Source organism: Eriocheir sinensis, unplaced genomic scaffold, assembly GCF_024679095.1.
Source record: "Eriocheir sinensis breed Jianghai 21 unplaced genomic scaffold, ASM2467909v1 Scaffold8, whole genome shotgun sequence".
In the NCBI taxonomy this organism is placed as follows: Eukaryota; Metazoa; Arthropoda; class Malacostraca; order Decapoda; family Varunidae; genus Eriocheir; species Eriocheir sinensis.
The window spans coordinates 743,387-887,565 of record NW_026112164.1 but is presented as its reverse complement, the minus strand read 5'-3'; positions in this window follow the sequence as shown (position 1 = coordinate 887,565).

Below are 144,179 nucleotides of genomic sequence, written 5' to 3'. Positions count from 1 at the left end.
GTATCGAAATAAATGAACAAAATACCGATAAAATAATGTAATTTTGTATGAAAATATATATAGAAAATACACATAAAATAACGTAAATACAAATGAATATATACACATAAAATGATTTGAATTTGAATGAAAATAGATATAAAAATAAACTTAAAATAAGGCAAATTTATAATGAAATATATATACAAAATACACATAAAATAATGTAAATTTGTTCAAAATATATATACGAATACACATAAAATAACGTAGATTTCTATATAAATATATATTCAAAATACAAATGAAATGTAGTAAATAAGTATAAAAATATATATACAAAATACACATTAAATAATTTAAATTCGTGTCAAAATAAATAATTAAAATATCAATAAAAGAATGTGTTTTTGTATTAAAATTAATATACAAAATGCACATACAATAAGGTAAATTTGTATTGAAAAAATATGCAAAATACACGTAAATCAGTGTAAATTTGTTTAAAAATATATATACGAATACGCATAAAATAACATTGATTTATTTAACAATATATATACAAAATACACATGAAATGATGTAAATACGTATAAAAATATATATACAAATTACACATTAAATAATGTAAACTCGCGTCAAAATAAATAAACAAAATATCAATAAAAGAATGTGTATTTGTTTGAAAATAGATATACAAAATACAAATAAAATAACGTAAATTAGTATAAAACTATATACAAAAATACACAACACTAATTTAAATTTGAATGAAAATAAATATACAAAATAAACATAAAATTAGGTAAATTTGTATTGAAATACATATACAAAATACACATAAAATAATGTAAATTTGTATGAAATTAAAACAAATTCACATAAAATAACGTACATTTGTATAAAATATATATACAAAATATACATAGAATAATGTAAAATCGTATCAAAATAAATACACAGAATATCAATAAAAGAATGTAGATTTGCATAAAAATATATCTACAAAACATACATTAAATAATGTACATGCGTATAAAAATATGTATACAAAATACCAATGAAATAATCTAAATTTGTATCGAATCAAATTAACAAAATACCAAAAAAATAATGGAATTTTGGATGAAAATATATACAGAAAATACACATAAAATAACCTGAATACAAATACAAATATACACTTAAAATATTTTAAAATTGAATGAAATAAATATACAAAATAAACATAAATAAGGTAAATTTGTAATGAAATATATGTACAAAATACACATAAAATAATATAATTTTGTATGAAAATATAAATACAAATACACATAAAATAACATGAATTAGTATAAAAATATATATTCAAAATAAACATTAAATAATGTATAAAAATATATATACACAATAAAGTAAATTTGTATTTAAATAGATATGCAAAATACACATAAATAATGTAAATTTGTATCAAAATATATATACGAATACACCTAAAATAGAGTAAATTTCTATGAAAATATACATACACAATACATATCAAATGATGTAAATAAGTATAAAAATATATATATCAAATACACCTAAAATAATGTAAATTCGTATCAAAATAAATAAACAAAATTCCGATAAAAAACGTATATTTATATGAAAATAAATCCCCAAAATACACATAAAATAACGAAAATTTGTATAAAAATATATACAAAAAAAAAATAATAATATCAATTTGTATGAAAATAGATATACAAAATACACATATAATTAGTTAAATTTGTATTTAAATACATGTACAAAATACACGTTAAATTATGTAAATTTGTATGAAATGAAAACAAATACACATAAAATAACGTACATTTGTATAAAATATATATACTAAATACACATAGAATAATGTAAAATCGTATCAAAATAAGTACACAGAATATCAATAAAATAATTTAAATTTGTATGAAAATAAAGATGCAAAATACCCATAAAATAAAGCATATTTTTTTTAAAAATACATATACAAAAATACACATAGAATAATTAAATTTGTATGAAAATTAATATACAAAATGCATATACAATAAGGTTAATTTGTATTGAAAAAGTACGGAAAATACACCAAAAACAGTGTAAATTTGTTTCAGAAAATATATACGAATACACATAAAATAACGTTGATTTCTATAGGAATATATATACAAAATACACATGAGATGATGTAAATACGTGTAAAAATATATATACAAAATACACATTAAATAATGTAAATTCGCGTCAAAATAAATAAACAAAATATTAATAAAAGAAAGTGTATTTGTATGAAAATAGATATACAAAATACACATAAAATAACCTAAATTTGCATCAAACTATATACAAAAATACAAAAAAATATTTTAAATTTGTATGAAAATAAATATACAAAATACACAAAAAAATTGGTAAATTTGAATTGAAATACATATACAAAATACACATAAAATAATGTAAATTTGAATGAAAATATATAAACAAATACACTTAAAATAATGTAAATTTGTATAAAATATATATGCAAGATTTTTTTTTTTTTTTTACAACAAAGGAGGCAGCTCAAGGGCAACAAAAAAAGAAAACAATAATAAAAAAAAAGCCCGCTACTCGCTGCTCCTAAAGTAAAACAAAAGAGGTGGCCGAAAGGAAGATCAAATACAGGAGGAGAGGTGTCCTGATACCCTCCTCTTGAAAGAGTTCAAGTCGTAGGCAGGAGGAAATACAGATGAAGGAAGATTGTTCCAGAGTTTACCAGCAGATACACATTAAATAATGTAAATGTGTATAAAAAAATATATACAAAAAAGAAATAGAATAATGTAAAATCCTATCAATATAAATACACAGAATATCAATAAAATAATGTAAATTTGTATTAAAAGAAAGATGCAAAATTCCCATAAAATAGCGCATTTTTTATAAAAATATATATACCAAAATACACAAAAAATATTTAAATTTGTATTGAAATACATATACAAAATACACATAAAATAATGTAAATTTGAGTGAAAATATATAAACAAATACACTTAAAAAAACGTAAATTTGTATGAAATATATATATATATATATATATATATATATATATATATATATATATATATCTATATATATATATATATATATATATATATATATATATATATATAAATACACATAAAATAATGTAAATGAGTGTATAAAATATATATACAAAGACACATAGAATAATGTAAAATTATATCAAAATAAATACACAGAATAGCCAATAAAATGGCGCCAATGTAAATTTGTATGAAAATAATAAAATAAAGCAAAATACACATAAAATAAAAAAAAAAAAAATAAATATATATATATATATATATATATATATATATATATATATATATATATATATATATATATATATATATATATATATATATAAAATACACATTAAATAATGTAAATATGTATAAAAAATATATACAAAAGACAAATAGAATAATGTAAAATAGTATCAAAATAAATACACAGAATATTAATAAAATAATGTAAATTTGTATGAAAATAAAGATGCAAAATACCCATAAAACAACGCATTTTTTATGAAAATATATATACCAAAATACACATAAAATATTTAAATTTGTATTACAATAGATATACAAAATGAACATACAATAAGGTAAATTTGTATTGAAATAGATATGCAAAATACATATAAATCAATGTAAATTTCTTTCAAAATATATGTACGAATACACATAAAATAACGTAGATTTCTATAAAAATATATACAAAATACACTTAAAATGAAGTAAATACGTATAAGAAAATGTATACAACATAAAATAATACATAATGTAAATTCGTATCAAAATAAATAAACTAAAAACCAAAAAAAGAATCTATACTAGTAAAAATATAAATATACAAAATAAACATAAAATAACGTAAAATTGTATAAAACTATATACAAAAATAAACAAAAAAAAATTGTATGAAAATAGATATACAAAAGACACATAAAATAAGCTAAATTTGAATTGAAATAAATATAGAAAATACATAAAATAATGTAAATTTGTATCAAAATATATATTCAAATACACATATAATAACGTAAATTTGTATAAAAATATATAAACAAAATACACATTAAATAATATAAATACGTATAAAAGATATGTACGTAATGTAAAAATTTATAAAATTAAAGATGCAATATACCCATAAAATAACTCATATTTAAGAAAAAATATATAAAAAAATACATATGAAATAATTAAATTTGTATTAAAATAAATATACAAAATACACATACAATTAGGTAGATTTTTATTGAAATAGATATGCAAAAAACACATAAAATAAAGTAAATTTGTATCAAAATATATACGAATACACACAATAAAATAACGTAAATTTTTTTGAAAATTTATATACAAAACACACATTAAATAATGTAAATACATAGAAAACTATATATACAAAATACACATAAAATAATGTAAATTCGTATCAAAATAAATAAACAAAATTTCCTCTAAAAGAATGTATATTTGTAGGAAAATATATATACAAAATACAGATAAAATAACAAAAATTTGAATAAAAATATATACAAAAATACACAAAAATAATTTAAATTTGTTTGAAAACAGATATGCAAAATACACATGAAATTAGGCAAATTTTTATTGAAATACATATACAAAATACACATAAAATAATGTAAATTTGTATGAAACTATATAAACAAATACACATAAGATAACGTAAATTTCCATGAAATATATGTACAAAATATACATTAAATAATGTAAATATGTCTAAAAATATTTATACAAAATACACAGAATAACGTAAAATCGTATCAAAATAAATAAACAGACTATCAATAAAATAATGTAAATTTGTATGAAAATAAAGATGCAAAATACCCATATAATAACGCATATTTGTTTAAAATGTATATACAAAAATACATATAAAATAATTAAATTTGTATCAAAATAAATATACAAAAGGCACATACAATAAAGAAAATTTGTATTGAAATAGATATGCGAAATACACATAAATAATGTAAATTTGTATCAAAATATATATACGAATACACATAAAATAGAGTAAATTTCTATGAAAATATATTAAAATACATATAAATTTATGTAAATAAATATATATATATATATATATATATATATATATATATATATATATATATATATATATATATATATATATATATATATATATATATATATATATATATATATATATATATATATATATATATATATAATACATAAAATAATGAAAATTCGTATCAAAATCAATAAACAAATTTCCGATAAAAGAACCTAAATACGTAGAAAAATATATTTACAAAATACACATAAAATAATGTAAATTCGTATCAAAACAAATAAACAAAATTCCAATAAAACAATGTATATTTGTAGGAATATATATATATATATATATATATATATATATATATATATATATATATATATATCTATATATATATATATATATATATATATATATATATATATATATAGTATATGTATAGAAAATACACATGAAATAATCTAAATTCGTATAGAAATAAATGAACAGAATAACGATATATGTAATTTTGAATGAAAATATATATAGAAAATACACATAAAATAACGTAAATACAAATAAATATATACACATAAAATGATTTGAATTTGAATGAAAATAGATATAAAAATAAACATAAAATAAGGCAAATTTGTAATGAAATATATATACAAAATACATATAAACTAATGTAGAATTTGTTTCAAAATATATATACGAATACACATAAAATAACGTAGATTTCTATAGAAATATATATACAAAATACACATGAAATGATGTAAATACGTATAAAAATGTATATACAAAATACACATTAAATAATGTAAATTCGTGTCAAAATAAATAAGGAAAATATCAATAAAAGAATGTGTATTTGTATGAAAATACATATACAAAATGCATATAAAATAACGTACATTTGTATAAAACTATATATAAAAATACACAAAAATAAATGAAATTTGTATGAAAATAAATATACAAAATACACATAAAATTAGGTAAATTTATATTGAAATACATATACAAAATACACATAAAATAATATAAATTTGAATGAAAATATATAAACAAATACACTTATATTAACGTAAATTTGTATAAGATATATATACTTAATGTGTATTTTGTTTAAACAAATCTACGTTATTATATGTATTTGTATAAATATTTTGATATAAATTTACATTATTTTATGTATTATGTATATATATTTCAATTCAAATTTAGTTTATTTTAGCTGTATTTTATATATCTATTTTCCTACAACTTTAATTACTTCTGTGTATTTTTGTATATAGTTTATACAAATTTACGATATTTTATGTGTATTTTGTATATTTATATTTATACAAATTCACATTCTTTTATTAGTATTTTGTTTATTTATTTTGATACGATTTTACATTATTTTATATGTATTTTGTATTCATTTTTTTATACGTATTTACTTCATTTTATGTGTATTTTGTATATATTTTTATAGAAATCAATGTTATTTTATGTGTATTCGTATATATATTTTGAGACAAATTTACATTGTTTTATATGTATTTTGAATATCTATTTCAGTAAAAACTTACATAAATGCACATAAAATAAAGTAAATTTGCATAAAAATATATATACAAAACACACATTAAATAATGTAAATGCGTACATAAAATAACCTAAATTTGTACAAAACTATACACAAAAATACACAAAAATAGTTAAAATTTGTATGAAAAGAAATATACAAAATACACATAAAATTAGGTAAATTTGTATTGAAATACATATACAAAATACACATAAAATAATGTAAATTTGAATGAAAATATATAAACAAATACACTTAAATAACGTAAATTTGTATAAAATATATATGCAAGATACACATTAAATAATGTAAATGTGTATAAAAAAAAATATATACAAAAAAGAAATAGAATAATGTAAAATCGTATCAAAATAAATACAGAGAATATCAACAAAATAATGTAAATTTGTATGAAAAGAAAGATGCAAAATTCCCATAAAATAGCGCATTTATTTTAAAAATATATATACCAAAATACACATAAAATATTTAAATTTGTATTGAAATAAATATTCAAAATGCATATACAGTAAGGTAAATTTGTATTGAAAGAGATATTCAAAAATACATATAAAACAATGTAAATTTGTTTCAAAATATATATACGAATACACTTAAAATAACGTAGATTTCTATAGAAATATATATACAAAATACACATGAAATTATGTAAATACGTATAAAAATATATATACAAAATACATATTAAGTAATGTAAATTCGTGTCAAAATAGATAAACAAAATATCATGAAAAGAATGTGTATTTGTATGAAAATAAATAATAGATAATAAATTTGTATGAAATATATATGCAAGATACACATTAAATAATGTAAATATGTATAAAAAAAGATATATACAAAAAACAAATAGAATAATGTAAAATCGTATCAAAATAAATACACCGAATATTAATGAAATAATGTAAATTTGTATGAAAATAAAGATGAAAAATTCCCATCAAATAGCGCATTTCTTATAAAAATATATATACCAAAATACACATAAAATATTTAAATTTGTATTGAAATAAATATACAAAATGCACTTACAATAAGGTAAACTTCTATTGAAAGAGATATGCAAAAATACATATAAAACAATGTAAATTTGTTTCAAAATATATATACGAATACACATAAAATAACGTAGATTTCTATAAAAATATATATACAAAATACACATAAAATTAAGTAAATAAGTATAAATAAATGTAAACAAAATACACATAAAATAATTTAAATTCGAATCAAAATAAATAAACAAAATACCAATAAAAGAATGTGTATTTGTATAAATATAAATGTACAAAATACACATACAAAATAAATATAAAATAAGGTAAATTTGTAATGAAATATATGTACAAAATACACATAAAATTATGTAAATTTATATGAAAATATATATACAAATACACATGAAATACCATTAATTTGTATAAATTTATATATTCAAAATAAATATTAAATAATGTAAATGCGTATAAAAAATATATATACAAAGTACATATAAAATAATACAAATTTAATTATTCTATGTGTATTTTTGTATATGTATTTTCATAAAAAAATGCTTTATTTTATGAGTATTTTGCATCTTTATTTTCATACAAATTTACATTATTTTATTGATATTCTGTGTATTTATTTTGATACGATTTTACATTATTCTATGTATATTGTTTCAAAATATATATACGATACACATAAAATAACGTAGATTTCTATAAAAATATATACAAAATACACATAAAATGAAGTAAATACGTATAAAAAAATGAATACAAAATACACATAAAAATCGTACCAAAATAAATAAACAAAATACCAATAAAAGAATGTGTATTTGTATAAATATAAATATACAAAATACACATAAAATATCGTAAATTTGTATAAAACTATATACAAAAATACACAGAAGTAATTAAATTTGTATGAAAATATATATACAAAATACAGCTAAAATAAGCTAAATTTGAATTGAAATGTACATACAAAATACATAAAATAATGTAAATCTGTATCAAAATATTTATACAAATACATATAATAACGTAGATTTGTTTAAAAATATGTAAATACGTACAAAAAATATGCACAAAATACATATATAATCATGTAATTCGTATCAAAATAAATAAACAAAATAGCAATAAAATAATGTAAATTTGTATGAGAAAACATATACAAATAACGCAAATTTCTATAAAAATATATGTAGAAAAATGCACATAAAATAAAGTAAATTTGCATAAAAATATATATAGAAAACACACACTAAAACTACATAAAATAACCTAAATTTGTATAAAACTATATACAAAAATACACAAAAATAATTTAAATTTGTTTGAAAAGAAATATACAAAATACACATAAAATTAGGTAAATTTGTATTGAAATACATATAGATAACACACATCAAATAATGTAAATTTGAGTGAAAATATATAAACAAATACACTTAAAATAACGTAAATTTGTATAAAATATATATGCAAGATACACATTAAATAATGTGAATGTGTATAAAAAAATATATACAAAAAACAAATAAAATAAGTATTTTTGAATATCTCTTTCAATACATATTTACCTTATTGTATATGCATTTTGTATATTTATTTCAATACAAATTTAAATGTTTTGTGTGTATTTTGGTATATATATTTTTATAAAAAATGCGCTATTTTATGCGAATTTTGCATCTTTCTTTTCATACAAATTTACATTATTTTATTGATATTCTGTGTATTTTTATTGATAGGATTTTACATTATTCTATTTCTTTTTTGTATATATTTTTTATACACATTTACATTATTTAATGTGTATCCTGCATATATATTTTATACAAATTTACGCAATTTTAAGTGTATTTGTTTATATATTTTCATTTAAATTTACATTATTTTATGTGTATTTTGTATGTGTATTTCAATACAAATTTACCTAATTTTATGTGTATTTTGTATATTTCTTTTCATACAAATTTTAAATATTTTTTTGTATTTTTGTATATAGTTTTATACAAATTTAGGTTATTTTATGTACGCATTTTCATTATTTAATGTGTGTTTTGTATATATATTTTTATTCAAATTTAATTTATTTTATGTGCATTTTTGTACATATATTTTTTTAGAAATTTGCGTTATTTTATGTGTATTTGTATATGTTTTCTCATACAAATTTACATTATTTCATTGCTATTTTGTTTATTTATTTTGATACGAATGAAAATAGAAATACAAAATATACATAAAATAAACTAAATTTTTATTGAAATATATATAAAAAATACATAAAATAATGTAAATTTGTATCAAAATATTTTAACAGATGCGCATAAAATAACGTAAATTTGTTTTAAAATATACAAAATACACATTAAATAATGTAAATATGTATAAAATCGTATCAAAATAAATACACAGAATATTAATAAAACAATGTAAATTTGTATGAAAATAAAGATGCAAAATACCCATTAAATAACGCATTTTTTTTATAAAAATATATATACCAAAATACACATAAAATATTTAAATTTGTATTAAAATAAATATACAAAATGCACATACAATAAGGTAAATTTGTATTGAAATAGATATGCAAAAAACACATAAAACAATGTAAATTTGTTTCAAAATATATATACGATTACACATAAAATAACGTAGATTTCTATAAAAATATATATACAAAATACACATAAAATTAAGTAAATACGTATAAAAAATGTATACAAAATACACATAAAATAATGTAAATAAAATACCAATAAAAGAATGTGTATTTGTATAAATATAAATATACAAAATGCACATAAAATAACGTAAATTTATATAAAACTATATACAAAAATACACAGACGTAATTAAATTTGTTTGAAAATAGATAAACAAAATACACAAAAAATAAGCTAAATTTGAGTTGAAATATATATACAAAATACATAAAATAAAGTAAATTTGTATCGAAATATTTTTAACAAATACTCATGTAATAACGTAAATTTGTATAAAAATATATAAACAAAAAATACATTAAGTAATGTAAATACATATAAAAAAATATGTAAAAAATACACATATAATCATGTAATTCGTATCAAAAAAAAAAAAACAATAAAATAATGTAAATTTGTATGAGAAAACATATACAAAATACACATAAAATAACGCAAATTTCTATAAAAATATATGTACAAAAATGCACATAAAATTAATTTTCATAAAAAAATATATACAAAACACGTCTTAGATAATGCAAATGAGTATAAAAGTATGTATACAAAATACCTATGAAATAATCTAAACTCGTATCGAGTTAAATTAAGAAAATACCAATAAAATAATATAGTTTTGGATGAAAATATATATATAGAAAACACACAAAAATAACCTAAATACAAATACAAATATACACATTAAATAATTTTGAATTGAATAAAATAAATATACAAAATAAACATAAAATAAGGTAAATTTGTAATGAAATATATGTAAAAATATACAAAAAATAATTTAAATTTGTATGAAAATATATATACAAACACACATAAAATAACATGAATTTGTTTAAAATTTGTATCAAAATATATACGAATACACACAATAAAATAACGTAATTTTTTATGAAAATGTATATATAAAATACACATAAAACAATTTAAATACGTAGAAAAATATATATACAAAATACACATAAAATAAAGTAAATTCGTAAAAAAATAAATACACAAAATTCCAATAAAATAATGTATATATGTAGGAAAATATATATACAAAATACAAATAAAATAACTAAAATTTGTATAGAAATATATAAAATTACGTAAATACAAATACAAATATACACATAAAATAATTTAAAATTGAATGAAATATATATACAAAATAATCATAAAATAAGGTAAATTTGTAATGAAAAATATATAAAAATACACATAAAATAATATAAATTTGTATGAAAATATATATACAAATACACATAAAATAACATGAATTTGTATAAATTTTTTATCAAAATAAATACGAATACACACAATAAAATAATGTAAATTTTTATTAAAATATATATAAAATAAATAATATAAATTTGCATGAAAATAAAGATGCAAAATACCCATTAAATAACGCATTTTTTATAAAAATATATATACCAAAACACAAAATAAATATACGAAATGCACACACAATAAGGTAAATTTGCATTGAAATAGATATGCAAAATACATATAAATCAATGTAAATCTGTTTCAAAATATATATACGAATACACATAAAATAACGCAGATTTAACTAATTATATGTGTATTTTGTATATCTATTTTCAAACAAATTGAAATTATTTTTGTTTTGTTTTTTATAAATTTTAATACAAAGTTTCGTTATTTTATGTATATTTTGTAATAATATTGTATATATAATATTGTAATAAGTTAAAATTGTATTGAAATACATATACAAAATACATATAAAATAATGTAAATTTGTATGAAATTAAAACAAATTCACATAAAATAACGTACATTTGTATAAAATATATATACAAAATATACATAGAATAATGTAAAATCGTATCAAAATAAATACACAGAATATCAATAAAATAATGTAAATTTGCATAAAAATATATATACAAAACACACATTAAATAATATACATGCGTATGAAAATATGTATACAAAATACCAATGAAATAATCTAAATTCGTATCGAATCAAATTGACAAAATACCAAAAAAATAATGGAATTTTGGATGAAAATATATATAGAAAATACACTTAAAATAACCTAAATACAAATACAAATATACACATAAAATAATTTTAAATTGAATGAAATAAATATACAAAATAAACATAAATAAGGTAAATTTGTAATGAAATATATGTACTAAATACACATAAAATAATATAAATTTGTATGAAAATATAAATACAAATACACATAAAATAACTTGAATTAGTATAAAAATATATATTCAAAATAAACATTAAATAATGTATAAAAATATATATACACAATATAGTAAATTTGTATTGAAATAGATATGCAAAATACACATAGATAATGTAAATTTGTATCAAAATATATATACGAATACACCTAAAATAGAGTAAATTTCTATGAAAATATACATACACAATACATATCAAATGATGTAAATAAGTATAAATATATATATATATATATATATCTATATATATATATATATATATATATATATATATATATATATATATATATATATATATATATATATATATATATATATCAAATACACCTAAAATAATGTAAATTCGTATTGAAATAAATAAAAAAAATTCCGATAAAAAACGTATATTTGTAGGAAAATAAATACCCAAAATACACATAAAATAACGATAATTTGTATAAAAATATATACAAAAAAAAATAATAATATCAATTTGTATGAACATAGATATACAAAATACACATATAATTAGTTAAATTTGTATTTAATACATGTACAAAATACACGTAAAATTATGTAAATTTGTATGAAATGAAAACAAATACACATAAAATAACGTACATTTGTATAAAATATATATATACTAAATACACATAGAATAATGTAAAATCGTATCAAAATAAGTACACAGAATATCAATAAAATAATTTAAATTTGTATGAAAATAAAGATGCAAAATACCCATAAAATAAAGCATATTTTTTTCAAAAATACATATACAAAAATACACATAGAATAATTAAATTTGTATTAAAATTAAAATACACATAAAACAGTGTAAATTTGTTTCAAAAAATATATACGAATACACATAAAATAACGTTGATTTCTATAGGAATATATATACAAAATACACATGAGATGATGTAAATACGTATAAAAATATATATACAAAATACACATTAAATAATGAAAATTCGCGTCAAAATAAATAAACAAAATATCAATAAAAGAAAGTGTATTTGTATGAAAATAGATATACAAAATACACATAAAATAACCTAAATTTGCATCAAACTATATACAAAAATACACAAAAATATTTTAAATTTGTATGAAAATAAATATACAAAATACATATAAAATTCGGTAGATTTGTATTGAAATACATATACAAAATACACATAAAATAATGTAAATTTGAATGAAAATACATAAACAAATACACTTAAAATAACGTAAATTTGTATAAAAAAATATATACAAAACAGAAATAGAATAATGTAAAATCGTATCAAAATAAATACACAGAATATTAATAAAATAATGTAAATTTGTATGAAAATAAAGAGGCAAAATACCCACAAAATAACGCATTTTTTTTATTTATAAAAATATATATACCAAAATACACATAAAAAAATTAAATTAGTATTAAAGTAAATATATAAAAAACTCATACAATAAGGTAAATTTGTATTGAAATAGATAAGCAAAATACATATAAAACAATGTAAATTTGTTTCAAAATATATATACGAATACACATAAAATAACGTAGATTTCTAAAAAAATGTATATACAAAATACACATAAAATTAAGTAAATACGTATAAAAAAATGCATACAAAATACACATAAAATAATATAAATTCGTATCAAAATAAATAAACAAAATACCAATAAAAGAATGTGTATTTGTAACACACATATAATTAGTTAAATTTGTATTTTAATACATGTACAAAATACACATAAAATTATGTAAATTTGTATGAAATGAAAACAAATACTCATAAAATAACGTATATTTGTATAAAATATATATACAAAATACACATAGAATAATGTAAAACCGTATCAAAATAAGTACACAGAATATTAATAAAATAATTTAAATTTGTATGAAAACAAAGATGCAAAATACCCATAAAATAAAGCATATTTAAAAAAAAAATACATATACAAAAATATACATAGAATAATTAAATTTGTATTAAAATTAATATACAAAATGCACATACAATAAGGTAAATTTGTATTGAAAAAATACGCAAAATACACATAAAACAGTGTAAATTTGTTTCAAAATATATATACGAATACACATAAAATAACGTTGATTTCTATAGGAATATATACAAAATACACATGAAATGATGCAAATAGGTATAAAAATATAAATACAAAATACACATTAAATAATGTAAATTCGCGTCTAAATAAATAAACAAAATATCAATAAAAGAAAGTGTATTTGTATGAAAATAGATATTCAAAATACACATAAAATAACCTAAATTTGTATCAAACTATATACAAAAATACACAAAAATATTTTAAATTTGTATGAAAATAAATATACAAAATACACATAAAATTAGGTAAATTTGTATGGAAATACATATACAAAATACACATAAAATAATGTAAATTTGAATGAAAATACATAAGCAAATACACTTAAAATAACGTAAATTTGTATAAAAAAATATATACAAAACACAAATAGAATAATGAAAAATCGTATCAAAATAAATACACAGAATATTAATAAAAGAATGTAAATTTGCATGAAAATAAAGAGGCAAAATACCCATAAAATAACACCTTTTTTTTACTTATAAAAATATTTATACCAAAATACACATAAAAAAATTAGATTTGTATTAAAATAGATATATAAAAAACACATACAATAAGACAAATTTGTATTGAAATAGATATGCAAAATACATATAAAGCAATGTAAATTTGTTTCAAAATATGTATACGAATACACATAAAATAACGTAGATTTCTATAAAAATATATATACAAAATACACATAAAATGAAGTAAATACGTATAAAAAAATGTATACAAAATACACATAAAATAATGTAAATTCGTATCAAAATAAATAAACAAAATACCAATAAAAGAATGTGTATTTGTATAAATATAAATATACAAAATACACATAAAATAACGAAAATTTATATAAAACTATATACAAAAATACACAGAAGTAATTAAATTTGTATGAAAATATATACAAAATACAAAATAAGCTAAATTTGAATTGAAATATATATACAAAATACATGAAATAAAGTAAATTTGTATCAAAATATTTATACAAATACACATATAATAACGTAAATTTGTATGAAAATATATAAACAAAATACACATTAAATAATGTAAATACGTATAAAAAAATATGTACAAAATACATATATATTCATGTAGTTCGTATCAAAATAAATAAACAAAATAATATAAATTTGTATCAGTAAACGTGTATGTTGCATATTTTTTCAATACAAATTTACCTTATTATATACGCATTTTGTATATTAATTTTAATACAAATTTAATTATTCGATGTCTATTTTTGTATCTGTATTTTTATAAACATTTGCTTTATTTTTTGGGTATTTTGCATCTTTGTTTTCATACAAATTTACATTATTTTATTGATATTCTGCTCATTCATTTTGATACGAATTGACATTATTCTATGTGTATTTTGTATATATTTTATGGGTATTTTGTATATACATTTCAAAAGAAATTTTCCTAGTTTTATGTGTATTTTGTATATCTATTTTCATACAAACTCAAATTATTTCTATGTATTTTTGTATATATTTTAATACAAATTTTAGTTATGTTATGTGTATTTTGTAAATTTATTTTCATTCAAATATATAATATTTTATTGGTGTTTTGTTGATTTATATTGATACGAATCTACATTATTTTATATGTACTTTGTATATATATTTTTATACGCTTTTACATTATTTAATATTTATTTTGAATATATATTTTTATACAAATTCATGGTATTTTATGTGTATTTGTATATATATTTTGATACAAATCTACATTATTTTATGTATTTTGTATATACATTTCAATTCAAATTTAGCTTATTTTATCTGTATTTTGTATATATATTTTCATACGAATTTAATTACTTCTGTGTATTTTTGTATATAGTTTTATACAAATTTACGTTATTTTATGTGTATTTTGTATATTTATATTTATACAAATACACATTCTTTTATTGGTATTTTGTTTATTAATTTGATACGAATTTACATAATTTTATGTGTATTTTGTATACATTTTTTTATACGTATTTACTTCATTTTATGTGTATTTTGTATATATATTTTTATCGAGATCTACGTTATTTTATGTGTATTCGTATATATATTTTGAAACAAATTTACATTGTTTTATATGTATTTTGCATATCTATTTCAATACAGATTTACCTTATTGTATGTGTATTTTGTATATTTATTTTAATACAAATTAATTTTTTCATGTGTATTTTGGTATATATATTTTTATAAAAAATGCGTTATTTAATGGGTATTTTGCATCTTTATTTTCATACAAATTTACATTGTTTTATTAATATTCTGTGTATTTATTTTGATACGATTTTACATTATTCTATTTGTGTTTTGTATATATTTTTTTATACATATTTACATCATTTAATGTGCATTTTGTATATTTTAAAACAAATTTACGTTATTTTATGCGCATCTGTTAAAATATTTTGATACAAATTTACATTATTTTATGTATTTTGTATATATATTTCAATACAAATTTAGTTTATTTTATGTATATTTTGTACATCTATTTTCATTCGTATCAAAATAAATAAACAAAATAGCAATAAAATAATGTAAATTTGTATGAGAAAACATATACAAATACACATAAAATAACGCAAATTTCAAAAAAAATATATGTACAAAAATGCACATAAAATAAAGCAAATTTGCATTAAAATATATATACAAAACACACATTAAATAATGTAAATGCGTACATAAAATAACCTAAATTTGTATAAAACTATATACAAAAATACACAAAAATATATATACAAAAAACAAATAGAATAATGTAAAATCGTATCAAAATAAATACACCGAATATTAATAAAATAATGTAAATTTGTATGAAAATAAAGATGCAAAATTCCCATCAAATAGCGCATTTCTTATAAAAATATATATACCAAAATATACATAAAATATTTAAATTTGTATTGAAATAAATATACAAAATGCACATACAATAAGGTAAACTTCTATTGAAAGTGATATGCAAAAATACATATAAAACAATGTAAATTTGTTTCAAAATATATATATTTTTTATTTTTTTATTTTTTTTACATTGCTGCCTATTGCGCCGGTAGGCTTCTTCCCGGTGGATCCTGATGGTCGGTCCAAGGCTTCATTCCGGTGGCTCCTGATGGTCGGCCCAGCCCGTTCTGGCGCAGGCGAGTGTTTATAGTGGCGCCATCTTGCATTGGCTCATGCTGCCCTCCCAGAGCTCATTTTTGATCATTGAATCTAGAGTCCGGGTTGATAGGTGGTTTTCTGGACAGCATGTGGGTAGTTTTAAGCCACTCGGCGGCGGCTGAAAAATCCCAGCTTGGTGGCACCGGGCGGGGATTGAACTCGCGTCCTCCTGAACACGAGGCCGTTACTTTGACGACTCAGCCACCGCCTCCCCATAAAATAACGTAGATTTCTAAAAAAATATATATACAAAATACACATAAAATTAAGTAAATACGTATAAAAAAATGTAAACAAAATACACATAAAATAATGTAAATTCGAAACAAAATAAATAAACAAAATACCAATAAAAGAATGTGTATTTGTATAAATTTAAATGTACAAAATACACATACAAAATAAACATAAAATAAGGAAAATTTGTAATGAAATATATGTACGAAATACACATAAAATAATATAAATTTATATGAAAATATATATAGAAATACACATAAAATACCATGAATTTGTATAAAATTATATATTCAAAATAAATATTAAATAATGTAAATGCGTATAAAAATATATATACAAAGTACATATAAAATAATACAAATTTAGTTATTCTATGTGAATTTTTGTATATGTATTTTCATAAAAAAATGCTTTATTTTATGAGTATTTTGCATCTATATTTTCATACAAATTTACATTATTTTATTGATATTCTGTGTATTTATTTTGATACGATTTTATATTACTCTATGTATATTTTGTATATATATTTCATACAAATGAACGTTATTTTATGTGAATTTGTTTTCATTTCATACCAATTTACATTATTTTATGTGTATTTTTTACATGTATTTAAATGCAAATTTAACTAATTATATGTGTATTATGTATATCTAATTTCATACAAATCGAAATTAATTTTGTGTATTTTAGTATATATTTTTATTCAAATTTTCGTAATTTTATGTGTATTTTGTATATTTATTTTCCAACAAATATACGTTCTTTTATCGGAATTTTGTTTATTTATTTTGATACGAATTTTCATTATTTTAGGTGTATTTGATATATATATTTTTATACTTATTTACATAATTTTATATGTATTTTGAATATATATTTTCATAGAAATTTACTCTATATGTATATACAAAAAAACACAAAAATAATTTAAATTTGTATGAAAATAAATATACAAAATACACATAAAATTTGGTAAATTTGTAATAAAATACATATACAAAATACACTTAAAATAATGTAAATTTGAATGAAATTATATAAACAAATACACTTAAAATAACGTTAATTTGTATTAAATATATATAAAAAATACACATTAAATAATGAAAATATGTATAAAAAAATATATACAAAACAAAAATAGTATAATATAAAATCGTATCAAAATATATACACAGAATATTAATAAAATAATGTACATTTGTATGAAAACTAAGATGCAAAATACCTATAAAATAACACATTTTTTTTTAAATTATATATACCAAAATACACATAAAATATTTGAATTTGTATTAAAATAAATATACAAAATGCACATACAATAAGGTAAATTTGTATTGAAATAGATATGCAAAATACATATAAAACAATGTAAATTTGCTTCAAAATATATATACGAATACACATAAAATAACGTAGATTTCTATAAATATATATATACAAAATACAAATAAAATTAAGTAAATACGAATCAAAATTGTATACAAAATAAACATAAAATAATGTAAATTCGTATAGATATAAATAAACAAAATACCAATAAGAGAATGTGTATTTGTATAAATATAAATATACAAAATGCACATAAAATAACGTAAATTTGTATAAAACTATATACAATAATACACAGAAGTAATTAAATTTGTATGAAAATAGATATACAAAATACACACAAAATAAGCTAAATTTGAATTGAAATATATATACAAAATACATAAAATAAAGTAAATTCGTTTTAAAATATTTTTAACAAATACACATATAATAACGTAAATTTGTAAAAAAATATATAAACAAAATACACATTAAGTAATGTAAATACGTATAAAAAAATATTTACAAAATACATAAATAATCAAGTCATTCGTATCAAAATAAATAAACAAAAAACTAATTAAATAATGTAAATTTGTATGAGAAAAAATATACAAAATACACATAAAATAACGTTTTAAGTTTCTATAAAAATATATTTAAAAAAATGCACATAAAAATTTACATTATTTTATATGTATTTTGTACATGTATTTAAAGACAAATTTAACTAATTATATGTGTATTTTGTATATCTATTTTCAAACAAATCGAAATTATTTTTGTTTGTTTTTTGTATAAATTTTTATACAAATTTTCGTTATTTTATGTATATTTTGTATATTTATTTTCCTACAATTATACGTTCTTTCATCGGAATTTTGTTTATTTATTTTGATACGAATTTACATTATCTTAGGTGTATTTGGTATATATATTTTTTACTATTTACATAAGTTTATATGTATTTTGTATGTATATTTTCATAGAAATTTACTCTATTTTATGTGTATTCGTATATATATTTTATACAAATTTACATTATTGATGTGTATTTTACATATCTATTTCAATACAAATTTACTTTATTGTGTATTTATTTCAATATAAATTTAATTATTTCATGTGTATTTTTGTATGTATATTTTTATGCAAATATGCGTTATTATATGGGTATTTTGCATCTTTATTTTCATACAAATTTACATTATTTAATTGATATTCTCTTTATTTATTTTGATTCGATTTAACATTATTCTATGTGTATTTTTTATATATATTTTTATACATATTTACATTATTTAATGTATGTTTTGTATATATATTTTATCCAAATTTACGTTATTTTATGTGTATTTGTTTATATATTTTCATACAAATTTACATACTTTTATACAAATTTACGTTATTTTATGTGTATTTTGTATATGTATTTTCATAGAAATACACATTCTTTTATTGAAATTTTGTTTATTTATTTTGACACGAATTTATATTATTTAATGTCTATTTTGTATATATATTTTTATACGTATTTACAGCATCTCAAGTGCATTTTGTATATATATTTCTATAGAAATCTACGTTATTTTATGTGTATTCGTATATATATTTTGAAACAAATTTACATTGTCTTGTGTATTTTGCATATTTTTAAAAAATAATTACCTTACGTATTGTATGTGCATTTTGTATATTACTTTTAATAGAAATTTATTTGTTGAATGTGTATTTTTGTATATATATTTTTTAAAAAAATATGCTTAATATTATGGGTATTTTGCACCTTTATTTTCATACAAATTTACGTTATTTTATTGATATTCAGTGTATTTATTTTGATACGATTTTACATTATTCTATGTGTATTTTTTATATATATTTTATACAAATGTACGTTATTTTATGTGTATTTGTTTTAATTTCTTACAAATTTACATTGTTTTATGTGTATTTTGTACATGTATTTAAAGACAAATGTAACTAATTATAGGTGTATTTTGTATATCTATTTTCATACAAATTGAAATTATTTTTGTTTATTTTTGTATATATTTTCATACAAATTTTCGTTATTTTATGTGTATTTTGTATATTTATTTTTCTACAAATATACGTTCTTTTATCTGAATTTTGTTTATTGATTTTGGTACTAGTTTACTTTATTTTGTATATCTATTTTCATACAAATTTAATTACTTCTGTGTATTTTTGTATATAGTTTTATATAAATTTACGTTATTTTATGTGTTTTTTGTATTTTAATGTTTATTTTGAATATATATTTTTATACTAATTCATGTTATTTTATGTGTATTTGTATTTATATTTTCATACAAATTTATATTATTTTATGTGTATTTTGTACATATATTTCATTGCAAATTTACCTTATTTATGTTTATTTTGTATATTTATTTCATTCAATTTTAAACTATTTTATGTCTATATTTGTATTTGTATTTAGGTTATTTTATGTGTATTTTCTATATATATTTATATCCAAAATTCCATTATTTTTTTTATTTTGTTAATTTGATTCGATACAAATTTAGATTATTTCATTGGTATTTTGTATACATATTTTTATACGCATGTACATTATTTAATGTGTGTTTTGTATATATATTTTTATGCAGATTCTCATTATTTTATTGATATTCTGTGTATTTATTTTGATACGATTTTACATTATTCTATGTATATTTTGTATATGTATTTTATACAAATGTACGTTATTTTATGTGAATTTGTTTTTATTTCATACAAATTTACATTATTTTATGTGTATTTTGAGTATGTATTTCAATACAAATTTACCTAATTTTATGTGTATTTTGTATATTTATTTTCATACAAATTTAAAATATTTTTGTTTATTTATGTATATAGCTTGATACAAATTTAGGTTATTTTATGTGTATTTTGTATATCTATTTTCATACAAATACACATTCTTTTATTGATATTTTGTTTATTTATTTTGACGCGAATTTACATTATTTAATGTGTATTTTGTATATATATTTTTATACGTAATTACATCATTTCATGTGTATTTTGTATATATATTCCTATAGAAATCAACGTTATTTTATGTGTATTCGTACATATATTTTGAAACAAATTTACACTGTTTTATGTGTATTTTGCGTATTTTTTCAATACAAATTTACCTTATTGTATTTGCATTTTGTATATTAATTTTAATACACATTTAATTATTCTATGTGTTTTTTTGTATATGTATTTAAAAAAAAAAATGCTTTATTTTATGGGTATTTTGCATCTTTATATTCATACAAATTTAAATTATTTTATTGATATTCTGTGTACTTATTTTGATACGATTTTACATTATTCTATGTGTATTTTGTATATATATTTTATACAAATGTACGTTATTTTATGTTTATATGTTTTCATTTCATAAAAATTTACATTATTATATATGTATTTTGTACATGTATTTAAAGACAAATTTAACTAATTATATGTGTATTTTGTATATCTATTTTCAAACAAATTGAAATGATTTTTGTGTTTTTTTTTGTATAAATTTTTATTCAAATTTTCGTTATTTTATGTATATTTTGTAATAATATTGTATATATAATATTGTAATAAGTTAAATTTGTATTTAAATATTAAAACGTTATTTTATGTGTATTTTGTATATGTTTTCTCATACAAATTTACATTATTTAATTAGTTTTTTGTTTATTTATTTTGATACGAATGACTTGATTATTTGTGTATTTTGTTAATATTCTTTTTATACGTATTTACATTACTTAATGTGTATTTTGTTTATATATTTTTTTACAAATTTACGTTATTATATGTGTATTTGTTAAAAATATTTTGAAACAAATTTACTTTATTTTATGTATTTTGTATATATATTTCAATTCAAATTTAGTTTGTGTGTATTTTGTATATCTATTTTCATACAAATTTAATTATTTCTGTGTATTTTTGTATATAGTTTTATACAAATTTACGTTATTTTATGTGCATTTTGTATATTTATATTTATACAAATACACATTCTCTTATTGGTATTTTGTTTATTTATATTTATACGAGTTTACCTTATTTTATGTGTATTTTGTATACATTTTTGATTCGCATTTACTTAATTTTATTTGTATATATATATATATATATATATATATATATATATATATATATATATATATATATATATATATATATATATATATATATATATATATATATATATATATATATATATATATATATATATATATATATATATATATATATATATATATATATATATATATATATATATATATATATATATATATATATATATATATATATATATATATATATATATATATTTATAGAAATCTACGTTATTTTATGTGTATTCGTATATATATTTTGAAACAAATTTACATTGTTTTATATGTATTTTGCATATCTATTTCAATACAAATTTACCTTATTGTATGTGCATTTTGTATATTTATTTTAATACAAATTCAAATATTTTATGTGTATTTTGGTATATATAATTTAAAAAAATGCGTTATTTTATAGGTATTTTGCATCTTAGTTTTCATACAAATGTACATTATTTTATTAATATTCTGTGTATATATTTTGATACGATTTTATATTATACTATTTGTGTTCTGTATATATTTTTTTATACATATTTTCATTATTTAATGTGTATTTTTATATATATTTTATACAAATTAACGTTATTTTAAGTGTATTTGTTTATATAATTTCATTCAAATTTACATTATTTTAAGTGTATTTTGTATATGTATTTCAATACAAATTTACCTAATTTTATGTGTATTTTGTATATTTATTTTCATACAAATTTAAACTATTTTTGTGTTTTTTTGTATATACTTATAGAGTATATTTCTATGAAAATAGATATTCAAAATACATATAAAATTATGTAAATAAGTATAAAAATATATATATCAAATACACCTAAAAAATGAATAAATATATATATATATATATATATATATATATATATATATATATATATATATATATATATATATATATATATATATATATATATATATATATATATATATATATATATATATATATATTTTATACTTATTTACATAATTTTATATGTATTTTTAATATATATTTTCATAGAAATTTACTCTATTTTATGTGTATTCGTATATATATTTTGATACAAATTTACATTATTTATGTGTATTTCGCATATCTATTTCAATACAAATTTTCTTTATTGTATGTGCCTTTTGTATATTTATTTTGATACAAATTTAATTATTTTATGTGTATTTTGTATATATATTTTTAAACAAGTATGCGTTATTATATGGGTATTTTGCATCTTTATGTTCATACAAATTTACATTATTTTATTGATTGTCTGTTTATTTATTTTGATACGATTTTACGTTATTCTGTGTATTTTGTATACATATTTTTAGACATATTTACATTATTTAATGTATATTTTGTACATATATTTTATGGAAATTTACTTTATCTTATGTGTATTTGTTTATATAGTTTCATACAAATTTACATTATTTTATGTGTATATTTTATATGTATTTCAATAAAAATTTGCCTAATTTCATGTGTATTTTGCATATCTATTTTCAAACAAATTAAGTTTTTTTTGTGTATTTTTGTATATATTTTTATACAAATTTTTGTTATTTTATTTGTATTTTGTATATATATTTTCCTACAAATATACATTGTTTTAGAGGAAATTTTGTTTATTTATTTTGATACGAATTTACATTATTTTATGTGTATTTTGTATATATTTTTTTCTATGTATTTACATTATTTAATGTGTATTTTGTATATATATATTTTCATAAAAATTTACGTTATTTTATTGTGTGTATTCGTATATATTTTAATACAAATTTACTTTATTTTATGTGTTTTTTGCATATCTATTTCAATAAAAATCTACCTTATTGTATGTGTATTTTGTATATTAATTTTAAAACAAATTTAATTATTTTATGTGTATTTTTGTATATATTTTTTTTTAAATATTAATTATTTTATTTTAAATGTGTATTTTTACATATTTTTCATTACAAATTTACCTTATTTTATGATTTTTTTGTATATTTATTTAATTCAATTTTAAATTATTTTATGTGTATATTTGTATTTGTATTTACGTAATTTTATATATTTTTATACAAATTTTAGTTATTTTATTTGTATTTTGTATATATATTTTCCTACAAATATACATTCTTTTATTGGAATTTTGTGTATTTATTTTTTTACGAATTTACATTATTTTATGTGTATTTTGTATATATATTTTTCTACGTATTTAAATTATTTTATGTGTATTTTATATATACATTTTCATAAAAATTTACGTTATTTTATTGTGTGTATTCGTATATATTTTGATACAAATTTTATACAAATTCATGTTATTTTATGTGTGTTTGTATATATATTTTCATACAAATTAAAATTATTTTAAGTGTATTTTTACATATGTTTCATTACAAATTTACCTTATTTTATGTTTATTTTGTATATTTATTTTATTCAATATTAAATTATTTAATGTGTATATTTGTATTTGTATTTAGGTTATTTTTGTGTGTTTTCTATATATATTTTGTATATATATTTTTATACAAATCTACGTTATTTTATGTGTATTCGTATATATATTTTGAAACAAATTTACATTGTTTTATATGTATTTTGCATATCTATTTCAATACAGATTTACCTTATTGTATGTGTATTTTGTATATTTATTTTCATACAAATTCATTTTTTTATGTGTATTTGGTATATATATTTTTATAAAAAATGCGTTATTTAATGGGTATTTGCATCTTTATTTTCATACAAATTTACATTGTTTTATTAATATTCTGTGTATTTATTTTGATACGATTTTACATTATTCTATTTGTTTTTGTATATATTTTTTTAAACATTTTACATTATTTAATGTGTATTTTGTATATTTTAAAACAAATTTACGTTATTTTATGCGCATCTGTTAAAATATTTTGATACAAATTTACATTATTTTATGTATTTTGTATATATATTTCAATACAAATTTAGTTTATTTTATGTATATTTTGTATATCTATTTTCATTTGTATCAAAATAAATAAACAAAATAGCAATAACATAATGTAAATTTGTATGAGAAAACATATACAAATACACATAAAATAACGCAAATTTCTAAAAAAATATATGTACAAAAATGCACATACAATAAAGTAAATTTGCATAAAAATATATATACAAAACACACATTAAATATTGTAAATGCGCACATAGAATAACCTAAATTTGTATAAAACTATATACAAAAATACACAAAAATATTTAAAATTTGTATGAAAAGAAATATACAAAATACACATAAAATTAGGTAAATTTGTATTGAAATACATATACAAAATACACATAAAATAATGTAAATTTGAATGAAAATATATAAACAAATACACTTAAAATAACGTAAGTTTGTATTAAATATATATGCAAGATACACATTAAATAATGTAGATGTGCATAAAAAAATATATACAAAAAAGAAATAGAATAATGTAAAATCCTATCAATATAAATACACAGAATATCAATAAAATAATGTAAATTTGTATGAAAAGAAAGATGCAAAATTCCCATAAAATAGCGCATTTTTTATAAAAATATATATAACAAAATACACATAAGATATTTAAATTTGTATTGAAACAAATATACAAAATGCATATACAGTAAGGTAAATATGTAATAAAAGAGATATTCAAAAATACATATAAAACAAAGTAAATTTGTTTCAAAATATATATACGAATACACATAAAATAACGTAGATTTCTATAGAAATATATATACAAAATACACATAAATTATGTAAATACGTATAAAAATATATATACAAAATACATATCTTGGTAAATTCGTGTCAAAATAAATAAACAAAATATCATGAAAAGAATGTGTATTTGTATGAAAATAAAAAATAGATAATAAATTTGTATGAAATATATTTGCAAGATACACATTAAATAATGTAAATATGTATAAAAAAATATATACAAAAAACAAATAGAATAATGTGAAATCGTATCAAAATAAATACACCGAATATTAATAAAATAATGTAAATTTGTATGAAAATAAAGATGCAAAATTCCCATGAAATAGCGCATTTCTTATAAAAATATATATACCAAAATACACATAAAATATTTAAATTTGTATTGAAATAAGTATACAAAATGCACATACAATAAGGTAAACTTGTATTGAAAGAGATATGCAAAAATACATATAAAAGAATGTAAATTTGTTTCAAAATACATATAAGAATACACATAAAATAACGTAGATTTCTATAAAAATATATATACAAAATACACATAAAATTAAGTAAATACGTATAAAAATAGATATACAAAATACACATAGAATAATGTAAAATTGTTTAAAAAAAAATGAACAGAATATAAATGAAATAATGTAAATTTGTATGAAAATAAAAATGCAAAATACCCATAAAATAAAGCATATTTTTATAAAAATACATATACAAAAATGCACATAGCATAATTAAATTTGTATTAAAATTAATATACAAAATGCATATACAATAAGGTAAATTCGTATTGAAAAAATATGCATAATACACATAAAACAGTGTAAATTTATTTCAAAATCTATATACGAATACTCATAAATCAACGTAGATTTCTATAGAAATATATATTCAAAATACACATCAAATGATGTTAACACATATAAAAATATATATATATATATATATATATATATATATATATATATATATATATATATATATATATATATATATATATATATATATATATATATATATATATATATATATATAAAATACACATTAAATAATGTAAATTCGCGTCAAAATAAATAAACAAAATATCAATAAAAGAATGTGTATTTGTATGAAAATAGATATACAATATACACATAAAATCACCTAAATTTGTATAAAACTATATAAAAATAAAGAAAAATAATTTTAATTTGTATGAAAATAAATATACAAAATACACATAAAATTAGGTAAATTTGTATTGAAATACATTTACAAAATACACATAAAATAATGTAAATTTGAATGAAAATATATAAACAAATACACTTAAAATAACGTAAATTTGTATAAAATATATATAAAAAATACACATTAAATAATGTAAATATGTATAAAAAGATATATACAAAACACAAATAGAATAATATAAAATCGTATCAAAATAAATACACAGAATATTAATAAAATAATGTAAATTTGTATGAAAATTAAGATGCAAAATACCCATAAAATAACGCATTTTTTATAAAAAGTTATATACCAAGACACACATAAAATATTTGAATTTGTATTAAAATAGATATACAAAATGCTCATACAATAAGGTAAATTTGTATTGAATTAGATATGCAAAATATATATAAAACCATGTAATTTTTTTTCAAAATATATATACGAATACACGTAGATTTCTATGAAAATAAATATACAAAATACACATAAAATGAAGTAAAAACGTATAAAAAAGGTATACAAAATACACAGAAAATAATGTAAACTCGTATCAAAATAAATAAACAAAATACTAATAAAAGAATGTATATTGTATAAATATAAATATACAAAATACAAATAAAATAACGTAAATTTATATAAAACTATCTGCAAAAATACACAAAAGTAATTAAATTTGTGTGAAAATAGATATACAAAATACATGTGTATTTTGTATATTTATTTTCATACAAACTGAAATTATTTTTGTTTATTTTTTTATATATTTTCATACAAATTTTCGTTATTTAATGTGTATTTTGTATATTTATTTTTTCTACAAATATACGTTCTTATATATGAATTTTGTTTATTGAATTTGAAACGAATTTACCTTATTTTGTATATCTATTTTCATACAAATTAAAATACTTCTGTGTATTTTTGTATATAGTTTTATATAAATTTACATTATTTTATGTGTATTTTGTATATTTATATTTATACAAATAGACATTCTTTTATTGGTATTTTGTATATTTATTTTGATGCGAATTTACATTATTTTATGTGTATTTTGTATACATTTTTTTATACGTATTTACTTCATTTTATGTGTATTTTGTATATATATTTTTATAGAAATCTACGTTATTTTATGTGTATTCGTATATATATTTTGAAATAAATTTACATTGTTTTATATGTATTTTGCATATCTATTTCAATACAAATTTACCTTATTGTATGTGCATTTTGTATATTTATTGTAATACAAATTTAAATATTTTGTGTATTTTGGTATATATATTTTCATAAAAAATGCGTTGTTTTATGGGTATTTTGCATCTTTATTTTCATCCAAATTTACATTATTTTATTAATATTATGTGTATTTATTTTGATACTATTTTACATTATTCTATTTGTCTTTTGTATATATTTTTTTATACATATTTACATTATTTAATGTGTATCTTGCATATATATTTCATACAAATTTATTATCTATTATCTATTTTCATACAAATACACATTCTTTTCATGATATTTTGTTTATTTATTTTGACACGAATTTACATTATTTGATATGTATTTTGTATATATATTTTTATACGTATTTACATAATTTCATATGTATTTTGTATATATATTTCTATAGAAATCTACTTTATTTTATGTGTATTCGTATATATATTTTGAAACAAATTTACATTGTTTTATTTGTATTTTTTAATATCTCTTTCCATACAAATTTACCTTACTGTATATGCATTTCTATAGATATGCAAAAAACATATAAAACAATGTAAATTTATTTCAAAATATATATACGAATACACATAAAATAACGTAGATTTCTAAAAAAAATATATATATATGCAAAATACACATAAAGTTAAGTAAATACGTATAAGAAAATGTGTACAAAATACACATAAAACAATGTAAATTCGTATCAAAATAAATAAACAAAATACCAATAAAAGAATGTGTATTTGTATAAATATAAATATACAAAATACACATAAAATAACGTAAATTTGTATAAAACTATATACAAAAATACACAGAAGTAATTAAATTCGTATGAAAATAGATATACAAAATACAGATAAAATAAGCTAAATTTGAATTGAAATGTATATACAAAATACATAAAATAATGTAAATTTGTATCAAAATATTTATAAAAATACATATAATAACGTAAATTTGTTTAAAAATATATAAACAAAATACACATTAAGTAATGTAAATACGTATAAAAAATATGTACAAAATACACATATAATCATGTAATTCGTATCAAACTAAATAAACAAAATATCAATAAAATAATGTAAATTTGTATGAGAAAACATATACAAATACATATAAAATAACGCTAATTTCTATAAAAATATATGTCCAAAAATGAACATAAAATAAAGTAACTTTGGATAAAAATATATATACAAAACACACATTAAATAATGTAAATGCGTACGTAAAATAACCAAAATTTGTATAAAACTATATTCATAAATACACAAAAATAATTTAAATTTGTCTGAAAAGAAATATACAAAATACACATAAAATTAGGTTAATTTGTATTGAAATACATATACAAAATACACATAAAATAATGTAAATTTGAAAGAAAATATATAAACAAATACACATATAATAACGTAAATTTGTATGAAATATATATAAAAAATACATTAAATAATGTAAATATGTATAAAAAAAATATATACAAAACACAAATAGAATAATGTAAAATCGTATCAAAATATATACACAGAATATTAATTAAATAATATAAATTTGTATGAAAATTAAGATGCAAAATACCTATAAAATAACGCATTTTTTATAAAATTATTGATACCAAAATACACATAAAATATTTGAGCTTGTATTAAAATAAATATACAAAATGCACATACAATAAGGTAAATTTGTATTGAAATAGATATGCAAAATACATATAAAATAATGTAAATTTGTTTCAAAATATATATACGAATACACATAAAATAACGTAGATTTCTATAAAAATACATATACAAAATACACATAAAATTAAGTAAATACGTATAAAAAAAATGTATACAAAATACACATAAAATAATGTAAATTCGTATAAATGTAAATAAACAATATACCAATAAAAGAATGTGTATTTGTATAAATATAAATATACAAAATGCACATAAAATAACGTAAATTTATATAAAACTATATACATAAAATAACGCAAATTTCTATAAAAATATATGTACAAAAATGAACATTAAATAAATTTGCATAAAAATATATATACAAAACACACATGAGATAATGAAAATGAGTATAAAAATATGTATACAAAATACCTATGAAATAATCTAAATTCGTATCGAGTTAAATTAAGATATACCAATAAAATAATGTAATTTTGGATGAAAATATATATACAAAATACACATAAAATAACCTAAATACAAATACAAATATACACATAAAATAATTTAAAATTGAATGAAATAAATATACAAAATAAACATAAAATAAGGTAAATTTGTAATGAAATATATGAAAAAATACACATAAAATAATATAAATTTGAATGAATTTGTATAAAATTTGTATCAAAATATATACTTATACACACAATAAAATAACGTAATTTTTTATGAAAATGTATATACAAAATACACATAAAATAATTTAAATACGTAGAAAAATATATATACAAAAAACACATAAAATAATGTAAATATGTATGAAAATATATAAACAAATACATATAAAATAATGTAAATTTGGATAAAAAATATATACAAAATGATCATTAAATAATGTAAATATGTATAAAAAAAATATATACAAAAAACACGTAGAATAATGTTAAATCGTATCAAAATAAATAAAGAGAATATCAATAAAATAATGTAAATTTGAATGGAAATAAAGATGCAAAATATCCATATAATAACGCATATTTGCATAAAAATATATATACAAAAATACATATAAAATAATTAAATTTGTATTAAAATAAAAATACAAAATGCACGTACAAGAAAGTAAATTTGTATTGAAATAGATATGCAAAATACACATTATTAATGTAAATTTGTATCAAAATATATATACGAATACTCATAAAATAGAGTAAATTTCAATGAAAATATACATACAAAATAGATATACAAAATACACATATAACCAGTTAAATTTGTATTTAAATACATGTACAAAAAACACATAAAATAATGTAGATTTGTATGAAATGAAAACAAATACATTTTATATAAAATATATATACAAAATACACATAGAATAATTAAATATAAAAAATACTCATAAAATGACGAAAATTTGAATAAAAATATATACAAAAAAACAAAAAAATAAATTTCAATTTGTATGAAAATAGATATTGAAATAAATATACAAAATGCATATACAGTAAGGTAAATTTGTATTAAAGGGATATTCAAAAATACATATAAAACAATGTAAATTTGTTTCAAAATATATATACGAATACACATAAAATAAAGTAGATTTCTATAGAAATATATATACAAAATACATATGAAATTATGTAAATGCGTATAAAAATATATATACAAAATACATATCAAATAACGTAAATTCGTGTCAAAATAAATAAACAAAATATCATGGAAAGAATGTGTATTTGTATGAAAATAGATAATAGATAGTATATTTGTATAAAATATATATGCAAGATACACATTAAATAATGTAAATATGTATAAAAAAGTATATACAAAAAACAAATAGAATAATGTAAAATCGTATCAAAATAAATACACCGAATATTAATAAAATAATGTAAATTTGTATGAAAATAAAGATGCAAAATTCCCATAAAATAGCGCATTTCTTATAAAAATATATATACCAAAATACACATAAAATATTTAAATTTGTATTGAAATAAATATACAAAATGCACATACAATAAGGTAAATTTGTATTGAAAGAGACATGCAAAAATACATATAAAACAATGTAAATTTGTTTCAAAAAATATATACGAATACAAGTAAAAAAACGTAGATTTCTATAAAAATATATATACAAAATACACATAAAATTGAGTAAATACGTATAAAAAAATGTATACAAAATACACATAAAATAATGTAAATTCGATTTAAAATAAATAAACAAAATGCCAATAAAAGAATGTGTATTTGGATAAATATAAATATACAAAATACACATACAAAATAAACATAAAATAAGGTAGATTTGTAATAAAATATATGTACAAAATACACATAAAATAATGTAAATTTATTTGAAAATATATATATATATATATATATATATATATATATATATATATATATATATATATATATATATATATATCTATATATATATATATATATATATATATATATAAATACCATAATTTGTATAAAAATATATATTCAAAATAAATATTAAATAATGTAAAAGCGTATAAAAATATATATACAAAGTACATATAAAATAATGTAAATTCGTATCAATATAAATCAACAAAACACCAATAAAATAATATACATTTGAATGAAAATAAATTTACAAAATACACATAACATAACTAAAATTTGTATTAAAATATATACAAAAATACATAGAAATAATTTGAGTTTGTATGAAAATAGATATACAAAATACACATAAAACTAGATAAATTTCTTTTGAAATGTATATACAAAATAGCCATAAAATATTGTACATTTGTGTCAAAATATATAAACAAATATACATAAAATAACGTAAATTTGTATGAAAAATATATACAAAATACACATAGAATAATGTCAATTCGTATCAAAATGAATGAGCAGAATATCAATAAAATAATGTAAATTTGTATGAAAATAAAGATGCAAAATACCCAAAAAATAAAGCATATGTTTATAAAAAATACAGATACAAAAATACACATCGAATAATTAAATTTGTATTAAAATTAATATACAAAATGAGTATATAATAAAGTAAATTTGTAATGAAAAAAAATGCAACATACACGTTTACTCATAAAAATGTATATTATTTTATTGGTATTTGTTTATTTATTTTGATACGAACTACATGATTATATGTGTATTTTGTACATATTTTATACGTATTTACATTATTTAATGTGTATTTTGTTTATATATTTTCATAAAATTACGTTATTATATGTGTATTTGTATAAATATTTTGATACAAATTTACTTTATTTCATGTATTTTGTATATATATTTCAATTCAAATTTAGCTTATTTTGTGTGTATTTTGTATATATTTTCATACAAATTTAATTACTTCTGTGTATTTTTGTATATAGTTTTATATAAATTTACGTTATTTTATGTGTATTTTGTATATTTATATTTATACAAATACACATTCTTTTATTGGTATTTTGTTTATTTATTTTGATACGAGTTTACATTATTTTATGTGTATTTTGTATACATTTTTTATACGTATTTACTTCATTTTATGTATTTTGTATATATATTTTTATAGAAATCTACGTTATTTTATGTGTATTCGTATACATATTTTGAAACAAATTTACATTGCTTTATATGTATTTTGCATATCTATTTCAATACAAATTTACCTTATTGTATGTGTTTTTTATATATTTATTTTAATACAAATCTATTTTTTTTATGTTTATTTTTGTATATATTTTTATAAATAAAAAAAATGTGTTATTTTATGGGTATTTTGCCTCTTTATTTTCATACAAATTTACATTATTTTATTAATATTCTGTGTATTTATTTTGATACGATTTTTCATTATTCTATTTGTGTTTTGTTATATTTTTTTATACAAATTTACGTTATTTTAAGTGTATTTGTTTATGTATTTTCATACAAATTTACATTATTTTATATGTATTTTGTATATGTATTTCATACAAATTTACCTAATTTTATGTGTATTTTGTATATTTATTTGCAAACAAATTTAAACTATTTTTGTGTATTTTTTATATAGTTTTATACAAATTTACGTTATTTCATATGTATTTTGTATATCTATTTTCATACAAATACACATTCTTTTATTGATAATTTATTTATTTATTTTGGCACGAATTTACATTATTTAATGTGTATTTTGTATATATATTTTTATACGTATTTACATCATTTCAAGTGTATTTTGTATATATATTCCTATAGAAATTAACGTTATTTTATGTGTATTCGTATTTACACTGTTTTATGTGTATTTTGCGTATTTTTTCAAAACAAATTCACCTTATTGTATGTGCATTTTGTATATTAATTTTAATACAGATTTAATTATTCTATGTGTATTTTTGTATATGTATTTTTTTTTTTTAAATATGCTTTATTTTATGGGTATTTTGCATCTTTGTTTTCATACAAATTTAAATTATTTTATTGATATTCTGTGTACTTATTTTGATACGGTTTTACATTATTCTATGTGTATTTTGTATATATATTTTATTCAAATGTAGGCTATTTTATGTGTATTTATTTTCATTTCATACAAATTTACATAATTTTATGTGTATTTTGTACATGTATTAAAATACAAATTTAACTAATTATATGTGTATTACAAATACACATTCTTTTATTGGTATTTTGTTTATTTATTTTGATACGAATTTATATTATTTTATGTGTATTTTGTATGCATTTTTTTATACGTATTTACTTCATTTTATGTGTATTTTGTATATACATTTTTATAGAAATCTACGTTATTTTATGTGTATTCGTATATATATTTTGAAACAAATTTACATTGTTTTATATGTATTTGTATATCTATTTCAATATAAATTTACCTTATTGTATGGGTTTTTTATATATTTATTTTAATACAAATTTAATTTTTTATGTGTATTTTGGTATATATATTTTTATAAATAAAAAAAATGCGTTATTTTGTGGGTATTTTGCCTCTTTATTTTCATACAAATTTACATTATTTTATTAATATTCTGTGTATTTATTTTGATACGATTTTACATTATTCTATTTCTGTTTTGTATATATTTTTTTATACAAATTTACGTTATTTTAAGTGTATTTGTTTATGTATTTTCATTAAAATTTACATTATTTTATGTGTATTTTGTATATGTATTTCAATACAAATTTACCGAATTTTATATGTATTTTGTATATTTATTTTCATACAAATTTAAAATATTTTTGTGTATTTTTGTATATAGTTTGATGCATATTTAGGTTATTTTATGTGTATTTTGTATATCTATTTTCATACAAATACACTTTCTTTTATTGATATTTTGTTTATTTATTTTGACGCGAATTTACATTATTTAATGTGTATTTTGTATATATATTTTTATACGTATTTACATCATCTCATGTGTATTTTGTATATATATTCCTATAGAAATCAACGTTATTTTATGTGTATTCGTATATATTTTTTGAAACAAATTTACACTGTTTTATGTGTATTTTGCGTATTTTTTCAATACAAATTAACCTTATTGTATGTGCATTTTGTATATTAATTTTAATACAAATTTAATTATTCTATGTGTATTTTTGTATATGTATTTTTAAAAAAAATATGCTTTATTTTATGGGTATTTTGCATCTTTATTTTCATACAAATTTAAATTATTTTATTGATATTCTGTGTACTTATTTTGATACGATTTTACATTATTCTATGTGTATTTAGTATATATATTTTATACAAATGTACGTTATTTTATATGTATTTGTTTTCATTTCATACAAATTTACATAATTTCACGTGTATTTTGTACATGTATTTAAACCCAAATTTAACTAATTATATGTGTATTTTGTATACCTATTTTCATAGAAATTGATATTATTATTTTTTTTTTGTATATATTTTTATACAAATTTTCGTTATTTTATGTGTATTTTGGGTATCTATTTTCCTACAAATACACGTTTTTTATCGGAATTTTGTTTATTTATTTTGATACGAATTTACATTATTTTAGGTGTATTTGATATATATATAATTTTATACTTATTTACATCATTTGATATGTATTGTGTATGTATATTTTCATAGAAATTTACTCTATTTTAGGTGTATTTGTATATATATTTTGATACAAATTTACATTATTTATGTGTATTTTGCATATCTATTTCAATACAAATTTACTTTATTGTGTATATATATTTTTATACATTATTTAATGTTTATTTTGAATATATATTTTTATACTGATTCATGTTATTTTATGTGTATTTGTATTTATATTTTCATACAAATTTATATTATTTTATGTGTATTTTGTACATATATTTCATTACAAATTTACCTTATTTATGTTTATTTTGTATATTTATTTCATTCAATTTTAAATTATTTTATGTGTATATTTGTGTTTATATTTAGGTTATTTTATACGTATTTTCTATATATATTTTCATCCAAAATTCCATTATTTTTTTGGTATTTTGTTAATTTGATTCGATACGAATTTAGATTATTTCATTGGTATTTTGTATACATATTTTCATACGCATGTACATTATTTAATGTGTGTTTTGTATATATATTTTTATGCAAATTTACATTATTTTATTGATATTCTGTGTATTTATTTTGATACGATTTTACATTATTCTATGTATATTTTGTATATATATTTTATACAAATGTACGTTATTTTATGTGAATTTGTTTTAATTTCATACAAATTTACATTATTTTATGTGTATTTTGTATATGTATTTCAATACAATTTTAACTTATTACAATATTATATATACAATATTATTACAAAATATACATAAAATAACGAAAATTTGTATTAAAATTTATACAAAAAAAAATTCAATTTGTTTGAAAATAGATATACAAAATACACATATAATTAGTTAAATCTGCGTTATTTTATGTGTATTCGTATATATATTTTGAAACAGATTTACATTGATTTATATGTATTTTGCATATCTATTTCAATACAAATTTACCTTATTGTGTGTGCATTTCGTATATTTATTTTAATACAAATTCAAATATTTTATGTGTGTTTTGGTATATATATTTTTATAAAAAATGCGTTATTTTATGGGTATTTTGCATCTTTATTTTCATGCAAATTTATTTTATTTATTTTATATATATTTTAATAAAAATTTACATTATTTTATTGTGTGTATTCGTATTTATTTTGATACAAATTTTATACAAATTCATGTTATTTTATGTGTATTTGTATATATATTTTCATACAAATTTATATTATTTTATGTGTATTTTTATATATTTTTCATTACAAATTTACCTTATTTTATGATTATTTTGTATATTTATTTCATTCAATTTTAAATTATTTTATGTGTATATTTGTATTTGTATTTACGTAATTTTATATATTTTTATACAAATTTTAGTTATTTTATTTGTATTTTGTATATATATTTTCCTACAAATATACATTCTTTTATTGGAATTTTGTGTATTTATTTTTTTACGAATTTACATTATTTTATGTGTATTTTGTATATATTTTTCTACGTATTTAAATTGTTTTATGTGTATTTTATATATACATTTTCATAAAAATTTACGTTATTTTATTGTGTGTATTCGTATATATTTTGATACAAATTTTATACAAATTCATGTTATTTTATGTGTGTTTGTATATATATTTTCATACAAATTTAAATTATTTTATGTGTATTTTTACATATATTTCATTACAAATTTACCTTATTTTATGTTTATTTTGTATATTTATTTTATTCAATTTTAAATTATTTAATGTGTATATTTGTATTTGTATTTAGGTTATTTTTGTGTGTTTTCTATATATATTTTCATCCAAAACTATATTATTTTATTGGTATTTTCTTAATTTAACTCGATACGAGTTTAGATTATTTCATAGGTATTTTGTATACATATTTTTATACTCATTTGCATTATCTAATGTGTGTTTTGTATATATTTTTTTATGCAAATTAATTTTATGTGCATTTTTGTACATATATTTTTATAGAAATTTGCGTTATTTTATGTGTATTTTGTATATGTTTTCTCATACAAATTTACATTATTTTATTGTTTTTTTTTATTTATTTTGATACGAATTACATGATTATATGTGTATTTTTTACATATTTTTTTATACGTATTTACATTACTTAATGTGTTTTTTGTTTATATATTTTTTATACAAATTTACGTTATTATATGAGTATTTGTTAAAAATATTTCGATACAAATTTACTTTATTTTATGTATTTTGTATATATATTTCAACTCAAATTTAGCTTATTTTGTGTGTATTTTGTTTATCTATTTTCAAACAAATTTAATTACTTCTGTGTATTTTTATATATAGTTTTATATAAATTTACGTTATTTTATGTGCATTTTGTATATTTATATTTATACAAATACACATTATTTTATTGGTATTTTGTTTACATTATTTTATGTGTATTTTGTATGCATTTTTCATACGTATTTACTTAATTTTATGTGTATTTTGTATATATATTTTTATAGAAATCTACGTTATTTTATGTGTATTCGTATATATATTTTGAAACAAATTTACATTGTTTTATGTGTTTTTTGCATATCTATTTCAATACAAATTTACCTTATTGTATGTGCATTTTGTATATTTATTGTAATACAAATTTAAATATTTTATGTGTATTTTGGTATATATATTTTTATAAAAAATGCGTTATTTAATGGGTATTTTGCATCTTTATTTTCATACAAATTTACATTGTTTTATTAATATTCTGTGTATTTATTTTGATACGATTTTACATTATTCAATTTGTGTTTTGTATATATTTTTTTATACATATTTACATTATTTAATGTGTATTTTGTATATTTTAAAACAAATTTACGTTATTTTATGCGCATCTGTTAAAATATTTTGATACAAATTACATTATTTTATGTATTTTTTATATATATTTCAATACAAATTTAGTTTATTTTATGTATATTTTGTATATCTATTTTCATTCGTATCAAAATAAATAAACAAAATAGCATTGAAATAATGTAAATTTGTATGAGAAAACATATAAAAATACACATAAAATAACGCAAATTTCTAAAAATATATGTACAAAATAAAGTAAATTTGCATAAAAATAAATATACAAAACACACATTAAATAATTTAAATGCGTACATAAAATAACCTAAATTTGTATAAAACTATACAAAAATACACAAAAATATTTAAAATTTGTATGAAAAGAAATATACAAAATACACATAAAATTAGGTAAATTTGTATTGAAATACACATACAAAATACACATAAAATAATGTAAATTTGAATGAAAATATATAAACAAATACACTTAAAATAACGTAAATTTGTATAAAATATACATATATGCAGGATACACAAAAAATAATGTAAATGTGTATAAAAATTATATACAAAAAAGAAATAGAATAATGTATAATCCTATCAATATAAATACACAGAATATCAATAAAATAATGTAAATTTGTATGAAAAGAAAGATGCAAAATTCGCATAAAATAGCGCATTTTTTTATAAAAAATATATATACCAAAATACACACAAAATATTTAAATTTGTATTGAAATAAATATACAAAACGCATATACAGTAAGGTAAATATGTATTGAAAGAGATATTCAAAAATACTTATTCTATTTGTTTTTTGTATATAATTTTTTTTATACACATTTACATTATTTAATGTGTATCTTGCATATATATTTTATATAAATTTACGTTATTTTAAGTGTATTTGTTTATATATTTTCATTCAAATTTACATTATTTGATGTTTATTTTGTATATGTATTTCAATACAAATTTACCTATTTTTATGTGTATTTTGTATATTTCTTTTCAAACAAATTTAAATTATTTTTGTGTATTTTTGTATATAGTTTTATACAAATTTAGGTTATTTTATGTACTCATTTACATTATTTAGTGTGTGTTTTGTATATATATTTTTATGCAAATTTACTTTATTTTATATGCATTTTTGTACATTTATTTTTATAGAAATTTGCGTTATTTGTATATGTTTTCTCATACAAATTTACATTATTTTATTGCCATTTTGTTTATTTATTTTGATACGAATTACATGATTATATGTGTATTTTGTACATATTTTTTATACGTATTTACATTACTTAATGTGTATTTTGTTTATATATTTTTAAACAAATCTACGTTATTATATGTATTTGTATAAATATTTTGATACAGATTTACATTATTTTATGTATTTTGTGTGTACATTTCAATTCAAATTTAGCTTATTTTAGCTGTATTTTGTATATATATTTTCATACAAATTTAATTACTCCTGTGTATTTTTGTATATAGTTTTATACAAATTTACGATATTTTATGTGTATTTTGTATATTTATATTTATACAAATACACATTCTTTTACTGGTATTTTGTTTATTTATTTTGATACGATTTTTATGTGTATTTTGTATTCATTTTTTTATACGTATTTACTTCATTTTATGTGTATTTTGTATATATTTTTATAGAAATCTACGTTATTTTATGTGTATTCGTATATATATATTTTGAAACAAATTTACATTGTTTTATATGTATTTTTGAATATCTCTTTCAATACAAATTTACCTTACTGTATATGCATTTTGTATATTTATTTCAATACAAATTTAAATATTTTATGTGTATTTTGGTATATATATTTTTATAAAAAATGCGATATTTTTTAGGAATTTTGCATCTTTATTTTCATACAAATTTACATTATTTTATTGATATTCTGAGTATTTATTTTGATACGATTTTACATTATTCTATTTGTTTTTTGTATATATTTTTTTATACACATTTACATTATTTAATGTGTATCTTGCATATATATTTTATACAAATTTACGTTATTTTAAGTGTGTTTGTTTATATATTTTCATTCAAATTTACATTATTTGATGTGTATTTTGTATATGTATTTCAATACAAATTTACCTAATTTTACGTGTATTTTGTTTATTTCTTTTCATACAAATTTAAATTATTTTTGTGTATTTTTGTATACAATAAGGTAAATTTAATACATATAAAATACATATAAAACAATGTAAAATTTGTTTCAAAATATATATATACGAATACACATAAAATAACGTAGATTTATATAAAAATATATATACAAAATACACATAAAATGAAGTAAATACGTATACAAAAATGTTTACAAAATACACATAAAATAATGTAAATCCGTATCAAAATAAATAAACAAAATACCAATAAAAAAATGTGTATTTGTATAAAAATAAATATACAAAATACACAAAAAAATATCGTAAATTTATATAAAACTATATACAAATATACAAAAAAGTAGTTAAATTTGTATGAAAATAGATATACAAAATACATATAAAATAAACTAAATTTGTGTATTTTTGTATATACTTTTATATCAATTTACGTTATTTTATGTGTATTTTGTATATTTATATTTATACAAATACACATTCTTTTATTAGTATTTTGTTTATTTATTTCGATACGAGTTTACATTATTTTATATGTAATTTGTACACATTTTTTTATACGTATTTACTTCATTTTATGTGTATTTTGTATATATATCTTTATAGAAATATGCGTTATTTTATGTGTATTCGTATATATATTTTGAAACAAATTTACATTGTTTTATATGTATTTTGCATATCTATTTCAAAACAAATTTACCATATTGTGTGTGCATTTCGTATATTTATTTTAATACAAATTCAAATATTTTATGTGTGTTTTAGTATATATATTTTTATAAAAAATGCGCTATTTTTGGGGTATTTTGCATCTTAGTTTTCATACAAATTTACATTATTTTATTAATATTCTGTTTATTTATTTTGATACGATTTTACATTATTCTCTTTGTGTTTTTTTTATATTTTTGTATACATATTTACATTATTTAATGTGATTTTATATATATATTTTATACAAATTTACGTTAATTTAAGTGTATTTGTATATATATTTCAATTCAAATTTACACTATTTGATGTGTATTTTGTAAATGTATTTAAATACATTGTTTATATATTTTCATACAGATTTACATTATTTTATGAGTGTTTTGTATATGTATTTCAATCTAAATTTGCCTAATTTTATGTGTATTTTGCCTATCTATTTTCAAACAAATTTAAACTATTTTTGCGTATTTTTGTATCAATTTTTATACAAATTTTAGTTATTTTATCTGCATTTTGTATATATATTTTCCTACATAATTATATACATTCTATTATTGCAATTTTGTTTATTTATTTTGATACGAATTTCCATTACTTTATGTGTATTTTGTATATATATGTTTCTACGTATTTACATTATTTTATGTGTATTTTGGATATATATTTTCATAAAAATTTACGTTATTTTATTGTGTGCTCTCGTATATATTTTGATACAAATTTTATACAAATTCATGTTATTTTATGTGTATTTGAATACATATTTTCATACAAATTTAAATTATTTTATGTGTATTTTTACATATATTTCATTACAAAATTATCTTATTTTATGTTTGTTTCATATATTCATTTCATGCAATTTTTAATTATTTTATGTGTATATTTGTATTTGTATTTAGGTTATTTTATTTGTATTTTCTATATACATTTTCATCCAAAACTACATTATTTTATTGGTATTTTGTTAATTTAATTCGATACGAATTTAGATTATTTCAAAGGTATTTTTTATAAATTTTTTTATACGCATTTACATTATTTAATGTGTGTTCTGTATATATATTTTGATGCAAATTTACTTTATTTGATGTTCATTTTTGTACATATATTTTTAAAGAAATTAGCGTTATTTTATATGTATTTTGTATATGTTTTCTCATACAAATTTACATTATATTATTGGTATTTTGTTTATTTATTTTGATACGAATTACATGATTATATGTGTATTTTCTACATATTTTTTTATACGTATTTACATTATTTAATGTGTATTTTGTTTATGTGTTTTTATACAAATTTACGTTATTATATGTGTATTTATATAAATATTTTGATACAAATTTACATTATTTGATGTATTTTGTAAATATATATATATATATATATATATATATATATATATATATATATATATATATATATATATATATAAATATATATATATATATATATATATATATATATATATATATATATATATATATATATATATATATATATATATATATATATATATATATATATATATATATATATATATATATATATATATATATATATATATATATATATATATATATATATATATATATATATATATATATATATATATATATATATATATATATATATATATATTCAAATTTAGTTTATTTTATGTATTTTGTATATCTATTTTCATACAAATTTAACTACTTTTGTGTATTTTTGTATATAGTTTTATATAAATTTACGATATTTTATGTGTATTTTGTATATTTATTTTTATACAAATACTCATTTTTTTATTGGTATTTTGCTTATTTATTTTGATACGAATTTACACTATTTTATGTGTAATTTGTATACATTTTTTTATACGTATTTACTTCATTTTATGTGTATTTTGTATATATATTTTTATAGAAATCTATGTTATTTTATGTGTATTCGTATATATATTTTGAAACAAATTTTACATTGTTTTATATGTATTTTGCATATCAATATAAATTTACCTTATTGTATGTGCATTTTGTATATTTATTTTAATACAAATTAAAAAAAAATTATATGTATTTTGGTATATATATTTAAAAAAAATGCGTTATTTTATGGATATTTTGCTCCTTTATTTTCATACAAATTTACATTATTTTATTAATATTCTGTGTATTTATTTTGTTACGATTTTACATTATTCTATTTGGGTTTTGTATATATTTTTTTATACATATTTCATTACTTAATGTGTATTTTGTATATATATTTTATACAAATTTACGTTATTTTAAGTGTATTTGTTTATATATTTTCATTCAAATTTACATTATTTTATTAATTTTACTACAAATTTAATTATTAAATGTGTATTTATGTATATGTATTTTTATAAAAATATGCTTTATTTTATTGGTATTTTGCATCTTTATTTTCATACAAATTTACATTATTTTATTGATATTTTGTGTATTTATTTTGATACGATTTTGCATTATTTTCTATGTGTATTTTGTATATATATTTAATACAAATGTACGTTATTTTATGTGTATTTGTTTTCATTTCATACAAATTTTCATTATTTTATGTGTATTTTGTACATATACAAATTTGTACAAATTTAACTAATTATATGTGTATTTTTATATGTATTATTTTTTTTTTTTTTTTGTATATATTTTTATACAAATTTTCGTTATTTTATGTGTATTTTGTATATTTATTTTCCTACAAATATATGTTCTTTTATCGGAATTTTGTTTGTTTATTTTGATACGAATTTACATTATTTTAGGTGTATTTGGTATATATATTTTTATACTATTTACATCATTTTATATGTATTTTGTATGAATATTTTCATAGAAATTTACTCTATTTTATGTGTATTCGTATATATATTTTGATACAAATTTACATTAATGATGTGCATTTTGCATATGTATTTCAATACAAATTTACTTTATTGTACATGCATTTTGTATATTTATTTCAATACAAATTTAATTATTTCATGTGTATTTTTGTATATATATTTTTATTCATATATGCGTTATTATATGGGTATTTTGCATCTTTATTTTCATACAAATTTAAATTATTTTATTGATATTATATTTATTTATTTTGATACGATTTAACACTATTCTATGTGTATTTTGTATATATGTTTTTATACATATTTACATTATTTAATGTATATTTTGTATATATATTTTATCTAAATTTACGTTATTTTATGTGTATTTGTTTATATATTTTCATACAAATTTACATTATTTTATGTGTATTTTGTATATGTATTTCAATACAAATTTGCCTAAATTTATGTGTATTTTGCATATCTATTTTCAAACAAATTTAAATTATTTTTGTGTATTTTTGTAGTTATTTTTTACAAATTTTAGTTATTTTATTTGTATTTTGTATATATATTTTCCTACAAATATACAATCTTTTATTATAATTTTGTTTATTTATTTTGATACGAGTTTACATTATTTTATGTGTATTTTGTATATATATTTTTCTACGTATTTACATTATTTTATGTGTATTTTGTATATATATTTTAATATAAATTTACATTATTTTATTGTGTGTATTCCTATCTATTTTGATACAAATTTTATACAAATTCATGTTATTTTATGTGTATTTGTATATATATTTTCATACAAATTTATATTATTTTACGTGTATTTTTACATATTTTTCATTACAAATTTACCTTATTTTATAATTATTTTGTATATTTATTTCATTCAATTTTAAATTATTTTATGTATATATTTGTATTTGTATTTACGTAATTTTATGTGTATTTTCTATAAATATTTTCATCCAAAATTACATTATTTTATTGGTATTTTCTTTATTTAACTCGATACGAATTTAGATTTTTTCATAGGTATTTTGTATACATATGTTTATACTCATTTACATTATGTAATGTGTGTTTTGTAAATATTTTTTAATGCAAATTTATTTTATGTGCATTTTTGTACATATATTTTTATAGAAATTTATTTATTTTATGTGTATTTTGTATATGTTTTCTCATAAAAATTTACATTATTTTATTGGTATTTTGTTTATTTATTTTGATACGAATTACATGATTATATGTGTATTTTGGGTATATATTTTTTTATACGTAATTACATTATTTAATGTGTATTTTGTTTATATATTTTTATTTAAAATTTACGTAATTATATGTGTATTTGTAAAAATATTTTGATACGGATTTACTTTATTTTATGTATTTTGTACATATATTTCAATTCAAATTAAGCTTATTTTGTGTGTATTTCGTATATCTATTTTCATACAAATTTAATTACTTTTGTGTATCTTTGTATATTGTTTTATATAAATTTACCTTATTTTATGTGCATTTTCTATATTTATATTTATACAAATACACATAAAATAAAGTAAATTTCCATAAAAATAAATATACAAAACACACATTAAATAATGTAAATGCGTATAAAAATATGTATACAAAATACCTATGAAATAATCTAAATTCGTATCGAATTAAACTAACAAAATACAATTAAAATAATGTAATTTTTGATGAAAATATATATAGAAAATACACATAAAATAACCTAAATACAAATACATATATACACATAAAATAATCTAAAATTGAAGGAAATAAATATTCAAAATAAACATAAAATAGGGTAAATTTGAAATGAAATATATGTAAAAATGCATATAAAATAATGTAGATTTGTATGAAAATATATATACAAATACACATAAAATAACATGAATTTGTAAAAAATTTGTATCAAATTATATACGAATACACACAATAAAATGAAATAAATTTTTATGAAAATATATATACAAAATACACATAAAATAATGTAAATACGTAGAAAAATATATATACAAAATACACATAAAATAAAGTATATTCGTACCAGAATAAAAAGATAAAATTCCAATAAAAGAATGTATATTTGTAGGAAAATATATATATATATATATATATATATATATATATATATATATATATATATATAAATATATATATATATATATATATATATATATATGTATATATATATATATTTTTTTTTTTTACAACAAAGGAGGCAGCTCAAGGGCACACAAAAAAAGAAAACAATAATAAAAAAAAGCCCGCTACTCGCTGCTCCTAAAGTAAAACAAAAGAGGTGGCCGAAAGGAAGATCAAATACAGGAGGAGAGGTGTTCTGATACCCTCTTCTTGAAAGAGTTCAAGTCGTTGGCAGGAGGAAATACAGATGAAGGAAGATTGTTCCAGAGTTTACCAGCGTGAGGGAAGAAAGAGTGAAGATGCTGGTTAACTCTTGCATAAGGGGCTTGGACAGTATAGGGATGAGCATGAGTAGAAAGTCGAGTGCAGCGGGGCCGCGGGAAGGGGGGAGGCATGCAGTTAGCAAGTTCAGAAGAGCAGTCAGCGTGGAAATATCGATAGAAGATAGAAAGAGAGGCAACATTGCGGCGGAATTTAAGAGGTAGAAGACTATCAGTATGAGGAGGAGAGCTGATGTGACGAAGAGCCTTAGCCTCCACTCTGTCCAGAAGAGCTGTGTGAGTGGAGCCCCCCCACACATGAGATGCATACTCCATACGAGGGCGGACAAGGCCCCTGTATATGGACAGCAACTGTGCAGGGGAGAAAAACTGGCGGAGACGGTACAGAACGCCCAGCCTCGAGGAAGCTGATTTAGTAAGAGATGAGATATGAAGTTTCCAGTTGAGATTTTGAGTTAAGGATAGACCGAGGATGTTTAGTGTTGGGGAAGGTGATAGCTGGGTGTTGTAAAAGAATAGGGGATAGTTGTTTGGAAGATTATGTCGAGTGGATAGGTGGAGAAACTGTGTTTTTGAGGCGTTGAAGGACACCAGGTTCTTCTTGCCCCAATCGGAAATAATAGTAAGGGCTGAGGCTAAGCGTTCTGCAGCCTCCAGCCTTGAGTCGTTAAGTTCCTGAAGGGTGGGTCTTCTATTAAAAGAAGTTGAGTAATGCAGAGTGGAATCATCGGCGTAGGAATGGGTAGGACAGTTCGTTTTGGAAAGAAGATTATCAATGAACAACAGAAAAAGAGTGGGAGATAGGACAGAACCCTGTGGGACACCACTGTTAATAGATTTAGGGGAAGAACAGTGACCGTCTACCACGGCAGAAATAGAACGGTCAGAAAAGAAACTGGAGATAAAGGTACAGAGAGAAGGATAGAAACCGAAGGAGGGTAGTTTAGAAAGCAAGATTTGTGCCAGACCCTATCAAAAGCCTTTGATATGTCCAGCGCAATAGCAAAGTTTCACCGAAACGGCTAAGAGAGGATGACCAAGAGTCAGTTAAGAAGGCTAGGAGATCACCAGTAGAACGCCCCTTGCGGAACCCATACTGGCGATCAGATAGAAGGTCAGAAGGGGAAAGGTGCTTTTGAATCTTCCGGTTAAGGATTGATTCAAAAGCTTTAGATAGACAAGAAAGTAAAGCTATAGGACGGTAGTTTGAGGGATTGGAGCGGTCACCCTTCTTAGGCACAGGCTGTATGAAGGCATACTTCCAGCAAGAAGGAAAGGTAGATGTTGAGAGGCAGAGGCGAAAGAGTTTGACCAGGCAGGGTGACAGCACGGAGGCACAGTTTTTAAGGACAATAGGAGGCACTCCATCAGGTCCATAAGCCTTCTGAGGATTGAGGCCAGAGAGGGCATAGAAAACATCATTTTGAAGAATCTTTATAACAGGCATAAAGGAGTCAGAGGGGGGATGAGTAGGAGGAATATGCCCAGAATCGTCCAGAGTGGAGTTTTTAGAAAAAGTTTGAGAGAAGAGTTCAGCCTTAGAGATAGATGAGACGGCAGTGTTGCCGTCAGGACTGGGTAGTGGAGGGAAAGATGAAGAAGTGAAGTTGGAGGAGATGTTTTTGGCTAGATGCCAGAAGTCACGGGAAGAGTTAGAGAAAGCAAGGTTTTGACATTTTCTATTAATGAAAGAATTTTTGGTTAGTCGGAGAATAGATTTGGCACGATTTCGGGCAGAAATGTAAAGTTCATAATATAGAAAATACAAATAAAGTAACTAAAATTTGTATAAAAATATATACAAAAACACACAAAAATTATTTAAATTTGTTTGAAAATAGATATGCAAAATACACATAAAATTAGGCAAATTTGTATTGAAATACATATACAAAATACACATAAAATAATGTAAGTTTGAATGAAAATATATAAACAAATACACTTAAAATAACGTAAAATTGTATGAAATATATATACAAAATACACATTAAATAATGTAAATATGTATAAAAAAAATATATACAAAACACAAATAGAATAATGTAAAATCGTATCAAAATAAATACACAGAATATTAATAAAATAATATAAATTTCCATGAAAATAAAGATGCAAAATACCCATAAAATAACGCATTTTTTATAAAAATATATATACCAAAACACACATAAAATATTTGAATTTGTATTAAAATAAATATGCGAAATGCACACACAATAAGGTAAATTTTTTTTGAAATAGATATGCAAAATACATATAAAACAATGTAAATTTGTTTCAAAATATATATACAAAATACACATAAAATGAAGTAAATACGTATAAAAAAATGTGTACAAATTACACATAAAATAATGTAAACTCGTATCGAAATAAATAAACAAAATACTAATAAAAGAATGTGTATTTGTATAAATATAAATATACAAAATACACATAAAATAACGTAAATTGATATAAAAGTATATACAAAAATACACAAATTTAGTTTATTTTATGTGTATTTTGTATATTTATTTTCATACAAATTGAAATTATTTTTGTTTATTTTTTTATATATTTTCATACAAATTTTCGTTATTTTCTGTGTATTTTGTATATTTATTTTTTCTACAAATATATGTTATTTTATCTGAATTTTGTTTATTGAATTTGAAACGAATTTACCTTATTTTGTATATCTATTTTCATACAAATTAAAATACTTTTGTGTATTTTTGTATATAGTTTTATATAAATTTACGATATTTTATGTGTATTTTGTATATTTATTTTTATACAAATACACATTTTTTATTGGTATTTTGTTTATTTATTTTGATACGAATTTACATTATTTTATGTGTATTTTGTATACATTTTTTTATACGTATTTACTTCATTTTATGTGTATTTTGTATATATATTTATATATAAATCTACGTTATTTTATGTGTATTCGTATATATATTTTGAAACAAATTTTACATTGTTTTATATGTATTTTGCATATTTATTTCAATACAAATTTACCTTATTGTATACAAAAATACACAAATTTTTTTTTTATTTGAATGAAAAGATATATACAAAATACAAGTAAAATTAGGTAAATTTGTATTGAAATACATATACAAAATACACATCAAATAATGTAAATTTGAATGAAAATATATAAACAAACACACTTAAAATAACGTAAATTTGTATAAAATATATATGCAAGATACACATTAAATAATGTAAATGTGTATAAAAAAATATATGCAAAAATCAAATAGAATAATGTAAAATCGTATCAAAATAAATAAAGAGAATATCAATAAAATAATGTAAATTTGTATGAAAATAAAGATGCAAAATTCCCAAAAAATGTCACATTTTTTATAAAAACATACATACCAAAATACACATAAAATATTTAAATTTGTATTGAAATAAATATACAAAATGCATATACAGTAAGGTAAATTTGTATTGAAAGAGATATTCAACAATACATATAAAACAATATAAATTTGTTTCAAAATATATATACGAATACACATAAAATAACGTAGATTTCTATAAAAATATATACAAAATACACATAAAATGAAGTAAATGAATACAAAATACACATAAAAATCGTATCAAAATAAATAAACAAAATACCAGTAAAAGAATATGTATTTGTATAAATATAAATATACAAAATACACAAAAAATATCGTAAATTTGTATAAAACTATATACAAAAATACACATAAGTAATTAAATTTGTATGAAAATATATATACAAAATACAGCTAAAATAAGCTAAATTTGAATTGAAATGTACATACAAAATACATAAAATAATGTAAATCTGTATCAAAATATTTATACAAATACATATAATAACGTAGATTTGTTTAAAAATATATAAACAAAATACACATTAAGTAATGTAAATACGTGTAAAAATATGTACAAAATACACATATAATCATGTAATTCGTATCAAAATAAATAAACAAAATAGCAATAAAATAATGTAAATTTGTATGAGAAAACATTTACAAATAACGCAAATTTCTATGAAAATATATGTACAAAAATGCGCATAAAATAAAGTAAATTTGCATAAAAATATATATACAAAACACACACTAAATAATGTAAATGCGTACATAAAATAACCTAAATTTGTATAAAACTATATACTAAAATACACACAAATAATTAAAATTTATTTGAAAAGAAATATTCAAAATACACATAAAATTAGGTAAATTTGTATTGAAATACATATACAAAATACACATCAAATAATGTAAATTTGAATGAAAATATATAAACAAATACACTTAAAATAACGTAAATTTGTATAAAATATATATGCAAGATACACATTAAATAATGTAAATGTGTATAAAAAAATATATACAAAAAACAAATAGAATAATGTAAAATCGTATCAAAATAAATACACAGAATGTCAATAAAATAATGTAAATTTGTATGAAAATAAAGATGCAAAATTCCCAGAAATTATCGCATTTTTTATAAAAATATATTTACCAAAATACACATAAAATATTTAAATTTGTATTGAAATAAATATACAAAATGCATATACAGTAAGGTAAATTTGTATTGAAAGAGATATTCAAAAATACATATAAAACAATGTAAATTTGTTTCAAAATATATATACGAATACACATAAAATAAAGTAGATTTCTATAGAAATATATATACAAAATACATATGAAATTATGTAAATACGTATAAAAATATATATACAAAATACATATCAAATAATGTAAATTCGTGTCAAAATAAATAAACAAAATACCATGAAAAGAATGTGTATTTGTATGAAAATAGATAATAGATAATAAATTTGTGTAAAATATATATGCAAGATACACATTACATAATGTAAATATGTATAAAAAAGGATATACAAAAAACAAATAGAATAATGTAACATCGTATCAAAATAAATACACCGAATATTAATAAAATAATGTAAATTTGTATAAAAATAAAGATGCAAAATTCCCATAAAATAGCGCATTTCTTATAAAAATATATATACCAAAATACACATAAAATATTTAAATTTGTATTGAAATAAATATACAAAATGCACATACAATAAGGTAAACTTGTATTGAAAGAGATATGCAAAAATACATATAAAAAAATGTAAATTTGTTTCAAATATATATACGAATACAAATAAAAAAACGTAGATTTCAAAAAAAAAATATATACAAAATACACATAAAATTAAGTAAATACGTATAAAAAAATGTATACAAAATACACATAAAATAAGTTAAATTCGAATTAAAATAAATAAACAAAATACAAATAAAAGAATGTGTCTTTGGATAAATATAAATATACAAAATACACATACAAAATAAACATAAAATAAGGTAGATTTGTAATAAAATATATATACAAAATACACATAAAATAATGTAAATTTATATGAAAATATATATACAAATACACATAAAATACCATGAATTTGTATAAAAATATATATTCAAAATAAATATTAACTAATGTAAAAGCGTATAAAAATGTACATACAAAGTACACATAAAATAATGTAAATTCGCATCAATATAAATCAACAAAACACCAATAAAATAAAATATATTTGAATGAAAATAAATTTACAAAATACACATAACATAACTAACATTTGTATTAAAATATATACAAAAATACATAGAAATAATTTGAGTTTATATGAAAATAAATATACAAAATACACATAAAACTAGGTAAATTTCTTTTGAAATGTATATACAAAATACCCATAAAATATTGTAAATTTGTGTCAAAATATATAAACAAATACACATAAAATAACGTAAATTTGTATGAAAAATATATACAAAATACACATAGAATAATGTCAATTCGTATCAAAATGAATGAGCAGAATATCAATAAAATAATGTAAATTTGTATGAAAATAAAGATGCAAAATGCCCAAAAAATAAAGCATATGTTTATAAAAATACAGATACAAAAATACACATCGAATTATTAAATTTGTATTAAAATTAATATACAAAATGCGTATATAATAAGGTAAATTTGTATTGAAAAAATATGCAACATACACGTTTACTCATACAAATTTATATTATTTTATTGATATTTTGTTTATTTATTTTGATACGAGTTACATGATTATATGTGTATTTTGTACATATTTTTTTATACGTATTTACATTATTTAATATGTATTTTGTTTATATATTTTCATACAAATTTACGTTATTATATGTGTATTTGTATAAATATTTTGATACAAATTTACTTTAATTCAAGTATTTTGTATATATATTTCAATTCAAATTTAGCTTATTTTGTGTGTATTTTGTATATATTTTCATACAAATCTAGTTACTTCTGTGTATTTTTGTATATAGTTTTATATAAATTTACGTTATATTATGTGTATTTTGTATATTTATATTTATACAAATTCACATTCTATTATTGGTATTTTGTTTATTTATTTTGATACGAATTTACATTATTTTATGTGTATTTTGTATACATTTTTTTATACGTATTTACTTCATTTTATGTGTATTTTGTATATATATTTTTATAGAAATCTACGTTATTTTACGTGTATTCGTATATATATTATGAAACAAATTTACATTGTTTTATACGGTATGTATTTTGCATATCTATTTCAATACAAATTTACCTTATTGTATGTGTTTTTTGTATATTTATTTTAATACAAATTTAATTTTTTGATGTGTATTTTGGTATATATATTTTTATAAATAAAAAAAATGCGTTATTTTATGGGTATTTTGCTTCTTTATTTTCATACAAATTTACAGTATTTTATTGATATTCTGTGTATTTATTTTGATACGATTTTACATTATTCTATTTGTGTTTTGAACATATTTTTTTATACAAATTTACGTTATTTTAAGTGTATTTGTTTATGTATTTTCATTCAAATTTACATTATTTTATGTGTATTTTGTGTATGTATTTCAATACAAATTTACCTAATTTTATGTGTATTTTGTACATTTATTTTCATACAAATTTAAAATATTTTTGTGTATTTTTGTATATAGTTTGATACAAATTTAGGATATTTTATGTGTATTTTGTATATCTATTTTCATACAAATACACATTCTTTTATTGATATTTTGTTTATTTATTTTTACGCGAGTTTACATTATTTAATGTGTATTTTCTATATATATTTTTATACGTATTTACATCATTTCATGTGTATTTTGTATAGTTTTAAACAAATTTATATTATTTAATGTGTATTTTGTATATATATATTTATACAAATACACATTCTTTTATTGGTATTTGTTTATTTATTTTGATACTAATTTACATTATTTTATGTGTATTTTGTATACATTTTTTATACGTATTTACTTAATTTTATGTGTATTTTGTATATATATTTTTATAGAAATCTACCTTATTTCATGTGTATTCGTATATATATTTTGAAACAAATTTACATTGTTTATATGTATTTTGTTTATCTATTTTTGTGTATTCTGTATTTATTTTTGTTATACATAGAATAATGTAAAATCGTATCAAAATAAGTACACAGAAAATTAATAAAATTTGTATGAAAATAAAGATGCAAAATACCCATAAGATAAAGCATATTTTTTTTTTAAAATACATATACAAAAATACACATATAATAATTAAATTTGTATTGAGATTAATATACAAAATGCACACATACAATAAGGTAAATTTGTATTGAAAAAAAACGCAAAATACAAATAAAACAGTGTAAATTTGTTTCAAAATATATATACGAATGCACATAAAATAACGTAGATTTCTATAGAAATATATATAAAAAATACACATGAAATTATGTAAATACGTATAAAAATATATATACAAAATACATATTCAGTAATGTAAATTCTTGTCAAAATAAATAAACAAAATATCATGAAAAGAATGTGTATTTGTATGAAAATAAATAATAAATAATAAATGTGTATGAAATATATATGCAAGATACACATTAAATAATGTAAATATGTATAAAAAATATATATATACAAAAAACAAATAGAATAATGTAAAATCGTATCAAAATAAATACACCGAATATTAATAAAATAATGTAAATTTGTATGAAAATAAAGATGCAAAATTCCCATCAAATAGCGCATTTCTTATAAAAATATATATACCAAAATACACATAAAATATTTAAATTTGTATTGAAATAAATATACAAAATGCACATACAATAAGGATATATACAAAATACACATGAAATGATGTAAATACGTATAAAAATATATATACAAAATACACATTAAATACTGTAAACTGTAATATTTTTAATTTGTATGAAAATAGATATAAAAAATACACATAAAATTAGGTAAATTTGTATTGAAATACATATACAAAATACACATAAAATAATGTAAATTTGAATTAAAAGATATAAACAAATACACTTAAAATAACGTAAATTTGTATAAAAAAATACATGCAAAACACAAATAGAATAATGTAAAATCGTATCAAAATAAATACACAGAATATTAATAAAATAATGTAAATTTGTATGAAAATAAAGAGGCAAAATACCAATAAAATAACGCATCTTTTTTATTTATAAAAATATATATTCCAAAATACACATAAAAAAATTAAATTTGTATTAAAATAGATATATAAAAAACACATACAATAAGGTAAATTTGTATTGAAATAGATATGCAAATTACATATAAAATAATGTAAATTTGTTTCAAAATATATATACGAATACACATAAAATAACGTAGATTTCTATAAAAATATATATACAAAATACACATAAAATGAAGTAAATACGTATAAAAAGATGTATACAAAATACACATAAAATAATGTAAATTCGTATCAAAATAGAAAAAAAAATACCAATAAAAGAATGTGTATTTGTATAAATATAAATATACAAAATACACATAAAATAACGTAAATTTATATAAAACTATATACAAAAATACACAGAAGTATTTTAATTTGTATGAAAATAGATATACAAAATAAGGTAAATTCGTTTCAAATTCAATAAACAAAATTCAGATAAAAGAACGTATATTTGTAGAAAAAATAAATATACAAAATACACATAAAATAACGAAAATTTGTATAAAAATATATAAAAAAATAAAGAAGAATAATTTCAATTTGTATGAAAATAAATATACAAAATACATATGTATTTTGTATATCTATTTTCACACAAATTTAATTACTTTTGTGTATTTTTTCATATAGTTTTATATAAATTTACGTTATTTTATTTGTATTTTGTATATTTTATTTATACAATACACATTCTCTTATTAGTATTTTGTTTATTTATTTTGATACGAGTTTACATTATTTTATGTGTATTTTGTATACCTTTTTTTATACGTATTTACTTCATTTTATGTGTATTTTGTATATTTATTTTCATAGAAATCTATGCTATTTTATGTGTATTCGCATATATATTTTGAAAAAAAATTACATGGTTTTATATGTATTTTGCATATCTATTTCAATACAAATTTAACTTATTGTATGTGCATTTTGTATATTTATTTTAATACAAATTCAAATATTTTATGTGTGTCTTGGTATATATATTTTTATAAAAAATGCGTTATTTTATGGGTATTTTGCATCTTAACTTTCATACAAATTTACATTATTTTATTAATATTCTGTGTATTTATTTTGATACGATTTTATATTATTCTATTTGTGTTTTGTATATATTTTTTTATACATATTTACATTATTTAATGTGTATTTTTTATATATATTTTATACAAATTTACGTTATTTTAAGTGTATTTGTTTATATATTTTCATTCAAATTTACATTATTTTATGAGTATTTTGTAAATGTATTTCAATACAAATTTACTTAATTTTATGTGTATTTTGTATATTAATTTTCATACAAATAAAAAATATTTTTGTGTATTTTTGTATATAGTTTTATACAAATTTAGGTGATTTTATGTGTATATTGTATATCTATTTTCATACAAATACACATTCTTTTATTGATATTTTGTTTATTTATTTTGACGCGAATTTACATTATTTAATGTGTATTTTATATATTTATTTTTATACGTGTTTACATCATTTGATGTGAATTTTGTATATATATTTATATAGAAATCTACGTTGATTTATGAGTATTCGTATATAGATTTTGAAATAAATTTACACTGTTTTATGTGTATTTTGCATATTTTTTCAATACCCATTTACCTTATTGTATATGCATTTTGTATATTAATTTTAATACAAATTTAACTATGCTATGTGTATTTTTGTATATGTATTTTTATAAAAATATGCTTTATTTTATGGGTATTTTGCATTTTTATTTTCATACAAATTTACATTATTTTATTTATATTCTGTTTTTTTTTTTTTTTAAACAATTTTACATTATTCTATGTGTATTTTGTATATCTATTTTTGTACGTATTTACTTAATTTTATGTGTATTTTGTATATATATTTTTATAGAAATCTACGTTATTTTATGTGTATACGTATATATATTTTGAAACAAATTTACATTTTTTTATATGTATTTTTGCATATCTCTTTCAATACAAGTTTACCTTATTGTATGTGCAGTTCGTATATTTATTTCAATACAAATTTAAATATTTTATGTGTATTTTGGTATACATTTTTATAAGAAATGCGCTATTTGATGGGAGTTTTGCATCTTTATTTTCATACAAATTTACATTATTTTATTAATATTCGGTGTATTTATTTTGTTACGATTTCATATTATTCTATTTGTTTTTTGTATATATTTTTTTATACATATTTACATTATTTAATGTGTATCTTGCATATATATTTAATACAAATTTATTATCTATTATTTATTTTCATACAAATAAACATTCTTTTCATGATATTTTGTTTATTTATTTTGACACGAATTTACTTAGATATGTATTTTGTATATATATTTTTATACGTATTTACATAATTTCATGTGTATTTTGTATATATATTTGTATAGAAATCTACGTTATTTTATGTGTATTCGTATATATATTTTGAAACAAATTTACTTTGTTATATATGTATTTTTGAATATCTCTTTCAATACATATTTACCTTACTGTATATGCATTTTGTATATTTATTTCAATACAAATTTAAATATTTTATGTGTATTTTGGTATATATATTTTTATAAAAAATGCGCTGTTTTATGGGAATTTTGCATCTTTCTTTTCATATAAATTTCCATTATTTTATTCATATTCTGTGTATTTATATTGATAGGATTTTACATTATTCTATTTCTTTTTTGTATATATTTTTTTATGCACATATACATTATTTAATGCGTATCTTGCATATATATTCTATACAAATTTACGTTATTTTAAGTGTATTTGTTTATATATTTTCATTCAAATTTACATTATTTTATGTGTATTTTGCATATGTATTTCAATACAAATTTACCTAATTTTACGTGTATTTTGTATATTTCTTTTCATACAAATTTAAATTATTTTTGTTTATTTTTGTATACAATAAGGTAAATTTATATTGAAATAGATATTCAAAATACATATAAAACAATGTAAAATTTGTTTCAAAATATATATACGAATACACATAAAATAACGTAGATTTCTATAAAAATATATATATATATATATATATATATATATATATATATATATATATATATATACAAAATACACATTAAATGAAGTAAATAAGTATAAAAAAATGTATACAAAATACACATAATATAATGTAAATTCGTATCAAAATAAATAAACAAAATACCAATAAAAAAATGTGTATTTGTATAAAAATAAATATACAAAATACATATAAAATATCGTAAATTTATATAAAACAATATACAAAAATACACAAAAGTATTTAAATTTGTATGAAAATAGATATAAAAAATACACATAAAATAAACTAAATTTGTGTATTTTTGTATATACTTTTATAACAATTTACGTTATTTTATGTGTATTTTGTATATTTATATTTAAACAAATACACATTCTTTTATTAGTATTTTGTTTATTTATTTCGATACGAGTTTACATTATTATATGTGTAGTTTGCATTTTTTTTTTTTTGCATCTTTATTTTCATACAAATTTAAATTATTTTATTGATATTCTGTTTATTTATTTTGATACGATTTAACATTATTCTATGTGTATTTTGTATATATATTTTTATACATATTTACATTATTTAATGAATATTTTGTATATATATTTTATCCAAATTTACGTTATTTTATGTGTATTTGTTTATATATTTTCATACAAATTTACATTATTTTATGTGTATTTTGTATATTTATTTCAATACAAATTTGCCTAACTTTATGTGTATTTTGCATATCTATTTTCAAACAAATTTAAATTATTTGTGTGTATTTTTTTATACAAATTTTAGTTATTTTATTTGTATTTTGTATATATATTTTCCAAGAAATATACAATCTTTTATTGTAATTTTGTTTATTTATTTTGATACGAGTTTACATTATTTTATGTGTATTTTGTATATATATTTTTCTACGTATTTACCTTATTTTATGTGTATTTTATATATATATTTTAATAAAAACTTGCATTATTTTATTGTGTGTATTCCTATTTATTTTGATACAAATTTTATACAAATTCATGTTATTTTATGTGTATTTGTATATATATTTTCATACAAATTTATATTATTTTACGTGTATTTTTACATATTTTTCATTACAAATTTACCTTATTTTATGATTATTTTGTATATTTATTTCATTCAATTTTAAATTATTTTATGTGTATATTTGTATTTGTATTTACGTAATTTTATGTGTATTTTCTATATATATTTTCATCCAAAATTACATTATTTTATTGGTATTTTCTTTATTTAACTCGATACGAATTTAGATTTTTTCATAGGTATTTTGTATACATATGTTTATACTCATTTACATTATGTAATGTGTGTTTTGTATATATTTTTTAATGCAAATTTATTTTATGTGCATTTTTGTACATATATTTTTATAGAAATTTATTTATTTTATGTGTATTTTGTATATGTTTTCTCATAAAAATTTACATTATTTTATTGGTATTTTGTTTATTTATTTTGATACGAATTACATGATTATATGTGTATTTTGTATATATATTTTTTATACGTAATTACATTATTTAATGTGTATTTTGTTTATATATTTTTATATAAAATTTACGTAATTATATGTGTATTTGTAAAAATATTTTGATACAAATTTACTTTATTTTATGTATTTTGTACATATATTTCAATTCAAATTAAGCTTATTTTGAGTGTATTTTGTATATCTATTTTCATACAAATTTAATTACTTTTGTGTATCTTTGTATATTGTTTTATATAAATTTACCTTATTTTATGTGCATTTTGTATATTTATATTTATACAAATACACATAAAATAAAGTAAATTTCCATAAAAATAAATATACAAAACACACATTAAATAATGTAAATGCGTATAAAAATATGTATACAATATACCTATGAAATAATCTAAAATCGTATCGAATTAAACTAACAAAATACCAATAAAATAATGTAATTTTTGATGAAAATATATATAGAAAATACACATAAAATAACCTAAATACAAATACATATATACACATAAAATAATTTAAAATTGAAGGAAATAAATATTCAAAATAAACATAAAATAAGGTAAATTTGTATGAAACTATATAAACAAATACACATAAGATAACGTAAATTTCCATAAAATATATGTACAAAATATACATTAAATAATGTAAATATGTCTAAAAATATGTATACAAAATACACAGAATAACGTAAAATCGTATCAAAATAAATAAACAGACTATCAATAAAATAATGTAAATTTGTATGAAAATAAAGATGCAAAATACCCATATAATAACGCATATTTGTTTAAAAATATATATACAAAAATACACATAAAATAATTAAATTTGTATCAAAATAAATATACAAAAGGCACATACAATAAAGAAAATTTGTATTGAAATAGATATGCGAAATACACACAAATAATGTAAATTTGTATCAAAATATATATACGAATACACATAAAATAGAGTAAATTTCTATGAAAATATATATAAAAAATACATATAAAATTATGTAAATAAGTATAAAAATATATATATATATATATATATATATATATATATATATATATATATATATATATATATATATATATATATATATATATATATATATATATATATATATATATATATATATATATATATATATATATATATATATATATATATATATATATATATATATATATATATCAAATACACCAAAAATAATTAAAATTCGTATCAAAATCAATAAACAAAATTCCGATAAAAGAACGTACAAATTTACATTATTTTATGTGTATTTTTTACATGTATTTAAATACAAATTTAACTAATTATATGTGTATTTTGTATATCTATTTTCATACAAATTGAAATTTATTTATTTGTTTTTTCTATATATTTTTATTCAAATTTTCGTAATTTTATGTGTATTTTGTATATTTATTTTCCTACAAATATACGTTCTTTTATCGGAATTTTGTTTATTTATTTTGATACGAATTTTCATTTTTTTAGGTGTATTTGATATATGTATTTTTTTATACTTATTTATATAATTTTATATGTATTTTGAATATCTATTTTCATAGAAATTTACTCTATATGTATATACAAAAAAACACAAAAATAATTTAAATTTGTATGAAAATAAATATACAAAATACACATAAAATTAGGTAAATTTGTATTTAAATACATATACATAATACATTTAAAATAATGTAAATTTGAATGAAATTATATAAACAAATACACTTAAAATAACGTTAATTTGTATAAAATATATATAAAAATACACATTAAATAATGAAAATATGTATAAAAAATTATATACAAAACACAAATAGTATAATATAAAATCGTATCAAAATATATACACAGAATATTAATAAAATAATGTACATTTGTATGAAAACTAAGATGCAAAATACCTATAAAATAACGCATTTTTTATAAAATTATATATACCAAAATACACATAAAATATTTGAATTTGTATTAAAATAAATATACAAAATGGACATACAATAAGGTAAATTTGTATTGAAATAGATATGCAAAATACATATAAAACAATGTAAATTTGCTTCAAAATATATACGAATACACATAAAATAACGTAGATTTCTATAAATATATATATATATATATATATATATATATATATATATATATATATATATATATATATATATATATATATATATACAAAATACAAATAAAATTAAGTAAATACGAATCAAAAATGTGTTCAAAATACACATAAAATAATGTAAACTCGTATAAATATAAATAAACAAAATACCAATAAGAGAATGTGTATTTGTATAAATATAAATATACAAAATGCACATAAAATAACGTAAATTGGTATAAAACTATATCCAAAAATACACAGAAGTAATTAAATTTGTATGAAAATAGATATACAAAATACACACAAAATAAGATAAATTTGAATTGAAATATATATTCAAAATACATAAAATAAAGTAAATTCGTTTCAAAATATTTTTAACAAATACACATATAATAACGTAAATTTGTAAAAAAATATATAAACAAAATACACATTAAGTATTGTAAATACGTATAAAAAAATATTTACAAAACACAAATAATCAAGTCATTCGTATCAAAATAAATAAACAAAAAACTAATTAAATAATGTAAAATTGTATGAGAAAACATATACAAAATACACATAAAATAACGTTTTAAGTTTCTATAAAAATATATGTACAAAAATGCACATAAAATTAGTTTGCATACAAAAATATATACAAAACACACATTAGATAATGTAAATGAGTATAAAAATATGTATACAAAATACCTATGAAATAATCTAAACTCGTGTCGAGTTAAATTAAGAAAATAACAATAAAAAAATGTAATTTTGGATGAAAATATATATAGAAAACACACATAAAATAACATAAATACAAATACAAATATACACATTAAATAATTTAAAATTGAATGAAATAAATATACAAAATAAACATAAAATAAGGTAAATTTGTAATAAAATATATGTAAGAATACACATGAAATAATATAAATTTGTATGAAAATATATATTCAAATACACATAAAATATACACGAATACACACAATAAAATAACGTAAATTTTTATGAAAATGTATATATAAAATACACATAAAATAATTTAAATACGTAGAAAAATATATATACAAAATACACATAAAATAATGTAAATTCGTAAAAAATTAAATACACAAAATTCCAATAAAAGAATGTATATATGTAGGAAAATATATATACAAAAAACAAATAAAATAACTAAAATTTGTATAAAAATATATACAAAAATACACAAAAATAGTTTAAGTTTGTTTGAAAATAGATATGCAAAATACACATAAAGTTAGGCAAATTTGTATTGAAATACATATACAAAACTCATATAAAATAATGTAAATTTGTATGAAAATATATAAACAAATACATATAAAATAACGTATATTTGGATAAAATATATATACAAAATATACATTAAATATTTTAAATATGTATAAAAATATATTATATTATATATATTTTTATTGATATTTGCGTTAATTATGTGTATTTTGTAAATGTTTTCTCATAGAAATTTACATTATTTAATTGGTATTTTGTCTATTTATTTTGATACGAATTACATGATTATTTGTGTATTTTGTACAATTTTTTTATACATATTTACATTATTTAATGTGTATTTTGTTTATATATTTTTATACAAATTTACGTTATTATATGTGTATTTGTATAAGTATTTTGATACAAATTTACATTATTTTATGTATTTTGCATATATATTTCAATTCAAATTTAGCTTATTTTATGTGTATTTTGTATATCTATTTATTTTAATACAAAATCAAATATTTTATGTTTTTTCGTATATATATCTTTATAAAAAAATGCGTTATTTTATGGGTATTTTGCATCTTAATTTTCATACAAATTTACATTATTTTATTAATATTTTCTGTATTTATTTTGATACGATTTTACATTATTTTATTTGTGTTTTGTATATATTTTTTTTATACATATTTACATTATTTAATGTGTTTTTTGTATATATATTTGATACAAATTTTTACATTATTTTAAGTCTAGATGTTTATATATTTTCATTCAAATTTACATTATTTTATGTGTATTTTGTACATGTATTTCAATACAAATTTACCTAATTTTACATGTTTTTTGTATATTTATTTTCATACAAGTTTAAATTATTTTTGTGTATTTTTGTATATAGTTTTGTACAAATTTAGGTTATTTTATGTGTATTTTGTATATCTATTTTCATACAAATACACATTCTTTTCATGATATTTTGTTTATTTATTTTGACACGAATTAATATTATTTAATGTGTATTTTGTATATATATATTTTTATACGTATTTACATTATTTCAAGTGTATTTTGTATATATATTTGTATAGAAATCTGCGTTATTTTATGTGTATTCGCATATATATTTTGAAACAAATTTACTTTGTTTTATGTGTATTTTGCATATATTTTCAATACAAATTTACCTTATTGTATGTGCATTTTGTATATTAATTTTAATACAAATTTGATTAATCTATGTGTATTTTTGTATATGTATTTTTATAAAAATATGCTTTGTTTTATGGGTATTTTGCATCTTTATTTTCATACAAATTTACATTATTTTATTGATATTCTGTGTATTTATTTTGATATGATTTTACTTTATTCTATGTGTATTTTGTATATATATTTTATATAAAATGTATTTGTTTTCATTTCATACAAATCTACATTATTTTATGTGTTTTTTTGTACATGTATTTAAATACAAATTTAACTAGTTATATGTGTATTTTGTATATCTATTTTGTATGTATATTTTCATAGAAATTTACTCTATTTTATGAGTATTCGTATATATATTTTGATACAAATTTACATTATTGATGTGTATTTTGCATATCTATTTCAATACAAATTTACTTTATTGTACGTGCATTTTGTATATTTATTTTAATACAAATTTAATTATTTTATATGTATTTTTGTATATATATTTTTATGCAAATATGCGTTATTATATGGATATTTTGCATCTTTATTTTCATACAAATTTACATTATTTTATTGATATTCTCTTTATTTATTTTGATTCGATTTAACATTATTCTATGTGTATTTTGTATATATATTTTTTATACATATTTACATTATTTAATGTTCATTTTGTATATATATTTTATCCAAATTTACATTATTTTATGTGTATTAATTAATATATTTTCACACAAATTTACATTATTTTATGTGTTTTTTGTATATATATTTTTCTACGTATTTAAATTATTTTATGTGCATTTTGTATATACATTTTCAAAAAAACTCCGTTATTTTATTGTGTGTATAAGTATATATTTTGATACAAATTTTATACAAATTCATGTTATTTAATGTGTATTTGTATATATATTTTCATACAAATTTATATTATTTTATGTGTATTTTTTCATATATTTCATTACAAATTTACCTTATTTTATGTTTATTTTGTATATTTATCTCATTCAATTTTAAATTATTTTATGTGTATATCTGTATTTCTATTTAGGATATTTTATGTGTATTTTGTATATATATTTTCATCCAAAATTACAATATCTTATTGTTATTTTCTTAATTTAATTCGATACGAAATTTAGATTATTTTATAGGTATTTTGTATACATATTTTTATACTCATTTACATTATCTAATGTGTGTTTTGTATATATATTTTTATGCAAATTTATTTTATGTTCATTTTTGTACATATATTTTTATAGAAATTTGCGTTATTTTATGTATATAGTTTTATATAAATTTACGTTATTTTATGTGCATTTTGTATATTTATATTTATACAAATACACATTCTTTTATTGGTATATTGTTTATTTACATTTATACGAATTTACATTATTTTATGTTTATTTTGTACACATTTTTTTATGCGTATTAACTTAATTTGATGTGTATTTTATATATGTATTTTTTATAGAAATCTACGTTATTTTATGTGTATTCGTATATATATTTTGAAACAAATTTACATTATTTGATATGTATTTTGCATATCTATTTCAATACAAATTTACCTTATTGTATGTGCATTTTGTATATTTATTTTAATACAAATTCAAATATTTTATGTGTATTTTGGTATCAATAATTTTATAAATAATGCGTTATTTTATAAGTATTTTGCATCTTAATTTTCATACAAATTTACATTATTTTATTAATATTCTGTGTATATATTTTGATACGATTTTACATTATTCTATTTGTGTTTTGGAAATATTTTTTTTATACATATTTACGTTATTTAATGTGTATTTTGTATATATATTTCATACAAATTTACGTTATTATATGTGTATTTGTTTATATATTTTCTTTCAAATTTACATTATTTTTTGTGTATTTTGTATATGTATTTCAATACAAATTAACCTATTTTTATGTGTATTTTGTATATTTCTTTTCATACAAATTAAAATTAAATTATTATATATTTGAATGAAAATAAATTTACAAAATACACATAACATAACTAAAATTTGTATTAAAATATATACAAAAATACATAGAAATAATTTGAGTTTGTATGAAAATAGATATACAAAATACACATAAAACTAGGTAAATTTCTTTTGAAATGTATATTCAAAATACCCAAAAAATATTGTAAATTTGTGTCAAAATATATAAACAAATACCCCTAAAATAACGTAAATTTGTATGAAATTTTATGAGTATTTTGTATACATTTTTTATACGTATTTACTTAATTTTATGTGTATTTTGTATATATATTTTTATAGAAATATACCTTATTTCATGTGTATTCGTATATATATTTTGAAACAAATTTACATTGTTTATATGTATTTTGCATATCTATTTTTGTGTATTCTGTATTTATTTTTGTTATACATAGAATAATGTAAATTCGTATCAAAATAAGTACACAGAATATCAAAAAAATAATTTAAATTTGTATGAAAATAAAGATGCAAAATACCCATAAAATAACGCATTTTTTTATTTATAAAAATATATATACCAAAATACACATAAAAAAATTAAATTTGAATTAAAATAAATATATAAAAAACACATACAATAAGGTAAATTTGTATTGAAATAGATATGCAAAATACATATAAAACAATGTAAATTTGTTTCAAAATATATATCCGAATACACATAAAATAACGTAGATTTCTATACAAATATATATACAAAATACACATAATATGAAGTAAATACGTATAAAAAAAATGATACAAAATAAACATAAAATAATGTAAATTCGTATCAAAATAAATATACAAAATACCAATAAAAGAATGTCTATTTGTATAAATATAAATATACAAAATACACATAAAATAACGTAAATTTATATAAAACTATATACAAAAATACACAGAAGTATTTTAATTTGTATGAAAATATATATAGAAAATAAGGTAAATTCGTTTCAAATTCAATAAACAAAATTCAGATAAAAGAACGTATATTTGTAGAAAAAATAAATATACAAAATACACATAAAATAACGAATTTTTTTATGAAAATATATAAAAAAATAAACAAAAATGATTTCAATTTGTGTGAAAATAAATATAAAAAATACACATGTATTTTGTATATCTGTTTTCACACAAATTTAATTACTTTTGTGTATTTTTGCATATAGTTTTATATAAATTTACGTTATTTTATTTGTATTTTGTATATTTATATTTATACAATACACATTCTTTTATTAGTATTTTCTTTATCTATTTTCATACGAGTTTACATTATTTTATGTGTATTTTGTATACCTTTTTTTATACATATTTACTTCATTTGATGTGTATTTTGTATATTTATTTTCATAGAAATCTACGTTATTTTATGTGTATTCGTATATATATTTTGAAAAAAATGTACATGGTTTTATATGTATTTAGCATATCTATTTCAATACAAATTTACCTTATTGTATGTGTATTTTGTATATTACTTTAATACAAATTCAAATATTTTATGTGTGTCTTGGTATATATATTTTTATAAAAAATGCGCTATTTTATGGGTATTTTGCATCTTAATTTTCATACAAATTTACATTATTTCATTAATATTCTGTGTATTTATTTTGATACGATTTTATATTATTCTATTTGTGTTTTGTATATATTTTTTTATACATATTTACATTATTTAATGTGCATTTTTTAAATAAATTTATACAAATTTACGTTATTTTAAGTGTATTTGTTTATATATTTTCATTCAAATTTACATTATTTTATGTGTATTTTGTAAATGTATTTCAATACAAATTTACCTAATTTTATGTGTATTTTGTATATTTATTTTCATACAAATAAAAAAAAAATTGTGTATTTTTGTATATAGTTTTATAGAAATTTAGGTGATTTTATGTGTATATTGTATATCTATTTTCATACAAATACACATTCTTTTATTGATATTTTGTTTATTTATTATGACGCGAATTTACATTATTTAATGTTATTTTATATATATATTTTTATACGTGTTTACATCATTTGATGTATATTCTGTATATATATTTCTATAGAAATCTACGTTGATTTATGAGTATTCGTATATAGATTTTGAAATAAATTTACACTGTCTTATGTGTATTTTGCATATTTTTTCAATACAAATTCACCTTATTGTATATGCATTTTGTATATTAATTTTAATACAAATTTAATTATGCTAAGTGTATTTTTGTATATGTATTTTTATAAAAATATGCTTTATTTTATGGGTATTTTGCATTTTTATTTTCATACAAATCTACATTATTTTATTTATATTGTTTATTTTTTTTTAAACAAGTTTACATTATTCTATGTGTATTTTGTATATCTATTTTTATACGTATTTACTTAATTTTATGTGTATTTTGTATATATATTTTTATAGAAATCTACGTTATTTTATGTGTATTCGAATATATATTTTGAAACAAATTTACATTGTATTATATGTATTTTTGCATATATCTTTCAATACAAGTTTACCTTATTGTATGTGCATTTTGTATATTTATTTCAATACAAATTTAAATATTTTATTCGTATATTGGTATATATATTTTTATAAGAAATGCGCTATTTGATGGGAATTTTGCATCTTTATTTTCATACAAATTTACATTATTTTATTAATACTCGTTGTATTTATTTTGATACGATTTCACATTATTCTCTTTGTTTTTTGTATATATTTTTTTTATACATATTTACATTATTTAATGTGTATCTTGCATATATATTTCATACAAATTTATTATCTATTATTTATTTTCATACAAATACACATTCTTTTCATGATATTTTGTTTATTTATTTTGACACTAATTTACCTAGATATATATATATATATATATATATATATATATATATATATATATATATATATATATATATATATATATATATATATATATATATATATATATATATATATATATATATATATATATATATATATATATATATTTTATACGTATTTACATAATCTCATGTGTATTTTGTATATATATTTCTATAGAAATCTACGTTATTTTATGTATATTCGTATATATATTTTGAAACATATTTACTTTGTTTTATATGTATTTTTGAATATCTCTTTCAATACATATTTACCTTACTGTATATACATTTTGTATATTTATTTCAATACAAATTTAAATATTTATGTGTATTTTGGTATATATATTTTTATAAAAAATGCGCTATTTTATGGGAATTTTGCATCTTTCTTTTCATACAAATTTACTTTATTTTATTGATATTCTGTGTATTTATATTGATAGGATTTTACATTATTCTATTTCTTTTTTGTATATATTTTTTTATACACATTTACATTATTTAATGTGTATCTTGCATATATATTTTATACAAATTTACGTTATTTTAAGTGTATTTGTTTATATATTTTCATTCAAATTTACATTATTTTATGTGTATTTTGTATATGTATTTCAATACAAATTTACCTAATTTTATGTGTATTTTGTATATTTCTTTTCATACAAATTTTAAATATTTTTGTGTATTTTTGTATATAGTTTTATACAAATTTAGGTTAATTAATGTACGCATTTACATTATTTAATATGTGTTTTGTATATATATTTTTATGCAAATTTACTTTATTTTATGTGCATTTTTGTACATATATTTTTTTAGAAATTTGCGTTATTTTATGTGTATTTGTATGTTTTCTCATACAAATTTACATTATTTTATTGCTATTTTGTTTATTTATTTTGATACGAATGAAAATAGATATACAAAATATACATAAAATAAACTAGATTTGTATTAAAATATATATACAAAATACATAAAATAATGTAAATTTGTATCAAAATATTTTAACAGATGCGCATGAAAAATAACGTAAATTTGTTTTTAAATATACAAAATACACATTAAATAATGTAAATATGTATAAAAAAATATATACAAAACACAAATAGAATAATGTAAAATCGTATCAAAATAAATACACAGAATATTAATAAAACAATGTAAATTTGTATGAAAATAAAGGTGCAAAATACCCATTAAATAACGGAATTTTTATAAAAATATATATACCAAAATACACATGAAAAAATTAATTTGTATTAAAATAAATATACAAAATACACATACAATAAGGTAAATCTGTATTGAAATAGATATGCAAAATACATATAAACAATGTAAATTTGTTTCAAAATATATATATATATATATATATATATATATATATATATATATATATATATATATATATATATATATATATATATATATATATATTTATATATATATATATATATATATATATATATATATATTTTATTCGTATTTACTTAATTTTATTTGTATTTTGTATATATATATTTATAGAAATCTACGTTATTTTATGTGTATTCGTATATATATTTTGAAACAAATTTACATTGTTTTATATGTATTTTGCATATCTATTTCAATACAAATTTACCTTATTGTATGTGCATTTTGTATATTTATTTTAATACAAATTCAAATATTTTATGTGTATTTTGGTATATATAATTTTATAAAAAATGCGTTATTTTAAAGGGGTTTTGCATCTTAGTTTCCATACAAATGTACATTATTTTATTAATATTCTCTGTATATATTTTGATACGATTTTATATTATACTATTTGTGTTTTTTATATATTTTTTTATACATATTTTCATTATTTAATGTGTATTTTTTATATATATTTTATACAAATTAACGTTATTTTAAGTGTATTTGTTTATATAATTTCATTCAAATTTACATTATCTTTAGTGTATTTTGTATATGTATTTTAATACAAATTTACCTAATTTTATGTGTACTTTGGTATATATATTTTTATAAAAAATGCGCTATTTTATGGGAATTTTCCATCTTTCTTTTCTTACAAATTTACATTATTTTATTGATATTCTGTGTATTTATATTGATAGGATTTTACATTATTCTATTTCTTTTTTGTATATATTTTTTTTATACACATTTACTTTATTTAATGTGTATCTTGCATATATATTTTATACAAAAATATATATACCAAAATACACATCAAAAAATTAAATTTGTATTAAAATATATATACAAAAAACACATACAATAAGGTAAATTTGTATTGAAATAGATATGCAAAATACATATAAAATAATGTAAATTTGTTTCAAAATATATATACGAATACACATAAAATAACGTAGATTTCTATAGAAATACATATACAAAATACACATAATATTAAGTAAATACGTATAAAAAAAAGTATACAAAATACACATAAAATAATGTAAATTCGTGTAAATGTAAATAAACAATATACCAATAAAAGAATGTGTATTTGTATAAATATAAATATACAAAATGCACATAAAATAACGTAAATTTATATAAAACAATATACATGAAATAACGCAAATTTCTATAAAAATATATGTACAAAAATGAACACAAAATAAATTTGCATAAAAATATATATACAAAACACACTTTATATAATGTAAACGAGTATAAAAATATGTATACAAAATACCTATGAAATAATCTAAACTCGTATCGAGCTAAATTAAGAAAATACCAATAATATAATGTAATTCTGGATGAAAATATATATACAAAATACACATAAAATAACCTAAATACAAATACATATATACACATAAAATAATTTAAAATTGAATGAAATAAATATACAAAATAAACATAAAATAAGGTAACCTAAAGATAACCTATGATAACCTAAATACAAATACAAAAATACACATTAAATAATTTAAAATTGAATGAAATAAATTTACAAAATAAACATAAAATAAGGTAAATTTGTAATAAAATATATGTAAGAATACACATAAAATAATATAAATTTGTATGAAAATATATATACAAATACACATAAAATAACATGAATTTGTATAAAATTTGTTTCAAAATATATTCGAATACACACAATAAATGTATATATAAAATACACATAAAATAATTTAAATGCGTAGAAAAAAATATATACAAAATACACATAAAATAATGTAAATTTGTAAAAAATTAAATACACAAAATTCCAATAAAAGAATGTATATTTGTAGGAAAATATATATACAAAAAACAAATAAAATAACAAAAATTTGTATAAAAATATATACAAAAATATACAAAAATATTTTAAATTTGTTTGAAAATGGATATGCAAAATACACATAAAGTTAGGCAAATTTGTATTGTAATACATATACAAAACTCACATAAAATAATGTAAATTTGTATGAAAATATATAAACAAATACATATAAAATAACGTAAATTTGGATAAAATATATATTCAAAATATACATTAAATATTTTAAATATGTATAAAAATATTTATATTATATATATTTTTATTGATATTTGCGTTATTTATGTGTATTTTGTATATGTAATTCGTATCAAACTAAATAAACAAAATATCAATAAAATAATGTAAATTTGTATGAGAAAACATATTCAAATACATATAAAATAACGCTAATTTCTATAAAAATATATGTCCAAAAATGAACATAAAATAAAGTAACTTTGGATAAAAATATATATACAAAACACACGTTAAATAATGTAAATGCGTACGTAAAATAACCTAAATTTGTATAAAACTATATTCAAAAATACACAAAAATAATTTAAATTTGTATGAAAAGAAATATACAAAATACACATAAAATTAGGTTAATTTCTATTGAAATACATATACAAAATACACATAAAATAATGTAAATTTGAAAGAAAATATATAAACAAATACACATATAATAACGTAAATTTGTATGAAATATATATACAAAATACACATTAAATAATGTAAATATGTTTTAAAAAAATATATACAAAACACAAATAGAATAATGTAAAATCGTATCAAAATATATACACAGAATATTAATAAAATAATGTAAATTTGTGTGAAAATTAAGATGCAAAATACCTATAAAATAACGCATTTTTTTTTTTAATTATTGATACCAAAATACACATAAAATATTTGAACTTGTATTAAAATAAATATAAAAAATGCACATGCAACAAGGTAAATTAGTATTGAAATAGATATGCAAAATACATATAAAATAATGTAAATTTGTTTCAAAATATATATACGAATAAACATAAAATAACGTAGATTTCTATAAATATATATATACAAAATACAAATAAAATTAAGTAAATACGAATCAAAAATGTATACAAAATACACATAAAATAATGTAAATTCGTATAAATATAAATAAACAAAATACCAATAAGAGAGTGTGTATTTGTATAAATATAAATATACAAAATGCACATAAAATAATGTAAATTTGTATAAAACTATATACAAAAATACACATAAGTAATTAAATTTGTATGAAAATAGATATACAAAATACACACAAAATAAGCTAAATTTGAATTAAAATATATATACAAAATACATAAAAAGTAAATTCGTTTCAAAATATTTTTAACAAATGCACATATAATAACGTAAATTTGTAAAAAAAATATATAAACAAAATACACATTAAGTAATGTAAATACGTATAAAAAAATATTTACAAAATACACAAATAATCAAGTCATTCGTATTAAAATAAATAAACAAAAAACTAATTAAATTATGTAAATTTGTATGAGAAAACATATACAAAATACACATAAAATAACGTTTTAAGTTTCTATAAAAATATATGTACAAAAATGCATATAAAAATTTACATTATTTTATATGTATTTTGTACATGTATTTATAGACAAATTTAACTAATTATATGTGTATTTTGTATATCTATTTTCAAACAAATTGAAATTATTTTTGTTTTGTTTTTTGTATAAATTTTTATACAAATTTTCGTTATTTTATGTATATTTTGTATATTTATTTTCCTACAATTATACGTTCTTTCATCGGAATTTATTTTGATACGAATTTACATTATTTTGGGTGTATTTGGTATATATATTTTTTACTATTTACATAAGTTTATGTGTATTTTGTATATATATTTTCATAGAAATTTTCTCTATTTTATGTGTATTCGTATATATATTTTGATACAAATTTACATTATTGATGTGTATTTTACATATCTATTTCAATACAAATTTACTTTGTATATTTATTTCAATATAAATTTAATTATTTCATGTGTATTTTTGTATATATATTTTTATGCAAATATGCGTTATTATATGGGTATTTTGCATCTTTATATTCATACAAATTTACATTATTTAATTGATATTCTCTTTATTTATTTTGATACGATTTAACATTATCCTATGTGTATTTTGTATATATATTTTTATACATATTTACATTATTTAATGTATACTTTGTATATATATTTTATTCAAATTTACGCTATTTTATGTGTATTTGTTTATATATTTTCATACAAATTTACATAGTTTTATACAAATTTACGTTATTTTATGTGTATTTTGTATATGTATTTTCATACAAATACACATTCTTTTATTGATATTTTGTTTATTTATTTTGACACGAATTTACATTATTTAATGTCTATTTTGTATATATATTTTTATACGTATTTACAGCATCTAAAGTGCATTTTGTATATATATTTCTATAGAAATCTACGTTATTTTATGTGTATTCGTATATATATTTTGAAACAAATTTACATTGTCTTATGTGTATTTTGCATATTTAAAAAAAAATAATTACCTTATTGTATGTGCATTTTGTATATTACTTTTAATACAAATTTAATTATTGAATGTGTATTTTTGTATATATATATTTTTTTAAAATATGCTTAATTTTATGGGTATTTTGCACCTTTCTTTTCATACAAATGTATTTTATTGATATTCTGTGTATTTATTTTGATACGATTTTACATTATTCTATGAGTATTTTTTATGTATATTTTATACAAATGTTCATTATTTTATGTGTATTTGTTTTAATTACTTACAAATTTACATTATTTTATGTGTATTTTGTACATGTATTTAAAGACAAATTTAACTAATTATATGTGTATTTTGTATATCTATTTTCATAAAAATTGAAATTATTTTTGTTTATTTTTGTATATATTTTCATACAAATTTTCGTTATTTTATGTGTATTTTGTATATTTATTTTTCTACAAATATACGTTCTTTTATCTGAGTTTTCTTTATTGAATTTGATACGAGTTTACCTTATTTTGTATATCTATTTTCATACAAATTTAATTACTTCTGTGTATTTTTTTATATAGTTTTATATAAATTTACGTTATTTTATGTGTATTTTGTATATTTATATTTATACAAATACACATTCTTTTATTGCTATTTTGTTTATTTTTTTTGATACGAATTTACATTATTTTATGTGTATTTTGTATACATTTTTTATACGTATTTACTTCAGTTTATGTGTATTTTGTATATATATTTTTATAGAAATCTACGTTATTTTATGTGTATTCGTATACATATTTTAAAACAAATTTACATTGTTTTATATGTATTTTGCATATCTATTTCAATACAAATTTACCTTATTTTATGTGTTTTTTATATATTTATTTTAATACAAATTTATTTTTTTATGTGTATTTTGGTATACATATTTTTATAAATAAAAAAAAATGCGTTATTTTATGGGTATTTTGCCTCTTTATTTTCATACAAACTTACATTATTTTATTAATATTCTGTGTATTTATTTTGATACGATTTTACATTATTTTATTTGTGTTTTGTATATATTTTTTTATACAAATTTACGTTATTTTAAGTGTATTTGTTTATGTATTTTCATTCAAATTTACATTATTTTATGTGTATTTTGTATATGTATTTCAATACAAATTTACCTAATTTTATGTGTATTTTGTATATTTATTTTCATACAAATTTTAAAAATTTTTGTGCATTTTTGTATATAGTTTGATACAAATTTAGGTTATTTTATGTGTATTTTGAATATCTATTTTCATACAAATACACATTCTTTTATTGATATTTTGTTTATTTATTTTTACGCGAATTTATATTATTTAATGTGTATTTTGTATATATATTTTTATACGTATTTACATCATTTCATGTGTATTTTGTATATATATTCCTATAGAAATCAACGTTATTTTATGTGTATTTGTATATATAGTTTGAAACAAATTTACATTGTTTTATATGTATTTTTGAATATCTCTTTCAATATAAATTTACCTTACTGTATATGCATTTTGTATATTTATTTCAATACAAATTTAAATATTTTATGTGTATTTTGGTATATATATTTTTATAAAAAATGCGATAGTTTTTGGGAATTTTACATCTTTATTTTCATACAAATTTACATTATTTTATTGATATTCTGTGTATTTATTTTGATACGATTTAACATTATTCTATTTGTTTTTTGTATATATTTTTTTATACACATTTACATTATTTAATGTGTATCTTGCATATATATTTTATACAAATTTACGTTATTTTAAGTGTATTTGTTTATGTATTTTCATTCAAATTTACATTATTTTATGTGTATTTTGTATATGTATTTCAATACAAATTTACCTAATTATATGTTTATTTTGTATATCTATTTTCATACAAATTTAAATTATTTTTGTGTATTTTTGTATATAGTTTTATACAAATTTAAGTTATCTTACGTGTATTTTGTATATTTATTTTCATACAAATACTCATTCTTTTATTGATATTTTGTTTATTTATTTTGACGCGAATTTGCATTATTTAATGTGTATTTTGTATATATATATTTATACGTATTTACATCCTTTCATGTGTATTTTGTATATTTATAAAAAATGCGTTATTTTATGGGTATTTTGCATCTTTATTTTCATACAAATTTACATTATTTTATTTACATTCTGTGTATTTATTATGATACGATTTTACATTATTCTATTTGTGTTTTGTATATATTTTTTATACATATTTACATTATTTAATGAGTATTTTGTATATATATTTTATACAAATTTACGTTAATTTAAGTGTATTTGTTTATATATTTTCATTCAAATTTACATTATTTTATGTGTATTTTGTATATGTATTTCTATACAAATTTACCTAATTTTATGTGTATTTTGTATAGTTATGTTCATACAAATTTAATTTATTTTTGTGTATTTTTATATATAGTTTTATACAAATTTACGTTATTTTATGTGTATTTTGTATATGTATCTTCATACAAATACACATTCTTTTATTGATATTTTCCTTATTTATTTTGACACGAATTTACATTATTTAATGTGTATTTTGTATATATATATTTTTATACGTATTTACATCATTTCATGTGTATTTTGTATATATATTTCTATAGAAATCTACGTTATTTTATGTGTATTCGTATATATATTTTGAAACAAATCTACATTATTTTATGTGTATTTTGTATATATATTTCATTACAAATTTGCCTTATTTTATGTTTATTATTATATTTATTTTCATTCAAATTCAAATCATTTTATGTGTATATATTTATTTGTGTTTACTTTATTTTATGTGTATTTTCTATATATATTTTCATTCAAAATTACATTATTTTATCGTTATTTTATTCATTTATTTTTATATATATATATATATATATATATATATATATATATATATATATATATATATATATATATATATATATATATATATATATACATATATATATATATATATATATATATATATATATATATATATATATATATATATATATATATATATATATATATATATATATATATATATATATATATATATATATATATATATATATATATATATATATATATATATATATATATATATATATATATATATATATATATATATATATATATATATATATAGATACAAATATGCATTCTTTTAGTGGAGTTTTGTTTATTTATTTTGATACGAATTTACATTATTTGATGTGTATTTTGTAAATATATTTTTCTACGTATTTACATTCTTTTATGTGTATTTTGTATATATATTTTCATAAAAATTTACGTTATTTTATTAAGTGTATTCGTATATATTTTGTTACAAATTTACATTATTTTATGTGTATTTTGCATATCTATTTCAATACAAATTTACCTTATTGTATGTGTATTTTGTATATTTATTTTAATACAAGTTTAACTATTTTATGTGTATTTTCGTATATATTTTTTTTAAATATTGTTTATTTTATGTTTATTTTGTATATCTATTTTCATACAAATTTAATTTTTTTTATTTTTTTATATAATTTTATATAAATTTAAGTTATTTTATTTTTATTTTGTATATTTATATTTATACAAATACAAATTAATTTATTTTTATTTTGTTATTTATTTATATACGAGTTTACATTATTTATATGTGTATTCGTATATATATATATATATATATATATATTGTTTTATATATATATATGAATATATATTTCAATATATATATATATATATATGCATATATATATTTATTTCAATACAAATTTAAATATTTTATGTGTATTTTGGTATATATATTTTATAGAAATGCGCTGATTTATGAATTTTGCATATTTATTTTCATCCAAATTTACATTATTTTATTAATATTCGGTGTATTTATTTTGATACGATTTCACATTATTCTATTTGTTTTTTGTATATATTTTTAATACATATTTAATTATTTAATGTATTTTGCATATATATTTCATACAAATGCTTTATTATGGGTATTATTTTTATTTTCATACAAATTTACATTATTTTCATTATATTCTGTTTATTTATTTTGAAACGAATTTACCTAGATATGTATTTTGTATATATATTTTTATACGTATTTACTTAATTTTATGTGTATTTTGTATATATATTTCTATAGAAATCTACGTTTTTTTATGTGTATTCGTATATATATTTTGAAACAAATTTACATTGTTTTATATGTATTTTGCATATCTATTTCAATACATATTTACCTTATTGTATGTGCATTTTGTATATTTATTTCAATACAAATTTAAATATTTTATGTGTATTTTGGTATATATATTTTTATAAGAAATGCGCTATTTCATGGGAATTTTGCATCTTTATTTTCATACAAATTTACATTATTTTATTGATATTCTGTGTATTTATATTGATAGGATTTTACATTATTCTATTTCTTTTTTGTATATATTTTTTTATACACATTTACATTATTTAATGTGTATCTTGCATATATATTTTATACAAATTTACGTTATTTTAAGTGTATTTGTTTATATATTTTCATTCAAATTTACATTATTTTATGTGTATTTTGTATATGTATTTCAATACAAATTTACCTAATTTTATGTGTATTTTGAATATTTCTTTTCATACAAATTTTAAATATTTTTGTGTATTTTTTTATATAGTTTTATACAAATTTAGGTTATTTTATGTACGCATTTACATTATTTAATATGTGTTTTGTATATATATTTTTATGCAAATTTACTTTATTTTATGTGCATTTTTGTACATATATTTTTTTAGAAATTTACGTTATTTTATGTGTATTTGTATATGTTTTCTCATACAAATTTACATTATTTTATTGCTATTTTGTTTATTTATTTTGATACGAATGAAAATAGATATACAAAATATACATAAAATAAACAAAATTTGTATTGAAATATATACACAAAATACATAAAATAATGTAAATTTGTATCAAAATATTTTAACAGATGCGCATAAAATAACGTAAATTTGTTTTAAAATATACAAAATACACATTAAATAATGTAAATATGTATAAAAAAATATATACAAAACACAAATAGAATAATGTAAAATCGTATCAAAATAAATACACAGAATATTAATAAAACAATGTAAATTTGTATGAAAATAAAGATGCAAAATAAATTAATGTAAATTCGTATCAAAATAAATAAACAAAATACCAATAAAAGAATGTGTATTTGTATAAATATAAATATACAAAATACACATAAAATAACGCAAATTTGTATAAAACTATATACAAAAATACACAGAAGTAATTAAATTCGTATGAAAATAGATATACAAAATACAGATAAAATAAGCTAAAGTTGAATTGAAATGTATATACAAAATACATAAAATAATGTAAATTTGTATCAAAATATTTATAAAAATACATATAATAACGTAAATTTGTTTAAAAATATATAAACAAAATACACATTAAGTAATGTAAATACGTATAAAAAATATGTACAAAATACACATATAATCATGTAATTCGTATCAAACTAAATAAACAAAATATCAATAAAATAATGTAAATATGTATGAGAAAACATATACAAACACATATAAAATAACGCTAATTTCTATAAAAATATATGTCCAAAAATGAACGTAAAATAAAGTAACTATGGATAAAAATATTTATACAAAACACACATTAAATAATGTAAATGCGTCAATAAAATAACCTAAATTTGTATAAAACTATATACAAAAATACACAAAAATAATAAAAATTTGTTTGAAAAGAAATATACAAAATACAAATAAAATTAGGTTAATTTGTATTGAAATACATATACAAAATACACATAAAATAATGTAAATTTGAAAGAAAATATATAAACAAATACACATATAATAACGTAAATTTGTATGAAATATATATACAAAATAAACATTAAATAATGTAAATATGTATAAAAAAATAAATACAAAACACAAATAGAATAATGTAAAATCGTATCAAAATTTACGTTATTATATGTATTTTTATAAATATTTTGATACAAATCTACATTATTTTATGTATTTTGTATATACATTTCAATTCAAATTTAGCTTATTTTATCTGTATTTTGTATATCTATTTTCATACGAATTTAATTACTTCTGTGTATTTTTGTATATAGTTTTATACAAATTTACGTTATTTTATGTGTATTTTGTATATTTATATTTATACAAATACACATTCTTTTATTGGTATTTTGTTTATTTATTTTGATACGAATTTACATTATTTTATGTGTATTTTGTATACATTTTCTTATACGTATTTACTTCATTTTATGTGTATTTTGGGATATATATTTTTATACAAATCTACGTTATAATGTAAATGCGTACATAATAAAACCTAAATTTGTATAAAACTATATACAAATATACAAAAAAATATATATACAAAAAACAAATAGAATAATATAAAATCGTATCAAAATAAATACACCGAATATTAATAAAATAATGTAAATTTGTATGAAAATAAAGATGCAAAATTCCCATCAAATAGCGCATTTCTTATAAAAATATATATACCAAAATACACATAAAATATTTAAATTTGTATTGAAATAAATATACAAAATGCACATTCAATAAGGTAAACTTCTATTGAAAGAGATATGCAAAAATACATATAAAACAATGTAAATTTGTTTCAAAATATATATACGAATACACATAAAATAACGTAGATTTCTATAAAAATATATATACAAAATACACATAAAATTAAGTAAATACGTAAAAAAAAATGTAAACAAAATACACATACAAAATAAATATAAGATAAGGTAAATTTGTAATGAAATATATGTACAAAATACACATAAAATAATGTAAATTTATATGAAAATATATATACAAATACACATAAAATACCATGAATTTGAACAAAATTATATATTCAAAATAAATATACAAAGTACATATAAAATAATGTAAATTCGTATCAATATAAATCAACAAAATACCAATAAAATAATATATATTTGAATGAAAATAGATTTACAAAATACACATAACATAACTAAAATTTGTATTGAAATATATACAAAAATACACAAAAATAATTTGAGTTTGTATGAAAATAGATAATCAAAATACACATAAAACTAGGTAAATTTCTTTTGAAATATATATACAAAATACCCATAAAATATTGTAAATTTGTGTCAAAATATATAAACAAATACACATAAAATGACTTAAAATAACGTAAATATGTATCAAATATATATACAAAAAACACAATAAATAATGTAAATATGTATAAAAAAATATATACAAAACACAAATAAAATAATGTAAAATCGTATCAAAATAAATACAGAAAATATTAACAAAATAATGTAAATTTGTATGAAAATTAAGATGCAAAATACCCTTAAAATAACGCATTTTTTATAAAAATATATATACGAAAAAACATAAAATATTTGATTTTGTATTAAAATAAATAGATATACAAAATACACATAAAATAAGCTAAATTTGAATTGAAATATATATACAAAATACATAAAATAATGTAAATTTGTATCAAAATACTTATACAAATACACATATAATAACGTAAATTTGTATAAAAATATATAAACAAAATATACATTAAATAATGTAAATACGTATAAAAAAATGTACAAAATACACAAATAATCATGTAATTCGTATCAAAATAAATAGACAAAATACCAATAAAATAATGTAAATTTCTATGAGAAAACATATACAAAATACACATAAATAACGCAAATATCAATAAAAATATATGTAATATAATATATTTTTATACATATTTAAAATATTTAATGTATATTTTGTATATATATTTTATCCAAATTTACGTTATTTTATATGTATTTGTTTATATATTTTCATACAAATTTACATTATTTTATGTGAGTTTTGTACATGTATTTCAATACAAATTTGCCTAACTTTATGTGTATTTTGCATATCTATTTTCAAACAAATTTAAACTATTTTTGTGTATTTTTGTATATATTTTTATACAAATTTTAGTTATTTTTTTTGTTTTTTGTATATATATTTTCCTACAAATATACATTCTTTTATTGGAATTTTGTGTATTTAATTTTTTACGAATTTACATTATTTTATGTGTATTTTGTATATATATTTTTCTACGTATTTATATTATTTGATGTGTATTTTATATATACATTTTCATAAAAGTTTACGTTATTTTATTGTGTGTATTCGTATATATTTTGAAACAAATTTTATACAAATTCATGTTATTTTATGTGTATTTGTATATATATTTTCATACAAATTTATATTATTTTATGTGTATTCTTACATATAATTTATTACAAATTTACCTTATTTTATGTTTATTTTGTATATTTATTTCATTCAATTTTAAATTATTTAATGTGTATTTTTGTATTTGTATTTAGGTTATCTTAGGTTATCTTTAGGTTACCTTATTTTAAGTTTATTTTGTATATTTATTTCATTCAATTTTAAATTATTTTATGTGTATATTTGTATTTGTATTTAGGTTATTTTATGTGTATTTTGTATATATATTTTCATCCAAAATTACATTATTTTAATGGTATTTTCTTAATTTAATTCGATACGAATTTAGATTATTTCATAGGTATTTTGTATACATATTTTTATACTCATTTACATTATCTAATGTGTGTTTTGTATATATATTTTTATGCAAATTTATTTTATGTTCATTTTTGTACATATATTTTTATAGAAATTTGCGTTATTTTATGTATATAGTTTTATATAAATTTACGTTATTTTATGTGCATTTTGTATATTTATATTTATACAAATACACCTTCTTTTATTGGTATATTGTTTATTTACATTTATACGAATTTACATTATTTTATGTGTATTTTGTATACATTTTTTTATTCGTATTTACTTAATATTATGTGTATTTTGTATATGTATTTTTATAGAAATCTACGTTATTTTTTTGTGTATTCGTATATATTTTGAAACAAATTTACATTATTTTATATGTATTTTGCATATCTATTTCAATACAAATTTACCTTATTGTATGTGCATTTTGTATATTTATTTTAATACAAATTCAAATATTTTATGTGTATTTTGGTATCAATAATTTTATAAAAAATGCTTTATTTTATAGGTATGTTGCATATTAATTTTCATACAAATTTACATTATTTTATTAATATTCTGTGTATATATTTTGATACGATTTTACATTATTCTATTTGTGTTTTGTATATATTTTTTTATACATATTTACATTATTTAATGTGTATTTTGAATATATATTTCATACAAATTTACGTTATTATATGTGTATTTGTTTATATATTTTCTTTCAAATTTACATTATTTTATGTGTATTTTGTATATGTATTTCAATACAAATTAACATAATTTTATGTGTATTTTGTATATTTCTTTTCATTCATATTTAAATTATTTTTGTGTATTTTTGTATATAGTTTTATACAAATTTAGGTTATTTTATGTACGCATTTACATTATTTAATGTGTGTTTTGTATATATATTTTTATCCAAAGTTACTTTATTTTACGTTCATTTTTGGACATATATTTTTCTAGAAATTAGCGTTATTTTATATGTATTTGTATATGTTTTCTCATACAAATTTACATTATTTTATTGATATTTTGTTTATTTAGTTTGATACGAATTACATGATTATATGTGTATTTTGTACATAATTTTTATACGTATTTACATTACTTAATGTGTATTTTGTTTATATATTTTAAACAAATTTACGTTATTATATGTATTTTTATAAATATTTTGATACAAATTTACATTATTTTATGTATTTTGTATATACATTTCAATTCAAATTTAGCTTATTTTATCTGTATTTTGTATATCTATTTTCATACGAAATTAATTACTTCTGTGTATTTTTATATATAGTTTTATACAAATTTACTTCATTTTATGTGTATTTTGTATATATATTTTGATACAAATCTACGTTATTTTATGTGTATTCGTATATATATTTTGAAACAAATTTACATTGTTTTATATGTATTTAGCATATCTATTTCAATACAGATTTACCTTATTGTATGTGTATTTTGTATATTTATTTTAATACAAATTAATTTTTTCATATGTATTTTGGTATATATATTTTTATAAAAAATGCGATATTTAATGGGTATTTTGCATCTTTATTTTCATACAAATTTACATTGTTTTATTAATATTCTATGTATTTATTTTGATACGATTTTACATTATTCTATTTGTGTTTTGTATATATTTTTTTATACATATTTACATTATTTAATGTGTATTTTGTATATTTTAAAACAAATTTACGTTATTTTATGCGCATCTGTTAAAATATTTTGATACAAATTTACATTATTTTATGTATTTTGTATATATATTTCAATACAAATTTAGTTTATTTTATGTATATTTTGTATATCTATTTTCATTCGTATAAAAAAAAAAAAAATAGCAATGAAATAATGTAAATTTGTATGAGAAAACATATACAAATACACATAAAATAACGTAAATTTCTAAAAAAATATATGTACAAAAATGCACATAAAATAAAGTAAATTTGCATAAAAATATATATACAAAACACACATTAAATAATGTAAATGGGTACATAAAATAACCTAAATTTGTATAAAACTATATACAAAAATACACAAAAATATTTAAAATTTGTATGAAAAGAAAAATACAAAATACACATAAAATTAGGTAAATTTGTATTGAAATACATATACAAAATACACATCAAATAATGTAAATTTGAATGAAAATATATAAACAAATACACTTAATATAACGTAAATTTGTATAAAATATATATGCAAGATACACATTAAATAATGTAAATGTGTATAAAAAAATATATACAAAAAAGAAATAGAATAATGTAAAATCCTATCAATATAAATACACAGAATATCAATAAAATAATGTAAATTTGTATGAAAAGAAAGATGCAAAATTCCCATAAAATAGCGCATTTTTTATAAAAATATATATACCAAAATACACATGAAATATTTAAATTTGTATTGAAATAAATATACAAAATGCATATACAGTAAGGTAAATATGTATTGAAAGAGATATTCAAAAATACATATAAAACAAAGTAAATTTGTTTCAAAATATATATATACGAATACACATAAAATAACGTAGATTTCTATAGAAATATATATACAAAATACACATGAAATTATGTAAATACGTATAAAAATATATATACAAAATACATATCTAGGTAAATTCGTGTCAAATTAAATAAACAAAATATCATGAAAAGAATGTGTATTTGTATGAAAATAAATAATAGATAATAAATTTGTATGAAATATATATGCAAGATACACATTAAATAATTTAAATATGTATAAAAAAAATATATACAAAAAACAAATAGAATAATGTGAAATCGTATTAAAATAAATACACCGAATATTAATAAAATGATGTAAATTTGTATGAAAATAAAGATGCAAAATTCCCATTAAATAGCGCATTTCTTATAAAAATATATATACCAAAATACACATAAAATATTTAAATTTGTATTGAAATAAATATACAAAATGCACATACAATAAGGTAAACTTGTATTGAAAGAGATATGCAAAAATACATATAAAACAATGTAAATTTGTTTCAAAATATATATACGAATACACATAAAATAACGTAGATTTCTATAAAAATATATATACAAAATACACATAAAATTAAGTAAATACGTATAAAAATAGATATACAAAATACACATAGAATAATGTAAAATTGTTTCAAAAAAAATAAACAGAATATAAATAAAATAATGTAAATTTGTATGAAAATAAAAATGCAAAATACCCATAAAATAAAGCATATTTTCATAAAAATACATATACAAAAAAACACATAGCATAATTAAATTTGTATTAAAATTAATATACAAAATGCATATACAATAAGGTAAATTTGTATTGAAAAAATATCCAAAATACACATAAAACAGTGTAAATTTATTTCAAAATCTATATACGAATACTCATAAATCAACGTAGATTTCAATAGAAATATATATACAAAATACACATCAAATGATGTAAACACGTATAAAAATATATATATAAAATACACATTAAATAATGTAAATTCGCGTCAAAATAAATAAACAAAATATCAATAAAAGAATGTGTATTTGTATGAAAATAGATATACCATATACACATAAAATCACCTAAATTTGTATAAAACTATATACAAAAATACACAAAAATAATTTTAATTTGTATGAAAATAAATATACAAAATACACATAAAATTAGGTAAATTTGTATTGAAATACATTTACAAAATACACATAAAATAATGTAAATTTGAATGAAAATATATAAACAAATACACTTAAAATAACGTAAATTTGTATAAAATATATATACAAAATACACATTAAATAATGTAAATATGTATAAAAAAATATATACAAAACACAAATAGAATAATATAAAATCGTATCAAAATAAATACACAGAATATTAATAAAATAATGTAAATTTGTATGAAAATTAAGATGCAAAATACCCATAAAATAACGCATTTTTTATAAAAATATATATACCAAGACACACATAAAATATTTGAATTTGTATTAAAATAAATATACAAAATGCACATACAATAAGGTAAATTTGTATTGAAATAGATATGCAAAATACATATAAAACCATGTAAATTTTTTTCAAAATATATATACGAATACATATAAAATAACATAGATTTCTATGAAAATAAATATACAAAATACAAATAAAATGAAGTAAATACGTATAAAAAAATTTAATTTAAAATATTTTTGTGTATTTTTGTATATAGTTTGATACAAATTTAGGTTATTTTATGTGTATTTTGTATATCTATTTTCATACAAATACACATTCTTTTATTGATATTTTGTTTATTTATTTTGACGCGAATTTACAGTATTTAATGTGTATTTTGTATATATATTTTTATACGTATTTACATCATTTCAAGTGTATTTTGTATATATATTCCTAAAGAAATCAACGTTATTTTATGTGTATATATATTTTGAAACAAATTTACACTGTTTTATGTGTATTTTTCAATACAAATTTACCTTATTGTATGTGCATTTTGTATATTAATTTTAATAAAAATTTAGTTATTCTATGTGTATTTTGGATATGTATTTAAAAAAAAAAAGCTTTATTTTATGGGTATTTTCCATCTTTATTTTCATACAAATTTAAATTATTTTATTGATATTCTGTGTACTTATTTTGATATGATTTTACATTATTCTATGTATGACAAAAATAAATACAGAATACACAAAAATTGATATGCAATATACATATAAACAATGTAAATTTGTTTCAAAATATATATACGAATACACATGAAATAAGGTAGATTTCTATAAAAATATATATACAAAATACACATAAAATTAAGTAAATACGTATAAAAAATGAATACAAAATACACATTAAATAATGTAAATTAGTATCAAAATTAATAAACAAAATACCAATAAAAGAATGTGTATTTGTATAAATATATATATACAAAATACACATTAAATAATATAAATTTGTTTAAAACTATACAAAATACACATGAAATGATGTAAATACGAATAAAAATATATATACAAAATACACATTAAATAATGTAAATTTGTATCAAACTATATACAAAAATACACAAAAATATTTTAAATTTGTATGAAATACATACACAAAATACACATAAAATAATGTAAATTTGAATGAAAATACATAAACAAATACACATAAAATAACGTAAATTTGTATAAAAAAATATGTACAAAACACAAATAGAATAATGTAAAATCGTATCAAAATAAATACACAGAATATTAATAAAACAATGTAAATTTGTATGAAAATAAAGAAGGAAAATACCCATAAAATAATGCATTTTTTTTATTTATAAAAGTATATATACCAAAATACACATCAAAAAATTAAATTTGTATTAAAATAAATATACAAAAAACACATATAATAAGGTAAATTTGTATTGAAATAGATATGCAAAATACATATAAAACAATGTAAATTTGTTTAAAAATATATATACGAATACCTAATAAAATAACGTAGATTTCTATAAAAATATATATAAAAAATACACATAAAATGAAGTAAATACGTATAAAAAAATGTATACAAAATACACATAAAATAATGTAAATTCGTATCAAAATAAAGAAACAAAATACCAATAAGAGAATGTGTATTTGTATAAATATAAATATACAAAATACACATAAAATAACGTAAATTTATATAAAACTATATACAAAAATACACAGAAGAAATTAAATTTGTATGAAAATATATACAAAATACACACAAAATAAGCTAAATTTGAATTGAAATATATATACAAAATACATGAAATAAAGTAAATTTGTATCAAAATATTTATACAAATACACATATAATAACGTAAATTTGTATGAAAATATATAAACAAAATACACATTAAATAATGTAAATACGTATAAAAAAATATGTACAAAATACACATATAATCATGTAATTCGTATCAAAATAAATAAACAAAATACCAATAAAATAATATAAATTTGTATGAGTAAACGTGTATGTTGCATATTTTTTCAATACAAATTTACCTTATTATATACGCATTTTGTATATTAATTTTAATACAAATTTAATTATTCGATGTGTATTTTTGTATCTGTATTTTTATAAACATATGCTTTATTTTTTGGGTATTTTGCATCTTTATTTTCATACAAATTTACATTATTTTATTGATATTCTGCTCATTCATTTTGATACGAATTGACATTATTCTATGTGTATTTTGTATATATTTTTCATACAAATTTACGTTATTTTATGTGTGTTTGTTTATATATTTTGACACAAATTTACAATATTTTATGGGTATTTTGTATATACATTTCAAAAGAAATTTACCTAGTTTTATGTGTATTTTGAAAATCTATTTTCATACAAACTCAAATTATTTCAATGTATTTTTGTATATATTTTAATACAAATTTTAGTTATGTTATGTGTATTTTGTAAATTTATTTTCATTCAAATATATATTATTTTATTGGTGTTTTGTTGATTTATATTGATACGAATTTTGTTTATTTTATATGTACTTTGTATATATATTTTTATACGCTTTTACATTATTTAATATTTATTTTGAATATATATTTTTATACAAATTCATGGTATTTTATGTGTATTTGTATATATATTTTCATATAAATTTACATTATTTTATGTGTATTTTGTACATATATTTTATTATAAATCTACCTTATTTTATGTTTATTTTGTATGTGTATTTTGTATATTTATATGTATCCAAATACACATTCTTTTATTGGTATTTTGTTTATTTATTTTAATTCGAATTTACATTATTTTATGTGTATTTTGTATACATTTTTTTATACGTATTTACTTAATTTTATGTGTATTTTGTATATATATTTTTATAGAAATCTACGTTTTTTATTTGTATTCGTATATATATTTTGAAACAAATTTACATTGTTTTATATGTATTTTTGCATATCTCTTTCAATACAAATTTACCTTATTGTATGTGCATTTTGTATATTTATTTCAATACAAATTTAAATATTTTATGTGTATTTTGGTATATATATTTTTATAAGAAATGCGCTATTTTATGGGAATTTTGCATCTTTATTTTTATACAAATTTACATTATTTTATTAATATTCGGTGTATTTATTTTGATACGATTTTACATTATTCTATTTGTTTTTTGTATATACTTTTTTATACATATTTACATTATTTAATGTGTATCTTGCATATATATTTTATACAAATTTATTATCTATTATCTATTTTCATACAAATACACATTCTTTTCATGATATTTTGTTTATTTATTTTGACACGAATTTACATTATTTGATATGTATTTTGTATATATATTTTTATACGTATTTACATAATTTCATATGTATTTTGTATATATATTTCTATAGAAATCTACTTTATTTTATATGTATTCGTATATATATTTTGAAACAAATTTACATTGTTTTATATGTATTTTTGAATATCTCTTTCAATACAAATTTACCTTACTGTATATGCATTTTGTATATTTATTTCAATACAAATTTAAATATTTTATGTGTATTTTGGTATATATATTTTTATAAAAAATGCGATAATTTCTGGGAATTTTGCATCTTTATTTTCATACAAATTTACATTATTTTATTGATATTCTGTGTATTTATTTTGATACGATTTTACATTATTCTATTTGTTTTTTGTATATATTTTTTTATACACATTTACATTATTTAATGTGTATCTTGCATATATATTTTATACAAATTTACGTTATTTTAAGTGTATTTGTTTATATATTGTCATTCAAATTTACATTATTTGATGTGTATTTTTTATATGTATTTCAATACAAATTTACCTAATTTTATGTGTATTTTGTATATTTCTTTTCAAACAAATTTAAATTATTTTTGTGTATTTTTGTATATAGTTTTATACAAATTTAGGTTATTTTATGTACGCATTTACATTATTTAGTGTGTGTTTTATATATATATATATATATTTTTATGCAAATTTACTTTATTTTATGTGCATTTTTGTACATATATTTTTATAGAAATTTGCGTTATTTGTATATGTTTTCTCATAGAAATCTACATTATTTTATTGCTATTTATTTTGATACGAATTACATGATTATATGTGTATTTTGTACATATTCTTTATACGTATTTACATTACTTAATGTGTATTTTGTTTATATATTTTTAAACAAATCTACGTTATTATATGTATTTGTATAAATATTTTGATACAGATTTACATTATTTTATGTATTTTGTATGTACATTTCAATTCAAATTTAGCTTATTTTAGCTGTATTTTGTATATATATTTTCATACAAATTTAATTACTTCTGTGTATTTTTGTATATAGTTTTTTACAAATTTATTATATTTTATATGTATTTTGTATATTTATATTTATACAAATACACATTCTTTTACTGGTATTTTGTTTATTTATTTTGATACGATTTTTATGTGTATTTTGTATTCATTTTTTTATACGTATTTACTTCATTTTATGTGTATTTTGTATATATTTTTATAGAAATCTACGTTATTTTATGTGTATTCGTATATATATTTTGAAACAAATTTACATTGTTTTACATGTATTTTGCATATCTATTTCAATACAAATTTACCTTATAGTATGTGAATTTTTTATATTTATTTTAATACAAATTTTAATATTTTATGTGTATTTAGGTATATATTTTTATAAAAAATGCGTTATTTTATGGCTATTTTGCATCTTTATTTTCATACAAATTTACATTATTTTATTAATATTCTGTGTATTTATTTTTGATCCGATTTTACATTATTCTATTTGTGTTTTGTATATATTATTTATACATATTTACATTATTTAAGGTGTATTTTGTATATATATTTGATACAAACTTACGTTATTTTAAGTGTATATGTTTATATATTTTCATTCAAATTTCCATTATTTTATGTGTATTTTGTATATGTATTTCAATACAAATTTACCTAATTTTATGTGTATTTTGTATATTTATTTTCATACAAATTTTAATTATTTTTGTGTATTTTTGTATATAGTTTTATACAAACTTAGGTTATTTCATGAGTATTTTGTATATTTATTTTCATACAAATACACATTCTTTTATTGATATTTTGTTTATTTATTTTGATGCGAATTTAAATTATTTAATGTGTATTTTGTATATATATAATTTTATACGTATTTACATCATTTCATGTGTATTTTGTATATATATATTTCTATAGATATCTACGTTATTTTATGTGTATTCGTATATAGATTTTTAAACAAATTTACACTTTTATGTTAATTTTGTGTATTTTTTCAATACAAATTTACCTTATTGTACGTGCATTTTGTATATTAATTTTAATACAAATTTAATTATTCTATGTGTATTTTTGTATATGTATTTTTAAAAAAATATGCTTTATTTTATGGGTATTTTGCATCTTTATTTTCATACAAAATTACATTATTTTATTGATATTCTGTGTATTTATTTTGATACGATTTTACATTATTCTATGTATATTTTGTATATCTATTTTATACAAATGTACGTTATTTTATGTGAATTTGTTTTCATTTCATTCAAATTTACATTATTTTATGTGTATTTTGTACATGTATTTAAATACAAATTTAACTAATTATATGTGTATTTTGTATATCTATTTTCATACAAATTGAAATTTATTTTTTAGTTTCTTTTGTATATATTTTTATTCAAATTTTCGGAATTTTATGTGTATTTTGTATATTTATGTTCCTACAAATATACGTTCTTTTATCGGAATTTTGTTTATTTATTTTGATACGAATTTTCATTTTTTTAGGTGTATTTAATATATATATTTTTATACTTATTTACATAATTTTATATGTATTTTGAATATATATTTTCATAGAAATTTACTCTATATGTTTATACAAAAAAACACAAAAATAATTTAAATTTGTATGAAAATAAATATACAAAATACACATAAAATTAGGTAAATTTGTGTTGAAATACATATACAAAATACACTTAAAATAATGTAAAATTCAAAACAAATACACTTAAAAATAACTTTAATTTGTATAAAATATATATAAAAATACACATTAAATAATGAAAATATGTATAAAAAAATATATACAAAACACAAATAGTATAATATAAAATCGTATCAAAATATATACACAGAATATTAATAAAATAATGTACATTTGTATGAAAACTAAGATGCAAAATACCTATAAAATAACGCATTTTTAATAAAATTATATATACCAAAATACACATAAAATATTTGAATTAGTATTAAAATAAATATACAAAATGCACATACAATAAGGTAAATTTGTATTGAAATAGATATGCAAAATACATATAAAACAATGTAAATTTGTTTCAAAATATATATATACACATAAAATACAAATAAAATTAAGTAAATACGAATCAAAATGTATAAAATACACATAAAATAATGTAAATTCGTATAAATATAAATAAACAAAATACCAATAAGAGAGTGTGTATTTGTATAAATATAAATATACAAAATGCACATAAAATAACGTAAATTTGTATAAAACTATATACAAAAATACACAGAAGTAATTAAATTTGTATGAAAATTGATATACAAAATACACACAAAATAAGCTAAATTTGAATTGAAATATATATACAAAATACATAAAATAAAGTAAATTCGTTTCAAAATATTTTTAACAAATACACATATAATAACGTAAATTTGTATAAAAAATATATAAACAAAATACTCATTAAGTAATGTAAATACGTATAAAAAAATATTTACAAAATACACAAATAATCAAGTCATTCGTATCAAAATAAATAAACAAAAAACTAATTAAATAATGTAAATTTGTATGAGAAAACATATACAAAATACACATAAAATAACGTTTTAAGTTTCTATAAAAATATATGTACAAAAATGCACATAAAATTAGTTTGCAAAAAAAAATTTATACAAAACACACATTAGATAATGTAAATGAGTATAAAAATATGTATACAAAATACCTATGAAATAATCTAAATTCGTATTTTTGGATTTTTTGAAAATTTTCATTATTTTATGTGTATTTTGTATATGTATTTCAATACAAATTTACCTAATTTAATATGTTTTTTGTATATTTATTTTCATACAAGTTTAAACTATTTTTGTGTATTTTTGTATATAGTTTCATACAAATACACATTCTTTTCATGATATTTTGTTTATTTATTTTGACACGAATTAACATTATTTAATGTGTATTTTCTATATATATATTTTTATACGTATTCACATTATTTCAAGTGTATTTTGTATATATATTTCTATAGAAATCTGCGTTATTTTATGTGTATTCGTATATATATTTTGAAACAAATTTACATTGTTTTATGTGTATTTTGCATATTTTTTCAATACAAATTTACCTTATTGTATGTGCATTTTGTATATTAATTTTAATACAAATTTGATTAATCTATGTGTATTTTTGTATATGTATTTTTATAAAAATATGCTTTATTTTATGGGTATTTTGCATCTTTATTTTCATACAGATTTACATTATTTTATTGATATTCTGTGTATTTATTTTGATATGATTTTACATTATTCTATGTGTATGTTGTATATATATTTTATATAAAATGTATTTGTTTTCATTTCATACAAATCTACATTATTTTATGTGTTTTTTGTACATGTATTTAAATACAAATTTAACTAGTTATATGTGTATTTTGTATATCTATTTTATATGTATATTTTCATAGAAATTTACTCTATTTTATGAGTATTCGTATATATATTTTGATACAAATTTACATTATTAATGTGTTTTTTGCATATCAATTTCAATACAAATTTACTTTATTGTACGTGCATTTTGTATATTTATTTTAATACAAATTTAATTATTTTATATGTATTTTTGTATATATATTTTTATGCAAATATGCGTTATTATATGGATATTTTGCATCTTTATTTTCATACAAATTTACATTATTTTATTGATATTCTCTTTATTTATTTTGATACGATTTAACATTATTCTATGTGTTTTTTGTATATATTTTTTTTAATACATATTTACATTATTTAATGTTCATTTTGTATATATTTTATCCAAATTTACATTATTTTATGTGTATTTGTTTATATATTTTCATACATATTTACATTATTTTATGTGTTTTATGTATATATATTTTTCTACGTATTTAAATTATTTTATGTGTATTTTGTATATACATTTTCATAAAAAATTACGTTATTTTATTGTGTGTATAAGTATATATTTTGATACAAATTTTATATAAATTCATGTTATTTAATGTGTATTTGTATATATATTTTCATACAAATTTATATTATTTTATGTGTATTTTTTCATATATTTCATTACAAATTTACCTTATTTTATGTTTATTTTGTATATTTATTTCATTCAATTTTAAATTATTTTATGTGTATATTTGTATTTGTATTTAGGTTATTTTATGTGTATTTTGTATATATATTTTCATCCAAAATTACATTATTTTATTGGTATTTCTTAATTTAATTCGATACGAATTTAGATTATTTCATAGGTATTTTGTATACATATTTTTATACTCATTTACATTATCTAATGTGTGTTTTGTATATATATTTTTATGCAAATTTATTTAATGTTCATTTTTGTACATATATTTTTATAGAAATTTGCGTTATTTTATGTATATAGTTTTATATAAATTTACGTTATTTTATGTGCATTTTGTATATTTATATTTATACATATACACATTCTTTTATTGGTATATTGTTTATTTACATTTATACGAATTTACATTATTTTATGTGTATTTTGTATACATTTTTTTATACGGGTTTACTTAATTTTATGTGTATTTTGTATATGTATTTTTTAGAAATCTACTTTATTTTATGTGTATTCGTATATATATTTTGAAACAAATTTACATGATTTTATATGTATTTTGCATATCTATTTCAATACAAATTTACCTTATTGTATGTGCATTTTGTATATTTATTTTAATACAAGTTCAAATATTTTATGTGTATTTTGGTATCAATAATTTTATAAAAAATGCGTTATTTTATAGGTATTTTGCATCTTAATTTTCATACAAATTTACATTATCTTATTAATATTCTGTGTATATATTTTGATACGATTTTACATTATTCTATTTGTGTTTTGTGTATATTTTTTTATACATATTTACATTATTTAATGTGTATTTTGTATATATATTTCATACAAATTTACGTTATTATATGTGTATTTGTTTATAAATTTTTTTTCAAATTTACATTATTTTATGTGTATTATGTATATGTATTTCAATACAAATTAACCTAATTTTGTGTATTTTGTATATTTCTTTTCAGACAAATTTAAATTATTTTTGTGTATTTTTGTATATAGTTTTATACAAACTTAGGTTATTTTATGAGTATTTTGTATATCTATTTTCATACAAATACACATTCTTTTATTGATATTTTGTTTATTTATTTTGACGCGAATTTAAATTATTTAATGTGTATTTTGTATATATATTTTTATACGTATTTACATCATTTCATGTGTATTTTGTATATATATTTCTATAGAAATCTACGTTATTTTATGTGTATTCGTATATAAATTTTTAAACAAATTTACACTTTTATGTGTATTTTGCATATTTTTTCAATACAAATTTACCTTATTGTACAAAATACACATAGAATAATGTCAATTCGTATCAAAATGAATTAGCAGAATATCAATAAAATAATGTAAATTTGTATGAAAATAAAGATGCAAAATACCCATAAAATAAAGCATATGTTTATAAAAATACTGATACAAAACACACATCGAATAATTAAATTTGTATTAAAATTAATATACAAAATGCGTATATAATAAGGTAAATTTGTATTGAAAAAATATACAACATACACGTTTACTCATACAAATTTATATTATTTTACAGGTATTTTGTTTATTTATTTTGATACGAATTACATGATTATATGTGTATTTTGTACATATTTTTTTACACGTATTTACATTATTTAATGTTTATTTTGTTTATATATTTTCATACAAATTTACCTCATTATAATGTGTATTTGTATTAATATTTTGATACAAATTTGATTTATTTCATGTATTTTGTATATATATTTCAATTCAAATCTAGCTTATTTTATCTGTATTTTGTATATCTATTTTCATACGAATTTAATTACTTCTGTGTATTTTTGTATATAGTTTTATACAAATTTACGTTATTTTATGTGTATTTTGTATATTTATATATATACAAATACACATTCTTTTATTGGTATTTTGTTTATTTATTTTGATACGAATTTACATTATTTTATGTGTATTTTGTATACATTTTTTTATACGTATTTACTTCATTTTATGTGTATTTTGTATATATATTTTTATACAAATCTACGTTATTTTATGTGTATTCGTATATATATTTTGAAACAAATTTACATTGTTTTATATGTATTTTGCATATCTATTTCAATACAGATTTACCTTATTGTATGTGTATTTTGTATATTTATTTTATTACAAATAAATTTTTATATATGTATTTTTGTATATATATTTTAATAAAAAAAGCCGTTATTTTTTGGGTATTTTGCTGATTTATTTACATAAAAATTAAAATTCTTTTATTAATATTCTGTGTATTTATTTTGATACGATTTTACATTATTCTATTTGAGTTTTGTATATTTTTTTATACAAATTTACGTTATTTTAAGTGTATTTGCTTATGTATTTTCATTCAAATTTACATTATTTTATGTGTATTTTGTATATGTATTTCAATACAAATTTACCTAATTTTATGTGTATTTTGTATATTTATTTTCATACAAATTTAAATTATTTTTGTGTATTTTTTAATATAGTTTTATACATATATATGTTATCTTATGTGTATTTTGTATATTTATTTTCATACAAATACACATTCTTTTATTGATATATTTTGACGCGAATTTACATTATCTAATGTGTATTTTGTGTATATATATATATATATATATATATATATATATATATATATATATATATATATATATATATATATATATCTATATATATATATATATATATATATATATATATATATATATATATATATATATATATATATATATATACGTATTTACATCCTTTCATGTGTATTTTGTATATTTATAAAAAAATGAGTTATTTTATGGGTATTTTGCATCTTTATTTTCATACAAATTTACATAATTTTATTTACATTCTGTGTTTTTATTATCATACGATTTTACATTATTCTATTTGTGTTTTGTATATATATTTTTATACATATTTACATTATATAATGAGTATTTTGTATATATATTTTATACAAATTTACGTTAATTTAAGTGTATTTGTTTATATATTTTCATTCAAATTTAAATTATTTTATGTGTATTTTGTATATGTATTTCTATACAAGTTTACCTAGTTTTATGTGTATTTTGTATATTTATTTTTATACAAATTTAATTAATTGTTGTATATTTTTATATATAGTTTTATACAAATTTACGTTATTTTATGTGTATTTTGTATATGTATTTTCATACAAATACACATTCTTTTATTGATATTTTCCTTATTTATTTTGACACGAATTTACATTATTTAATGAGTATTTTGTATATATATTTTTATACGTATTTACATCATTTCATGTGTATTTTGTATATATATTTCTATAGAAATCTACGTTATTTTATATGTATTCGTATATATATTTTGAAACAAATCTACATTATTTTATGTGTATTTTGTATATATATTTCATTACAAATTTGCCTTATTTTATGTTTATTTTTATATCTATTTTCATTCAAATTCAAATCATTTTATCTGTATATATTTATTTGTATTTACGTTATTTTATGTGTATTTTCTATATATATTTTCATTTAAAATTACATTATTTTATCGCTATTTTGTTCATTTATTTCGATACGAGTTTAGATTATTTCATGTGTATATATATATATATATATATATATATATATATATATATATATATATATATATATATATATATATATATATATATATATATATATATATATATAATATATATATATATATATATATATATATATATATATATATATACATATATATGTATATTCCTACAAATATACATTCTTTTATTGGAATTTTGTTTATTTATTTTGATACGAATTTACATTATTTTATGTGTATTTTGTAAATATATTTTTCTACGTATTTGCATCATTTTATGTGTATTTTGTTTATATATTTTCATAAAAATTTACGTTATTTTATTGTGTGTATTCGTATCTATTTTGATACAAATTTACTTTATTTTATTTGTATTTTGCATATCTATTTCAATACAAATTTACCTTATAGTAAGTGTATTTTGTATATTTATTTTAATACAAATTTAAATATTTTATGTGTATTTTCGTATATATTTTTTTTTAAATATGAGTTATTTTATGTGTATTTTGTATATCTATTTTCATACAAATTTAATTACTTTCGTGTATTTTTGTATAAACTTTTATATCAATTTACGTTATTTTATGTGTATTTTGTATATTTATATTTATACAAATACACATTCGTTTATTAGTGTTTTGTTTATTTATTTCGATAAGAGTTTACATTATTTTATGTGTATTCGTATATATATTTTGAAACAAATTTACATTGTTTTATATGTATTTTTTAATATCTCTTTCAATACAAATTTACCTTACTGTATATGCATTTTGTATATTTATTTCAATACAAATTTAAATATTTTATGTGTATTTTGGTATATATATTTTTATAAAAAATGCGATATTTTTGGGGAATTTTGCATCTTTATTTTCATACAAATTTACATTATTTTATTGATATTCTGTGTATTTATTTTCATACGATTTTACATTATTCTATTTGTTTTTTGTATATATTTTTTTATACACATTTACATTATTTAATGTGTATCTTGCATATATATTTTATACAAATTTACGTTATTTTAAGTGTGTTTGTTTATATATTTTCATTCAAATTTATATTATTTGATGTGTATTTTGTATATTTCTTTTCATACAAATTTAAATTATTTTTGTGTATTTTTGTATATAGTTTTATACAATATACAAAATACACATGTATTTTGTATTTCTATTTTCACACAAATTTAATTACTTTTGTGTATTTTTCCTTATAGTTTTATATAAATTTACGTTATTTTATTTGTATTTTGTATATTTATATTTATAAAATACACATTCTTTTATAAGTATATTGTTTATTTATTTTGATGCGAGTTTACATAATTTTATGTGTATTTTGTATACCTTTTTTTATTCGTATTTACTTCATTTTATGTGTATTTTGGATATTTATTTTCATAGAAATTTACGTTATTTTATATGTATTCGTATATATATTTTGAAAAAAATTTACATGGTTTTATATGTATTTTGCATATCTATTTCAATACAAATATACCTTATTGCATGTGCATTTTTTATATTTATTTTAATACAAATTCAAATATTTTATGTGTGTCTTGGTATATATATTTTTAAAAAAAATGCGTTATTTAATGAGTATTTTGCATCTTAATTTTCATACAAATTTACATTATTTTATTACTATTCTGTGTATTTATTTTGATACGATTTTATATTATTCTGTTTGTGTTTCGTATATATTTTTTTATACATATTTACATTATTTAATGTGTATTTTATATATATATTTTATACAAATTTACGTTATTTTAGGTGTATTTGTTTATATATTTTCATTCAAATTTTCATTATTTTATGTGTATTTTGTAAATGTATCTCAATACAAAATTACCTAATTTTATGTGTATTTTGTATATTTATTTTTATACACATTAAAATTATTTTTGTATATTTTTGTATATAGTTTTATACAAATTTAGGTGATTTTATGTGTATATTGTATATCTATTTTCATACAAATACTCATTCTTTTAATGATATTTTGTTGATTTATTTTAACGCGAATTTACATTATTTAATGTGTATTTTATATATATACTTTTATACGTGTTTACATCATTTGATGTGTATTTTGTATATATATTTCTGTAGAAATCTACGTTGATTTATGAGTATTCATATATAGATTTTGAGATAAATTTACACTGTTTTATGTGTATTTTGCATATTTTTTCAATACAAATTCACCTTATTGTTTATATATTTTCATTCAAATTTACATTATTTTATGTGTATTTTGTATGTGTATTTCAATACAAATTTACCTAATTTTATGTGTATTTTGTATATTTCTTTTCATACAAATTTTAAATATTTTTGTGTATTTTTGTATATAGTTTTATACAAATTTAGGTTATTTTAAGTACGCATTTACATTATTTAATGGGTGTTTTGTATATATATTTTTATTCAAATTGAATTTATTTTATGTACATTTTTGTACATATATTTTTTTAGAAATTTGCGTTATTTTATGAGTATTTGTATATGTTTTCTCATACAAATTTACATTATTTCATTGCTATTTTGTTTATTTATTTTGATACGAATGAAAATAGATATACAAAATATACATAAAATAAACTAAATTTGTATTGAAATATATATAAAAAATACATAAAATAATGTAAATTTTATCAAAATTTGTTTTAAAATATACGAAATACACATTAAATATTGTAAATATGTATAAAAAAAAATATCCAAAACCCAAATAGAATAATGTAAAATCGTATCCAAATAAATACACATAATATTAAAAAACAGTGTAAATTTGTATGAAAATAAAGATGCAAAATACCCATTAAATAACGCATTCTTTATAAAAAATATATATACCAAAATACACATAAAATATTTAAATTTGTATTACAATAAATATACAAAATGCACATACAGTTGTTTTATGTGTATTCGTATATATATTTTGAAACAAATTTTCAGTGTTTTATATGTATTTTGCATATCTATATCAATACAGATTTACCTTATTGTATATATTTATAGAAATCTACGTTATTTTATGTGTATTCGTATATATATTTTGAAACAAATTTGCATTGTTTTATATGTATTTTGCATATCTATTTCAATACAAATTTACCTTATTGTATGTGCATTTTGTATATTTATTTTAATACAAATTCAAATATTTTATGTGTATTTTGGTATATATAATTTTATAAAAAATGCGTTATTTTATAGGTATTTTGCATCTTAGTTTTCATACAAATGTACATTATTTTATTAATATTCTGTGTATATATTTTGATACGATTTTATATTATACTATTTGTGTTTTGTATATATTTTTTTATACATCTTTTCATTATTTAATGTGTATTTTTTATATATATTTTATACAAATTAACGTTATTTTAAGTGTATTTGTTTATATAATTTCATTCAAATCTACATTATTTTAAGTGTATTTTGTATATGTATTTAAATACAAATTTACCAAATTTTATGTGTATTTTGAATATTTATTTTCATATAAATTTAAATTATTTTTGTGTTTTTTTGTATATACATATAGAGTAAATTTCTATGAAAATATATATTCAAAATACATATAAAATTATGTAAATAAGTATAAGTATATATATTTCAAATACACCTAAAATAATGAAAATTCGTATCAAAATAAATAAACAAAATTCCGATAAAAGAACGTATATTTGTAGGAAAATAAATATACAAAATACTCATAAAATTACGAAAATTTGAATAAAAATATATACTATAATATACAAAATTAATTTCGATTTGTATGAAAATAGATATACATAATACACATATAATTAGTTAAATTTGCATTTAAATACATGTACAAAATACATATAAAATAATGTAAATTTGCATGAAATGAAAACAAATTCACATAAAATAACGTTCATTTATATGAAATATATATACAAAATATACATAGAATAATGTAAAATCGTATCAAAATAAAAACACAGAATATCAATAAAATAATGTAAATTTGTATGACAATAAAGATGCAAAATACTCATAAAATAAAGCATTTTTTTATGAAAATACATATACAAAAATACACATAGAATAATTAAATTTGTATTATTTTATATGTACTTTGTATATATATTTTTATACGCATTTACATTATTTAATATTTATTTTGAATATATAATTTTATACAAATTCATAATATTTTATGTGTATTTGTATATATATTTTCATATAAATTTACATTATATAATGTGTATTTTGTACATATATTTCATGACAAATTTACCGTATTTTATGTTTATTTTGTATGTGTATTTTGTACATTTATATTTATACAAATACAAATTCTTTTATTGGTATTTTGTTTATTTATTTTAATTCGAATTTACATTATTTTATGTGTATTTTGTTTACATTTTTTTATACGTATTTACTTAATTTTATGTGTATTTTGTATACATATTTTTTTAGAAATCTGTTATTTTATGTATATATATTTTGAAAAAAATTTACATTGTTTTATATGTATTTTTGCATATCTCTTTCAATAGAAGTTTACCTTATTGTATGTGCATTTTGTATATTTATTTCAATACAAATTTAAATATTTTATGTGTATTTTGGTATATATATTTTTATAAGAAATGCGCTATTTGATGGGAATTTTGCATCTTTATTTTCAAACAAATTTACATTATTTTATTAATATTCGGTGTATTTATTTTGATACGATTTTACATTATTCTATTTGTTTTTTGTATATATTTTTTTTCATACATATTTACATTATTTAATGTGTATCTTGCATATATATTTCATACAAATTTATTATCTATTATTTATTTTCATACAAATACGCATTTTTTTCATGATATTTTGTTTATTTATTTTGACACGAATTTATATTACTTAAAATGTATTTTGTATATATATTTTTATACCCATTTTCATAATTTCATGTGTATTTTGTATATATATTTCTATAGAAATCTACGTTATTTTATGTGTATTCGTATATATATTTTGAAACAAATTTACATTGTTTTATATGTATTTTTGAATATCTCTTTCAATACAAATTTACCTTACTGTATATGCATTTTGTATATTTATTTCAATACAAATTTAAATATTTTATGTGTATTTTGGTATATATATTTTTAGAAAAAATGCTCTATTTTATGGGAATTTTGCATCTTTCTTTTCATACAAATTTACATTATTTTGTTGATATTCTCTGTATTTATTTTGATACGATTTTACATTATTCTATTTCTTTTTTGTTTATATTTTTTGTATACACATTTACATTATTTAATGTGTATCTTGCATATATATTTTATACAAATTTACGTTATTTAAGTGTATTTGTTTATATATTTTCACTCAAATTTACATTATTTTATGTGTATTTTGTATATGTATTTCAATACAAATTTAGGTTATTTTATGTACGCATTTACATTATTTAATGTGTGTTTGTATATATTTTTATGGAAATTTACTTTATTTTATGTGCATTTTTGTAAGTTTGTATTGAAATAGATATGCAAAATACATATAAAACAAAGTAAATTTGTTTCAAAATATATATACGAATACACAAAAAAATAACGTAGATTTCTATAAAAATATATACAAAATACACATAAAATGAAATAAACACGTATAAAAAAATGAATACAAAATACACATAAAATACTGTAAAATCGTATCAAAAAAATAAACAAAATAACAATAAAAGAATGTGTATTTGTATATATATAAATATACAAAATACACATAAAATATCGTAAATTTGTATAAAACTATATACAAAAATACACAGAAGTAATTAAATTTGTAGGAAAATAGATATATAAAATACATCTAAAATAAACTAAATTTGAATTGAAATATATATACAAAATACATAAAATAATGTAAATTCATATCAAAATATTTATACAAATACATATAATAACGTAGATTTGTTTAAAAATATATAAACAAAATACACATTAAGTAATGTAAATACGTATAAAAAATATGTACAAAATACACATATAATCATGTAATTCGTATCAAAATAAATAAACAAAATAACAATAAAATATTGTAAATTTGTATGAGAAAACATATACAAATAACGCAAATTTCTATAAAAATATATGTACAAAAATGCACATAAGATAAAGTAAATTTGCATAAAAATATATATACAAAACACACATTAAATAATGTAAATGAGTGCATAAAATAGCCTAAATTTGTATAAAACTATATACAAAAATACACATAAATAATTTAAATTTGTATGAAAAGAAATATTCAAAATACACGTAAAATTAGGTAAATTTGCATTAAAATACATATACAAAATAATATAAATTTGAATGAAAATATATAAACAAACACACTTAAAATAACGTAAATTTGTATAAAATATATATGCAAGATACACATTAAATAATGTAAATGTGTATAAAAAAAATATATACAAAAAACAAATAGAATAATGTAAAATCGAATCAAAATAAATACACAGAATATCAATAAAATAATGTAAATTTGTATGAAAATAAAGATGCAAAATTCCCAAAAAATATCGCATTTTTTATAAAAAATATATATATACCAAAATACACATAAAATATTTAAATTTGTATTGAAATAAATATACAAAATGCATATACAGTAAGGTAAATTTGTATTGAAAGAGATATTCAAAAATACAAATAAAACAATGTAAATTTGTTTCAAAATATATATACGAAAACACATAAAATAATGTAAACTCGTATCGAAATAAATAAACAAAATATTAAAAGAATGTGTATTTGTATAAATATAAATATTCAAAATACATAAAATAACGTAAATTGATATAAAAGTATATACAAAATACACAAAGTAATTAAATTTGTATGAAAATAGACATACAAAATACACATAAAATAACTCATATTTAAAAAAAATATATAAGAAAATACACATAAAATATTTAAATTTGTATTAAATTAAATATACAAAATACACTTACTATAAGGTAAATTTGTATTGAGATAGATATGCAAAATACACATAAAATAATGTAAATTTGTATCAAAATAGATACGAATACACTCAATAAAATAACGTAAATTTTTAGGAAAATATATAAACAAAATACACATAAAATAATGTAAATACGTAGAAAAATATATATACAAAATACACATAAAATAATGTAAATTCGTATCAAAATAAATAAACGAAATTCAAATAAAAGAATGTATATTTGTAGGAATATATATATATATATATATATATATATATATATATATATATATATATATATATATATATATATATATATATATATATATATATATATATATATATATATATATATATATATATATATATATATATATATATATTATATGTATAGGAAATAATCTAAATTCGTATCGAAATAAATGAACAAAATACCGATAAAATAATGTAATTTTGAATGAAAATATATATAGAAAATTCACATAAAATAACGTATATACAAATAAATATATACACATAAAATGATTTGAATTTGAATGAAAATAGATATAAAAATAAACATAAAATACAAATACACATAATAATAAAATACAAAATACACATAAAATAATGTAGATTTGTATCAAAATATATATACGAATACACATAAAATAACGTAGATTTCTATAGAAATATATATACAAAATACACATGAAATGATGGAAATACGTATAAAAATATATATACAAAATACACATTAAATAATGTAAATTCGTGTCAAAATAAATAAGAATGTGTATTTGTATGAAAATACATATACAAAATACACATAAAATAATGTAAATTCGTGTCAAAATAAATAAGGAAAATATCAATAAAAGAATGTGTATTTGTATGAAAATACATATACAAAATACACATAAAATAACGTAAATTTGTATAAAACTATATATAAAAATACACAAAAATAAATTAAATTTGTATGAAAATAAATATACAAATTACACATAAAATTAGGTAAATTTGTTTAGAAATACATATACAAAATACACATAAAATAATGTAAATTTGAATGAAAATATAAACAAATTCACTTAAATTAACGTAAATTTGTATAAAATATTTATACAAAATATTCATTAAATAATGTAAATATGTATAAAAAATATATATACAAAACACAAATAGAATAATGTAAAATCGTATCATAATAAATACACAGAATGTAAATGAAATAATGTAAATTTGTATGAAAATAAAGATGCAAAATACCCATAAAATAACGCATTTTTTATAAATATACAAAATACACATGAAAGGATGTAAATACGTATAAATATATATATACAAAATACACATTAAATAATGTAAATTCGCGTCAAAATAAATAAACAAAATATCAATAAAAGAATGTGTATTTGTATGAAAGTAAATATACAAAATACACATAAGACAACATAAATTTGTATAAAACTATATACAAAAATACACAAAAATAATTAGAATTTGTATGAAAATAAATATACAAAATACACATAAAATTAGGTAAATTTGTATTGAAATACATATACAAAATACACATAAAATAATGTAAAAATGAATGAAAATACATAAACAAATACACTTAAAATAAAGTAAATTTGTATAAAAAATATATACAAAACACAAATAGAATAATGTAAAATCGTATCAAAATAAATACACAGAATATTAATAAAATAATGTAAATTTGTATGAAAATAAAGAAGCAAAATACCCATAAAATAACGCATTTATAAAAAATATATACAAAAATAAACATCAAAAAATTAATTTGTATTAAAATAAATATATAAAATACACATACAATAAGGTAAATCTGTATTGAAATAGATATGCAAAAAACATATAAAACAATGTAAATTTGTTTCAAAATATATATTCGAATACACATAAAATAACGTAGATTTGTATAAAAATATATATACAAAATACACATAAAATGAAGTAAATACGTATAAAAAAATGTATACAAAATACACATAAAATAATGTAAATTCGTATCAAAATAAATAAACAAAATACCAATAAAAGAATGTGTATTTGTATCAATATAAATATCCAAAATACACATAAAATATCGTTAATTTGTATAAAACTATATACAAAAATACACAGAAGTAATTGAGTTTGTATGAAAATATATATACAAAATACAGATAAAATAAGCTAAATTTGAATTGAAATATATATACAAAATACATGAAATAAAGTAAATTTGTATCAAAATATTTATACAAATACACATATAATAACGTAAACTTGTATGAAAATATATAAACAAAATACACATTAAATAATGTAAATGTGTAAAAATATGTACAAAATATAAATATATTCATGTAATTCGTATCAAAATAAATAAACAAAATACCAATAAAATAATACAAATTTGTATGAGTAAACGTGTATGTTGTATATTTTTTCAATACAAATTTACCTTATTATATACGCATTTTGTATATTAATTTTAATACAAATGTAATTATTCGATGTGTATTTTTGTATCAGTATTTTTATAAACATATGCTTTATTTTATGGGTATTTTGCATCTTTATTTTCATACAAATTTACATTATTTTATTGATATTCTGGTAATTCATTTTGATACGAATTGACATTCTTCTATGTGTATTTTGTATATATTTTTCATACAAATTTACGTTATTTTATGTGTATTTGTATATATTTTGACACAAATTTACAATATTTTATGGTTATTTTGTATATACATTTCAAAAGAAATTTACCTAGTTTTATGTGTATTTTGTATACTATTTTCATACAAACTCAAATTATTTCTATTTATTTTTGTATATATTTTAATACAAATTTTAGTTATGTTATTTGTATTTTGTAAATTTATTTTCATTCAAATATATATTATATTATTGGTGTTTTGTTGATTTATATTGATACGAATTTACATTATTTTATATGTACTTTGTATATATATTTTATACGCATTTACATTATTGAATATTTATTTTGAATATATATAGAGATATGCAAAAATACTTATAAAACAATGTAAATTTGTTTCAAAATATATATACGAATACACATAAAATAACGTAGATTTCTATAAAAATATATATACAAAATACAAATAAAATTAAGTAAATGCGTATAAAATGTAAACAAAATACACCTAAAATAATGTAAATTCGAATCAAAATAAATAAACAAAATACCAATAAAAGAATATGTATTTGTATAAATATAAATGTACAAAATACTCATACAAAATAAACATAAAATAAGGTAAATTTGTAATGAGATATATGTACAAAAAAAATAATGTAAATTTATATGAAAATATATATACAAATACATATAAAATACCTTGAATTTGTATAAAATTATATATTCAAAATAAATATTAAATAATGTAAATGCGTATAAAAAAATATATACAAAGTACATATAAAATAATACAAATTTAATTATTCTATGTGTATTTTTGTATATGTATTTTCATAAAAAAATGCTTTATTTTATGGGTATTTTGCATCTTTATTTTCATACAAATTTACATTATTTTATTGATATTCTGTGTATTTATTTTGATACGATTTTACATTATTCTATGTATATTTTGTATATATATTTCATACAAATGAACGTTATTTTATGTGAATTTGTTTTCATTTCATACAAATTTACATTATTTTATGTGTATTTCGTACATTTATTTAAATGCAAATTTAACTAATTATATGTGTATTATGTATGTCTATTTTCATACAAATCGAAATTATTTTTTTTTTATTTTAGTATACATTTTTATTCAAATTTTCGTAATTTTATGTGTATTTTGTATATTTATTTTCCTACAAATATACGTTCTTTTATCGGAATTTTGTTTATGTATTTTGATACGAATTTTCATTATTTATGTGTATTTCGCATATCTATTTCAATACAAATTTTCTTTATTGTATGTGCCTTTTGTATATTTATTTTGATACAAATTTAATTATTTTATGTGTATTTTTGTATATATATTTTTAAACAAATATGCGTTATTATATGGGTTTTTTGCATCTTTATTTTCATACAAATTTGCATTATTTTATTGATAGTCTCTTTATTTATTTCGATACGATTTTACTTTTATTCTGTATTTTGTATATATTTTTAGACATATTTACATTATTTAATGTATATTTTGTACATATATTTTATGAAAATTTACGTTATGTTATGTATATTTGTTTATATATTTTCATACAAATTTACATTATTTTATGTGTATTTTGTATATGTATTTCAATAAAAATTTGCCTAATTTCATGTGTATTTCGCATATCTATTTTCAAACAAATTTAAATTATTTTTGTGTATTTTTGTATATATTTTTATACAAATTTTTGTTATTTTATTTGTATTTTGTATATATATTTTCCTACAAATATACATTCTTTTAGAGGAATTTTTTTATTTTTATTTTGATACGAATTTACATTATTTTATGTGTATTTTGTATATATATTTTTCTATGTATTCACATTATTTTATGTGTATTTTATATATATATTTTCATATAAATTTACGTAATTTTATTGTGTGGGTTCGTATATATTTTGATAAAAAAAATTCATTATTTGATGTGTTTTTTGCATATCTATTTCAATAAAAATCTACCTTATTGTATGTGTATTTTGAATATTTATTTTATTACAAATTTAGTTATTCTATGTGTATTTTTTGTATATAATTTTTTTTTAAATATGAGTTATTTTATGGGTATTTTGCATCTTTGATTTTATAAATTTTTACATTACGTACATATCTTTTATACGTATTTACATTATTTAATGTGTATTTTGTTTATATATTTTTATACAAATTTACGTTATTATATGTGTATTTGAATATATATTTTGATACAAATTTACATTATTTTATGTATTTTATATATTTATTTCAATTCAAATTTAGCTTATTTTATGTGTCTTTTGTATATCTATTTTCATACAAATTTAAATTTTTTTGTTTATTTTTGTATATAGTTTTATACAATTATACATTATTTTATGTGTATTTTGTATACATTTTTTATACGTATTTACTTAATTTTATGTGTATTTTGTATATATATTTTTATAGAAATCTACGTTTTTTTATTTGTATTCGTATATATATTTTGAAACAAATTTACATTGTCTTATATGTATTTTTGCATATCTCTTTCAATACAAATTTACCTTATTGTATGTGCATTTTGTATATTTATTTCAATACAAATTTAAATATTTTATGTGTATTTTGGTATATATATTTTTATAAGAAATGCGCTATTTTATGGGAATTTTGCATCTTTATTTTTATACAAATTTACATTATTTTATTAATATTCGGTGTATTTATTTTGATACGATTTTACATTATTCTATTTGTTTTTTGTATATACTTTTTTATACATATTTACATTATTTAATGTGTGTCTTGCATATATATTTTATACAAATTTATTATCTATTATCTATTTTCATACAAATACACATTCTTTTCATGATATTTTGTTTATTTATTTTGACACGAATTTACATTGTTTGATATGTATTTTGTATATATATTTTTATACGTATTTACATAATTTCATATGTATTTTGTATATATATTTCTATAGAAATCTACTTTATTTTATATGTATTCGTATATATATATTTTGAAACAAATTTACATTGTTTTATATGTATTTTTGAATATCTCTTTCAATACAAATTTACCTTACTGTATATGCATTTTGTATATTTATTTCAGTACAAATTTAAATATTTTATGTGTATTTTGGTATATATATTTTTATAAAAAATGCGATAATTTCTGGGAATTTTTCATCTTTATTTTCATACAAATTTACATTATTTTATTGATATTCTGTGTATTTATTTTCATACGATTTTACATTATTCTATTTGTTTTTTGTATATATGTTTTTATACACATTTACATTATTTAATGTGTATCTTGCATATATATTTTATACAAATTTACGTTATTTTAGGTGTATTTGTTTATATATTGTCATTCAAATTTACATTATTTGATGTGTATTTTTTATATGTATTTTAATACAAATTTAACTAATTTTATGTGTATTTTGTATATTTCTTTTCAAACAAATTTAAATTATTTTTGTGTATTTTTGTATATAGTTTTATACAAATTTAGGTTATTTTATGTACGCATTTACATTATTTATATATAGATATATATATATATATATATATATATATATATATATATATATATATATATATATATATATATATATATATATATATATATATATATATATATATATATATATATATATATATATATATATATATATATATATTTTTTTTTATGCAAATTTACTTTATTTTATGTGCATTTTGTACATCTATTTTATAGAAATTTACGTTATTTGTATATGTTTTCTCATAGAAATCTACATTATTTTATTGCTATTTATTTTGATACGAATTACATGATTATATGTGTATTTTGTACATATTCTTTATACGTATTTACATTACTTAATGTGTATTTTGTTTATATATTTTAAACAAATCTACGTTATTATATGTATTTGTATAAATATTTTGATACAGATTTACATTATTTTATGTATTTTGTATGTACATTTCAATTCATATTTAGCTTATTTTAGCTGTATTTTGTATATATATTTTCATACAAGTTTAATTACTTGTGTATTTTTGTATATAGTTTTTAACAAATTTATTATATTTTATATGTATTTTGTATATTTATATTTATACAAATACACATTCTTTTACTGGTATTTTGTTTAGTTATTTTGATACGAGTTTTATGTGTCTTGTGTATTCATTTTTTATACGTATTTACTTCATTTTATGTGTATTTTGTATATATTTTTATAGAAATCTACGTTATTTTATGTGTATTCGTATATATATTTTGAAACAAATTTACATTGTTTTACATGTATTTTGCATATCTATTTCAATACAAATTTACCTTATAGTATGTGAATTTTTATATTTATTTTAATACAAATTTTAATATTTTATGTGTATTTAGATATATATATATTTTTATAAAAAATGCTTTATTTTATGGCTATTTAGCATCTTTATTTTCATACAAATTTACATTATTTTATTAATATTCTGTGTATTTATTTTTGATCCGATTTTACATTATTCTATTTCTGTTTTGTATATATTATTTATACATATTTACATTATTTAATGTGTATTTTGTATATATTTGATACAAACTTACGTTATTTTAAGTGTATATGTTTATATATTTTCATTCAAATTTCCATTATTTTATGTGTATTTTGTATATGTATTTCAATACAAATTTACCTAATTTTATGTGTATTTTGTATATTTATTTTCATACAAAGTTTAATTATTTTTGTGTATTTTCGTATATAGTTTTATACAAACTTAGGTTATTTTATGAGTATTTTGTATATTTATTTTCATACAAATACACATTCTTTTATTGATATTTTGTTTATTTATTTTGATGCGAATTTAAATTATTTAATGTGTATTTTGTATATATATAATTTTATACGTATTTACATCATTTCATGTGTATTTTGTATATATATATTTCTATAGATATCTACGTTATTTTATGTGTATTCGTATATAGATTTTTAAACAAATTTACACTTTTATGTGCATTTTGTGTATTTTTTCAATAAAATTTTCCTTATTGTACGTCCATTTTTTATATTAATTTTAATACAAATTTAATTATTCTATGTGTATTTTTGTATATGTATTTTTAAAAAAAATATGCTTTATTTTATGGGTATTTTGCATCTTTATTTTCATACAAATTTACATTATTTTATTGATATTCTGTGTATTTATTTTGATACGATTTTACATTATTCTATGTATATTTTGTATATCTATTTTATACAAATGTACGTTATTTTATGTGAATTTGTTTTCATTTCATTCAAATTTACATTATTTTATGTGTATTTTGTACATGTATTTAAATACAAATTTAACTAATTATATGTGTATTTTGTATATCTATTTTCATACAAATTGAAATTTATTTTTTAGTTTTTTTTTGTATATATCTTTATTCAAATTTTCGGAATTTTATGTGTATTTTGTATATTTATGTTCCTACAAATATACGTTCTTTTATCGGAATTTTGTTTATTTATTTTGATACGAATTTTCATTTTTTTAGGTGTATTTTATATATATATTTTTATACTTATTTACATAATTTTATATGTATTTTGAATATATATTTTCATAGAAATTTACTCTATATGTTTATACAAAAAAAAAAAATAATTTAAATTTGTATGAAAATAAATATACAAAATACACATAAAATTAGGTAAATTTGTATTGAAATACAAAATAGCCATAAAATATTGTAAATTTGTGTCAAAATATATAAACAAATACACATAAAATAACGTAAATTTGTATGAAAAATATATACAAAATACACATAGAATAATGTCAATTCTTATCAAAATGAATGAGCAGAATATCAATAAAATAATGTATATTTGTATGAAAATAAAGATGCAAAATACCCAAATAATAAAATACAGATACAAAAATACACATCGAATAATTAAATTTGTATTAAAATTAATATACAAAATGAGTATATAATAAGGTAAATTTGTATTGAAAAAATATGCAACATACACGTTTACTCATACAAATTTATATTATTTTATTGGTATTTTGTTTATTTATTTTGATACGAATTACATGATTATATATGTATTTTGTACACATTTTATTATACGTATTTACATTATTTAATGTGTATTTTGTTTATATATTTTCATACAAATTTACGTTATTATATGTGTATTTGTATAAATATTTTGATACAAATTTACTTTATTTCATGTATTTTGTATATATATTTCAATTCAAATTTAGCTTATTTTGTATGTATTTTGTATATATTTTCATACAAATTTAATTACTTTTGTGTATTTATGTATATAGTTTTATATAAATTTACGTTATTTTATGTGTATTTTGTATATTTATATTTATCCAAATACATTCTTTTATTGGTATTTTGTTTATTTATTTTGATACGAATTTACATTATTTTATGTGTATTTTGTATACATTTTTTTATACGTATTTACTTAATTTTATGTGTATTTTGTATATATATATTTATAGAAATCTACGTTATTTTATGTGTATTCGTATACATATTTTGAAACAAATTTACATTGCTTCATATGTATTTTGCGTATCTATTTCAATACAAATTTACTTTATTGTAAGTGTTTTTTATATATTTATTTTAATACAAATCTTATTTTTTTATGTGTATTTTGGTATATATATTTTTATAAATAAAAAAAATGCGTTATTTTACGGGTATTTTGCCTCTTTATTTTCATACAAATTTACATTATTTTATTAATATTCTGTGTATTTATTTTGATACGATTTTACATTATTCTATTTGTGTTTTGTATATATTTTTTTTATCCAAATTTACGTTATTTTAGGTGTATTTGTTTATGTATTTTCATTCAAATTTACATTATTTTATGTGTATTTTGTATATGTATTTCCATACAAATTTACCTAATTTTATGTGTATTTTGTATATTTATTTTCATACAAATTTAAAATATTTTTGTGTATTTTTGTATATTGTTTGATACAAATTTAGGTTATTTTATGTTTTTTTTTAATATCCATTAAATATATATACAAAATACATATGAAACTATGTAAATACGTATAAAAATATATATACAAAATACATATCCAATACTAATGTAAATTCGTGTCAAAATAAATAAAGAAAATATCATGAAAAGAATGTGTATTTGTATGAAAATAGATAATAGATAATAAATTTGTATAAAATATATATGCAAGATACACATTAAATAATGTAAATATGTATAAAAAAGTATATACAAAAAACAAATAGAATAATGTAAAATCGTATCAAAATAAATACACCGAATATTAATAAAATAATGTAAATTTCTATGAAAATAAAGATGCAAAATTCCCATAAAATAGCGCATTTCTTATAAAAATATATATACCAATATACACATAAAATTTTTAAATTTGTATTGAAATAAATATACAAAATGCATATACAATAAGGTAAATTTCTATTGAAAGAGATATGCAAAAATACATATAAAACAATGTAAATTTGTTTCAAAATATATATACGAATACAAATAAAAAACGTAGATTTCTATAAAATATATATACAAAATACATAAAATTAAGTAAATACGTATAAAAAAATGTATTCAAAATACATATAAAATAATGTAAATTCGAATTAAAATAAATAAACAAAATACCAATAAAGAATGTGTATTTGGATAAATATAAATATACAAAATACACATACAAAATAAACATAAAATAAGGTAGATTTATAATAAAATATATCTTCAAAATACACATACAATAATGTAAATTCATATGAAAATATATATACAAATACACATAAAATACCATGAATTTGTATAAAAAATTATATTCAAAATAAATATAAATAATGTAAGAGCGTATAAAAATATATATACAAAGTACATATAAAATGAAAATTAAGATGCAAAATACCTATAAAATAACGCATTTTTTTCTAAAATTATTGATACCAAAATACACATAAAATATCTGAACTTGTATTAAAATAAATATACAAAATGCAAAAACAATAAGGTAAATTTGTATTGAAATAGATATGGAAAATACATATAAAATAATGTAAATTTGTTTCAAAATATATATACGAATACATATAAAATAACGTAGATTTCTTTAAAAATACATATACAAAATACACATAAAATTAAGTAAATACGTATAAAAAAATGTATACAAAATACACATAAAATAATGTAAATTCGTATAAATGTAAATAAACAATATACCAATAAAAGAATGTGTATTTGTATAAATATAAATATACAAAATGCACATAAAATAACGTAAATTTATATAAAATTATATGTACAAAAATGAACATTAGATAAATTTGCATAAAAATATATATACAAAACACACATTAGATAATGTAAATGAGTATAAAAATATGTATACAAAATACCTATAAAACAATCTAAATTCGTATCGAATTAAATTAAGAAATACCAATAAAATATTGTAATTTTGGATGAAAATATATATACAAAATACACATAATATAACCTAAATACAAATACAAATATACACATAAAATAATTTAAAATTGAATGAAATAAATATACAAAATAAACATAGAATAAGGTAAATTTGTAATAAAATATATGAAAAAATACACATAAAATAATATAAATTTGTATGAAAATATATATAGAAATACACATTAAATAACATGAATTTGTATAAAATTTGTATCAAAATATATACTTATACACACAATAAAATAACTTAATTTTTTTATGAAAATGTATATACAAAATACACATAAAATAATTTAAATACGTAGAAAAATATATATACAAAAAACACATAAAATAGTGTAAATATGTATGAAAATATATAAACAAATACACATAAAATAATGTAAATTTGGATAAAAAATATATACAAAATTAACATTAAATAATGTAAATATATATATAAAAAAATATATACAAAAAACACATAGAATAATGTTAAATCGTATCAAAATAAATAAAGAGAATATCAATAAAATAATGTAAATTTGTATGAAAATAAAGATGCAAAATATCCATATAATATCGCATATTTGCATAAAAATATATATACAAAAATACATATAAAATAATTAAATTTGTATTAAAATAAATATACAAAATGCACGTACAATAAAGTAAATTTATATTGAAATAGATATGCAAAATACACATTAATAATGTAAATTTGTATCAAAATATATATACGAATACTCATAAAATTGAGTAAATTTCTATGAAAATATGCCAACAAAATAGATATACAAAATAAACATATAACTAGTTAAATTTGTATTCAAATACATGTACAAAAAACACATAAAATAATGTAGATTTGTATGAAATGAAAACAAATACATTTTATATAAAATATATTTACAACAAACACATAGAATAATGTAAAATCATATCAAAATAAATACACAGAATATCAATAAAATAATGTAAATTTTTATAAAAATAAAGATGCAAAATACCCATAAAATAAAGCATATTTTTATAAAAATACATATACAAAAATACACATAGATTAATCAAATTTGTATTAAAATTAATATACAAAATGCACATACAATAAGGTAAATTTGTATTAAAAAAAATATGCAAAATACACATAAAACAATGTAAATTTGTTTCAAAATATATATACGAATACACATAAAATAACGCAGATTTCTATACAAATATATATTCAAAATACACTTGAAATAATGTAAATACGTATAAAAATATATATACAAAATACACATTAAATAATGTTAATTCTTGGTAAAATAAATAAACAAAATATCATGAAGAGAATGTGTCTTTGTATGAAAATATATATACAAAATAAACATAAAATAACCTAAATTTGTATAAAACTATATACAAAAATACACAAAAATAATTTAAACTTGTATGAAAATAAATATACAAAAAACATATAAAATTAGGTAAATTTGTATTGAAATACATATACAAAATACACTGAAAATAATGTAGCTTTGAATGAAAATATATAAACATATAGACTTAAAATATCGTAAATTTGTATCAAATATATATACAAAAAAACATTAAATAATGTAAATATGTATAAAAAAAATATATACAAAACACAAATAAAATAATGTAAAATCGTATCAAAATAAATACAGAAAATATTAATAAAATAATGTAAATTTGTATGAAAATTAAGATGCAAAATACCCATAAAATAATGCATTTTTTATAAAAATATATATACGAAAAAACATAAAATATTTGATTTTGTATTAAAATAAATAGATATACAAAATACTATAAAATAAGCTAAATTTGAATTGAAATATATATACAAAATACATAAAATAATGTAAATTTGTATCAAAATACTTTTACAAATACACATATAATAACGTAAATTTGTATAAAAATAGATATACAAAATCCACCTTAAATAATGTAATTACGTATAAAAAATGTACAAAATACACAAATAATCATGTAATTCGTATCAATAAATAGACAAAATACCTATAAAATAATGTAAATTTATATGAGAAAACATATACAAAATATACATAAATAACGCAAATATCAATAAAATATATATATAATTTATACAAAATACATATAAATAATTTGAGTTTGTATGAAAATAGATATTCAAAATACACATAAAACTAGGTATATTTCTTTTGAAATATATATACAAAATACCTAAAATATTGTAAATTTGTGTCAAAATATAAAATAAATACACATAAAATAACGTAAATTTTATGAAAATGTATATATAAATATACATAAAATAATTTAAATACGTAGAAAATATATATTCAAATACACATAAAATAATGTAAATGCGTAAAAATTAAATACACAAAATTCCAATAAAAGAATGTATATTTATAGGAAAATATGTATAAAAAACAAATAAAATAACTAGAATTTGTATAAAATATATACAAAATACACAAAATAATTTAAATTTGTTTGAAAATAGATATGCAAAATACACATAAAGATAGGCAAATTTGTATTTAAATACATATACAAAACTCACATAAAATAATGTAAATTTGTATTAAAATATATAAACAAATACATATAAAATAACGTAAATTTGATAATATATATACAAAATATACATTAAATATTTTAAATATGTATAAAAATATATTATATTATATATATTTTATTGATATTTGCGTTATTTATGTATATTTTGTATATGTTTTCATAGAAATTTACATGATTTTATGGGTATTTTGTCTATTTATTTTGACACGAATTACATGATTATTTGTGTATTTTGTACATTTTTTATACGTATTTACATTATTTAATGTGTATTTTGTTTACATATTTTATACAAATTTACGTTATTATATGTGTATTTGTATAAGTATTTTGATACAAATTTACATTATTTTATGTATTTTGTATATATTTCAATTCAAATTTAGCTTATTTTATTTGTATTTTGTATATCTATATTTTAATACAAAATCAAATATTTTATGTTTTTTCGTATATATATTTTTATAAAAATGCGTTATTTTATGGGTATTTTGCATCTTAATTTTCAAACAAATTTACATAATTTTATTAATATTTTCTGTATTTATTTTGATACGATTTTACATTATTTTATTTGTGTTTTGTATATATTTTTTTATACATATTTACATTATTTAATGTTTTTTTTTGTATATATATTTGATACAAATTTACGTTATTTTAAGTCTATATGTTTATATATTTTCATTCAAATTTACATTATTTTATGTGTATTTTGTATATGTATTTCAATACAAATTTACCTATTTTTATATGTTTTTTGTATATTAATTTCCATACAAGTTTGAATTATTTTGTGTATTTTGTATATAGTTTTATACAAATTTAGGTTATTTTATGTATTTTGTATATCTATTTTCATACAAATACATTCTTTTCATGATATTTTGTTTATTTACTTTGACACGAATTAACATTATTTAATGTGTATTTTGTATATATTTTTATACGTATTTACATTATTTCAAGTGTATTTTGCATATATATTTCTATAGAAATCTGCGTTATTTTATATGTATTCGTATATATATTTTGAAACAAATTTACATTATTGTATGTGCATTTTGTATATTAATTTTAATACAAATTTACCTTATTGTATGTGCATTTTGTATATTAATTTTAATACAAATTTGATTAATCTATGTATTTTTCTATATGTATTTTATAAAAATATTCTTTATTTTATGGGTATTTTGCATCTTTATTTTCATACAAATTTACATTTTTTTTTATTGATATTCTGTGTATTTTTTTTTATATGTTTTTACATTATTCTATGTGTATTTTGTATATATATTTTATATAAAATGTATTTGTTTTCATTTCATACAAATCTACATTATTTTATGTGTTTTTTGTACATGTATTTAAATACAAATTTAACTAGTTATATGTGTATTTTGTATATCTATTTTGTATGTATATTTTCATAGAAATTTACTCTATTTTATGAGTATTCGTATATATATTTTCATACAAATTTACATTATTAATGTGTATTTTGCATATCTATTTCAATACAAATTTACTTTATAGTACGTGCACTTTGTATATTTATTTTAATACAAATTTAATTATTTTATATGTATTTTTGTATATATATTTTTATGCAAATATGCGTTATTATATGGATATTTTGCATCTTTATTTTCATACAAATTTACATTATTTTATTGATATTCTCTTTATTTATTTTGATACGATTTAACATTATTCTATGTGTTTTGTATATTTTTTTATACATATTTACATTATTTAATGTTCATTTTGTATATATTTTATCCAAATTTACATTATTTCATGTGTATTTGTTTATATATTTTCATACATATTTACATTATTTTATGTGTTTTTTGTATATATATTTTTCAACGTATTTAAATTATTTTATGTGTATTTTTGTATAATTTTCATAAAAAAATTACGTTATTTTATTGTGTGTATAAGTATATATTTTGATACAAATTTTATACAAATTCATGTTATTTAATGTGTATTTGTATATATATTTCATACAAATTTATATTATTTTAGTGTATTTTTTCATATATTTCATTACAAATTTACCTTATTTTATGTTTATTTTGTATATTTATTTATTTCAATTTTAAATTAATTTATGTGTATATTTGTATTTGTATTTAGGTTATTTTATGTGTATTTTGTATATATATTTTCATTCAAAATTACATTATTATATTGGTATTTTCTTAATTTAATTCGATACGAATTTAGATTATTTCATAGGTATTTTGTATACATATTGTTATACTCATTTACATTATCTAATGTGTGTTTTGTATATATATTTTTATGCAAATTTATTTTATGTTCATTTTTGTACATATATTTTTATAGAAATTTGCGTTATTTCCTGTATATAGTTTTATATAAATTTACGTTATTTTATGTGCATTTTGTATATTTATATTTATACAAATACATTCTTTTATTGCTATATTGTTTATTTATATTTATACGAATTTACATTATTTTATGTGTATTTTGTATGCATTTTTTATACGTATTTACTTAATTTCATGTGTTTTTGTATATGTATTTTATAGAAATCTACGTTATTTTATGTGTATTCGCATATATATTTTGAAACAAATTTACATTATTTTATATGTATTTTGCATATCTATTTCAATACAAATATATCTTATTGTATGTGCATTTTGTATATTTATTTTGATACAAATTCAAATATTTTATGTGTATTTTGGTATCAATAATTTTATAAAAAATGCGTTATTTTTCATCTTAATTTTCATACAAATTTACATTATTTTATTAATATTCTGTGTATATATTTTGATACGATTTTACATTATTCTATTTGTGTTTTGTATATATTTTTTTATACATATTTACATTATTTAATGTGTATTTTGTATATATATTTCATACAAATTTACGTTATTATATGTGTATTTGTTTATATATTTTCTTTCAAATTTACATTATTTTATGTGTATTTTGTATGTGTATTTCAATAGAAATTAATCTAATGTTATGTATTTTGTATATTTCTTTTCATACAAATTTAAATTATTTTTGTGTATTTTGTATATAGTTTTATACAAATTTAGGTTATTTTATGTACGCATTTACATTATTTAATGTGTGTTTTGTATATATTTTATCCAAATTTAATTTATTTTACGTTCATTTTTGACATATATTTTATAGAAATTAGCGTTATTTTATATGTATTTGTATATGTTTACTCATACAAATTTACATTATTATATTGCTATTTTGTTTATTTAGTTTGATACGAATTACATGATTATATGTGTATTTTGTACATATTTTTTATACATATTTACATTACTTAATGTGTATTTTGTTTATATATTTTTAAACAAATTTACGTTATTATATGTATTTTTATAAATATTTTGATACAAATTTACATTATTTTATATATTTTGTATATACTTTTCAATTCAAATTTAGCTTATTTTATCTGTATTTTGTATATTTATTTTCATACGAATTTAATTACTTCTGTGTATTTTTGTATATAGTTTTATACAAATTTACGTTATTTTATGTGTATTTTGTATATTTATATTTATACAAATACACATTCATTTATTGGTATTTTGTTTATTTATTTTTATACGAAGTTACATTATTTTATGTGTATTTTGTATACATTTTTTTATACGTATTTACCTCATTTTACGTGTATTTTGTATATATATTTTTATACAAATCTACGTTATTTTATGTGTATTCGTTTATATATTTTGAAACAAATTTACATTGTTTTATATGTATTTTGCATATCTATTTCAATACAGATTTACCTTATTGTATGTGTATTTTGTATATTTATTTTAATGCAAATAAATTTTTTTGTGTATTTCTGTATATACATATTTAAAAAAAAATGCTTATTTTATGGGTATTTTGCTTCTTTATTTTCATACAAATTTACATTATTTTATCAATATTCTGTGTATTTATTTTGATACGATTTTGCATTATTCTATTTGTGTTTTTTATACAAATTTACGTTATTTTAAGTATATTTGTTTATGTATTTTCATTCAAATTTACATTATTTTATGTGTATTTTGTATATGTATTTCAATACAAATTTACCTATTTTATATATGTTTTTTGCATATTTATTTTTATACAAGTTTAAATTATTTTTGTGTATTTTTGTATATAGTTTTATACAAATTTAGGTTATTTTAGGTGTATTTTGTATATCTATTTTCATACAAATACACATTCTTTTCATGATATTTTGTTTATTTACTTTGACACGAATTAACATTATGTAATGTGTATTTTGTATATATATTTTTATACGTATTTACATTATTTCAAGTGTATTTTGTATATATATTTCTATACAAAACTACGTTATTTTATGTGTATTCGTATATATATTGAAACAAAGATACTTTGTTTTTAGTGTATTTTGCATATTTTTTCAATACAAATTTACCTTCTTGTATGGGCATTTTTTATATTAATTTTAATACAAATTTAATTATTCTATGTGTATTTTTGTATATGTATTTTATAAAATATGCTTTATTTTATGGGTATTTTGCATCTTTATTTTCATACAAATTTACATTATTTTAATGATATTCTGTGTATTTATTTTGATATGTTTTTACATTATTCTATATGTATTTTGTATATATATTTTATATAAAATGTATTTGTTTTCATTTCATACAAATCTACATTATTTTATGTGTATTTTGTAGATGTATTTAAATACAAATTTAACTTTTTATATGTGTATTTTGTATATCTATTTTCATATAAATTTACTATATTTTATGAGTATTCCTCTATATATTTTTATACAAATTTACATTATTGATGTGTATTTTGCATATCTATTTCAATACAAATTTTCTTTATTGTACGTGCATTTTGTATATTTATTTTAATACAAATTTAATTATTTTATATGTATTTTTGTATATATATTTTATGCAAATATGCGTTATTATATGGATATTTTGCAGGTTTATTTTCATACAAATTTACATTATTTTATTGATATTCTCTTTATTTATTTTGATACGATTTAACATTATTCTATGTGTATTTTGTATATATTTTTTATACATATTTACATTATTTAAGGTTTATTTTGTATATATATTTTATCCAAATTTACATTATTTTATGTGTATTTGTTTATATATTTTATACAAATTTACATTATTTTATGTGTATTTTGTATATACATTTTCATAAAAAAATTACGTTATTTTATTGAGTGTATCCGTATATATTTTGATACAAATTTTATACAAATTCATGTTATTTAATGTGTATTTGTATATATATTTTCATACAAATTTATATTATTTTATGTGTATTTTTTCATATATTTCATTACAAATTTACCTTATTTTATGTTTATTTTGTATATTTATTTCATTCAATTTTAAATTAATTTATGTGTATATTTGTATTTGCATTTAGGTTATTTTATGTGTATTTTGTATATATATTTTCATCCAAAATTACATTATTATATTGGTATTTTCTTAATTTAATTCGATACGAATTTAGATTATTTCATAGGTATTTTGTATACATATTTTTATACTCATTTACATTATCTAATGTGTGTTTTGTATATATATTTTACGTAAATTTATTTTATGTTCATTTTTGTACATATATTTTATAGAAATTTTTATTTTTATGTATATAGTTTTATATAAATTTACGTTATTTTAAGTGCATTTTGTATATTTATATTTTTTATTGCTATATTGTTTTATTATATTTATTTATATTTTTACATTATTTTATGTGTATTTTGTATACATTTTTTTATACGTATTTACTTAATTTATGGTTATTTTGTATATGTATGTATTTTATAGAAATCACGTTATTGTATGTGTATTCGCATATATATTTTGAAACAAATTTACATTATTTTATATGTATTTTGCATATCTATTTCAATACAAATTTACCTTATTTGTATTTTGTATTTTGTATATTTATTTTGATACAAATTCAAATATTTTAAGTGTATTTTGGTATCAATAATTAAAAAAAACGTTATTTTATAGGTATTTTGCATCTTAATTTTCATACAAATTTACATTATTTATTAATATTCTGTGTATATATTTTGATACAATTTACATTATTCTCTTTGTGTTTTGTATATATTTTTATACCTATTTACATTATTTAATGTGTATTTTGTATATATATTTTATACAAATTTACGTTATTATATGTGTATTTGTTTATATATATTTCTTCAAATTTACATTATTTTATGTGTATTTTGTATATGTATTTCAATAGAAATTAACCTAATTTTATGTGTATTTTGTATATTTCTTTTCATACAAATTTAAATTATTTTTGTGTATTTTTTATATAGTTTTATACAAATTTAGGTTATTTTATGTAAGCATTTACATTATTTAATGTGTGTTTTATATATATATTTTTATCCAAAGTTAATTTATTTTACGTTCATTTTTGGACATATATTTTTTAGAAATTAGCGTTATTTTATATGTATTTGTATATGTTTTCTCATACAAATTTACATTATTTTATTGCTATTTTGTTTATTTAGTTTGATACGAATTACATGATTATATGTGTATTTTGTATATATTTTTTATACGTATTTACATTACTTAATGTGTATTTTGTTTATATATTTTTAAACAAATTTACGTTATTATATGTATTTTTATAAATATTTTGATACAAATTTACATTATTTTATGTATTTTGTATATACATTTCAATTCAAATTTAGCTTATTTTATCTGTATTCTGTATATATTTTTTCATACGAATTTAATTACTTCTGTGTATTTTTGTATATAGTTTTATACAAATTTACGTTATTTTATGTGTATTTTGTATATTTATATTTATACAAATACACATTCTGTTATTGGTATTTTGTTTATTTATTTTGATACGAATTTACATTATTTTATGTGTATTTTGTATACGTATTTACTTCATTTTACGTGTATTTTGTATATATATTTTTATACAAATCTACGTTATTTTATGTATTCGTATATATATTTGAAACAAATTTACATTGTTTTATATGTATTTTGCATATCTATTTCAATACAGATTTACCTCATTGTATGTGTATTTTGTATATTTATTTTAATACAAATACATTTTTTTATGCGTATTTTTGTATATATATTTAAAAAAAAGCGTTATTTTATGCGTATTTTGCTTCTTTATTTTCATAAAAATTTACATTATTTTATTAATATTCTGTGTATTTATTTTGATACGATTTTACATTATTTTATTTGTTTTGTATATATTTTTTTATACAAATTTACGTTATTTTAAGTGTATTTGTTTATGTATTTTCATTCAAATTTACAGTATTTTATGTGTATTTTGTATATGTATTTCAATACAAATTTACCTAATTTTATGTGTCTTTTGTATATTTATTTTCATACAAATTTAAATTATACTAAATTATATAGTTTTTTACAAATTTATGTTATCTTTTGTGTAATTTGTATATTTATTTTCATTCAAATACACATTCCTTTATTGACATTTTGTTTATTTATTTTGACGCGAGTTTACATTATTTAATATGTATTTTGTATATATATTTTTATACGTATTTACATCCTTTCATGTGTATTTTGTATATTTATAAAAAATGCGTTATTTTGTGGGTCTTTTGCATCTTTATTTTCATACAAATTTACATTATTTTATTTACATTCTGTGTATTTATTTTAATACGATTTTAAATTCTTCTATTTGTGTTTTGTATATATATTTTTTATACATATTTACATTATTTAATGAATATTTTTTATATATATTTTATACAAATTTATGTTAATTTAAGTGTATTTGTTTATATATTTTCATTCAAATTTACATTATTTTATGTGTATTTTGTATATGTATTTCTTTACAAATTTACCTAATTTTATGTGTATCTTGTATATTTATTTTCATACAAATTTAACTTATTTTTGTGTATTTTTATATATAGTTTTATACAAATTTACGTTATTTTATGTGTATTTTGTATATGTATTTTCATACAAATACACATTCTTTTATTGATATTTTAATTATTTATTTTGACGCGAATTTACATTATTTAATGTGTATTTAGTATATATATTTTTATACGTATTTACAACATTTCATGTATATTTTGTATATATATATATTTCTATAGAAATCTACATTATTTTATGTGTATTCGTATATATATTTTGAAACAAATCTACATTACTTTATGTGTATTTTGTATATATATTTCATTATAAAGTTGCCTTATTTTAAGTTTATTTTTATATCTATTTTCATTCAAATTCAAATCATTTTATGTGTATATATTTATTTGTATTTACGTTATTTTATGTGTATTTTCTAAATATATTTTCATTCAAAATTACATTATTTTATCGGTATTTTGTTCATTTATTTCGATACGAATTTAGATTATTTCATGTGTATTTTCTATACATATACATATAGAGTAGATTTCTATGAAAATATATATTCAAAATACATATAAAATTGTGTAAATAAGTATAAAATATATATATATATATATATATATATATATATATATATATATATATATATATATATATATATATATATATATATATATATATATATATATATATATATATATATATATATATATATATATATATATCAAATACACCTAAAAAAAAATGAAAATTCGCATCAAAATAAATAAATAAAATTCCGATAAAAGAACGTATATTTGTAGGAAAATAAATATACAAAATACACATAAAATTACGAAAATTTGAATAAAAATATATACAAAAATACACAAAATTAATTTCAATTTGTATGAAAATAGATATACAAAATACACATATAATTAGTTAAATTTGTATTTAAATACATGTACAAAATTCACATAAAATAATGTAAATTTGTATGAAATGAAAACAAATTCACATAAAATAACGTACATTGGTATAAAATAGATATACAAAATATACATAGAATAATGTAAAATCGTATCAAAATAAATACACAGAATATCAATAAAATAATGTAATTTTGTATGAAAATAAAGATGCAAAATACCCATAAAATAAAGCATTTTTTTATAAAAATACATATACAAAAATACACATAGAATAGCTAAATTTGTATTAAAATTAATATACAAAATGCACGTACAATAAGGGAAATTTGTATTGAAAAAATATGCAAAATGTACATAAAACAATGTACATTTGTTTCAAAATATATATACGAAACACATAAAATAATGTAAATTCGTATCAAAATAAATAAACAAAATATCAATAAAAGAATGTGTATTTGTATGAAAATAGATATACAAAATACACATAAAATATTGTAAATTTGAATAAAACTCTTTACAAAAATACACAAAAAATAATTTAAATTTGTATAAAATATATATAAAAAATTCACATGAAATAAGGTAAATTTCTATTGAAATACATATACAAAATACACATAAAATAATGTAAATTTGAATAAAAATATATAAACATATACACTTAAAATAACGAAAATTTGTATGAAATATATATAGAAAATACACATTAAATCATGTAAATATGTATAAAAAAATATATACAAAACACAAATAGAATAATGTAAAATAGTATCAAAATAAATACACAGAATATTAATAAAATAATGTAAATTTGTATGAAAATAAAGATGCAAATTACCCATAAAACAACGCATTTTTTATGAAAATATATATACCAAAATGCACATTAAATATTTAAATTTGTATTACAATAAATATACAAAATGCACATACAATAAGGTAAATTTGTATTGAAATAGATGCGCAATATATATATAAAACAATGTAAATTTGTTTCAAAATATACATACGAATACTCATAAAATAACGTAGATTTCTATAAAATATATATACAAAATACACATAAAATGAAGTAAATACGTATAAGAAAATGTATACAAAATACACATAAAATAATGTATATTCGTATCAAAATAAATAAACTAAATGCCAATAAAAGAATGTTTACTTGTATAAATATAAATATACAAAATACACATAAAATAACGTAATATTGTATAAAACTATATACAAAAATAAACAAAAATAATTAAATTTGTATGAAAATAGATATACAAAAGACATAAAATAAGCTTAATTTGAATTGAAATAAATATAGAAAATACATAAAATAATGTAAATTTGTATCGAAATATATATTCAAATACACATATAATAACGTAAATTTGTATAAAAATATATAAACAAAATACACATTAAATAATGTAAATACGTATTAAAGATATGTACGTAATGTAAAAATTTATATAATTAAAGATGCAAATTACCCATAAAATATCTTATATTTAAAAAAAAATATATACAAAAATACACATAAAATAATTAAATTTGTATTAAAATGAATATACAAAATACACATACAATAAGGTAGATTTTCATTGAAATAGATATGCAAAAAACACATAAAATAATGAAAATTTTTATCAAAATATATACGAATACACACAATAAAATTACGTAAATTTTTATGAAAATATATATACAAAACACATAAAATAATGTAAATACATAGAAAAATATATTTACAAAATACACATAAAATAATATAAATTCGTACCAAAATAAATAAACAAAATTTCCTCTAAAAGAATGTATATGTGTAGGAAAATATATATACAAAATACAAATAAAATAAAATAAAATTGTATAAAAATAATACAAAAATAAAGAAAAATAATTTAAATTTGTTTGAAAATAAATATGCAAAATACAAATGAAATTAGGCAAATTTTTATTGAAACACATATAAAAAATACATAAAATAATGTAAATTTGTATGAAAATATATAAACAAATACACATAAGATAACGTAAATTTCCATAAAATATATGTACAAAATATATATTAAATAATGTAAATATGTCTAAAAATATATACACAAAATACACAGAATAACGTAAAATCGTATAAAAATAAATAAACAGACAATCAATAAAATAATGTAAATTTGTATGAAAATAAAGATGCAAAATACCCATATAATAACGCATATTTGTTTAAAAATATATATACAAAAATACACATAAAATAATTAAATTTGCATCAAAATAAATATTCAAAAGGCACATACAATAAAGAAAATTTGTATTGAAATAGAAATGCGAAATACACATAAATGATGTAAACTTGTATCAAAATATATATACGAATACACATAAAATAGAGTAAATTTCTATGAAAATATATATTCAAAATACATATAAAATTATGTAAATAAGTATAAAAATATATATATCAAATACACCTAAAATAATGAAAACTCGTATCAAAATAAATAAACAAAATTCCGATAAAAGAACGTATATTTGTAGGAAAATAAATATACAAAACTCACATAAAATTACGAAAATTTGAATAAAAATATGTACTAAAATACACAAAATTAATTTCAATTTGTATGAAAATAGATATACATAATACACATATAATTAGTTAAATTTGTATTTAAATACATGTACAATATACACATAAAATAATGTAAATTTGTATGAAATGAAAACAAATTCACATAAAATAACGCTCATTTGTATGAAATATATATACAAAATGTACATAGAATAATGTAAAATCGTATCAAAATAAATACACAGAATATCAATAAAATAATGTAAATTTGTATGAAAATAAAGATGCAAAATACCCATAAAATAAAGCATTTTTTATGAAAATACATATACAAAATACACATACAATAATTAAATTTGTATTAAAATTAATATACAAAATGCACGTACAATAAGGTAAATTTATATTGAAAAAATATGCAAAATTCACATAAAACAATGTATATTTGTTTCAAAATATATATACGAAGACACATAAAATAACATATATTTCTATAGAAATATATATACAAAATACACATGAAATGACGTAAATACGTATAAAAATATATATACACAATACACATTAAATAATGTGAATTCGCGTCAAAATAAATAAACAAATATCAATAAAAAATGTGTATTTGTATGAAAATAGATATACAAAATACATAAAATATTTTAAATTTATATAAAACTCTTTTTATAAAAATATATATACCAAAATAATAAAATTTTAAAATTTGTATTACAATAAATATACAAAATGCACGTACAATAAGGTAGATTTATATTGAAATAGATATGCTAAATACATATAAAACAATGTAAATTTGCTTCAAAATATATATACCAATACACATAAAATAACGTAGATTACTATAAAAATATATATACAAAATACGCATTAAATGAAGTAAATACGTATAAGAAAATGTATACAAAGTACACATAAAATAATTAAATTTGTATTAAAATAAATTTACAAAATACACATACAATAAGTTAAATCTATATTGAAATAGATATGCAAAATAAACATAAAATAATGTAAATTTGTATCAATTCATATACGAATACACACAATAAAATAACGTAAATTTTTATGAAAATGTATATAAAAAATACACATAAAATAATGTAAATACGTAGAAAAATATATATACAAAATACACATAAAATTATGTAAATTCTTATGAAAATAAATGAACAAAATTCCACTAAAAGAATGAATATTTGTAGGAAAATATAAATACAAAATACAAATAAAATAACTAAAATTTGTATTAAAATATATAAAAAATACATAAAAATAATTTAAATTTGTTTGAAAATAGATATGCAAAATACACATAAAATTAGGCAAATCTGTATTGTAATACACATACAAACTACACATCAAATATTGTAAATTTGTATGAAAATATATAAACAAATACACATTTATATAAAATATATATACAAAATATACATTAAATAATGTAAATGTGTATAAAAATATATATACAAAATACACATAAAATAATGTAAAATCGTATCAAAATAAATAAACAGAATACAAATAAAATAATGTAAATTTGTATGAAAATAAAGATGCAAAATACCCAAGTAATAACGCATATTTTTACAAAAATACACATAAAATAATTAAATTTGTATTAAAATAAATATACAAAATACACATACAATATGGTAAATTTGTATTGAAATAGATTTGCAAAATAAACATAAAAAATGTAAATTTGTATCAAAATATATATACGAATACCCATAAAATAGAGTATATTTCTATGAAAATATATATTGAAAACACAAATAAAATGATATAAATAAGTATAAAAATATACATATCAAATACACCTAAAATAATGTAAATTCGTATAAAAATAAATAAACAAAATTACGATAAAAGATGCAAGATACACATTAAATAATGTAAATATTTATAAAAAAAATATATACAAAAAAAATAGAATAATGTGAAATCGTATCAAAATAAATACACCGAATATTAATAAAATAATGTAAATTTGTTTGAAAATAAAGATGCAAAATTCCCATCAAATAGCGCATTTCTTATAAAAATATATATACCAAAATACACATAAAATATTTAAATTTGTATTGAAATAAACATACAAAATGCACATACAATAAGGTAAATTTGTATTGAAAGAGATATGCAAAAATACATATAAAACAATGTAAATTTGTTTCAAAATATATATACGAATACACATAAAATAACGTAGATTTCTATAAAAATATATATACAAAATACACATAAAATTAAGTAAATACGTATGAAAATAGATATACAAAATACACATAGAATAATGTAAAATTGTTTAAAAAAAAAGAATATAAATAAAATAATGTAAATTTGTATGAAAATAAAAATGCAAAATACCCATAAAATAAAGCATATTTTTATAAAAATACATATACAAAAATGCATATAGCATAATTAAATTTGTATTGAAGATTAATATACAAAATACATAAATAACAGTGTAAATTTGTCAAAATTGAATATAAAATATGTAAATACAAAATGTACTTAAAATTTGTTTCAAAATATATATATATATATATATATATATATATATATATATATATATATATATATATATATATATATATATATATATATATATATATATATATATATATATATATATATATATATATATATATATATATATATATATATATATATATATATATATATATATATATATATATATATATATATATATATATATATATATATATATATATATATATATATATACAAAATAAAATACAATACTTAATTTGTATTTAATATTTACAAAGTACACATAAGTTGTTATTTGTTGAATTATATTATTTTATGTGTATTGCAATGTATATATTTTCTATAAAACACCAATAAATGCGACATTTTATGAAAATAAATTATATAAATTTCATAGAATTTAACTAAATTTGTATTATATTTTTATTACAAAAATACATATAGGTTCATTGGAGTATCTGTATTTGCATATTATCAACAAAAATCTTTACACATATGATTGTGCAATTTCATTTAATATGTATTTACAAATTACCCATAAAATTTTGTATATTTGTGTCAGGCTTTATAAACAAAAACACATAAAATAACGTATTTTAGTAGTGTATGTCTCATTTACATATAGAGATAAAATAATACATAGTTTAATGTGTCAATCTTTACCAAAATGAATGAGCAGAATATTTAATACAAATTTACGTTAGAGATTTGTATGTAAGAAGATGCATAATACCCAAAAATAAAGAATATGTTTATAAAAATAGATACAAAATACACACGAATGACTGCATTTTAATTTGTACAAACTTATTAATATTAAAAATGCGTATATAATAAGGTACTTGTATTGAAAATAAAAGCATTAATGCTTACTCATACAAATTTATATTATTTTATTGGTATTTTGTGCAAATATTAATTATTGATATGAATTACATACGATTATATGTGTATTTTGTATATATTTTTTATACATGTTTACATTATTTAATATATATTTTTATATATTTTTATACAGTAGTATTTACGTTATTTTATATGTATTTTAGTATAAATTATTTTGATACAAATTTACATTTATTTCTGTGTGTATTTGTACATACATTCTTCACAACTTAATTACTTGTCCATTTTATGTATATAGTTTGTATATAAATAGAATCTGCGTACGTTTATGATAAACAATAACATATTTGAAACAAATTTATATGTATTTATATGTCATATCTATTCAATACAAATTTACCTTCTTTATTTATGTGCATTCTGTATATTTATTAATGTAAATTAAATATTTTATGTATTTATTAATTATATATTTTATAAAAAGAAATACACTATTTTATGTGTATTTGTTATCTTTATTTTCATACATAATTTACATTATTTGTATTTGTATTTATTTGAATACGTATATTAAATTATTTCTTTGTATTTTGTATATGCCTTTTTATACATTATTTACACTTGATATTCATTGTGTGTATCTATGCATTTTTGATTATAAATTTATGCACCATGTTATCTCTAAACGCATTAGCATCTATTTTCCTTTAAATTTACATTCTTTTCTGTCCACATTTTTTTATTTTAATTACAATTTACATTATTTTATATAAGCCACAATACGGTATCTAATTTATATATTATTTTATGTGTATATTTGTATTTACATAACAATTTCATATATGTATTTTGTATATATATATTTCTATAAATCTACTTTATTTTATGTGTATTTCGTATATATATTTAAAAATGAATTTATTTATATGTATTTTTGAATTAATCTCTTTCAATACAAATTTACATTATCTAATACACAACATGTCATTTGTATTTATTTCAATACAAATTATAAGCCTTTATGTGTTGGTAAATATATTTTATAAAATACGTGGTGCAGAAAATTTATTATCATATATAGTTTCTATACCAAATTTACATTATTTTATGCATTTTGATATAAAACTATAAATACAAATTCTTTTATACAAGTAACTACTTAATTTATTATGCATAATGAACTTCTTACATAATTTTAATAGGTAAAATTGTATATTTCCATATACGTATAAATAGAATTTTTATGTATTAGTATATGGTTTTATAAAAATAATATATAAATCAGTTATCCAAATTTTATATATATTTTACACAAACTCAAGTACATTATTTCTATATGTATATTGTATATTTATATATAATACATATATTTTGAATTTATATTGTAAATTCTTTATGTGCATTTTATATATATATTTTAATACAAGTCAAATAAGTACACACGTATTTTTATTGTTCTTAGTATAATTATTCATAAAAGTACAATTTAAATTCTTTATAAGTATCTTTGTATACACATTTTCATTTTATATATTACCTTCTCAATACTATTATTTTGTATATATACATTTTAATACGCATTTTGTACATATATTTAATAAGTACATTATATATGTATATAAGTTTCTTTCCATTACATTTATTTTATGAATATATTATATTTATACAATAGATTCATTCTTTGTGGTATGTTTATTTGTGCAGATTATTTGTATATATATTTTGCATACGTATTTCTTATTTTATTTATGTGTATTTTGTGACATATATTTTAAATCACGTTATTTTATGTTTATTTTGTATATGTATTTTGAAACAATTACATTATTTAACTATGTTTCCTTATCCTTTCAATACAAATTTCTTATTATTGGTATTTTGTTTATATTTTATTTAAATTGAATTTCAATTATTTTATGTGTATTTTGGTATCAATTTCTAAAATACATTATTTTACATAGAGTATTTGCATCAATTTTTCATTTATATGTACTGTATATATATTTTATACACTCTTACATTATTTATTATTTCTTTGAAATAAATTTTTATTGTAGTATTTGCTGTGTATATATTTTGCTCATATATATAAATCTACATTTTTTTATTTGTATGTATATATATTTTGAAACAAATTTACATTATTTTATATTTGTACCTTTGTATATTTTATATATTTTCCATATCTCTTTCATACAAATTTACCTTATTGTATGTGCATTACATATATTTATTTATTAAAATTTAAATATTTTATGTGTATTTATATATATATTTTATAAGAAATGCATATTTATGAATTTTTCCATCTTTATTTTCTATACAAATTTACATTATTTTTATTAATATTGAGTGTGATTGACATTTGATACGTGTGTTACATTATTCTATTTGTTTTTGTATATACTTTTTATGTTATATTTACATTATTTAATGTGTATCTTGCATATATATTTTATACAAATTTATTATCTACAATATCTATTTCATACAAAATAAGCACATTCTTTTTCATGATATTTTTGTTTTATTTTATTTTGAGACTTTGGTACATTATTTGTGTATATTTTGTATATATATTTTTATACATGTTTACATAATTTCATGTATTTTGTATATATATTTCATATAGAAATCTACTTTATTTTATATGTGATTCATATATATTTTGAAACAAATTTACATTGTTTTATATGTATTTTGAATGTCTCTTTTCAGCCCAAATTTGCCTTTACTGTATATGCATTTTATATTTTATTTCAATACAAAATTTAAATAAACACATGTGTATTTTGGTATATGATATGTTTTTATAAAAATGGAATAATTTTTGGGAATTTTGCATCTTTATTTTATCATACAAATTTACATTATTTTATTGATATTCAGTATTTATTTTGCAAAATGCACGATTTAGTACATTATATAGAGAAAATAGATATCTATTTGTTTTTCAAGTGTGACAAGATATTCAGATTTTTATACATTTACATTATTTAATAGTGTATCAATTTTGTATATATATTTTATGTTAAATTTACGTTATTTTAAGTGTATTTGTTTATATATTTTCATTCAAATTTACGGTTATTTGATGTGGTATTTTATATATGTATTTCAATACAAATTTTACCTAATTTATGTGTATTTTGTATATTTTATAATGAAACAATTTAAATTATTTTGTGTATTTTTGTATATAGTTTTATACAAATTTAGGTTATTTTATATTCTTTGTACGCTATTTACATTATTTAGTGTGTGTACCTTATTTGTATATATATTTTATTACAAATTTACTTTTTATGTGCATTTTGTACATACATATTTTATAGAAATTCTTGCGTTATTTTAGGTATATATTGCATATTTTTGCTTTATCCAAATTTACATTATTTTATTGCTATTTTGTTTATTTATTTTGATACGATCAGGTACATGATTATATGTGTGTATTTTGTACATATTTTTTTATATGTATTTATTATATCAATTTAATGTGTATTTTGTTTATATATTTTATAAAATCTTTACGTTATTATATGTATTTGTATAAATATTTTGATACAGATTTACATTATTTTATGTATTTGCATGTATCTCTTTCATAAGTACATTGCTTGTGTGCATTCATAATTTTAGCTGTATTTTAAATGTTGTATTTTGTATATTTTTATAAATACTTCTTTATGAGTGCATCTTTGTTTTCCTTATAAATTTGTGTGTATTAATATTGGTGTATTTTGCAGTATGTCGACAAATTTAATTACCTTCTGTGTATTTTTGTCTATACATTTATATTTACATTATTTAATTTGTATATTTATATTTTACTGTATACAATAATATTTATTATCTATGTCTATTTTCTTTCTATTACTGCATTCTTTTTCATAGTATTTTTATTTATTTTGACACAGGTACATTATTTGATATATTTTTGTATATACTTTTTATATTGCATTTACATAATTTTATATGTATTTTAACATATATATTTTTATAGAAAATCTACGTTATTTTATTTGTATTCGTATATATATTTTTGTGGAAACAAATTTCATTGCACATTGTTTTATATGTATTTTGCATATCTCTTTCAATACAAATTTTCCTTTTGTATGTGCATTTTGTATATTTATTTCTGGTCAATACAAATTTAAAATATTTTATGTATATTTTGGTATATATATTTTATAAGAAATGCGCTATTAATTTATGGCAATTATTTGCATCTTTATTTTCACACAAATTTACATTATTTGTTATTAATATTCGGTATTTATTTTGATGAATTTTTACATTATTCTATTTGTTTTTGTATATATATTTTTTATACATATTTACCATTATTTAATTAGAGATGTCTTGCTGTATATATTTTATACATATGCGTTATTTAATTTATATTTGTTTATATATTTTCATTCAAAGTACATCTTATTATGTATTTGTACTTGTATATGTATGTATTTTCAATAATACCTGGGTACCTATTCTTTTATGTGTATTTTGCCTTTATTTTATTTTCACAAATGAATTACTTTTATTATTTGATATGTATTTTGTATACCATATGGTTATTTCTACACGCATTTACATTATTTCATTATGTATTTTGTATATATATTTCATAAAAATTGCACTTTTATTTTTATGTGTATTGTATATGCATATTTTACATAAATTTATATTATTATATATTTTCTCATATTACATTATTTATTACCTGCTTTATTTATTTGATACATACATGATTATATGTACATACTTATATATATTTTGTTTATATATTACCTAGCTTCATCTTACGTGTATATATATTTATAAATATTTTTGTCTAGTACATTCATTTTATATATTTTATATATATTTTACTGCATATTTGCTTTCTATTTGTATATTTATTTCAATACAAATTTAAATATTTCTATGTATTTTGTATACAATTTATACCATTATATCATATTTTACATACACATTTTATACATATTTATACATGTATTTTGTAAATATTTTTATAAAATACACATTTTTGTTGTGTTATTATATATATTTTGAAACAAATTGCATTAACATATATGTATTTTGCATATCTCTCTTTAATATAAATTTCCTTATTATATTGCATTTTGTGTATTTGTTTTAATACAATTTAAATATTTCCATGTATGTTTTGGTATGTATATTTTTATAGAAAATACTTTATTTATACAGAATTCCCATCTTTATTTTCTATACAAATTCCTTCTTTATATGTTCAGTGTGTTATTTTGATACAATTGCATTATTCTTTCTTGTTTTTTAACACTCTTGCTTTTATACATAAACACATTATTTGTAAGTATCCTACCTTATATATTTTGTGAGCTTTATCTATTATCTGTACATACGTACATTCTTTTCATAAAATATTTTATTTATTATTTTGTACAGTACATTATTTGATATATATTTTAACATATATAATACTTACATACATAATTTCATATAACCATACCTTATATATATTTCTTAAAATCTACTTTATTTTATGTGTAATGTATATATATTTTGAAACAAATTTACTGACCATTTTATATGTAAATTTTACTTACATATACATTTTGTATATTTATTTCATACAAATTTAAATATTTATATGGTATATATATTTTTATAAAGAAATGCGATAATTTTGGGAATTTTGCATCTTTATTTTCATATACAAATTTACATTATTTTATTGATATTCTGTATATTTATTTTTGATACGATTTTGCTATTATTCTGTATGTTATTTTGTATATATTTTTTTATACACATTTACATTATTTAATGTGTATCTTGCTTATATATTTTATACAAATTTACGTTATTTTAGTGTATTTGTTTTATATTTTCATTCAAATTTACATTTTTAATTCAGAAAATACATTATTTTATGTTATATTTTGTTTACATTTTATACGTATTTACTTAATTTTATGTGTATTTTGTATATATATTTTATAGAAATCTATGTTTTTTTATTTGAATTCGTATATATATTTTAAACAAATTTACATTGTTTTATATGTATTTTTGCATATCTCTTTCAATACAAATTTACTCTTATTGTATGTGCATTTTGTATATTTATTTAATGCAAATTTAAATATTTTATGTGTATTTGGTATATATATTTTTATAAGAAATGCGCTATTTGATGGGAATTTTGCATCTTTATTTTCATACAAATTTACATTATTTTATTAATATTCTTGTGTATTTATTTTTGATGCGATTTCACATTATTCAATATTTTTGTATATATATTTTTTATAAATATTTACATTATTTCAATGTGTATCTTGCATCTTTTATCGTAATTTGTTTATTTATTTTATAAGAATTTTACATTATTTTTGCGTGTATTTGAT